Source organism: Equus caballus, chromosome 28 (genome assembly GCF_041296265.1).
Source record: "Equus caballus isolate H_3958 breed thoroughbred chromosome 28, TB-T2T, whole genome shotgun sequence".
Lineage (NCBI taxonomy): Eukaryota > Metazoa > Chordata > Mammalia > Perissodactyla > Equidae > Equus > Equus caballus.
This window is the reverse complement of record NC_091711.1, coordinates 15,686,257-15,830,435: the sequence shown is the minus strand read 5'-3', so window position 1 is coordinate 15,830,435 and position 144,179 is coordinate 15,686,257. Positions and strand designations below refer to the sequence as shown.

Sequence of the window (144,179 nt, the reverse complement as noted above, 5' to 3'; positions counted from 1 at the left end):
AGCCCAGCCCCTTGGCCAAGTGATTAAAGTCCTGCATGCTCTGATTTGGCGGCCCGGAGTTCACAGGTTTGGATCTGGGATGCAGACCTACTCCACTTATCAGCCATGCTGTGGAGGCATTCCATGTACAAATTAGGGGAAGATTGGTACAGATGTCAGCTCAGGGCTAATCCTCCTCAAGCAAAAACAAAAAGAGAATTGGCAACGGAAGTTAGCTTAGGGTAAATCTTCCTCACACACAAAAGAAAAACCCACTGAAACTTAGGAGAGTATTCTGGAATTGGATTGTTCACTTGTTTGAAAACAATTGCTTGTGATAAGGAGGCTGTACCAGGAGCTCCATATGTACTGCTGCCTTAACTCATAGAGCACCTACCTCCACTTGATTCTGTTCAATCCAACTTTCTCAGGTAGTGTTGAGGCTTTCCAATCTCAACAAAACATGCTGTGTCCATTGAGCTTACTTTGTTGAGATCATTGGATAAGATGTGGTCCAGAAATAATATGTCAATCAGGAATGGAAGATAATGACTAGGCAGACACTGCATAGCCATTGGTGGTTGTTAGTCTTCACTCGTTGACAGCTCAGTGCTGAAACAGCATCCACTATCTCTCTGGTCCCAGAAATAAAAGATCCATCTTTCAACTTCCCATTTAATTGACTTCTATTGGGGGACTGCTTCTGGCCATGTCTCTTCCATCATGAGTACCTCTTTTTCTCTTTGCTGAGAATAAGAGTATAAGTATACTCTTTATTATGAGTATACATTTACCCGACACCCCTTTCCTATCCATGAGACAAATAAAATGGCATATGAACTTGTTTGCTAAGACATGACCTGTAATGAATATTGAAATTAAAGTTGCTTTTATGGCCATTCATCACTGAACCTTAGCATCTGAATTGACACAGATGCTATATATAAGGGAATTATTGTAAGTTCATTCCTTAAAAGGTAGTCCAATCCATAAACTTCTAAAATCAGTCTATAAGTCCCTTCATTAGGGTCAAGAATTCTAATTTACAAGTAGAGAACTGAGTCTCAATCTCAGACTGATCATAATTAGCAACTAATGGAAGCCACTTCGCAGCCTTATCTCGATGGAGAGCAACTTCTCTGCTTTCTTGAGATTGCCATCTATAACAATAGCAAGTTAGTAAGGGCCAGGGAAGCTAACACCAGAGGATTCAAAAGATAATTTTCCAGTACTTTAAATGCCTGTCAGCATCTTCTTCCATTTATTCCCAAGATTCAAAAAGATCTGCAGGCTTTGAATGCACTATCTTCTTTCTTCGATGCAACTGGGCCTTCTTTTCACAATTGTGAGGTAAGTCATCAAATCACTTTGAGTTCAAAGTGATAGTCCTCAAAGCTCCCTTAGTAGCCACTAACCCTCAAAATGTTGGTAATTTCTGCAATTAGTAGATCAAGTCCAATCAGTGATGATGCGTATTTTTCAAAGTTGGTGCTAAACAAATGCATAGATACTATCAACCCTGTATTTCATAGAAGTGTGGAATAAACACCTTGAACCTGTACACCATGAGGAAGCTAGTACTTGTAACAGCTTTGCTCTGCTGTTTTTAGTATACTATTGAAAACATCATGTTATTTAAATAAAATAATACTTCAAGGAAATTCATATCTCCAAATTAAAATTAATAAAATTAATATGAATAAATCATATGAGGCAGTTTTGTTGGTAATGGTGATAGGAGTTGTTGTTTGCTTGTTTGTTTCTCCTCACTAGCCATTGGGTATCTGCTAAAAATCACTTACATCCAGCATTAGCCACTGGTTCCCAAGTTAAGAGTCCAAGGCATCTTGAATACAGAATGTGAGATATATATATATGCTATAGGATATAGAGATTCTACTGCTACATTGCAAATTTTCAACATGCTTCTTCAACTTCTTGATTGCAGACAATGCAACATCCCTAAAGTTCTCCCAAAATTTCCTAAGTTCTTTCAATTCTATCTTTATTTCCCCCATGGAAAGAGAAGCCATTTATTCTGGTTTGGAATTTCTCCCATGGACTTTCTTTCCACTCTGTACATATTGAAGAGGCTCTCAAATAAGTTTTTAGGGTTTGATATAGGAAATACTCTAGGTGTCACCCATGATGAGAAAGAAACAGGAAGTAATGACAAGCCTGTTTGCCTATTTTGTATTAGTACACAGAACGTGAAAAGAAAGGACATCCAGAGTCTTTCTAGCCTGAACATGTAAGTGTAGCAGTATCTACTACTGACACTGCTATTATCTGCTAAGGAAATTCCAATTAAATGGTACGATTACCTAGACATCGATAGGCTCCAGAACCTTAGAGGAAAGAAAGAGAGAGAGGGAGAAGAGAGGCAAAGAGAAGAAAAGAGAAAATAAAACAAAATAAAGCCAAAGTCTAAACCTGGAGATATCGCCCATGTGTTTGAAGAACTAATACTGCTATTGGAGACCACAGTTTCCTCCCTGTCACCATCTTGCTTCACTGCCTGGATCCATGATAACCAATCAAGGTGGTCTATCTCAAGTATTTGCTCTGGGCTATCTGAAGGCCTGTAACATTACTAATGCAAGTTATATCTGTTTTGATATATTCTCATTGGCACTAGTAGATTTGGACCTTGGCCAGTGTCATTGCCCATGTTCCCTTCTTGGGAATATTTTTTTACCCTTTCTCAGCTTCTGCTTCCTCTCCTTCCTTGATCAGCTTTAATAACTAAGAGAAGTTGTGGGGAAGAGGGAGAGCAATCATACTATAATTACACTTAGACACAGAAATTTACTTGGAAAAGCTTGAGCCTGAAACTGATCCAAAAATTATTTGAACTTGTTTCCAGATTCCATAAATTTTCAGGCTGTAAAGATATTTTTCCCCTAGCATTCTGGGAAGTGATTAAGAAATTAGCTAGAACTGCCCTCCAGCTCTCTACTCACCCAAATGCCCACTTGAAAGCATTTATACATTCTCCCACGGTCACCAACTTGTTTTGATTTGGCCTGGAGTGCTCAAGCACAGTTTTCTGACTCTCATACTTCTTTATCTAGCAGCAATTCAGTAAGACATCTGGGTCACAGTTCAAAAGGTCCCTGACCTGATGCTGAGGTAGGATTCCCTGAAAACAACCCAAACTTTTAATTATGATTTCTTCCAGTAAAAGAGGAAATAAGAATCCCGATGCTGAGATGCACTCATCAGGCTGACAGGATTTTCCAACTCCTTCACGTTATCTGCCATCAGGCTCTCTCTTTAAATGATGCATCAGGAAGCAAAACTGATCACTTTTATTGGACTCCAGACTAGTTCCCAACAAACTCTCTGTCAATAGGCTAACACACAAAATGGATAACTAATTACATAGAAGCCAGTCACTTTGGTGCAGCCTTCCTAAGTACCCATGTCTAATATGATTTTAATGAAGTTTTTCACTTTCCACAGATTGTATTCACAGCTGGTCATCATTCCTACACCAAAAATATGAGTCTGAAGTTGATATTTACTCCTATTCATTATTCCTCTACCAACCTGGTGCTAAGAAGCAGGAGAGAGAGATTTAATTCTAGCTTAGAGGTACCATTATGTCTGTGAAGTATTTCAGGTTTCACTCAGGATTTACTACATCGAAAGATGGTTAAATCACCTACAAAGACGATGAAAAAAGAGACAGGGTTAACTACTTTTATCTGACTCATGGCAAGATTCTATCTGCGTGTCATGGAAGGCCCCTAAAACTAATGAGAGTGCTGACCCAGCTCAGAGATTTCTCAGCTGACTCTATAGTTAAGCATAGGCTTTCTGTTCACGCCACCATGTAGACACAAATTGGCCAAGTCCTCACACTCTATTCGGATGACTTGTGGTGCCTAGACCTTCAGGCAATGGGATGTCCAAAGGTCATCATGACCTACTCTTGCCTTGCACACGCACTTCAAAGACAGAGGTTCCTCTAGTTCTTTTTCTCCTATATAAGTGGCACCTCCAACTTAAGACTCATAGACAAACTTTCACCTGAGTCTCTCTGGCATTTCTTTCATTTCTTTCTGATTCTTAGTTTCTGCTTCTGAATAGTGACTCATAGCTGCAGCTCTAGGCTGAGGGATGAGAGAGAAAAAAGGTCTTTAGGGGGGCCACTGAAACAATAGAGAGGGAGATCTAAGTTCACACAGATATAACTTGTTACGTGTTTTTTCATCTCTGCAGGTTGATTTAATTTCTCCACACCGTTTCTGAATAGTACATAAGGCAAAGTTTAGCAGCAAATCATCATTCCCCTGGGACAGTGGGATAGCACAAGCTCTGAGAGCCGTGCAGAATCTGCCCATATTGACTACCCTCTCCTCTACCACCCACACTGTGGTGCTCCATTCTGATGATAGGGTTCTCAAGTCATCCTTCCCCAGTTGTCTTACAAGAATTTCTCATAACACACTGGTTATCAGTTCTCATTCTCACAACCCACTAACTGAGGCTGACTTGCTTTATCAGACGCCTACTCTTCTATCAGCAAGTCTGCCTCTGAACCCTGGGGCCCAGGGCAGTAACAATGTCACCTGGGAAAAACCTTCTCAGAAGATCACTATTAGTCTACCTGGATTACAGGTACCAGGTAGGTGTGATGTACAGTGTATCATGGATAATTTTTTGCATCAAATTGGTTGGACTAAGGGATGCCCAGAGAGCCAGTAAAAACAATACTTCTGAGTGTGTCTGTGAGGGTGTTTCCAGAAGACATTAGTATTAGAATTGGTCAACTGAGTAAAGAAGATCGCCCTCACCAATTGGGGTGGGTATCATCCTATCCATGGAAGGCCTGAGTAAAACAAAAAGATGAAAGAAGGGCAAATTTGCTTTCTTCTTGAGCTGGGATATCTATCTTCTCCAGCCCCCAGGCATTGGCACTCCTGGTTTTCAGGCCTTTGAGTTTGGACTACAATTATACCACCGGCTTTCCCGCCTCAAGCTTGCAGAGAACAGGTCATGGGACTTCTCATAATTGCATAAGCCAATTCTTCACAATAAATCTCATATAAACAAGATTATATATGATTATATATATTATTATATATATCATATTGGTTCTGTTTCTCTGGAGAACTCTGACTAATACAGCAAGTAAACGTTTAACAATCAGCTCTCTTGGGGAGGAGGCGCAAGAAAAGGAGAACATGATGATTTGTAGTATATATCAATTTCTGCAAATATTCCTACAATGACCAGTTATCACCACCAATGCGTCATCACTGAATGCAGAGTTGGGAAAGACATATGCTGTTGGCTTGCAATGAGAGGGTAGAAACAGCTCCAGCACATCTATCAAGATTACCCATGATTTTTGTCTTCCTACTTCATTTCTTTATCTTGGAATCTCTCTGCCAATGATTTTACCTATAAATACTATAGGTAACTATAGAACTATACTTCTATATATGTAGTTCTGTACTATAGAAGTATAAATGTGGATGCCCTGTAGATTGTGGAATCCACCCCACCCACCCCCAGAAGAATGTCTGTGTGTGTAAATAAACTTCTCTGTTCAAGCAAACCACTCACATTGCCACACCTATTCTCACTATATGCTCAACCCAAGCTCCAAAACTACAGGTTTAGTGTCAGACCTTGATCCTGGCTATCCCACCAATATATCACCAAAGAATCCTGAAAAATAACAGGACAAAATCAAGAATGCTAGAATATATTCAGTCTTTTAGTATTTTAGGCCAATTAATTTCAAATTAAGTTGATTATTCACTACCACTTAACTGTGTCATTCTAATAGAGTAAAAACAAATGACTTCATATTATTAAGCTATCAGAAATACTCAGATGAAAGAGGTTACAAGGTTTCAAGTTTTTTGGCTACCATTTGTCATTAAATAATCTAGCAGGTGGTCATACTTCTGAGCTTTGCAGTGAGCCGCCTAATTGAGGTCTCAGCTAGTCTTGTGTAATTTGTCATTGACCCTCTCCAAGTATACTAAGTTTCTTTTCTCTGATATTACCTAAGAAGTCACTTTTTAAATCTCTCTCTCACCTCTGTGTACCTTCATTATTCTATCTTTCATCTCCATGTAAATGACACTCCACAATCTCTAATTTTACACACCCCATGTTCAAGAAAGTAACATCTCCCAATCACAATTCCAAACTCAAGGGGATAGAATCTACTGGACCCATCTTAGGCCAAGTGTTCACGATTGGTCTGCTTTAGGCCAGAGCAATGAGATCACAAAACACTAACACTGTCGCTCACTCCTATGTGTGAGTGAAGATGGGCGATTCTCAAAGACGAGAGAAGAAGTTTGGGTTAAACAGACTTCTCAAAATGGATCAAGTACACTACCTCATGAATTATCATAAAAATTAAATGCTCATAAAATCTTTAGCATAGTTACATTACTTGTCATTCTTATGATTATTATTAGACATTGTATTAGTTTTCTGTTGCCATAACAAATTATCACAAATTTAGCAATTTACATATCATCCTTTTATTATTTGACAGTTTCCATGGGTTAGAAGTCTGGGCACAATGTGGCTCAGCTGGTTCCTCTGATCCAGGTCTCACAAGAACCAAATCAAGATGTTGGCAGGGCTGTGTCCCTTTCTAGAGGCAGATTTTTGGAGGCACATCAAATATTTAGTTTGTTGGCAGAATTCAGTTCCTTGCACTGCAGGAAAAAGGTTTCTGCTTCCTTGCTGACTGCCAGCTAGGGTTTGTCTTTATCTCCTAGAGGCCTCTCTCTGGTCCCTGCCATTGGCCCACTTATATCTCAGAACCAGCAATGGTGCATTGAATCCTTCTCACTCGGAATCTCTCTAACTTCTCTTCTGCAGCAGTTTTCGTGCCTTCTCTTCCACTGTATCTCTCTGAGTCAAGCCAGAGAAAACTCTGCTTTTAAGGCTTTTGTGATTAAGTTGGACCCACCCAGACAATGCAGAATAATCTCCCTCTTTTAAAATCCATAGCCTTAATTACATTTGCAAATCCCTTCTAACATGAACTATAACATTCATAGGTTCCAGTGATTAGGGAGTGGACAATATCAGAGGGGCTAGTCTGCTTTCCACAGACAGACATCAAATACTACCACTCCAAGCTTCTCTAATTTAGAAATTATCACAAACATATATGACCTAACTACCATTTACTTTTGAACAGTTCTGAAGAAGTTTTGAAGCAAGCCATGGTATAAACATGATTGTAATAATTTTTTTATATTATGTAAGCATACAATTTGTGCTGGCCTTTACATATAAATTACTTTCTTATATATTTTAAAATTTATAATTATGCTCTTTGTTAATATATACCCTCTCTGATTTATTTATTCATTTCACAAATATGTATTTTATGTGTTCACGATTTCAGGTGCTGGAGATACAGTCCTAAACGGCACAGTTCAGAGTCCTGCACCATGAAGGAGCCTACGTACAAGTACTGGGAGATGAGCAACAAGCAAGCTAACACATGAAAAATCCAGGTAATTTCAGATGGTGATAAAACAAAGTCATATGATGGAGAGACCCCAGATGGCTGGGTAAGTAGAAGGTAGCTCTATTTTAGATTGCCTCCCTCAGGTCAAGTCTCTCTAAGGAATTAGGATTTGAGCTCTCCAGGTAGAAGGTACAGTAGAAATGTATCCATGGGGATGGGAATTAGTTTAGAATGTTGTGGCAACCAGCTTGAGAAAAAGCAGCCAATTGGGAGAAAGGTACTAGGCAAGTTCAGAGAGGGGGGCAGAGGCGAGATCATTGGCTAACACTTTTAAAGTCTAATTGTCAATATAGGTACTTAAAAATTGCAATCTTATTTTAAAACAAACAAATGATAAGTTCAAACTGAACTTTACCAAATGGGTCTGTTTGGGTACAGTATTTTTCATCAAATATAAAATTGTAGTTAAAGAAAAGAGAAACTTACAAGAATAATTTCACCCAGATGTTCCCACATCCACCTAGTCCTATAATATCATTCTTCCCCTTCAAGTGTAAATAGAACACATATTCTTTCATTAAAAGATGCCCATGTCCCATCCATAATAGGAGAGCCAAGAATCTTTCCTTTTCCTCATGCCATTTCCTGAGAATCATTAGAGTTTATGTTTCTTCAAGTCAGTTTTCCCTAATTCACTGCTTCTGCTAAATTTTAACATTACTTATATTTGGCTTCTGATTTTTTTTCCTCCTCAACGAAAAAAAGAGCCCATTTCCTTCATTTTCTTCAAATGCACTCCTAACATTCTCCTCCTGCCCCCAACAGTTTTATGTAATTGTAAAGACTGGTTATTCACAGTGAAGAAACAGGAGTTATATTGCAGCTACTTCAAACTCAAGGATGGTCATCCCTGTTCCAAATGACATTGGCCATTCCCACCCAGGTGTTAGGGGTGTTCATACTATCCTCTTAGCCTTCAACAACATTGCACTCTCTCTGACTCCTTTATTCTCTCTACCATCTTAGCCCCTCTCTCTTAGGATTGTCACTAGAAATTCCAAGTCATCTATTCCCATAACTGCCATGTCACAAGAGTACCTCAAGGTTTTCCCTTAATGATATTTCTGTCCTCAACAGGAATTCAACTGTTGGATTAATTTTTGTTTTCTCCTTGCTTTATTAGCTATGAAGACTTTTTTGAAAGACGTAGCTAATTTATTTTTCCTTTAGGCACTAACTGTCTACAAAGTGCTATGCATGTCACACACACACATACACAGACTTTCAGAGAAAATGTGCTCTATAAATGCAAAATCACAATGATAATTATTATTCATGGTTTCTTGTGATGTACTAGAATTCGTCTATGAAATGGTCTGTTGCTGAGAAATAGACAGAATGAGAATACTTAAAATCTTAGAAAAAAGATATAGTTGAAATCCGTAAAAGTCTTATTTTATTCAGCACCCCAACATACAAAGAGCCTTGTTAAAAAGGCTCTATTCAAATTTTTAGTGAAGAGTTCTAAATTTAATTAATCTGTTGACTTGAAAACTTGTGAACTTTTTTTTATCATTCTAACAGAGTTCTAAAATATGGTCTATAAGCAGCCCTGGACTTTTTTGTATGCTGGAATCATCTGTCTCTTGTTCAGATGCCTACTTCTTAACATTATATCATCTAATGCCTTAATACCTTGGAAAAAACCCCCAGAATTCTGACTCTTATAAGTCAGATGATAAACATCCCAAGTTGTTAAATGATGATTCTGTCTACTAATCTACTTCTGAATATAAGTACTGTGATCATTTTTCAGAGAAATGCATGTGTATTTAAATAATTTATGGAATTTTGGCATTGTTTTGACAAGAGACAGTATAAGTTAAGGCCCAATTCTGGCTGGGTGTTAATTCCAGCTCTGTAATTTATTAGCAAGTTACTTCACTTTTCTGTGCTTCAGTCTCCTTGTCTGTAACATGAGCAATAACTCATACAGTTGTGTCAGAATTAAATGAATGAATACAGGTAAGGTTCTTAGATCAATGCCTGGCATGAAATGAATATTTATAAAGGACCAGCTATTAAGATATAAAACTATCTTATTAAAATCTAAAATTATTAATTTGAGCTTCACAGAAATAGGGAAATGAAAGTACTGCTAACTATTAAGAAAACATTAAAATCAGTGGTAATCCAAAACTTTGCCGTCAATCAAGTGCCAGTTGGTCTAATCTTCTCAACCGAACAATCAATTGTGAAGGAAAAAAAGTACAAAATACTAGGAAAAGTCGATTGTGTCTAAATTATTTTATAACACTGTTAACTCTCAAGAGACAAATCAAACCACCACTCATATCATAAAAATCTCTTAATATTAAATAAAAATATTTGCAAGTTACTTGCTTTCTTCTTAGTTTTTTTATTTCATCATATGTTCTCGAAAGTAAAGAATTTTTTCATTCTCAAATCAAAATGCATTTTCAAAATATTCATATAGTTGACAATTTTGAGACCATGATCCCAAGTGTCAGTGATCTCTTTTTCTTCAGGTATAAAATAAATTTCATTATCTTTACTTATAAGTGATTTTGCTGGTCTTTCACAAGTTATAAACTATAATGCAACCCTGTGCTAAAAGTGTGTTACAATTTAAGAAATTCTGATGGTTGATTTCCTTGAGACATTATTTTAGTTTTTAAATGCACACTGGCTGTTTTCTCAGATTGTGCATGATTATCAGTGAAGATTTAAAGATATCAAAATTTTAAAAGGATGAAAGCCATCAAATGAGATAAAGGGTTGTGTCACTAGAGCTACAACATTAAGGGTAATGGGACATGCATGAATCGTATGTTCTCATCCCCACTGTCCACCTTGCAGCAAACTGTGAGACAGGAGTGAACATCAGGGAACATTAGAACAGAGAGAGGACGTGGATGACCTCCGGTACCTTTTTGAACAGGTGAGGGTTCCCTGCTCAAAGATAAAATGTGACTAGTTCAAGTATCTAAGTGATCCTCAGACTTTTTACATCTGGAGATCAATTTCCACAAGAAATCCTTTGCTATTCTTTCTTGCCACCGTGAAAGAGAAAATCACAAGTGAGCTGCACCTGGGAAAAGAGGCATTGCTGCAGTCATATTTTTGTTTACTTCTTTCTTCCTTCCTTCTTTCGTCTCTTTTGTTCACATACATCTTACATATATATAACTCATATATATATATAAACACATGCCATTAGAAGCCACAGTACTTTGAATGCCATGTTACCTTCCTCCCCTTTTTGTTTGGCATTTGTTTTATAACCATCTGAAATTACCTTGATCTTTTATATGTTAAGATGTTCATATTTTCTTCTCTCCCTCTTGTCGCATAATCCCTCTTCCAAAAGTTTACCAGTATGAATCATTCTATATTATTCTCTTGTTGGAATAACCATACACAACGTGTACACAAAAAATAAACATATGTGTGTGCACATATGAAGTTCTCTGTCTTTTAAAGTTAGGTAAAACTCAGCAGTAAACCTACCTAGTTATTTTGTTGATGGTTGATGGTAAATCACTTTTTCATTATCTTCCAGGCTAATTTAGGAAGTGTTCTATATCTTCTTGGTCAATTTTGGCCTTTTGTACTTTGCTGGGCAATCATCCATTTCTTCTAGGTTAAAGAATAGATTTGCCTGTAGTAGCCTCTTCTAATTCTTTTTATCTTTTCTGTGTTTGGTAGTTACACTTTCTTTCTCATTCCTAAGGTTTCTCATTTCTTTTATGTTTGATTAATCAAACAAACAATTAGTTGGTTTTAGCTATGGGTCTTTTAAATGAACCAGGTTTTGAATCATTTAATATCTGTACTATTATTTGTAGGATTTTTTAAATTCATTTTCACTTCTAAGTTACTTAAAAATAATCACTGTTTTAGAAATATATAATTTATTTTATCAAGGTAGTCACCTGGCAATTCATTAAGTCAGCATGAGCAGGATATCTAATGCATGATTGCATTTCACCAAAATATATATATATATTTGTGCAAATTATTAAGCAATGAATCTCTAAGAATAAACATGTGTCTTTTACAATTATTTTTGTTATTATAAAATTATACTTTAATGTCAATCATTTAGATCTAAAGAAACATGAACTTAAAACTGTTAAATCCACATATTTTTAGAAGCTTTTTATATCCAAAATAAAGGATAGTACCATGTTCAAGATTCTTGACTTTTTCAAGATCAGCCATGCTTGGAATGATTTTTAATTATAGATTTTGAATTATAAACAACAAGGAGTCATTTTCTGTCTTTTTTACATAACAATATAGCATAAAATGGCATATTTAAAAGTCATCAGTTTCCTTTAAAATAAAATTGTGGTATCTATTTGTTGTAATTAATGTTAGGTTTTACATATATCTGTTTTATAAATAAAATCTATTATCATTTAATATTTATCATAATCCTAAAGGCCACATAAATGACAAGACCATTCCATATTTTTGTCATATAACAGGTTACATTCATTAGAGGATAAATAAATAAATTCAAGGAATAACAATGAACCATTAAGATAGTATAACAAATAAAAAAAGATTAAAAATTCAATAGGAAGGAAAGGAATTAACATATTTAAGATTTACCACTTACATACAAACTCTGAGAATAGAAGAACATAACCACTAACTCTTAAAATAAGTTGAACATGCACAATTTTCCAAAAAATACAACCTAGATTTTCTAAAACAACTAACATTACAAACCTTTATGGTGTAAACCTAAAATATTGTTATTCTTAATCATATTTGGATTTATCTTTACAATTAAATTACTTCATGAACAGCTCTTAGTTTTTGAACCATAGGCCTTTCACAAAGAGGATAAGATGCTCCATCTAGAACTTTGCATCTTGGTCAATGCAAGACCAAAGATATCATCTCTTGTGAAATGTCTCCTGTGTCAGCAACTTATGAGAGTGCTTGCAGAAGAGATGTATTTAAGAAATACCAGGAGTCAAATAGATTAGTTTATGTTTTAGAGAAAAAACACTAATTCACAACCTTTTTTTAACAAGAACTAAACATCCGCCAATTCTGATGTGTGCCTTAATACTTAGTTTCTTTTTAAAAAAAATCTAATCTGCCTTTATTATCAATATGTAATCAGAAACATTGAACAGAGTGACATCAGCATCACGGCAAAGTGAGTTGCGCCTTTTGTCTCTCCCCTCTAAGTTACAACCAGTGTGATATCCATAGACCAACAAAGGATTCTCTGCACAGCACATCAGAACACCTGAGAGATCTATACATCTATATATCTGAACGTGGGTAGACTGGACCTCATGGAAGCCATGCACCCAGGGGAGCAGCGGCAGCATCTCCTGAGACTGGAGGCTCCAGCAACTATAGCTGCTGCCTGCAATAAGAGGTTCCAGGAACTGTGATAATGCCTGTGAGCTGAGGCCCTGGGTGCTGAGGCAGCCCAAACTCCTAGAGGCTCCAGGACCTGCTGCTGAACCTGTGACTGGAGACTCCAGGAACCACAGCAGTACCTGTGATCCAGCCCTCCCTCTCCCCTAGCAGTGGTGCCTTCATCTGAGGCCCTCCGAGCAGTGAAAGCTGTACCCATGACTCTAGTACCCCTGACAGCAGCAGCAGTGCTCATGAACAGAGGCTTCTGGAACCATAGCAGTGCCCACAACCCAGCCCCATCCCCCTCCCCCAGTGGCAGTGCCTATGATATAGGCCCACACAGTAGTGGGGGCTGCACATAAGACCCTACTTCCCCCAAGAGTGGCAACAGTGCCTGCAACCTGAAGTTCTAGAAATTGTGCTGGCACCTAAGACCAGAGGTTCCAGGAACCATAGAGTGCCTGCAACCCAGGTGTTCCTCCCCTCATGGCAGTGTTGATGGGGGCCATGACCCTGGCCCACTCAGCAGTGGCAGTGACACCTGAAAATCAAGCACCTCCAGCAGCAGCAATGCCATCACCCCCAGAAAATCCAGGAACAGCAGCACAGGTGGTGCACAAGTCAGCAGTGCCTAAGGCTGCAGAAAGCCTGGTAACAGCAACAGCAGAGCCCACAGCACTGGTTCCCCCCAGCTTCAGTGGCACCACAACTCCAGCCCCCCGATCCATGGCAGTGGTGCATGCAGACTCAACAATGCTAAATATGGTAGAGGTGCTCATGGCCTGAGTTCCTGACACACCCCCTACCTACTGCTGCCACAGTGGGGTAACTTGTGACCCAGGCAACCCCAGAAGCAGCCGAGGTGCTTGCCAGGCTGGTGACCCTGGTAGAGATGCCCATGACTGCAGTGACACCATAAGGAGCAAAGCACCAGCTACCTCAGAGGCATAAACAGTGGAACAAGGGCACTGATGACACCTCAGGCAAAGGCAGTGGAGGATGGAAAGCACAGGCTCTCAAATACAATCAGAAGTAGCTCAAAATCAAAGTAAACAAAGCCTTACCCAAATAAGAAGGGTATTTTACTATCACAAAATGCATTAGCAGAGGAACAACTCATCAAGCACCATGAAAAACTCGAGTAACACGGTGTCACAAAAAGAAAGTGACAGTTCTCCAGAAACCAAACTTGAAATCACAGATTACAATCTAACTGACAGAATTCAAAATTGCTGTTATGAAGAAATTCAATTAGCTAAAAGAAAAGTCAGAGAGACAGTTCAATGAGCTCAGGAATAAAATTAATGAACAGAAGGAGTACTTCACCAAAGAGACTTAAACTCTTAAAAACAACCAAACAGAGGGGCTGGCCCCGTGGCTGAGTGGTTAAGTTCATGCGCTCTGCTGCAGGCGGCCCAGTGTTTCGTTGGTTCGAATCCTGGGCGCGGACATGGCACTGCTCATCAAACCACGCTGAGGCAGCGTCCCACATGCCACAACTAGAAGGTCCCACAACGAAGAATATACAACTATGTAATGGCGGGGGGCTTTGGGGAGAAAAAGGAAAAAAAATAAAATCTTTAAAAAAAAAAAAAACAACCAAACAGAAATTCTGAAGCTGAAAAACTCAATAAATGAGATGACTAATAAAGTAGAAAGTAACAGAAATAGACTAGAACATATGGAAGGTAGAATTAATGAGTTCAAAGATAGAAATCCAGAAATGATTCAGGTGAAAGAAGAAAAAGAAATAAGATTTTTACAAAATGAAGAAATTCTTCAAGAGATATCTGACTCAATTATGAAAAGCAACATAAGGATAACAGATATCCCAAAAGAAGAAAGGATAAAGGAGCAGAAAGCTTATTTAATAAATAATAGCTGAGAACTTCCTAAACCTGAGAAAGGAACCAGATATAAAAGCACATGAAACTAAGAGAACATCTAATTATCTCGATGCAAAAGACCTTCTCCAAGGCACATTATATTAAAACTGTCAAAAGTCAAGGAAAAAGAAAGAATATTAAGGGCAGCCCGAGAGGAAAGAAACAATAATGTACCAAAAACAAATAGACTTTGAGAAAATTACTCAGTAGAAACTCTACAGGCCAGGAGAGAGTAAAATGGTATATTCAAAATATTGAAAGACAAAAACTTTCAGCCAAGAATACTCTATCCAGTAAAGTTGTCTTTGAAATATGAAGGCGTAATAAAGGTTTTCCCAGACTAAAGAAAGCTGAGGAAGTTCATCGCCACAAGACCTGCTTTACAAGAAATCTTGAAAAAAGTGTCCTACTTAAAATAAAAGGAAAAGGTAAACAAAGCTTTAAATAAGATGATAAACAGACAGATAGAACCAGGAAATTGCAGCTCACCAACAGACTAGGTTAGTAAACCTTTAACATAAAGGTAAAAGAAAGCATTAAAAAAAACTGTAAGTACTTCAATTTGGTAACAAATTCACAATACAAAAAGGGATAATTTGTGACAATAAGCACATAGAAGAGAAAGAGGAAAAAGACAGAACCTGCATAGATAAATGAAGATAAGAAGCTATGAACAGAAAAAGAAATGTCATCTATGAAATCTTTTATACAAACCTCAGGGTGACCATGAAACAAAAATTCAGAGCAGAGTTATGAAATATAAAATGAAAGGAAACTGAGAAACATCACAGAAAACCAAACTGAAATTGCAGACAGAAACATAAGAAAAAATAATGGAAATATAGAGCAACAAGAAAACAAAAAATAAAATGGAAGTATTAAGCCCTTATAAATCAATAATCACCCTAAATGGAAATGGATTGAATTCATCAATAAATAGGCACAGAGAGGTTGGATAGGTTAAAAAAAAAAAAAAAAAAAAGACCCAACAATATGCTGCCTCCAGAAAACACATCTCAGCTCTAAAGACAAACATAGGCTCAGAGTGAAGGGATGGAAGACAATACTCCAAGCAAATGGCAATCAAAAGAAAGTGAGTGTAGCTGGATGTATATCAGACAAAAGAGACTTCAAGACAAAAAATATAATAAGAGATAAAGATGGACATTGCATAATGACAAAGGAGACAATTCATCAAGAAGATATAACATTTATTATATACATGCACATAACATAGAAGCACCAAAGTATATAAAGCAAATATTAACAGACCTAAAAGGAGAAATTAACAGCAACATAATGATAGTAGGTCACTTTTGTACCTCACTTAAATCAATGGATAAATTATCCAGACAGAGTGTCAAAAAGAAAATATTGGCTTTAAATGAAACACTGGACCAGATGGACTTAATAGATATATACATATTGAACATTCCATTCAAAAGCAACAGGATATACATTCTTCTCAAGTGCACAGGGAACATTCTCAAAGATAGACCATATGTTGGGAAAGAAAATAAGCCTCAATAAATTTAAGAAGATTGAAATCATATCAAGAATCTTTTCCAACCACAATGGTATGAAACTTGAAATCAGCTACAAGAAAAAAGCTGGGAAAGTGACAAATATGTTGCAACTAAACAACATGCTACTGAACAACTATTTGATCAATGGAGAAATTTAAAAATACCTGGATAAAAATGAAAACACAGCATACCAAAGTCTATGGGATGCAGCAAAAGCTGCACTAAGATGGAAGTATACAGTAACACAAGCCTCCCTCAAGAAACAAGAAAAATCTCAAATAATCTAACATTCTGCCTAAAAGAACTACAAAAAAAATGAACAAAGCCCAAAGTCAGTAGAAGGAAGGAAATAATAAAAATTAGACCAGAAATAAATAAGATTGAGACTATAAAAACAATACAAAAAAAACAATGGCTGGTTCTTTGAAAAGATATACAAAATTGGCAAATCCTTTTCTAGACTCAGTAGGAAAAAAAGAGAGAAGACTCAAGTAAATAAAATCAGAAATTAAAAAGGAGCAATTACAATGGATACCACAGAAATACAAGGTATTATAAGAGAATACTATGAAGCTACAGGCCAACAAATTGGATAACCTAGAACAAATGGATTAATTCTTAGAATCATGCAACCTCCTAAAAATGAATTAAGAAGAAATAGAGAATCCAAATAAACCAATCACTAGTAAAGTGATCAAAACAGCAATCAAAAACCTTGCAAAAAAAACAAAAGTCCAAAACCAGACAGCTTCCCTGGAGAATTCTGCAAAACATTCAAGGAAGATTCAATACCTATCCTTCTCAAACTCTTCCAAAAATTGAAGATGACAGGATGCTTCCTAACTTATTTCACAAAGGCAACATTACCTTGATAACAAAACCAGATGAGGACGACACAAAAACGGAATTTTGCAGGCAAATAGCATTGACAAACATAAATGCAAAAATCCTCAAATATTAGCAAATTGAATACAACAATACATTAAAAGGATCATACACCACCATTGAGTGAGAATTATTCCAGGGATGTAAGCATGGTTCAACATCTACAAATCAATCAACGTGATACACCACAGTAACAAATGAAATATAAAAATCACATGATCATCTCAATAGATGCAGGGAAATCATTTGACAAGATTCAGAATCCATTTATCATAAAAACTCTCAATAAAATGTGTATGGAAGGTAAGCACCTCAACATAATAAAGACCATATGTGACAAACCTACAACTAACATCATACTCAATGGTGGAAAACTGAAAGTTATCCCTCTAAGTATAGAAACAAGACAAGGATGCCCACTCTCGACATTCATGTTTAACATAGTATTGGAAGTACTAGCCAGAGCAATTAGGCAAAAAAGAAATAAAAGCGATCCAAAATGGAAAGTAAGAATTAAAACTGTCACTATCTGTGGATGACATAATTTTAAATACAGAAAACATAAAAGAATCCACCAAAAACTGTTAGAAATAATTAACAAATACAATAAAGCTGGAGAGTACAAAATCAACATACAAAAATCAGTTGCATTATGTACATTAACAATGAACTATCTGAAAGAGAAATCAAGAATACAATGTCAATGACAATCACAACAAAAAGAGTAAAATACTTAGGAATAAATTTAACCAAGGAGGTGGAAGACCTGTATATGAAAACTGTAAGACATTATTGAAAGACATCGAAGAAGACACCAAGAAATGGAAAGATATTTCATGTTCATTGATTGGAAGAATTAATATAGCTAAAATGTATGTATTACCTAAAGCAATCTACAGATTCAATGCAATTCCTATCAGAATCCCAGCAACATTTTTTAACAAAATAGAACAAAGAATCATAAAACTTATATGGAACAACAAAAGACCCTGGATAGCCAAAGGGATTCTGAGAAAAAAAGAACAAAGCTGGAGGTGTCATACTTCCTGATTTTAAAATATACTACAAAGGTATAGAATCAAAATAGTATGGTACTGGCAGAAAAACAGATACAGAGAGCTCAGAAATAAACAGATCAGTGAAACAGAACTGAGAGCCCAGAAGTAAATCCACACATTATAAACAGCTAATTTTCAACAAAGAAGCCAAGAACATACAATGGAGAAAGGAAAGTCCCTTCAATAAATCGTGTTCGAAAAACCGGACAGCCACATGCAAAAGAAAGAAAGTATACCATTATCTTATACCATACACAAAAATTAACTCAAAATAGATTGAAGACTTGAATGTAAGATTTAAAACCATAAAACTAGAAGAAAACATATGCAGTGCACTCCTTGATATTGGTCTTAGCAGTATGGTTTTGAATTATGTCTCTTCAGACAAGAGAAACAAAAGCAAAAATAAACAAAGGCGACTACATCAAACTAAAAAGCTTCCACACAGCAAAGGAAACCACCAACAAAACAAAAATACAACCTATCAATCATAAGAAGATATTTGCAAATCATATATCCAATAAGGGGTTAACATTCAAAATATGTGAAGAACTCATACAACTCAACAAGAACAAAAACCAAACAATCCAATTAAAACAACAGGCAGAGGATCTGAACCTTTTTCCAAAAAAGATACACAGATGGCCAACAGGCACAAGAAAAGATGTTCAACATCACTAATTATTAGAGAAATGGACATCAAAACCACAATGAGATATCACCTCACACCCCTCAGAATGGCTATTACTAAAAAGACAAGAAACAACAAGTGTTGGAGAGGTTGTAGAGAAAAAGGAACCCTCATACACTGCTGGTAGAAATGTAAAGTGGTATAGCCACTACAGAAAACAATATGAAGACTCCTCAGAAAGTTAGGAATAGAACTACTATATGATCCAGCTATTCCACTTCTGGGTATTTATCCAAAGAACACAAAAACACTAATTCAAAAAGATATACCCACTCCCATGTTCATCCCAATATTATTCACAATAACCAAGACTTATAAACAAACCAAGTGCCCATGATCAGACGAAAGGATAAAAAAACATTTGGTACATGTATGTGATGGAATAATATTCAGCCATTAAAAAAATGAAATCTTGCCGTTTGCAACAACATGGATGGACCTTGAGGGCATTATGCTAAGTGAAATAAGTCAGACAGAGAAAGACAAATACCACATAATTTCACTCATGTGGAAGATAAACACATTGCTACAGAGAATAGATTGGTGGTTACCAGAGGGATGGGGGATGGGAAGAGGGCAAAATGCTAAAGGGGCACATGTGTACAGTGACAGATGACAACTAGACTTTTGGTGGTGTATACAATGTAGTCTCTATAGAAGTTGAAATGTAATGATGTACATCTGAAATTTATATAATATAAACCAATGTTACCCCAAAAAAATAGATAAATAAGAAACACTGAAGTATCTCCTTATAAGCTAGTTCTGATGTCAGCTATGGGATCTGTTCTCCGTTTAAAACAAAAAGGAAGAAAGGAAAGAAGGGAGAAGAATGAAGCAGGGAGAAAGAGAAAGAGGAAGGGAGAGAGGAAGAGAATAAAAATGCCACAAGTTACTTTGAACCTTGAATTGTGCTGTAATCATCTGCAGCAAATACCAAGTGATCAGGATGTTAACATAACCCTCCTCAGAAGCAGGATTAAAGTTTCAGAAATCGGCATGGTGTGAGGAATAGAATTCTCCTTAAAAAAGAAGAATTATAAGGAATTTATAGCATCTTTAATCTCAAAAGAGTAAACACGAAAAGACCAAAGTGTAATTTACACCTAAAGCATTCGAAACCTTAGTTTTGGTAAATCTTTGGAGGACAAACTTTACAAGAAATCTGAAGCAGCTCTTTTAATCTTACTATGGCCCCTATTGAAACAATAGAACTTCTCATCAGAATCATTTCTTCTCAGAACCTAAGTCCTTATTTTTTAAATATACAATAATTTTTTAAATGAAGAAAAATAGTTATTTCAAATATTAGCTGTGAGAACATTGTCTGGGATGCTAATTCCTCATTAACATTCTTGAGACTACTATGAGAAAAAAATTCCAAAATCAAAAATGTTTTAAGGCCACATGTGCTATGTGCTAGGCAATTCAGTTTTTCAAAAGAATTCCCCTTAGATTCCCCTTACTTTACAGACTTGAAAGCTCTTAATTTAACAGCTGATGTTTCACAAATGGCTGATTCTGCAACACAAATCACATTGTCTCTCCAATTAAAACAGAGTAGAATCTGTATAATCCATTGCTGTTCTGATATTTTATGATTTATTGTATTACAATTTATTGTCTTGTCCAAATGCATTCAGTATTTTGTCCGTGTTTTGCAACTTTACAAGTTATGCATAATGCTTGGTTTTGTTTGGAATTATTTTACAAATCTTCTTACTAACATTTTTAAGATCCCAATATCAAATTCTGCAAGTCTCCATGATGCTGTTCTCATATTCCAAATGAAAAACAACATATGACAAATCTGAGAGCTGGCACTTTGGTTAAATGTTTCATTGCCAATTATGAAGTTCTAACTAAACAACTTTTCTTTTCTTAAGCCAAGACTTCATCATAATTAAAGATGTTATAGAAATCTGAATCAGCGAGCCTAGAAGTAATTAGGAAAGCAAAATAAAAAAACCATAAAAGAGGAATTTGCATGTTTTTCTCCTCTATTTCATTGCCATGGCGGTGGGAAAATAGAAAGTTTATGGTTTATGGTGGTCTCATCATTTCTAGTAAATCAACTGACTGACCAAAGTCGCCAGAAAGTTTCATGGTTCATGAAGTTTTAAATTACAAATTACAAATTCTCACATCATCCATCTTCCAATTTATAGAAGCTGGAGCAAAAATCTAGTTCTAAACAATTAGCTCAGAAAGTGCTGGCCCTTTTGGTTTGATCCCATCAGTATCATTCTTGAATATGAATCCTCAGTCTAGAAGTCAATTCGTTGGTCACTTCTCAAAAGGGTTCCAAATATTTGCTGTCTTATACTCTTTCTTCAATGATAGATATTTTGATAGCATTAGTTTACATTGATCACAAATGTGTCATTGTTTTTATATTTTGTTTCTTTATTCATTTTTAGAGAGCAAACATTACAGTGTATTACAGGAAAAAGAAATGAAATATATATCAGATAATAACCAACTAGCTATTAAATAAATTGAAGCATGTGAACTCAAGGCTATGACCTAATCTACCACCTGTTGGTTTGTAATTTATGGCATGAAATGCTCAATATAAGATAGTTGCTGCTTAGGTATCAAGAATTTACCGCGATTATTGTATTCTTAGCTTATGTGATGTCTCAAAACCGTTTGACCCTAATGACCAATACCTAAGATACTCTTTTCTGTGATACGTATTCTCACTTGCGGGGTGAGGGGGCAGTTCTCCTCTACTAGTTATTCCTTCTCTACCATCTCCCATTGCTGAGTTTCTCTGGGTTGGGTATTGTGCCCTCTACCTGGATGTTGTACTTATTCCCGTAGTCTTAAATATCTCTATGCTGACGACCCCAAAGTTGTACTTCCTACTCAGACTTCTCCTTGGATTCCAGGCACTCATATCCAATTTCCTATGTAGTATATTTAACTGAATGTTTCACATGCTTCTCAAATTAAGTAAACCAAACCCTTCTCTCCTGGCCTTCTGTAGATTGTTCTATCCTGGTCTTTCCTAAGATATAAGGTACCATAATATACTCAAATTGCTGAAAGTGAAACCATATAGGTGATAATACTAAAAAATTGGAAGCAGTCCTAAATTCCTTCCTCTTCCTTGCCACCCACATTCAACCTGCCAGTATATCCCATGATTTCTGCCTCAAAAATATATCTTGAATATGTCTAATTTTGTTCATCTCATCTCCCAATCACCTTTGTCAAAACCCTTTCCAGGGTTCTTCGCCTTCTCACTGTTGTCTCTGCTTTTCATGTGGTCTTCCTCCATTTTACTGTTACATAGCAGCCAGTGAAACAGGAACCAGATCAAGTCAGGCTTCTTTGTAAAATCCTCTAACATTTCCCCATTGCACTTCAAATCCAATCACCCAGTGTTGGCCTACAAGTCCTTGCAAAGTATGACTCTTTGCTATGTCTCCAATCTTATATATCCTCTTAGTTACTATTAGCACCATTTCATCTCCTATAATATGCCAATTTTCCTCCAAACTTAGGGACATAAGACATGTTTTTTATGCTACCTGAAATGACGCTGTTATCCAGGTTCTGAACATGGTTGGTGCTGTCACATCCTTCAAGTCTCAATTTAAATGTCACCTCATCAACGACACTTTCCCTAACCACTTTGTCTATGCCATTATTCTCTACCAATGTTCTCAGGTCATATAAGCTTAAGCATTAAGAGTACAGGCTTTACCAGAACACACATCCCTCCTTTCCCTCTTCCTACCACAGATCACTGGACGACTCACTTAACCTTTTTGTACCTGTTTCCTCATTTTTAAAGCACAAATAACAAATATGAGTTAGTACCTAACTCATAGATTATTGAGAAGATTAAATTAATTAATGAGTAAACACTCACCTGGTTCTGGCACTGTAATGTCAATGCTCAATAAATGTTAATAACTTTCTTCACAGTGCTTCACAATTTACAATTACTCATTTATTACTTTGCTTGATTTTTTTTTTGTTTATAGTCAGTGTCCCCCAGAGGACTGAGAATTCTATTAATCAGGGTATATTTATGTGTGGGTTTTTTTTTTTAATATCATTGTAAACTCAGTGACAGATACAATGTCTGGCATGCAGTAGAGGGGCAATAATTAATTGTTGAATCAAGAAATTATTTTTGAATGGACTTAAAACCCCCGCTTAAAGATACAAATGGTGGTTGTTTTTCCTTTAATTATAGGAAAAAATGTGAATTATTGCTTTAACTATATAATTTAATCATTCATTGATACTTAATATAGATGTACATGTAAAGAATAATTTACCTGTTATATAACTATGCTCTTATTTTTAATCCTAAATTCACTCTTACTAAACATAAAACGTTTTAGCTATGAGCTGCCAGATATGTTTACACATCACTTTTCTTTTATTCTTTACTTTCGTCTTCAAGAAAGAAGCCATTTTAATTAGGGGCTTCTGGGTTTTTTTGCAGCATCACGGGTTCAGACCACATCTGATCTTTCAGAGACATCAATGTTGTAGTTTAAAGGCCTGCAAAACTTATTGGGGCAAAAGTTCTCTGTTACTGTTGTTGTTACTGTTGAAATTGCAATGCTTTCTCTTGACCTCTGCATACTTGAGCTTTCCAAACAATGTGGTAGGCTTTAGATCACAGGGTATTTTTACTCTTTGTTTTCCTCTATGTTTACTTTGAAGTTTGCCTTTGACCATCTCCTATCCTGAGAGAGGTCTCAGAGTTCCCGGTCTTCAAAAGGACTGAACGCTTAGCTTCATGTCCATTGCGTGACCTGTCTTCCTCTAGGCTGTCTGAAAACATTGGCTACACTCACCCCTTGCCATGCCCTGAAAAACTTACATCAAGCCTCTGAGTGACTTATCAGGTATGCTCAGACCATAAGACTATATCACTCTATTCTAATATTTAGTTTTCCTTATTTAATAAAGTAATATATTAGTAGGAGCTAGATGTCATGTTAAAAAAAAATAAGTGCCCCTGGAAATAACTTCCTTCCTTCTCTCTAGTCCCTCGTTGCCTCCTCTTGTTACTAAGCCATAAATCTCACTCTTGCATGGGTAAAGTTATCTTTGAGTTTAATAAAATTGAGAAATATTTAAGCTTATTCTTAGCACTTCTGTACTGTTACTTCCTTTCGTACAATTGGAAAACCATATATGAAGGGAGGTCACAGTACAAGAAACACACATGATAAATATAAATAGGGAAAAAAAACCCATGCACACCTATCATTGTTACATGTCATCAAATTCGTTCCAACTCCTGGCGATGTTATGAATGAATGATGTCCACAATGTTCTGTCCTCAACAACCCTACTCAGCTCCTTAGACTCATGCTTGTGGCTTCCTTTATGGAGTCAATTCATCTCATATTTGCTCTTCCTCTTTTCCTGCTGTCTTCTACTTTTCCCAGCATTATTGTCTTTTTCCAAAGAATCCTGCCTTTTCATGACGTACCCAAAGTAGGACAGCCTCAGTTTTATCATTTTTGCCTCCGGTAATTCCTCAGGCTTAATTTGCTCTAGGACCCACCCGTTTGCCTTTCTGGCAGCCTAGGGTATCTGTAGAGCTCTCTTTCAATGCCATATTTCAAATGAACCCATTTTTTTCCCTGTCCGCCTTCTTCACTCTCCAGCTTTCACACTTGTACATAGTATTTGGGAATACGAGGGTTTGGGTAATCTTGGCCTGAGTCTCTAATGACATTTCCTTACACTTGATGATATTCCCCAATTCTTTCATTGCTGCCCTTCCAAGTCTCAGTCTTCTCTTGATTTCTTGGCTGCAGTCTCCATTTGAATTGATGACTGAACCAAGGTAAACCAAATCTTTAACAATTTCAGTGTCTTCATTGTCTATGTTAAATTTGTGTAGTTCTTCTGTAGTCATGATTTTTGTCTTCTTGATGTTCAAACACAGTCCTGCTTTGGCACTTTCTTCTTTCACTTTCATCAGAAGTCATTTCCAGTCATTGCTGCTTTCTGCCAGCAAAATGGTGTCATCTGCATATCTTAGATTGTTGCTATATTTTTCACCAATTTTCACTCCTCTTTCATCTGAGCATAGCCCAGTTTTTCATATAATATGTTCTGTATTCAGATTAAACAGATAGGGAGATAAAATGTACCCTTGTCTGACATCATTGCCTGTAGAAAACCATTCTGTCTCTTCCTATTCTGTGCTGACAGTGGCTTCTCTTCCACAATACAGGTTATGCACCAGGACACTCAAGTACTGAAGCATACCCATTCCTTTGAGAGCAGCCCATGGCTTTTCATGATCTACACACTCAAAGGTTTTACTGTTGTCTATAAAACACAGACTAACCTTCTTCTAAAATTCTAGGGAGCACTCCATTAGTCCATGGATAATCGCAATTAGATCTTGTGTATGTCTCCTTTTTCAAAATCCAGCTTGCAGGGCTACAGACATTATTTAAAAATGCCCATTGGAACAACAATGGGATTCCATTTTTCACATATTTGAAAAAGATTGTTTGATGAAGCCTAGAATGGACATCAGTGTGCACTATTATCTGAAGTATAAATTGAAATATTCATTGTGGAGGAAAATTTGGAAATATCCAGGAAAAGTTGAAATGATATATACTTTGACTCAGCATTTGTACTTCTAAAAATTTACCTAGCAAATAAAGTACACAAGTTCATGATGATATCCACAAAGAAACAGTATACATTTTTTTTTCCTTTTACATCTACTCGTCTCCCACTCTTAGTCTGTGTTCTTTCAGTAGGACTGATACCCCATGCTTCAAGAGTAACACGTGACCCAAACTTCAACAATCAGAATGTCGCCTCCAATGATGCCAACAATTGGTTAAAAGAAAGGCTTATGAACCAATGAGACCCAAAGAGAGTTATTCCTATCACTCTTACTTTAGGGAAACAGAAGAGAGTGTCTCTCTTTTCTGCTGGTTTCCTGGGAAAAGGCTATAAGTCTGAAGCTGCTGGCAGCCATTCCGCCATCATAAAAGGAGAACCAGCCTAACGAGAAAATCAGCCCAGAGGGAAGCCAAGCCAAAAAATGGAGAAAAATCAGTTACAAATTACATTAATTGAGATTATGGAGCCAATCACACTCAAAGTTGGTTGTACTCCTCATATTTTTGAGCTATGATAGCAAATAAATTTCCTTTTCTGTTTAAGTTGATGTTAATTGGGTTTTATTACATTTTAAAACCAAAAGAAGCCAAACTAAATAGATGGTATTTTAGCACACAAATAGAAAAAGTCATCTCTGTGGAGAATTTTAATTATGACAACTAGAACACATACTTAAAAGGAATACTAAACAGCTATTAAAGAAAATAAGAATCAGCTATAGATATTTTTATAGACAGACATTCGGCATAAAATAAAGTTCTAGAAATAAAAGTATACCATAGCGCCATTTTAAAAAATTTTAAAAATCTATGTATATGTACATTTACACAGACTTGCTTATATATAGAAAATTGCTTCAATAGTGATGAATAGTGATCCCTTTCATGATTTTTCACTTAATGGCATCCTTTTTATTTTATACTTGTCTCTAATGTCTCAATATTTTACCATGAACATCTACTTAAATTTATAATAAAGGTCTATGTAAAAATATAAAGACATCGAGGGAACAAAATATGGAAGTACTACTTTTTCTTTGTAGCATCATTGAAGGTGAAATCAATCTTCTATAGAAGAGGCAGTAAAATCTAATATCATTTACTATTTCTTCCTTAGTTTATAAATTTAGGGTGTATGTATCATACAATTGTGACTATGATGCAAAACTGAAATGGAAAGTAAAGATAGATATCTCAATGCATAAAGCCAAGCTATTATTTTTCTTTTGCTGAAGAAGGTTGGTCCTGAGCTAATATCTGTTGCCAATCTTTCTCTTTTTTTTCCTCTCCCCAAAGCCCCAGTACATAGTTGTATATCCTAGTTGCAAGTCATTCTAGTTATTCTATGTGGCATGCCACCACAGCATGGCCTGATGAGTGGCGTGCAGGTCCGTGCCCAGGATCCAAACTGATGAACCCCAGACTGCTGAAGCAGAGCACACAAACTCAACCACTTAGCCATGGGGCTGGCCCCTATTTGTTTTTCCTTAATGTAGTCAATATAATTGATGTGGTGTGGTAGATAAACTTCAAGGTGGTCCCCCTGATTTCATCGCTGGTATTTATTCCCTTGAATATGACTTCCTTCTAACCAAAGATATATGACGAATGTGTGGCATGTCATTCCCATGATTACGTTAAATTATATAGAAAGGTGATGGAGTGTCACTTCTCTGATTACATCATAAGCAAGATCAGTCTTGCTAGCCAATTTGCTCTAGAATCACAGGCACTCCCTTTCTGTCTTTCTCTCTGTCATTGGTTTTAAACCACACAAGCTAACATGAATACTATAGTCACAAGGAAATAAATTTTGCCAACAACTTGAGGGAGTTTGGAAGCAGATCCTTTCTTAGTAGGGCCTCCAGATGAAAACTCACTAAACCATGCCCGGGCTTCTAACCCACTGAAACTGTGACACAATAAATGTGTGATGTTTTAAGTCATCACGTTCATGGTAATTTGTTACACAGCATAGAAAGAAATGGACTTGGATTTTAAATTCCATGCAAAATTTTATGACTTTCTGTATTTTAAGGTAAAAATAATATTCATTACATGTATATTTAAAAACATATCAATATAAGAAAGCAAAATATTTTGAAATTATAGTGTTGTAACTAAAAAGGAACACAAATAGAGAAAAGAGAAGACACCAAGGACAAATTATGTTTTCCTTTCAGAATTATAAACCTCAACCTTCCTATGCTAGTTCCTGGCATAAAATGAAATCCAACACTATTTTTCAGTATTTAAAGCCTAGAACAGCCTTGGTAGTTTCTACCCAAAAAGTTACTTACTGTATGTTAAAAAAAAAGTAAACAAATGTGTATCACACCAAAAGGAGATGTAAGAATAGTCTGGTTTACATAAAAATCATTGAATATAAGTTCAATCCTTGGCTTTTAAGTAATGCAAATTTAATGAGATATTCTAGCCTTTGGTGCATAAGTGGAGTTCTTAGTAACTTAAAAAGGAATTGTGCTTGCATAGCTAAAGTCTAAATTTTCTCTACAAAATGCAACAACAAAAACAGACATATTTACAGATATATTTACAACGTGTTCTGACTAATACTTACTCAACTATATGAATACCTAAATGCTGATTTTTAAATGTAAAATGAGATCCTTTCCAATTTTAAATGGATTTTAATCGTCAACCCACACACAAAGTCCTGCATATAGTCATATTTTTAGTGAAATATTTCTCTTCAGTAAAGTTCATATAAATATAGCCTCTAAGACTTTTTAGTAACTGTGGCAAAAAACATTGATTGGGAATTTGTTTTTCTTACAGCTTGTATATATTTTCTTTTTCTTGGATCATCTACCCTGCTAGTAGAGGGATTTGAACAATTTTTTCCACAATGGTAACAGAGTCAGGGGTCAAAATTTTCCGAGCATGGACTAAAGCTAAACAGCAAGAAAAATATCAAAATGTATGCAAAAATATACAGAAAGGTTATTGGTCTCCTAACAGCAAAACACACCAGAAAATTGCCTTGAGAAAAGAAAGCTTGTGTTTGTCTAACAAAACCTATCATCAAGAATATAATCATCCCATAAGCTGCCTTGAAAAATCTTAAAACAAAAGCCATATCTAAGAATGAATAATATCAAGCCAATAAATGTTAAGGCCTTGCTCTGAATGATAATAATGGTGGATCAGATGGTGGTCAGTCTAGTTTAGGGAACAGAAACCAATCACATGGAAAAATTCAAACCTAAAATTTTATAACAAATCAAACCAATACTGTGTATAAAAGTTTCCCGAATCAAATGGAGAATTGAAGTAATTATCTGGATAATTAAAACTTAAAAATGTAAATCTTCCTGCTTCATTATTTAGGTATTTCAGGGAAAATTTTATTTGGAATTTTGCTTTATGCAACTGCATAGCTGTATTTTATGTATTAGCATTTCTCCACACAAAGGTTGAGTAAAGACTTTACTCAAGGGTTGAGAGTAACTAGAGAGAACTACAACCTAGATACAGAAATATCTTCAACTGTAGACTTCACAGGGCTGTGGAAGTGTTAACAAGGAATTGGGGCTTTATCCTAAGGGTAACAGAAGCCATTCATATAATCAGATTTGCAATTAGAAAAATTTGCTCTGGCTGTAGTATGGAAAATTTGTTGTCAGAACAAAGGTAGAAGGGCAATAATATAGATGTCAAAGTAAGAGAATATGAATGTGCTACCTTTTGTATTTCACCAACCTATTTTCTTTGCTTTCTTTTCTCTGTTCGTATTTTCAAGTCAAGTGTCACGCCTTCTATGAAACACTTCAGGAAATTCCAGCCCATTCTGTAAAGTTCCATTCCTGCTTTTGTGCCCTATTAAACCCAGTATGTTTCTATCATGGTACACAAACCATTGAAATGCATTTAGCTGTGTACCTATAATTATCCTTCTACTAGTCAATAAATTCTTAATTAAATTTGTTTTCTGTCTCCAGGATCTAACACAATGTTTGGACTTGTGCCAATCAAGAAATTTCTGATAGACATATAAAACATTTTTCTTCATTCTCCCTAAAGACTACTCTTAAAAAGACATTTTGAAATCATCCATTTTGGCAAATTTTAATGAGCTATTTTAATGGCACTATAAGTTGCTAAAGGAAATTATCTTGTCTGTGTTGTTGCCACTGTATCTTCGGGGCCAAGAACAATGTCTGGCATATAGTAGACACTCAATAAATATTTTAATAAATAAAAGGATGAGTCATTTTTAATTCATATATCAGCTTTCCCCTTCTAAAGTGTCATCCACCACTAGTATATGTGGACAACATAATTCGCATCTACTCTTAAGGTCTGCATTTCTTTACTGGCTAAATATGGAAGCGTAGACTAAGATATCCATCAGTAATGGTGAAAATGCTTCTGAGGGTTAGTGTAGAACAGGACAGATTTTCCTCTACTGCCACAAAACCACCACATAGTTATGAAAATGAAAAAAATGGTAGACTGGATTCTGTAGTTGCCTTAGTCCAAAGGAAAGGCATTCAAAAATATTAAATCCTTCAAAGAGGAATCATATTGTAAACATATTCCATTTTCTTGACCTTGTGCGTCTCTCATCTGTTCTTGTTATATCTTCCAATATGCCTAGTGCAAATATCTACTGCCTTTTAAGTAAACTACATCCTTTACACTGTTCAATTTGGTGTTTATCCTCCTATCTCAACAGGCTATATGTGGGTCATAGTAAGTAGTACATATCCAAAAGTACATTGTTTGGTCTAGAGCAACAAAAAAGGGATAGAGAAAGATGGACTTTGGCAATCAAACTAGTCTCCTTCCAGAAACTGTCTCCCTCTCCCTCCTGCCTTGTCTCCCTCTCTCTCCCTCTGTCTCTCACACACCATATATTTCTCAAAGAAAAGCATTTATTTTCAGTTTTCAGAGTCTTTAATAGTCAAGGTCTACAGTAAAGAGGAAAACACACCTGAACACCCCAGGTAACAATGGAAACATCACTACAGTACTCCACAGAGGGCAGTTAGACTCCACCACTAGCCACCTGTATTTGTTACAGCAGCCCCAGGAAATTAAGTCCAAAAACTGGGTGGCTTAAAACAACAGGATTTCTCCTCTCAAAGTTCTGGAGGCCGAAAGTCTGAAATCAAGGTGCCAGCAAGGCCATACTCTCTCTGAAGGTTCTAGGGAAAGATTCTTCCTTGCCCCTTTCTAGATTCTGGTGGTTGTTGGCAATCCTTGGGGTTCTTTGGTTTGCAGATTCATCACTTCCATCTCTGCCTCTGTTGTTACATGGTGTTCTTCCCTCTGTGTGCATTTCTTTGTGTCTCTTCCCCTCTTTTCATAAGGACGCAGTCATATTGGATAAAGGGTCCATCTGACTCCACTGTGGCCTCATCTTAACTAATTACGTCTATAACAACTCTATTTTCAAATATGATCACATTTTGAAATTCTGAAAAAATATGAATGGGGGGCCACTAGCCAACCCAGTACACTACTTTGGATAAACCTTCTAAGCTATGCTATGGCACCTATATGTAATAGCAAATGGAATCATTGCTAGAATTTTCTGTAACAACAATCAGTAGAAGCTTTAAAATCATAGCATTGATTTTTCCAAATTCAAAATGAGTCTAGTATATCCTTACCCTGAAAGTATAATATTATATGCAGGTCATAACACATATGGAAATTACATAATTTTTTCACATGGAGGCTACTGCAAAACTCCCTGTTTTAATACACAGCCTTTCTATCCTTCTCTCTTAGCAGCTTCTATGTAATTTTTTAAAATAGTTGTCCCTATGTGTCTAACCTACACTCAAGGAAATTTAGTAAAAGGCATAGTTTTCCTTTGTAACATCAATCAAAGCTTGAATGATCAAATCTACAACATCCCTAGCTCCCTGCCCTACCGTCTGGATAAAACAGTTTCTCAACTCACTATTTTTACCTGTGCTAATTACAATATTGAGCTATATAAATTTACTTGTCCATTTCCTAAACAATTTTTTTCAAGCTTCAAGAAGAGTTCAGGGGCCCAGAATATCAGTTTGCATTTTATACATAATGTTTATGGCTGCCTTTGATTCCTATCAGTTTATCCTCATATATCTCCCCTCATCTTTTTCCATGATCACATAAATTATTAGTCTTAAGCTCTGTGACTGTGTCATTAAGGTAGTGAAAATGAAAACTCCTATAACATTTTAGGGGGAAATAGGGTTTATGAGAGACATATGTAAACACCTCTTCAGAAAGAGTAATGGAAATAAAACAGAAAATGCCCACAGTCATGACCACATTGACTACAGAACAATACCATTGTTTCTCCATGGAGGAATTCAAATTCCATTCCTAAATCATAAAACTAGTTTGTGGCCTGCTCTCTTGTAAACACATGCAGAGTTTATTTTTCTTTAACCTTGCTCATATGTAAAGCCATATGCAACTTCTCTATACACTCCTTGCCTCAGGAGCTCTTTCTGCAGCTGTACACCCATTAAACTGGCATTTTGCTATGCAGAGGACCTCCAGAACATATGGAGTTTGGGAGTTTTTGTGGTATTGCACATTTCCCAGATTTGGTTAAATAAATCTGGACCCAGCAGCATCTGATGAGAACTCTACTGTTTATTTTTATCCTTTTAGGAAAGTGCCTGTTCATCTTTGTTTTCTGTCACTAAGCTAATTTGTTATCCATGACTAAACAACTCCTCCCTGGCCCCACCTCAATTTTACAGTAATTCACAAACTTAGAAAATAGCCTTTGATGAGGAACTCTGCCAAAATCTAAATGAAGTCTAAATAACGCATATTCCCTAGCCCTCACTAATCCATTATTTTAGTTACTCACTCAAAGATCTGCAAGAGTCAAGCATGATTTCCGTTTACGAAAACCAGGTTCACTTCCCACCAGAAGTCATATTTCTGCTCTCAGCATTCTTATCCTTTATCATAGATTTTACCGGCTTATTGTTTCCATTTCTTTACACTAGATAAAACATATCTAATTCTAGAGAATTATTTACATTTAATATGTCAATAGGGACTTAAAATTATTTTTACATATCCTTACTTAACGTTATTCATACAAAACTTATAAAAGGATATTTCAAGAAAGAAAAGGAAAAGCACTCCACAGTTTCCTCAGTAAAAACCAAGGCATGGGGAAACTAAATAAATGAATTGTTTTTGACAACAGAGATTATTCAAAGACAGAACTATCACTACCGAGAGCAAGTTCCCCAAGACCAGAGCTATTCAAGCATACAGTGAGATTAACTCAGTGTCCAAGAAGATGGACGGATGCAAAGGAGAGGGAGAGCAAAGGAGGCGCAATGTATGTTAGATCATCATTAGGATTCTGAGATTTTGTGATTCTATTAAATTATCCCCTATCATCTCTACATTCTCCTGCCTATTTCATGAGTATAACACTCTCCATAAAAACAAAAAGAAGGAGAAATTATGATACTCTATTTTGTATCTCATGTAATAAATGTTCAACTCCTTTCTAGGAAGCTAGATTCTACTGCATGTGTTTTGATTTTAATATATATAGTACCTTTGAACATATTATTACTGCCCTAGGTTATGTTTAAGAATAATGCTCTATATATTTAAAACATTGTATTTAACATGTTTCCAAGAAAGGGTTGAAATTGTTTCATGAATCCTAGCAGTTCTTTCTAGGTCAAAACCTGGCAGACAATGGAACAAATGTTTGTTTTTCCTCTCATAATTAAATCTTTTTTGTGTGATTTTTCAATTACATGTGCCAAAAAAGGGCATCTGTAGTTCTTTGACTTAGCCTGAATACTCTAAATTATTATTCCTCCTTCCAAACCACCATAACAACTAATTGAACTAGTCAATTACTCTGCCTAATTAGAATCCAGAAATTTACATTCCATGTGCCAATAATTTACCATATCTTTCTTTCCACTCTTTCCACTATTTGAAATTTGCTTTTATTTAATTTTGATTCAGTGATCGTCCATTTGCATGGCTTTTTTTTTTTTTTTTTTTGAGGAAGATTAGCCCTGAGCTAACATCTGCTGCCAATCTTCCTTTTTTTCTTTTGCTGGGGAAGACTGTCACTGAGCTAACATCTGTGCCCATCTTGCTCTACTTTATATGTGGGACGCCTGCCACAGCTTGGCTTGCCAAGCAGTGCCATGTCCGCACCCGGTACCCAAACCGGGGAATCCAGGCCGCCAAAGCTGAACGTGCCAACTTAACTGCTGCGCCACCTGGCCAGCCCCTCGCATGCCATTTTTTAACAACACTCACTACAAAGTGACATTAGAGACTGTCTCTAATAACAGCCTGAGAGCTTTAAATTTATAGGTTCTTTTTCTCTTTTACAAGGCCCATACTGGATTAACATTATTTTTCTTACTATTCCAGTTACCAGTTTTCCTTGGGCACGCTCTTTTAAATATATACTATACGAGTATAATTTTCTTATAAAAAATTGAAGTGTCACAGAAAAAGCTGAAGTCCCCTTCACAAAATTGTCAATTCCACCCCTCACATGCAACCATTATTTTTATGTAGATCCTCTATTGTATGTATTTCTGTGTGTTTACATCCACACATGCACCCATAGAAAATACACAATGTTGTTATGTAGGGTTTTTTTTAACTTACAAACAATGTCTTAAAGATCTATCATACTACTTCTTTCTTCTCAGTTCTTACATCGGAATCCCCAGATGGATATATCATAGTTTATTCATCTTCTTATTGGTGGATGTTTAGTCATTTCAAAATGTTTACCCATAATGCTATAGTGAATATCCTTACAACTACTTTCTTAAGCACGTAGTACTTAATAGTCCCTCAATTTTCTTCTTTATCTAATTCAACTTCTATCTAAATGTCTTTCAGAGTATCTCAAATATTACTGATCTCTGAAATTCTAATTATATACTCTTTCTTTTTTTACTTTCTTTAGAATATGGTTGACTTTTTATTTTGACAATTAATATAGTCCAGTTTCTTTTACAGCTACTTGTATGCTCCTTGAGATATTCCAGCTAGTTTTCTTGATTTTTTTTCCATTAACCAAATGTTTATGAGCATGTTCCATGTCACTAAGAACTGTTCTAGGTACTAGGAATGCAGCAGGAATAAAATACTAGAGACTCTGTCCATATGAAACAGAAAGGACGATGTCATTATCTTGAGTCTCTTCCGGTGCTGAGCATAATGTCATAACTGATGTAAATTCCCCATAAATCTTTTGGGAAGGCTGACTTCTGCTCATGATATAATATAGAAAAATAAATGACGTAGGATAACTACATACATAGTGTGATAGCTGATCTTGTGTGTCAATTTGTTTGGGTCTCAGTGCCCAGATATGCGGTCAAACATTATTCTCAATGTTTCTGTAAGGGTGTCTTTAGATGATATTAATATATAAATTGGTGAACTTTGAATAAAACAGATTGCCCTCCATACTGTGTGGGGCCTCAGCCAATGAGTTGAAGACTTGAGTAGAATAAAAAGACTGACTTCTTCCAAGCAAGAGGAGATTCTGCTAGCAGATAGCCTTTGCACTTGAACTGCAATAGGGGCTCTTTCCTAAGTCTTCAGCCTGATGACATTTGGACTTGAATAGCAGATTTTGGACATGCCAGCCTCCATAATCACATGAACCAATTCCTTAAAAAATACACAAACACGTACACCCTATTAGTTCTGTTTCTCTGGAGAACCTTGACTAATACGCACAGGGGAAATAGTAAAATAGTTTAGTTCTTACTCTAGGACCATGGATAGACTTTGTAGTAACCTCTATTATTGCTGCCCCTCCCTTCGGGAGGACTGCCAAAATCAGGCATAGCTGTATACCCAGTGGTATCCCTTCCCATGGGAGAATTGTACTTCCCTGCTCCATAACAACATAAGGTTTGCCCATGTGACTTGTTCTAGCCAATGATGAGTGACTGGATATGAACTATGCCATTTGCAGACATATCCTATTTTGCATCTGCCACATGAACAGTGCGTTCTAGAAAGAGACAGCTCCTTCCACTGAATCCTGGAGTGAAAAGGCACAGAAACTAGAGCTGTGACTTATTTATAAGCACTGAACACAGTATGAATAAAAGATAAGCCTTGCTTGTTTTAATGGGTTCAAAACTTCCATTACTATAGCAAAACTAGCCTTAATAGACAGATACTGTCTTAATGGGTTATTGAACTAATGCCCTCTCCTTTCAGCAAAAAACTATAGGAGAGAGAAAGGGATATAGATGTATTCCTCCTCTCCCATCCTGGGGAAAGGGTCCACTTATATCTCATTCAATTCTTGAAGTGGCCTATACACACAAAAGAATTAATGACCACTGAAAAATATGGGATGGAAAAGAAAGAAGATGTGCACACTAAGTTGTGGCAAATATTCTAAGAAAGAAGCCTTCAGTAGTCTTCTACATTATGCTGATTTACTCTGTTTTACAAGCTTTCATATGAGAAAAAAAATTACTGTAGCTGCTTAAAACAGACAGCTCTAAGACAGAATTCATCTACTGAATAAGATATACACCAAGCACAAACTCTGCTTGAGCATATGAGAGGCACTGATGACAATGGCAGACATGGTCTCTGAACTCCTGGAGCTTATATTCTAGAGAAAGACTACAGAAATCTAGAGAGTTTTTTTTTTTTTTAAGAACAGTGAATAACATAATTATTGCATCTGAATTTCAGCTTTACTAAGAGTAATAAATGTAAGTTAAAACCCTGACATTTCTGGCCAACTCTGTTCATTCCCCTGACTATCCCTTCCTGTTTATTAGATTGTGAGCTAGATGAAGACTAATTTGGAACAGTTTAATATTTAAAAAGTAAGTAATGTAAATTTTCAATAAAAAACACAAAATTTATATATATGTACTTTCTGTATCCTTGGGCAAGTACTGTGTTGAACATATGATACATAATTAACATTCTTGAATAAATGTTATCTCTACTCAGGTATCAGGTCCCTAGAACAGCACCTGGAAAGCTATGTGTCCAGTTGCTTCAATAACATAATTAGAATCTCATGAACTTAATGCATGTGAAAGGAACATGTGAACCATTAATTACCAATCCTCAATCTAAAGAGATAATGGAGATTCCATTCATTCTTCCATTCATTTATTGGGGGAGGAGGTAATGCAACCCCACTCCTCCCAGGGCATTACCCAAACAATATCAAACTGCTGGCAAATTCTGAGGCTGTGATCTTACTTGGGGAAAACAGGAGCCTGGCTAGGAATTTAAAAAGAAATCCTGGAGGACTACATAACTAGGGAACTTTGAAAATCTCCAGCAGGACATATTCTGGAGTTTCTATAAGAATGTCCACATCCTCAAGAAAGACCCGGGATGGGAGAAGGCACTGGCTATTCACCTATGGTTCATGTTGAGGCCTGCACAATCATAAAGTGCAAGCTCAGACTGCCTCATAAAATGTGTGAAATTTGAGATGAACCTTCTCACACAAATCCCCTTGGCAAAGGGTAGGAAACATTTAAGCAATGCATTTAAGAAAATCTTCCCAATCATTGACAGACCACTAAATTTTACTGACACAAGTGTGACCTTTAGAAGGTAGGCTTAAAAATAAAAAGAACTTAAAAAGCTGGTGGAAAACTCAGTGTCTACACACCATAGGGACTAATTCAGTAGCTTTTGTATTTCAGCAAGGTGGCTAACCAATAAGGAGCAAGACCAAAGAAAAATAGCAAGAACGAAAAATGCTAGAGAGTGTAGACATCTCATACCAGAGTTGTGACTTTTTAAAATGTCCAGTTTTCAACAAAAAATTATAAGACATGCAAACAAACAGTAAAGTTTGCCACATGAACTGGGGGAACAAGTAGATGACAAAAAATGTCCCACAGAGGAGCCCAGATACTGGAATTAGTAGACAAAGTCTATTCTCAGCTATTATATCTGTTTAAAAAATAAAGCAAACCATGCCTAAATAATTAAAGAAATGTATGTGACTATGATAGCTCATCATAATAGAGAATATCAATATCAATAAATAGTGATGTAAGTTATAAAATATAGAAATTCTGTAGTTGAAATTACAATAACTGAAATGAAAAGTTCACTGGTGGGGCTCAACAAAAGATTTGAGCTAGCAGAAAAAGACTCTCTGAACCTGGAGAGTGATTAATATAGATTTTTCAGTCTGAGGAGCAGAATCAAAGAAAAATGAACAATGTACAAAGCCTCTGAGAACTGTGGGACACCATCAAGTGTTCCAACATACACCTAATGAGAGTCTCAGAAGGAGAAGTCATAAGGGTAGAAAACATATTTGAACTAATAATGGCCAAAGACTTCACAAATTGGATGAGAAATATTAGTTTATTGATTCAAGAAATGCAATAGAATAAACTGAATGAGATCCACACCTAGATACATCTTAGGCAAACTGCAGAAATTCAAAGACAAAGGGAAAACTCTTGAAAGCAGCAAAAGGATAATAATTTATCACATACAAGGGATCATCATTAAGATTAACAGCTGACTTCTCACCAGAAACTATTGAAATGAGAGGATAGTAGGATGACATGTTCTCATTTTTGAAAGAAAGACTATCAACCAAGAATTCTATATCCAGCTATACTCTCCTTCAAAAATGAAGCAGATATTAAGAAATTTCCAGAAAAACAAAAATATAAAACTTTTTGCTAATAAATGAGCTTGATAAGAAATACTAAAGGGAGACCTTCAAGCTGAAACAGAAGGGCATTTGGTGGTAATTCAAATTCATACAAAGAAATAAACAATAGCAGTAAAACTACAAAGTTTCTATGAAAGTCAATATAAACCTGTTTTATGATTGTGTCTCTTTCTATTTTAAAGGATAACTGCATAAGTCAATAATTTTAAAACTGTATTGATGGATTTATAACTTGTAATGATGAAATGCATATGAAAATAGCACAAAGAGGGAGAGGGAAATTAGAGCAAAGTTTTTCTATATTATTGAAAATAAATTACTATTAATCCAAACTAGGTTGTTTTAAGATGCTACTTATGTAACCCAAGACAATCAGGAATAAGAAATCATAAAAGAAATACCAAATAAATTTAAAAGATACACTAGAAAATATCTATTTAACATAAAAAAAGCAGGAATTGAGAAACAGAGAAGGGAAAAGACAGAAAACAAATGGCAAATGGCAGTGACTGTACTACTTTTGGGCAAAATAACCATTAAAACAAAAATTGTTATTAAACGCAAAGAAGAACATTTCATAATGATCATAGGTTCAATCTATCAGGAAGCTATATTGTTAAAAATATATGCACCAAACAGAGTCCCAAAATATATGAAACAAAACCAAAATAATTAATGACAGAAATTGCCAATTTGACAGTCAAAGATTTCAAAGCCTCACTTTTTATGTTATAAAGAACTAGAAAGACAATCGAGAAATAAATAGAAACCTTGAACAACAGCTATAAATCAACTAGCCCAAACAGACATGTATAGACTGCTCCGTCCAACATCAGAGTACACATTCTTCTCAAGAACACATGAGACATCCTCCAAGATAGATCACATGCAAGGATATAAAACAAGCCTCAATAAATTTAAGAGGACAGAAATGATACAAATTATTTTCTCCAACAACAATGCAATTAAGTTACAAACTCAACAACAGAAGAAAATCTGGCAACACATTTCTAAATTATCAATGCATCGAGGGAAAAAATACAAGTGAAATTAGAATATTCTTTCAGATGAATAAAAATGAAAATACAACATATCAAACTTTATGGGTGGCTAAAGCAGTTCTCAGAGGGAAATATATAGCTATAAATGCATATATTTTTTTAAATGAATAAACTAATCTTCCATTTTAAGAAAATAGAAAAAGAAGAACAAAATAAGCCCAAATCAAGCAGAAAGAAGGGAATAATAAAGGTCAGAACAGAAATAAATGATATAGAGAAAATAAAAACAATAGAGAATAAATAAATAAAAATTTGGTTCGTTGAAAAGATAAAAAAAATAGCAAAAATAACCAAGAAAAAAACAAAGAGTTCAAAGTATTGAATCAAGAATGAAAGTAAGGACATCTCATAAAAATAAGGTAACTTAGATGAAATGGATACATTTCAAAACTGACTCCAAAACGGACTCCAAAAGAAATAGTCAGTCTAAATAGACCTATAACAAGCAAAGAGATTGAATGAGTAATTTTAAAACATCCAACAAATAAAGTACAGGTCCAGATGACCACATTGGTGAATTATATCAAACATTTAAGAATTATTACCAATCCTTCACAGACTCTTCCTCAAAAATGAAAGGGGAGGGAACACATCTAACTTCATATTATGAGACCTGTATTACCCTGATAGTAACAGTAAACAAATGCATTACAAGGAAAGGACTCTATAGATCAATCTTCCTTAAGTATATAAATTCAAAAACCCACAAAAAAGGTACTAGCAAACTGATTCCAGCAATATCTACAAAGGATTATTCACCAGGACTAACTGGGATTGATGGCAGGAATGCAAGATTGTTTTAACATCCTAAAAATCAGTGTAATACAAAATGTTAATAAAAAACAAAAATCACATGCTCATCTCAATAAAAAAGCCTTTGACAAAACCCAGTATCCTTTTATAATTTAAAAACACAAAACTAACCCTTAGCAAACTAAGAATAGGAAAAACTTCCTCAATGTAATAAAGAGCTTCTACAAAAAAAAAAAAAAACCCACAGCAAAACCATACATAACTAAAAAGGACTGAATGCTTTGTGCCTAAGATCAAGACACAAAGACACAAAGATCTACTCTCACGACTTCCATTAAACATTATCCTTGAGATGTAGCCAAGACTATTAGGCAAGAAAAAGAAATAAAAGGCATTCAGATTGGAAAAGAAGTCAAACTATCTCTATTTGCAGATGACATGATCTTAAATATAGAAAATCCTAAGGAATACACTAAAAAAAACTATTAGAAATAATATATGAGTTCAGTAATAGGGCAAGGTAAAAGATCAATATACAAAAATCAGTTGAATTTCTATATACAACTGTAATGAATAATCCAATGGGGTTTATTTTTAAACCCCATTTATAAAAGCAGCAGGAAGAATAAAATATCTAGGAACAAATTTAAAAGAACTGTAAGACTTTCCTACTGAAAACTATAAAATATTGTTGAAAAAAATTAAAGAAGGTCTAAATAAATGGAAAGACATCCAATAACTTTATGCTGTCAAGATGGCAATACTATCCAAATTGACCTACAGATTAAAAGCAGTTCTCCCATTTGGCTTTTTTTCAGAATGACAGGCTAATTCTAAAATTCAAATGGAAATGCAAGGAAAGGTAAATAGCCAAAATAGTCTTCAAAAGAACAAATTTGGAGGGCTCACTCTTCCTTATTTCAAAACATACCATAAATCTACGATAATCAAGACAGGGTGGCTCTGGCATAAAGATAGTTACAGAGATCAATGCAAAAGATTTGAAAGTCTAGAAATAAACCCTCAATTTATAATAAATTGATATTTGACAAGGGTTCCAAGACAATTAATTCAATGAGAAAGGATTAGTCTTGTCCATAAATGATGCTGGGACAAATGAATGTTCACATGCAACAGAATGAATTTGGAAACCTACCTTACACCATACATAAATATTAATTCAAAATAACTAACAGATGTAACAGCTAAAATTATAAAACTCTTAAAAGAAAACAGGAGTATATTTGTGACCTTGGATTAGGCAATGGCTTCTTAGATATGATACCATGAAAGCATAAGCAGTGAAAGAAAATAGACAAATTGGGCATGATTAAAATAAAAACTTTTGTGCAAAGGGTACCATCAAGAATATGAAAAGACAACTCATAGAATGGAAAAAATATTCACAAGTCATATATGTGACAAAGGACATTAATCCAGAATATATTTTTTAAATCACTTATAATTCAACACTAAAAAGACAAGTAACCCAATTTTAAAAAGGGCAAAGTATTTGAATAGATATTTGTCCAAAGAAGATCGACGCAAGGCCAATAATTACACAAAAACATGCTCAACATCATTAGTCACTAGGGAAATGCAAATTAAAATCACAACAAGATACCACCTCATACCCACTAGGATGGCTGAAATGAAAAAGACGGACAATAACAAATGTTGGTGAGGATGTAGAGAAATTGAAACCTGCATATAGTGCTGGTGGAAATGTAAAATAGTGCAGCCATTTTGGCAGGTCCTCAAAAAATTAGACATAGAGTTATGATATGACCCAGAAATTTCACTCCTAGATACATACTAAAGAGAAATGCAAAGCTATTTCCACCAAAACTTATACACAAGTGTTCATAGGAGTATTATTCATAATAGTCAAAAATGAAAATAAGCTCCATGTCCATTGACTACTGAAAGGATAAACAAAATGTGGTATACGAAATATTATTTCATGCAATGAAATATTCAGCAATAAAAAGAATGAAGTAGTGATACATACTACAACGTGGATGAACCTTGGAAATATTACACTAAGTGAAAGAAGCCATTCACAAAAGACGAGATATTATATGATTCTATTCACACAAAATATGTAGAACAGGCAAAATTCACGCAGACAGAAAGTAGATGAGTGGCTGCCAGAGAGTGGGAGAGGATGAGATTGGGAGTCACTAATGTGTAGAGGGTTTCTATTTGGCTAAAATGGTGATGGCTGCAAACTCTGTGAACACAATAAAAACCACCTAACTGTATAATTTAATGGGTGAATTTTATAGCATATGAAATACATCTCAATAAAGTTGTAAAAAATGGAAATTATTGGTACTATAATGTAATCTATATTGCTAGGCAATTCAAATAAAGGTTAATAGCTGTATTTACTAGATAAACTGGCTCAATATATGGACAGACATTTTAATAACAACATTTAATAGTTAAATAGATGCCTGAGTAGAAAGTTAAATGTTAAAAACACAGGAAGTAAAAATGCAAAGTAATATTCTCATTAAATGTATTTGAAGTATAATCAAGTCTTATATATTCACACTTTAAAGACCAAGAACACTTTGCTATAAACAGGACAACTGGAGTAAATGTTCTTAGTAAATATTTACATAAGAAAAAAATGTATTTTTGATAGTAATTTCCATATATTTTTCATTATCAAAATACTTATTATCAATTACCAAATACAATAGTCGCAGAAAGCAGAAAGGAAAACTGAACATGTAGATACCAGTCCACCACTTGCTTCAGTGCCATATTTGAGGGCTTGGTAGGTACTGGGCATTCTCACATTTGTAATACACTTCCTTCATATCATATCAAATATATTCGAAACTTAGAACTTGCCATATTAAATATATTGTCTGTAAAATTTTGAAGTTTTAAAATAAGTTTTTGATCCCTTTGACTATGAATAATTCATTTACAATTGGTTATAATTTCTCAGTAATTATTGTGTGAAGTGAGAAATCTAACCATAAATTCTTTTTAAATGAAATTTTATGAATACTAATATAACACTTAATGAGGCTGTTAAATTTAGTTATTTAAACATTCATTTTAATTTTGAAGTGTTTTATATTTTTGACATTTTTTCACATTTCATACACTTTGATAATCTTCGGGCTTTAGATACAGCATTTATAGTGTTTATTGGATATACCTGCTTAGTTACATATGTGACCTTGTGGAAATCAATTAAATTTTCTGGTTTCTATTTTCTTATCTCTAAAATAGATTGAGCAGCATTTATATATGGTTGTTTTGAGGAATACAGGCTACAGCGCATTAAATACTTATTGAAATGTCTGACACATAGAAGATACTTATTAAAGTTAATAAGTATTAATAGTTTCAGTGTGCCAGACATTGTGCTATGCACTAGAGATAAAGAAATAAGACCTGGTTCCTTCCCTGAAGGAGACCATCCAGCAATAAATGAATGATTTAACTAGAATTTGGCAGATATATCAACAGAAACCATATGCAGAATTCAAAGTTCTCACAGAATGAGTGACTAACTTTACTAAGAAACAAAGCTAGATAGAAAAAGTTATAGTATAGCTGCCTTTTGAAACAGCAGTTGATCTGAGAGGTCCACCATGAGTAGACCCTGTGAGTGAATCCTCTCTCTGTCCCACTAGTGCTCTTGCTGTTTACACTAGTGACAAAGTATTGTAGCAGCATGAACACAGGTGTAGGGGTTCAATGAAACTGATTCAAAACCCAGCTGTGCCATAGATTCTCAGGTGGTTAAAAGCGATTCAGGGTGTCACTGCGGTGTGGCATGTTCATAGAGGGAGAGGTTACGTGTGTGTGAGGACAGAGGATATATAGGAACTCTCTGTATTTTCCATTCAATTTTGCTATGAACCTAAAACTGCTCTAAAAAAGTAAAGTTTATTAATTTCAAAAGAAAATTGATTCAGGCCATAGATCCCTACACAGCAAAGTGACATAAAAAGAATCCAACATGAGGAGCTTTTTGTCCTAATTTGACCTCTAATTAGAAAGAAAACATTCTCCCACTCTGCAATATTCAAGTATCCAAATTTCTAACATTAAACATTTATTAAATACTTAATAAGTACTGCATAACACACTAAGCAATGAGTATAGTAACATGACAAATGCAACTTACCTGTGATAAGTTTACAATTGAGGGAGGAAACAGGCATTGTGAGTGACCTCTTATTTTTAATATAATTTAAATACATTTTAACCAAAACCTTGCCTCTTTAGATTTAGTTCATTTTTAATAAATATTTACCATATAAGCTAGTTGGAAAAACCAGTCCACATTGTCAAATCAGTCAGTCAAATCTTATTTTACAACAGAAAAAAATATTCGAACTTCACTTTTCAACTCTAATTTAATGAATTTTACAAAATACACCAAGATAACAAGAAACAGCTAGATAAGACATATTACTAAAAGGCATCATGTCAAAAGTGTTATATATCTAATGCAGTTAGTTTATTTTTATAATTCATAAAAATACATCAATATGCTGTTTCTTAGTATTTTATAGTAAGTCAATACAATGAGGAGCTAATATTAAATGTTATCTACGAGATGAGGAATTTCTTTGGGGTATATATTTGTTTGCACATGCATATATTCCCCCAAACTCTGGAGTTCAGCTTTTATGAGTGATTAAATAAGAAACAGGAACAAAAATTAACTATTAATTTTATTCTACGTCATAGCTGTACTCTTCTATTTTTTATTTTATTTTATTGTAGCAAGAATGTTTAACATGAGATCTACTCTCTTAAAATTTAAGTGTACAATACATTGTTGTTGGCTATAAATGCAATGTTGTACACAGATCTCTAGTGTTAATTCATCTTGCTTAACTAAAACTTTATGCACCTTGATTAGTAACTTTCCAATTACCCCTCCACCCAGGCCCTGGCAACCACCATTTCACTCTTTGATTCCATGAATTTGACCATTTTATATATTTCATAAAAATTGAAATCTGCAGTATTTGTCTTTCTGTGACCTGTTTATCTTAGCATAATGTCCTTGTAGCATGTGTCAGAATTCCTTTCTTTTTAAGGCTAAATGATCCATTACATGTATAGACCACATTTGCTTCATCTGTTAATCTGTCCATGAACATTTAACTTGTTTCCAGCTCTTGGCTATTGTGAATAGTGCTGTAATGAACATGGGAGTACTAATACCTTTGGGGATTCCGAATTTAATTCCTTTGAATAAATAGAGATGGGAGAGCTGGATCATGTGGTAGTTTCTATTTTTAATTTTTTGAGGAAACTTCAATACTGTTTTCTATAGAAGCTGTACCATCAGTGATTTTAAATTACCACCAACAGTGTACATGGGTTCCAATTTCTCCATAGCCTCACCAAGAACTTTTTTGTTTTTATAATAGACATCCTGAGAGGCATGAGATTATATCCCATTGTGTTTTTCATTTGCATTTCCCAGATGATTAGTGACACTGAGCATTTTGGCCATTTGTATGTCTTCTTTGGAGAAATTTTCAGATCCATGGCCATGTTTAAATCTGGTTATTAAAGTTTTTGCTATAGAGTTGTCAGATTTCTTTGTAAATTTGGGGTATTAACTCCTTATATATGGTTTGCAACTATTTTCTCCCATTTCTCACTTTTCACTCCATTGTTTCCATTGCTGTGGAGAAGCTTTTTAGTTTGACATGGTCCCACTTTGCTTTTGTTGCCTGTGCTTTTGGAGTCATAATCATGAAATCATTACCAAGACCAAAGTCTAGAAGCTTTTCCCCACATTTTCTTCTAGGAGTTCTACATTTTCAGTTCTTCCCTTTAAGTCTTTAATCCATTTTGAGTGGATTTGTTTATGGCATAAGAGTCCAATTTCATTCTGCTGCATGTGATTTTCCAGTTTTCTCAATATAATTATTGAAGAGACAATCCTTTCTACATTGTGTATTCTTGGTACCCTTATTGAAGATCAATTGGCCTTACATACTTGGGTTTATTTCCGCGCACTCTATTCTGTTACATTGGTCTATATGGCTGTCTTTATGCCAGTACCATACTGTTTTGATTACTATAGCTTTGTAACATAGTTTGAAATCACAAATTGTGATGCCTTCAGTCTTTTGGTTTTTTGTTGTTTTTGTTTTAGTGAGGATGATTCGCCCTGAGCTAACATCTGTTGCCAGTCTTCCTCTTTTTATTTTTTGCTTGAGGAAGATTCACCCTGAGCTAACATATGTGCCAATCTTCCTCTATTTTTTGTATGTAGGACGTCTCCACAGCATGGCTGGTGAGTGGAGTACGTCCATACCTGGGATCTAAACCAGCAAACTTAAGCCACCCAAGTGGAGCATGCGGAACTTTAACCACTCTGCCATGGGCTGGCCCCAAGAGATGCCTTCAGTTTTATTCTTCTTTCTTAAGATTGATTTGGCTATTCATGATCTTCTGTGGTTCTACAAAGAGTTATGGAATTGTTTTTCTGTAAAAATAATCCACTGAGATTTTGAGAGGGATTTCACTGAATCCATAGATCTCCTTGGGTGGTATACCTTTATAACGATATTATTAAGTCTTCCAAACCATGGGCAAAAGGATGCCTTTCCAGTTGTTTGTGTCTTCTTTAATTTCTTTCATCAATGTTTTGTGGTTTTTAGTATATATATTTTCACCTCCTTGGCTAAGTTTGTTCCTAAGTATTTTAGTCTTTTTCATGATTTTATAAATGGAGTTGTTTCCTAATTTCCTTTTCAGATAGTTTGTTGTTAGTGTATAGAAATGCAATGATTTTTGTATGTTGATTTTGTATCCTGAAACTTTACTCAATTTATTACTTCTAACAATTTTTCCATAGAGTCTTTAGGGTTTTCTATATAAGATGACATCATTTGGAAACAGGGACAATTTTACTTCTTCCTTTCTAATTTAGCTGCTTTTTATTTCTTCTCCTTGTTTAATTGCTCTGATTAGGAGTTCTAGTCCTATGTTGAATAGAAGTGGTAAGAGTGGGCATCCTTGTCTTGTTCCTGATCTTAGAGGAAAAGCTTTCAGCTTTTCAGCATTGAGTATGATGTTAGTGGTTTGATTTTTCAGGTGTGGCCTTTATTATGGTGAGGTAATTTCCTTCCATTCCTAGCTTGACAGTTTTTATCATGAAAAGGTGTTGAATTTTTTCAAATGCTTTTCTGGCATCCACTGAAATGATGTGATGTTACCCCATATTCTGTTAAAGTGGTATATCACATTAATTGATTTTCATATGTTGAACCAACTTTGCATCCCAGGGATAAATCTCTCTTGGTCATGGTATGTGATCAATTTTTGTGTCTATTTTCCTCGGGGATATTGGCCTGAAGTTTTCTTTTCTTGTGGTGTCTTTTTCTGGCATTGGTATTAGGGTAATACTGACCTCATAAAATAAGTTGAAATGGTTCCTTCTTCTTCCATTTTTTGGGAAGAGTTTGAGAAGGATTGGCATCAATTCTTCTTTAAATGTTTGCTAGAATTCACCAGTGAAGTCATCCAGGCTTTTCTTTGTTGGGAGGCTTTTGATAACTGATTCAATTTCTAAATCACTTTTACGTCTGTCCATACTTTCTATTTATTCGTGACTCTTGGTAGTTTGTATATTTCTAGATACTTATCCATTTCTTCTAGGATATCTAAGTTGTTGGTATATAATTGTTCACAGTAGTCATTTTTATTTCTGTAGTATTAGCTGTAATGTTTCCTCTTTCATTTCTGATTTTAAGTGTTTTTTCTTTAACTAATGGTTTGACAATTTCATTTATCTTTTCAAAAGAGTAGCTCTTAGTTTCATTGATTTTTTTTCTGTTATTTTTCTACTTTTATTTTGTTTATTTCTCCTCTAATCTTTATTGTTTCCTTCCTTCTCATATGATAACTTTGGGCTTCGTTGCTCTTTTTCAGTTTCCTTGGGGTGTAAAGTTATGTGGTTTGAGGTCTTTCCTTTTTTTTTTTTCTTTGTAGGCATTTATCACAAACTTTCCTCTTAGTACTACTTTTGCTGTATCCTATATGTTTTTTTATATTGTGTTTTCATTTTTGTTTGCCTCAAGGTATTTTCCAATTTCCTTGATATTTTCTTTGACCCAATGGGGGAGTTCAAGAGTGAGTTATTTAGTTTCCACAAATTTGTGAATTTTCCAGTTTCCTTTTGCTATTGATTTCTAGTTTCAATCCACTGTGTTCAAAAAGGCTACTTGGTATGATTTCAATCTTCTTAAATTCTTAACTTCGTTAAGATTCACTGTGTCCTAACACATGATCTATCCTGAAGAAAGATCCACATGTGTTTGAGAAGAATGTTGTTCTGCTGCTGTTGAGTGAAATGTTCTATATATGTGAATTAGGTCCAATTTGTCTACATTATTGTTCAAGTCTGCTGTTTCCCTATTGATTAGTCTGGATGTTGGTTTTTTGTTTGGTTTGGTTTGGTTAAAAACATACAAAAGTATACTGTGCTGAAAATATTGAGTCCAGTAGCTAAATTCGTTAAAAGGAGGCATAAAATATTAAACATCGTGTAGAAGGAAAGAAGATGAAGTTTGACTGTAATTGAATGTATTCTATGGTATGATTTGATAAAATCAGTTTGTGCTACATTTTTTTAAATAATACACATTGTCTTGAAGAAAAAACATTCAAGTTTTATCTTTGTCATTTATCCAACATATCTGAATCATTTTTGTAGCCCCAGAAAACACTTTTATTTTAAAAAATTAGCATCACTAATCTATTCTGCTTCTGCTTTTTGTGGCCGTTTTTATTTCCAGCTAATTATACATCCGAGAGATGAGAAGAATACTAAAAGAATACTACAATAGCTGAGAAGAATGCCACTCGAAAATGCCACTTTTAGCAGTTAGTAATTTTTGTTCTCAAGGACTCTTCCATCTAGGAAAAAAATGTGTTTTTTTGGAAAATGGTGGAGATGGGGATCAAGGTGAAAATATGGAGACAAATTATTGAAAAAAAAAGTTGTCATTATATCAAAGACGATATACTACCATATATCTGAATTCAGAATACCTCCAAAGACCAAAATATCCAATTTGCAAAAATCATGCTTCACCTTTGAAAAAGAAATATACACAAAGAAGAGAAAAATAAGGAAACACTTAGGCTTTAGGATACCTTGATTAACCCTTAAAGGATACCAGCCCCTTGCTTGTGTCCCAGAGGTTTTTATGCACAGGAGCAATGCTCCATAGCAAGAATAGGGGTCTACAAAAGAGACAGGATTGGGATGGCCATTCTTTTGTAAGGGAAATGTGCTATTGTGGGAATATCTCAGGCAGAGTAATTCTAGGAAAGAGAACATAAGGAAGTTGAAGATCTAGAAATTGCCTGTGTACCTCTTTGGAATTCTCAGTTTAATGACCATCAATTTAAACCATGAATTTTGGGAATGGGTGAAAGCTGGACAAAAGAGGGCCAAGAAGAGAAGCAGGGAGAAAAGAGGCAATAGCTTAACTTGGTAATAGACTAGAACCTAGTAGAAAGCTGCACAGGAAGAAATTCATTATACGGGGTGACCAGGGAACTTTTACCGTCATTGTAGTAGGCTTCTGAGATGGCTCCCAGTGACTCTCACCTCCTGGTATTCATGTCCTTGTACAATGTCATTCCTTTGAGTGTGCACTGGTCCTAGAGAATTGCTTCTAACAAATACTACAAAAATGATTAGATGTCACTTAGAAGATTAGATTATGAAGACTTGGACTTCAGTCTCTCTGTCCCTGTCACACACACACACACACACATATACACAAAGACCTGACTCTGGGGAAAACATCCTGCAATGTTGTGAGTATCCCTGTGCAGAGGCCTTCATGGCAAACAACTGAGGTCTCCTCCCAACAAATAGACAGAAGTGAGACCTGCCAACAGCCATGTGAGTGAGTTTGGAGCTTCCCCTACTGGGATGTCTGCAGCCCCAGCCCATCCCCTGATTGCAGCAGTGTGAAAGATTCTAAGTCAGAGGCACATAGCTAAGCTGTGCATAGCTTCCTGACCTCAGAAACTGAAATAATAAATGTTTGTTGTTTTAAGCTTCTAGCTTTTGGGATAATTTGGTATCCAACAATGGATAACTAATACAGACATGATTATCTAATATTCTATTTTTAAGTTATTTAAGTGCTTCCTAAGTAACTATTATCGAGTAAGATACAAAAGACTAGTGTATAGTCCTTACCTTAAGTATCAATATAAGAAATCTTATAAGACGTATATAAGCCTACATATATATATATATATATATATGCAAAATAAAATGAATTAAAAGAGCTGAACTTTCTGATAAGGTTTTCCAATTCCCAATTAAAATCACTTTTCCTCATCTTCAGTTCATTCCCATCTTGTCTACATGTCCACGTTTCTTCCCTGGTTGAAGACACAAGTGTGTACATGGGCACACAAACTGGAGCAATGTGTTATATCACTAGCCAGACTTACTATTGCTGTTGGATATAGGTTAAGTGCTTTATGAAGCACCTGAGATGATTCATGTTATAATTCAAATTTAGAAAAAAATTACGATTTTTTGTTGTTTTCTATAACTAGCCTGACTCATGGAAATTCATCTAAATAATTAATTCCTATCATAATTCCACATATTTTTTAACCTACAAAATAAAATTACATATCTATATTCTTAAGAACATAGAGTTAAAATTACTACAGGTTAATAAAACTGATAAGAACTTCCTTTACAGCATATTTGAATTCTGATTTCTCATTTTCAGTGAAACAGCATTTCCTATACACAGCAGGATTTCTCTTCTTATAAGGTTTCAGCAAAATGTCAGCACCTCCCATGGAGACAGATGTCAGCATTATATTCTCAGCAGAGATACTGAAGACAATTGGGTTATTTACTTTAAGGTTTGAAAATATTGTGACCACACATATAGTTCACTTAAAATGGTTTTATTTATACATATATTTGAACTTCTTTACAACACTGTCCCCAGATTCCTTGCTTTAAAACTCATTGCTTTTCAGTCCCCTGCTCTGCCACAATCAGCAGGCAGCCCCAGCCAACACCAGATCCCCTCCAAAGTGACCCCCACCCTACCTCACCCAGTGGGTGACCTTGGCCAGGACCAGTATTCCCCCAAAGCAGCTCCCACCCTGGGAGGGCAGCCCTGCTCACCAGAGTGCTCAAAGCTCTTGCAACTGGGCCTTGCGGACAATTGCACCAGAGGCCTGCCCCAGCCACCAGCCACCCACAACTGTTGTGGCCAGACTTTGAGGTAGCCACAACATGAGCCAGCCCCACACACCAGTATTCCTGCAGCAATCGTGGCCCAGCCACAATAGGAGGGAACACACAGCCCATGTGGGAGATATCCCTGAAGATCTTGGCTCTGGCAACCAAGGAGGATCATGCCACTGGACCCCACAGGACACCTTTTACATAAGCCCACTCTTTCAAGACTAGGAGATGTAGCTGACCTACATAATACATAGAAACATACCCAGAGAGTTAGGCAAAATGAAGAGATAAAGGAATATGTTCCAAATGAAATAACAAGAGAAAACTTCAGATAAAGAACTAAAAAAAAATTGAGATAAGCAACCTGCCAGATGAAGAGGTCAAAGAAATGGTCATAAGGGCATTCACCAAACTCAGGAGAAGAATGAAAAAGCACAGTGAGAACTCCAACAAAGAGATAGAAAATATAAAAATGACCCAGTCAGAGCTGAAGAATACAATAACAAATGAAAAATACACTAGAGATAACCCTAGAGGGGACCAACAAGCAGATTAGATGATCCAAAAAAAGCATCAGCAATCTGGAAGACAAGGTACCAGAAATCACCCAATACGAACAATAAAAAGAAAAAGATAATGGGAGTTTAAGGGACCTCTGGGACAACATCAAGCATACTAACATTTGCATTAGAGGGACCCCAGAAGCAGAAGAGAGAGAATGGTACAGAAAACCTATTTAAAAAGATAATTGCTGAAAACATCTCCAACCTCTCAAAGGAAACAGACATCCAAGCTCAGGAAATACAGAGTCCCAAACAAGACAAACTCAAGGAGACCCACACCAAGACACATTATAATTATCAAAATTTAAAGATAAAGAGAGAATCTTAAAAGCAACAAAGAAAAACAACTAATTGCACACAAAGGAGCCCCCATAAGACTATCAGCTGACTTTTCAAGAGAAATTTTACAGACCAGAAGGGAACAGCACAACATATTTAAAGTGCTAAGAGGAAAAAAATGTAGAAACAAGAATAGTCTATCCAGCAAGGTTATTGCTCAGAATTGAAGGAGCAATAGAGTTTTCCAGGCAAGCAAAATATAAAGGAGTTCATCACCACTAAACTGACCTCACAAGGAATGTTAAAGGGACTTCTTTGACTGGAAAAGACTAGAACCAGAAATACAAAAAATTATGAAAGAAAAACTCTCACTGGTAAAGGCAAACATAGTAAAGGTAGTTGATCAAGCACATATATAGCTAGTACGAAGGTTAAAAGACAAAATTAGTAAAATCAGCTATATCTATAACAAGTAGTCGAGGGACACACAAAATAAAAATATGTAAAATAAGACATCAAAAACGTAAAACATGAGAGGGGAGTAAAAATGTATGTTTTTAGAATATGCTCAAACTTAAGCCAGCATCAACTTAAAATAGACAGCTATACACATAGGGTGTTATAAGAACCTCATGGTAACCAAAAACCACAAACCTATAATAGATACACAGAAGAATACAAAGATATCACTTAAGAAAGTCATCAAATCACAAGGAAAGAAAGCAAGAGAAGAAATAAACATAACTACAATAACAACCAGAAAACAATTAACAAAATGGTAATAAGGACATAATTATCAACAACTACTTTAAATGCAAATGGACTAAATGTTCCACTCAAAAGACAGAGTGGTTGAAGGGATAAAAAAAACAAGACCCACATATATGCTGCCTACAAAGACTCACTTCAGATCTAAAGACACACACAGACTGAAAGTGAGGGGATGGAGACAGATATTCCATGCATGTGCAATGAAAATAAAGCTGGGGAGCAATGCTTTTATCAAACAAATATATTTTAAAACATAGACTGTAACAAGAGACAAAGAAGGGCATTACATAATGATAAAGGGATCAATCCAACAAGAGGATATAACCCTTGTCAATATCTATGTATCCAGCATAGGAGCAGCTAAGTATATCAAGAAAATATTAACAGACATAAAAGGAGAAATTGATGATAACACAATAATAGTGGGGGATTTTAACACCCCACTTACTTCAACCGATTGACCATCCAGATAGAAAATCAATAAGGAAACATTGGATTTAAATGACACATTAGACCAGATAGACTTAATAGATATATACAGAACATTACATCCAAAAACAACAGAAAACACACTCTTTTCAGGTGCACATGGAACATTATCCAAGATCGATACTATGTCAAGCCACAAAACAAATGTCAATAAATTTAAGAAGACGAAATTTTATCATGCATTTTTCTCACCACAACAGTATGATACTAGGAATCAATTACAAGAAGAAAACTGGAGAAAACACAAACATGGAATCTAAACAACATGCTACTAAACAACGAATGGGTCACTGAAGAAACCAAAACATACCTTAAGACAAATGAAAAAGGAAACACATTGTTCAAAAATCTATGGGCTGTGGTAAAAGCAGTTCTAAGAGGGAAGCTTATAGTGATACAGGCCCACCTCAGGAAACAAGAAGAATCTCAAACAAACAATTTAACCTTATGTCTAAAGAAACTAGAAAAAGAAGAACAAACAAAACCCAAAGTTAATATAAGGAAGGAAATAATAAAGATCAAAGAAAAAAATAAAAGAAATAGAGAATAAAAAAATACAAAAGATCAAGGAAACTAAGAGCTGGTTCCTTGAAAAAATAAACAAAATTTACAAACTTTTAGCCAGACTCATCAAGAAAAAAAAAGAGAGGGCCTAAATAAAATCAGAAATGAAAGAATTTACAACACCACAGAAATACAAAGGATCATAAAAGATTACTGTGAACAATTATATGCCAACAAATTGGACAAGTTAGAAGAAATGGATGAATTCCTAGAAACATACAATCTTCCAAGACTAAAGCAAAAACAAATAGAAAATCTGAACAGACTGACTACTAGTAATGAAAGTGACTCAGTAATCAAAAATCTCCCAACAAACAAGTCAAGAACCAGACAGCCTAACTGGTGAATTCTGCCAAAGATTTAAAGAGTTAACATATATCCTTCTCAATCTATTCCAAAAAATTGAAGAGGAAGGAGTGCCTCCAAACTCCTTCTACAAGGCTAGGATAGCCTTGTACAAAAACCAAAGACACTACAACAAAAAATACAATTACAGGCTGATATCTCTGACAAACATGGATGCAAAAATCCTCAACAAAATATTAGCAAACCAAATTCAACAATACATTAAAGGATCATACACCATGACCAAGTGGGATTTATCCCAGGGATGCAAGGATGATTCACTATCCGCAAATCAACATGATATACCACATTAAAATGAACAAAAATCATATGATCATCTCAGTAGATGCAGAAAAAGCTTTTGACAAAATTCAACATCCATTTATGATAAATACTCTCAACAAAGTGGGTACAGAGGGAGCATACCTCAACACAACAAAGGCCGTATATGACAAACCCACAGCTAACATCATACATAACAGTGAAAAGCTGAAAGCATTTCCTCTATAATTGGGAACAAGACAAGAATGCCACTCTTGCCACTCTTATTCAGCATAGTATTGAAATCCTAGCCACAGCAATCAGACAAGAAATAGAAAAGTCATCCAAATCAGGAAGGAAGAAGTAAAACTATCAATGTCTGCAGATGACATGATACTATATATAGATAATCCTGAAGACTCTACCAAAAAACTATTAGAAATAATCAATGAATTCAGTAAAGTTGCAGGATACAAAATATACAAAAATTTGTTGTGTTTCTATACACTAATAATGATCAGAAAAAGAAATTAAGAAAACAATCTCATTTACAGTTGCACCAAAAAAGAATAAAAATACCTAGGAATAAATTTAACCAGTTGGGGAAAGACCTGTGCTCTGAAACTATAATACATTGATGAAGAAATTGAAGATGACACAAATAAATGTAAAGACATACCGTGCTCATGCATTGTAAGAATTAGTATTGTTAAAATGTCCATGCCACCCAAAGCAATCTACAGACTCAGTGCAATACCTGTCAAAATACCAAGGACATTTTCCACAGAACTAGAACAAATAATCCTAAACTTTGTACAGAACCATAAAAGACCTGAAACAACCAAAACAATCTTGAGATAGAAGAGCAAAGCTGGAGGTATTATGCTTCCTGATTTCAAACTATACCACAAAGCTACTGTAGTCAAACTAGTATGTTATTGGCACAAAAACAGACACACAGATCAATGGATAAGAATCGAGATCCCAGAAAGAACCTACACTTATATTATCAATTAATCTAAGACAAAAGAGGCAAGAATACACAGTGGAGAAAAGACAGTCTCTCCAATAAATGGAGCTGGGAAAACTAACCAATTAAATGCAAAAGAATGAAACTGGATCACTTTTTTACACTATACACAAAAATAAATTTAAAATGAACTAAAGACTTAAATCTAAGACCTAAAACCATAAGAATCCTAGAAGAAAATATAGGCAGTAAACACTTTGACACCAATCTTAGCAATATGTTTTTGGATCTGTCTTCTCAGGCAAGGCAAACAAAAGCAAAAATAAACAAATGGGACCACATCAACCTAAAAAGCTTTTACACAGCAAAGGAAATCATCAACAAAATGAAAAGGCAATCTACTGAATGGGAGAACATATTTGCAAACGATGTATCTGATAAGGGGTTAGTAACTAAAATATATAAAGAACACGTACAACTCAATAGTAAAAAAAAAAAATTCAATTAAAAAATGGTCAGATGGCTTCAATAGACTTTTTCCAAAGACATACAAATGGCTAACAGGCATAAGAAAAGATGCTTAACATCACTAATCATTAGGGAAATGCAAATCAAAACCACAATGAGATATCACCACACACCTGTCAGAATGGCTTTCATCAAAAAGACAGCAAATAAGTGTTGGCAAGGATGTGGAGAAAGGGAATCTGTGTGCCCTATTGGTGGGAATGTAAATTGATGCAGCCACTATGGAAAACAGTATGGAGGTTCCTCAAAAAATTAAAAACAGAACTACTATATGATCCAGCAATTCCACTTTTGGGTATTTATCCAAGGAAAACAAAAAGACTAATTTGAAAAGATACATGCACCCCTATGTTCATTACAGCATTATTTACAGTAGCTAAGATATGGAAGCAATCTAAGTGCCCATTGATAGATGAATGGATAAAGAAGATGTGGTATATATCTACAATGGAGTACTACTCAGCCATAAAAAGATAAAATCTTGCCATCTGTGACAACACAAATGGCCCTAGAGGATATTATGCCAAGTAAAATAAGTCAGAGAAAAAAATTACTATATGATTTCACTTCTATGTGGAATCTAAAATACAAAACAGAAACACACTCATAGATACAGAGAACAAACTGGCGGTTGCCAGAGAAGAGGTGGGGGAGGTGGTGGGTAAGTGAAATAGGCAAAGGGGATTAAGAGGTACAAACTTCCAGTTATAAAATAAATGAGGCATGGGGATATAATATACAGCATAGGGAAGATAGTCAATAATGTTGTAATAACTTTGTGTGGTAACAGATGGTTACTAAACTTGGTATGGTGATCATTTTGTAATGTATAGAAATGTTGAATCACTGTTGTACACCTGAAACTAATATAGTGTCGGCTATATTTCAATTTAAAAAGTAAATGGGGGGCTGGCCTGGTGGCTCAGTGGTTAAGTTCGCATGCTCCGCTTCGGTGGCCTAGGGTTCACCAGTTCGGATCCCGGGTGTGGATATGGCACCACTCGGCAAGCCATGCTGCGTTAGGTGACCCACATATAAAGTAGGGGAAGATGGGCACAGATGTTAGCTCAGGGCCAGTCTTACTCCGCAAAAAGAGGAGGATTGGCAGCAGATGTTAGCTCAGGTTTAATCTTCCTCAAAATAAATAAATAAATGAAATAAATGAACACAAGTTACTTTAAAAGATAAATAAAACCCATTGGACCATACCTTTTTCTTTTTGACATTGAGCAGTTCATATGGAGTGCACCCCACACTCATCCTGTACTACATTTGATACAATAAATAAGATGGTTTTAATCCTAAAATACACTTTATTTCCAGGGCCACCTGGTGGCATAGTGGTTAAGTTCTCACACACCGCTTTGGCATCCCAGGGTTCACAGGTTTGGATCCTAGGTGTGGACCTAGCACCAGTTGTCAAGCCATGCTGTGGCAGCATGCCACATAAAATAGAAGAGGATTGCTGCAGATGTTAGCTCAGCGACCACCTTCCTCAAGCCAAAAGAAGAGGATTGGCAACAGATGTTAGCTCAGGGCCGATCTTCCTCACAAATATATATATATTTTTTCACAAATATATATATATATATACACACACACACATACTTTATTTCCATTTAAATGATATACTTTTATTATGGAAGAATTTCTTCTCTTGTGAAAGTGTTTAATAAGCACAAAATAAACCGCATTACTCACACTTAGTCTATTTATCCATTTGGAATATGCTTATGTAGAAGAAGAATGTTTCCATCAAATAAAGAAGAGCCACAGATTTTGTTCTGAACTAAAGAATCCATTATACATTTGAGTAAATCTGACTCTGTTTAAATAGTCTCAATGCTTTGTAAAATTAAGCTTGGCTGATCTTTTGTTTTTCAGGGTGGTCATTAAAAGACAAAGTAGAATGTTAGAGCTACGGCGTTATTGGCAAGCTTCACTTGTTTGCTTCTCTCTGTAAATGAGCAGCCAGCGGAACTTCTGTGCTTATGACAATGTTCCAAGCAAACCATCTCTCTCACTCTAACGTCCATTTGGCCACTAGACTCTTACTTATCATCAGTTCACTCTCTTCTCTTCATGTCCTTGCAGCTGCCTTACTTCAGACCCCATCATTTTTTCCCTTTATTTTAAATTTAAATACTTTATATTTTGAAATAATTTCAAACATATATAAAAGCAGCCAGAACTCCCATATCCCCTTCAACAGGAATACCCAATTGTTAACATTTTACCACATTTGCCCCATTGAGCCCCCTCTCTCCATATATATACACACATATATGTATGTACACATACACAATATGTATATATGCATGCGTATTTATATGCACACACATATTTCTTCGTTCTTTTCAGAACCTTTTGAGAGCAAGCTTCAGACATGATGCCTCATTATCCCTAAATATTTCAAACATTCCAGTGTTTTTCTCTAAAACTAGAACCTATGTCTACATAACTAGCCTATAACCCTCACAATCAGGTATTCACCACTGATATAACATCACCAGCTGCTCAGATCCCATTCCAAATTTCCTTACTGTCTCACTGCAGTAGATCAAATATGGCTGTGATAACCTTACTATTTCTCCCATCAAGATGCGGTGTCTAATTCCTCTCCCCTTGAATCCTTGCTGACATTAATCGTTGCTTACCAATATAATGCATGGAGCCCTGAGCTGCCATATGTCTGATTCCTTGAGACCATTATGCTGGAGTAGCGACAGGTAAGCACTCCTTTTTACAGTCTTAGCTGAGCCCAGCCTTCCAACTATCCTTGCCAGGTCTCTAGAAATGTAATTGCCCACCTACCAATGTTCAATACCATATTTAATAGAAGAATTGTTAAGGTAAAACTGGCCCAAATTCCTGACCTAAAAAAATCATGAGATATAATACAATAGTTATTGCCTTCTATCACTAAGTTATGGGGTACCATTTGGCCCAGAAATAGAAAATCAAAACACCTCAAAAGCTCTCAATTTTCCTTCTAGTCTAATATCCTAGAAATCTGGTTACATTTCATTTTCATGTATTACAGACTACTCCAATCCGAAACAATTCTCTAGTCTTCTTTGTTCCTGCAGCTTTGGAGAGAACAGGTCTTATAGTCTGTAGGATAGTTTTTAGCCTGCGCCCATCCAAAGGGTCCTCATGACCAGACTCACACCACGCATTCTTCACAGGAAAACCACAGAAATAGTGCTTTGCCCTTTGTGGTGCAGCACATCGGGGGCACTGTATGTCCACCTGTCCCAACACTAGTGATGTCAATTTTGATGACCTGGTCTTGGTGGTGTCTAACAGCTTTCTCCACCTTAAATTAACAATTTTTCTGTTGATAATTGATTAGTATTTGGTGAAGAGGTATTCCAAGATTATAGTAATTATCCTATTCCTTAAACTCTACCTACCAGCTTTCGCATCCATGGACAATTTCCAACTGAATCAAACTCATCTGATGGCTGTCAAATGGTGATTTTCTATTTCCAACATTTATTAGAACTCGGTGATGAATACCTTACCATTTCTCTGCCATTTACTTACTTACTGGTTTACTCATTAATGTATGCTAGTATAAAATTGACAGATTCAGGCCGGCCCGGTGGCACAGTGGTTAAGTTTGCATGTTCTGCTTCTCAGCAGCGCAGGTTCGCCAGTTTGGATCCCAAGTGCGGACATGGCACCGCTTGGCATGCCATGCTGTGGTAGGCATCCCATGTATAAAGTAGAGGAAGATGAGCACGATGTTAGCTCAGGGCCAGGCTTTCTCAGCAAAAAAGAGGAGGACTGGCAGTAGTTAGCTCAGGGCTAATCTTCCTCAAAAAAAAAAAAAAAATTTAATAGATTTTTGTTGTTGTTGTTAAGTGGGTGGTAACCCATTACTATTATTTTTTATACTCAAGTCATTCTCTATTTGTCCATTGGGAGTCCTTTCAAGCTGGTTATTTTGTCCTTTTGGGACATCTTCCTTATTTTTGAGGACTTACTTTTCTGAACAAGATGTTTAAAGTGCATCTTTGACCTTCCCTGCCCCCATCCCAGAATCAGCCATTTCTCCTTTAATGGAGGATAATATTTATAAAGTAAATCCTGGGCACTGGAGACACTCATTGCCCCTGAGGCATTATTGTTTCTAGGCCCTTTAAGAATTAGGAAACATAGGGGAGCGGGATCCAAGATGGCGCCGTGAGTAGTCCTCTTTGTCTCTCGCCCTTCGAGTCTACAATTATTTGGACACTTATCGCTTGACAAAGGATATCCAGACAGCATCTCAGGACGTCTGAGACACCCACGCGACTATACATCGGAAGGCGGACGGACTTTCCTCCGGGAGGATGTGGAAATAGGTGAAAACTCTCCGACCCCGACGGGCAGCCTAGTACCCGCAAGCGGCTTTCTTCCAACGGACGCCCCCAGAGGATCCACACACATCTAGGGCAGGAGCGAGAACACAACAGAGGAGCGACGGTGGAAACAGGTGACCTGAACCCTACCTAAACCCCCCGCAATTACTCCTAAACGCAGAGGGAAACTTTGGAGTTGCACACCTGAGCCCGCGGGGAGAGTCTCTCCCCGCCATTGGCGGGGAGACCCAGCCTGGTGCTCGGGGCGCCCGGAGGGTCCCAGAGAGAGACACGGAGGGCACGGAGGTCTCCCAGCTGCCGTTGCCTGCCCCGTGGGACTAGGGATTGCCGGACATCTCGGAGAGGACCGGGGCGGGAGAACTTTCAAAGGCCGGTTCGGCGACCCGGAGGGGAAGCGCCGGAGCTCCGCCAGGCAGCAGACAAAACTCTCTGTCTGCCGGTAGCAGAGGGGCCACGCTGAGCATTCAGGGCTCCCGGCAGAGGCCCGGAGAGAAGCCCAGAGGGCGGGGCGACCCCCAGCTGCCGTTGCCCGCCCCGTGGGGCTAGGGATTGCCAGAGATCTCGGAGAGGACCGGGGCGGGGGAACTTTCAAAGGCCGGTTCGGCGACCCGGAGGGGAAGCGCCGGAGCTCCGCCAGGCAGCAGACAAAACTCTCTGTCTGCCATTAGCAGAGGGGCCACGCCCAGCCTTCAGGGCTCCCGGCAGAGGCCCGAAGCCCAGAGGGCGGGGCGACCCCCAGCTGCCGTTGCCCGCCCCGTGAGGCTAGGGATTGCCAGAGATCTCGAAGAGGACCGGGGCGGGGAAACTTTCAAAGGCCGGTTCGGCGACCCGGAGGGGAAGCGCCGCAGCTCCCCCAGGCAGCAGACAAAACCCTCTGTCTGCCATTAGCAGAGGGGCCACGCCCAGCATTCAGGGCTCCCAGCAGAGGCCCAGACAGAAGCCCAGAGGGCGGGGCAACCCCAGCTGCCGTTGCCCGCCCCGTGGGGCTAGGGATTGCCGGAGATCTCGGAGAGGACCGGGGCGGGGGAACTTTCAAAGGCCGGTTCGGCAACCCGGAGGGGAAGCGCTGGAGCTCCGCCCGGGCAGCAGACAAAACTCTCTGTGTGCCGTTAGCAGAGGGGCCACGCTGAGCATTCACGGCTCCGGGAGAGGCCCGGAGAGAATCCCAGAGGGCGGGGCGACCCCCAGCTGCCGTTGCCCACCCGGTGAGGCTAGGGATTGCCGGAGATCTCGGAGAGGACTGGGGCTGGAGAGAGTTCCAGAGACCCAGCTTAGTAGCCTAGGGGGAAACCCTACAGGCTCACAGAAGCCTTAGGGAAAGCCTCTGCACAGCACCAGTAGAAGGCACCCAGCCGCCAGCCACAAGGCTGGAAGACCCCAGGGCAAAAGCAGCATAGCTAGGTGTACTAACCACAGATTGTAGAAGATGCCAATAGCTCTCCTGCGACCCATAGAGGACAAGTGAGATTTGGTGGGTGCCGACAGCAACAGAGCGACAAATATAAGTGATCCCACCCCTGGCCGCTGGAAAAGCCCATAACACCGTTGCAGACCCCAAGGAGAGAGCGCATCTAGGTGGGCAACAACAGTAGGCACCTGCAGCCTGAAGCCCCCCTGTGACGGCCCCCACGGCAGAGGAGGGAATCCAAAGGGCCACTGTGGCTACGAAGAGGGGCCCAGGCCCAGTTAGCAACTACGGACAGGGTTCCTGGTTGGTGAAGTATAAACAGCTGCTCCCCCCACCGCAGCAGCTGAAACAAGTGAAAGGAGCAACTAAACTCTATCTCCATGCGGAGGCACAAATCAACATCATCAAGCAATATGAAAAAATACATTAAATCTCCAGAACAGAAAGAAAGTAACAAATACACAGAAAACAATCCCAAAGAAAATGAGATATATAACCTAAATGATGATGACTTCAAAACAGCCATCATTAAAATACTCACTGAGTTAAGAGAGAATTCTGACCGACAACTCAACGAGTTCAGGAGCTATGTCACAAAAGAGTTTGATACGATAAAGAAGAACCAAACAGAAATATTGGAAATGAAGAACACAATAGAGGAGATTAAGAAAAATCTAGATGCTCTGAACAGTAGGGCCGATAATATGGAGGAAAGAATTAGCAATTTGGAAGATGGCAATATAGAATTGTTGCAGGCAGAGGAGGAGAGAGAAGCAAGACTTAAAAGAAATGAAGAAACTCTCCGAGAATTATCAGACACAATTAGGAGATGCAACATAAGGATTATAGGTATACCAGAGGGAGAAGAGAAGGAGAAAGGGGCAGAAAACCTATTCAAAGAAATAATGGCTGAGAACTTCCCAAATCTGGTGAGGGAGATGGATCTTCAGGTGACAGAAGCCAATAGATCTCCAAACTTTATCAATGCAAGAAGACCAACTCCACGGCATATAGTAGTGAAGCTAGCAAAAGTCAACAACAAGGAGAAAATATTAAGGACAGCCAGGCAAAAGAAACTAACCTACAAAGGAACCCCCATCAGGCTATCAGCAGATTTCTCAGCAGAAACTTTACAGGCTAGAAGAGAGTGGAATGATATATTCAAAAATCTGAAGGACAAAAACCTACAGCCGAGAATTCTCTACCCAGCGAAAATATCCTTCAAATACGATGGAGAAATAAAAACTTTCCCAGATAAACAAAAATTAAGGGAGTTCATTGCCACAAAACCTCCTCTTCAGGAAATCCTCAGGAAAACCCTCACTCCTGAAAAATCCAAAAAAGGAAAGGGGCTACAAAACCAAGAGCAGAGGAGATAAGTAGAAGGACAACAACAGAGAGTAGCAGCTCTACATCAGAACAGATTAAACCATGGGACGAGAAACAAAGGAAACTGAAGAAAACCGGAAAACAAGACACAAAATGGTAGTGGTAGGCCCCCACGTCTCAATAATCACTCTAAATGTAAATGGATTGAACTCCCCAATCAAAAGACACAGAGTGGCAGGATGGATCAAAGAACAAGATCCAACAATATGCTGCCTCCAGGAAACACACCTCAGCCCCAAAGACAAACACAGACTCAGAGTGAAGGGATGGAGAACAATACTCCAAGCTAATAATGAACAAAAGAAAGCAGGTGTCGCTATACTAATATCAGACAAGGTAGATTTCAAAGCAAAACAGATAAAGAAAGACAAAGAGGGTCAGTATATAATGATAAAAGGGACTCTCCACCAAGAAGACATAACACTTATAAATATATACGCACCCAACACAGGAGCACCAAAATTTGTAAAGCAACTCTTAATAGAACTAAAAGAAGACATCAACAACAATACAATAATAGTAGGGGACCTCAACACACCATTAACACCAATGGACAGAACATCCAGACAGAAAATCAACAAGGAAATAATAGAATTAAATGAAAAATTAGACCAGATGGACTTAATAGATATATATAGAACACTTCATCCAAAAACAGCAGGTTACACATTCTTCTCAAGTGCACATGGAACATTCTCAAGGATTGACCATATTTTGGGAACCAAAGCAAACATCAATAAATACAAGAGAGTTGAAATAATATCAAGCATCTTTTCTGATCATAATGCTATTAAATTAGAAATCAACTACAAGAAAAAAGCAGAGAAAGGTGCAAAAATGTGGAGACTAAACAACACGCTTCTCAACAAACAATGGATCATTGAAGAAATTAAAGAAGAAATCAAATATTATCTGGAGACAAATGAAAATGAGAACACGACATACCAAATCATTTGGGATGCAGCAAAAGCAGTCCTAAGAGGGAAATTCATTGCAATACAGGCTCACCTCACTAAACAAGAAAAAGCTCACGTAAGCAACCTCAAACGACACCTAACAGAACTAGAAAAAGAAGAACAAACAAGGCCCAGAGTCAGTAGAAGGAGGGAAATAATAAAAATAAGAGCAGAAATAAACGATATTGAAACAAAAAAGACAATAGAAAGGATCAATGAAACAAAGAGTTGGTTCTTCGAAAGAATTAACAAAATTGACAAACCCCTAGCCAGACTCACCAAGAAAAGAAGAGAGAAATCGCAAATTAATAAAATCAGGAATGACAGAGGAGAAATCACAACAGATACCAATGAAATACAAGAGATCATAAGAGAATACTATGAAAAACTATATGCCAACAAATTGAACAACCTGGAAGAAATGGACAAATTCCTAGACTCCTACAATCTCCCCAAACTGAATCAGGAAGAAATGGAGAATCTGAATAGACCAATCACAAGTAAGGAAATAGAAACGGTAATCAAAAACCTCCCCAAAAACAAGAGTCCAGGACCAGACGGCTTCTCTGGAGAATTCTACCAAACATTCAAAGAAGACTTAATACCTATTCTCCTCAAACTGTTCCAGAAAATTGAGAAAGATGGAGAACTCCCTAACACATTCTATGAAGCCAACATCACTCTGATCCCCAAACCTGACAAGGACAACACAAAGAAGGAGAACTACAGGCCGATATCACTGATGAACATAGATGCAAAAATCCTCAACAAAATTTTGGCAAACCGATTACAGCAATACATCAAAAAGATTATACACCATGATCAAGTGGGATTTATACCAGGGACACAGGGATGGTTCAACATCCGCAAGTCAATCAACGTGATACACTACATCAACAAAATGAAAAACAAAAACCACATGATCATCTCAATAGATGCAGAGAAAGCATTCGACAAGATCCAACACCCATTTATGATAAAAACCCTCAGGAAAATGGGTATAGAAGGAAAGTACCTCAACATAATAAAGGCCATATATGATAGACCCACAGCCAACATCATACTCAATGGACAAAAGCTGAAAGCCATCCCTCTGAGGACAGGAACAAGACAAGGGTGCCCACTTTCACCACTCCTATTCAACATAGTTCTGGAGGTGCTGGCCAGAGCAATTCGGCAGGAAAAAGAAATAAAAGGAATCCAAATAGGTAACGAAGAAGTAAAACTCTCGTTGTTTGCAGACAACATGATCTTATACATAGAAAACCCCAAAGAATCCACAGAAAAACTATTAGAAATAATCAACAACTACAGCAAAGTAGCAGGGTATAAAATTAACGTGCATAAATCAGTAGCATTTCTATACACTAACAATAAACTAACAGAAAAAGAACTCAAGAACTCTATCCCATTCACAATCGCAACGAAAAGAATAAAATACCTTGGGATAAACTTAACCAAGGAAGTGAAGGATCTATACAATGAAAACTACAAGACTTTCTTGAAAGAAATAGGCGATGACATAAAGAGATGGAAAAACATTCCTTGCACATTGATTGGAAGAATAAACATAGTTAAAATGTCCATAATACCTAAAGCAATATACAGATTCAATGCTATCCCAATCAGAATCCCAAGAACTTTCTTCACAGAAATTGAACAAACAATCCTAAAATTCATATGGGGCAACAAAAGACCGCGAATTGCTAAAGCAATCCTGAGCAAGAAAAACAAAGCCGGCGGAATCACAATCCCCGATTTCAAAACATACTACAAAGCTACAGTGATCAAAACAGCATGGTACTGGTACAAAAACAGGTCCACAGATCAATGGAACAGAATTGAAAGCCCAGAGATAAAACCACACATCTATGGACAGCTAATCTTCGACAAAGGAGCAGAGGGCCTACAATGGAGAAAAGAAAGTCTCTTCAACAAATGGTGCTGGGAAAACTGGACAGCCACATGCAAAAGATTGAAAATTGACCATTCTTTTTCACCACACACCAAAATAAACTCAAAATGGATCAAAGACCTAAAGATTAGGCCTGAGACAATAAGTCTTTTGGAAGAGAATATAGGCAGTACACTCTTTGACATCAGTTTCAAAAGAATCTTTTCGGACACTGTAACTCCTCAGTTGAGGGAAACAATAGAAAGAATAAACAAATGGGACTTCATCAGACTAAAGAGCTTCTTCAAGGCAAGGGAAAACAGGATTGAAACAAAAAAACAGCTCACTAATTGGGAAAAAATATTTACAAGCCACTTATCCGACAAAGGGTTAATCTCCATAATATACAAAGAACTCACACTGCTTAACAACAAAAAAACAAACAACCCGATCAAAAAATGGGCAGAGGACATGAACAGACATTTCTCAAAAGAAGATATGAATATGGCCAACAGACACATGAAAAGATGTTCATCATCGCTAATCATCAGGGAAATGCAAATCAAAACTACACTAAGATATCACCTTACCCCCGTTAGATTGGCAAAAACATCCAAAACCAAGAGCGACAAATGTTGGAGAGGTTGTGGAGAAAGAGGAACCCTCATACACTGTTGGTGGGAATGCAAACTGGTACAGCCACTATGGAAAACAGTATGGAGATTTCTCAAAAAGTTAAAAATAGAAATACCCTATGACCCAGCCATCCCATTACTGGGTATCTATCCTAAGAACCTGATATCAGATATCTCAAGAGTCCGTTGCACCCCTATGTTCATCGCAGCATTATTTACAATAGCCAAGACGTGGAACCAGCCTACATGCCCAGAAACTAATGATTGGATAAAGAAGATGTGGTATATATACACAATGGAATACTACTCAGCCATAAAAAAAGACGAAATTGCCCCATTCACAACAATGTGGATGGACCTCGAGGGCATTATGTTAAGCGAAATAAGTCAGTCAGAGAAAGACGAACCCTATATGACTCCACTCATAGGTGGAAATTAGTATATTGAGAAGGAGATCTGATCGGTGGTTACCAGGGAAAAGGGGGGGTGGGGGGAGGGTACGGAGGGGGAAGTGGTGTACCCACAACATGACTAACAAAAATGTACAACTGAAATCTCACAAGGTTGTAATCTATCATAACATTAATAAAAAAAAAAAAAAAGAATTAGGAAACATAGGTATTACATCTATATAATTACACATACATATGTAACGCGTCTACGTACTATGAGTTCACACTGATGCCTCATATTGTTATCTAAGAGTTCTTTCAAGTCTTCTTCACATCCATGATTATGTCTCATCCAGCTCTGAAAAACTTAAGTCAATCTATTTATTCATTTGTTCAATTTATTTGTCTGATGTAACCCGTCTCTTAACGCACAAACCCTCTTCTCCTGTTGCCACCTCTGCAGCAGCCCCAGCTGGCCCCATGTCCTCCTCTTCCAGGCCTGCTGTCTCATGGTCCCAGGGGGCTCCTCAACTCTAAACTGATTCTTCATGTGGCTCCACAACCCTCTCTCCTTCCCCATGTCTTTGGCTGCTGCACTGACTGCGAAGGAAGGAAGAAGACACAGAAGGGGAGATGGGAAAGGAGGAGAAAGCCTCATTCTTTCTTACGACATTATCATATCAACAGTTCTCTCTGTCCGGATTCTTCCCCCTTCTCATCTCTTTTCTGTCCTACAAACTTCAGACAGACTATTCTTAGAAAAAGTACCACCTGTGGTGACAAAAATAGGTAATTGAAAATAAATCATCTGAGTATGTATCCTTACTCCTTCACTTAATTATGTCTTTGACTTATCTGAGCCCTCAAAGAGGGAAATAATGCTTATTTAGAAGGTTTGTTGTAAATTTCAGGTTGAACATGTAGAATGCCAAAAACGTAATTGCAGCTCTTGTGGCAGCAGTACCGTCATGAGAAATTCTAACACGACTCTGAAACTCCTTTTAAAAACACCTCATTGTAAAATTCGACAAAGGAAATTTTAAATACCTTTCAATGTACCTCAGCTACAGGATAAAAATCTAAATTCTTGTGTATCTGAAGAGATTTTCCATGAGCTGGCCTCAGTTCTTATCTCCAGCCTCACTCCCCAGGTGTCACTTACACTACAACCAACTGAAAGGCCTTGCATTTCCTTAACTTTAGTATGTTGCTCTTTGCTTTGCAGACACTAGAGCCCCAACTTAAATCATTCTTTTCCTAAATATTCAATTAGCATAAAACTTTACTTACACTTGAAGATTCAAAGTAAGTTCATCTCCTCTGGAACCCTCTCTTGACCATCTCCAAAACAAGCAGAATTAACTCTTCCATGCACTGGGCCTCGACTCGGCCTCAACTGTGACTCTCAGGTGCCTTTACTATGTCTAGAACTTATCATAACACGTGGTAACTCTTTATACACACACACACGCACACACACCCCTTACTAGATTGTGAGCTCATTGAGGAGAAAGGATACATCTTGTTCATTTTGATATTGCAAGGATGTACAGTTTCTAGTCAATAGTTCATTCTTACCAATAATAAACCTTCAATAAATATTTGGTTAATAAAAAAATCCTTGTAATAGTTATAATGACCAAAAATTATTGATCACTTATAACCACTAATTATTTAGTATTGTGCTAAGCACTATCCATTCTTTATATAAAATAAACAGCATAAAACCCTATTATGCTCATTCAAAATGATCTCTATCATAAATTAGGAAAATAAGGCTCAGAGGAGTAGCTAATTTGCCTAAGTTCACAGTATCTTGTAGGACTGACATCAAAGCCTAAGTTATTACTATATCTGTAATAGAGAAAATATATAGCAGAAAATACATAGCACATACATGAATACTAAGGTAAATAGAAAGAAAATTATCATTTTAAAGTAGGCTTGACACATTTATTATGCACTTTCACTTTAACACATAAGTCATTAAAAATAACGAAAGTAAATGTTGCGGGTTTAGCTAAACTACTGTCTAATATTGCTGCCTAAGCTCCACTTTGTGTGGCCAAGTGGCCTGCAGGGCCTTGAACTGAGACTTGCCCCTCCCTGGAGCACATGCCCTAGATAACAGCCTGCAGAGCCACAAATAAATTTGATTTCCTGATATGACATCCCCAACGGTCCTTGTGATAAACAGTTTCCCCCACCTCCCAGGGCCTTCCCTTTGTGGCCTTCTTTAGATAAGATCCCCCAGAAGCTTATCAAAACTCCACTCTTTTTGAGTAGCCCAATCCATCCTTAGCCCAGGAACCCCAAAGCACTCTACCCACAGACCCTAATAAAGGCATGTGCCCTAGGTCCTGCTGCACTTTCTGTCTGCATCCTGCCTGGACCTCCCTACCTGGCACCTTGAGGTGTTCCATGTACCTCCCCTAGGACCTGTGAGTAACAAACTTCTCTATTTCAGCTCTCTTGTGATCTTTTGTTAAACTGAGGCTCAGTTTCCAACACCCCAGGACTCCATTTAACAAAGGATAATTTAACAAAGGTAATTCACAAAGGTAAACCACGTTCAAAGGGAATGTGCTAAAGAGTTCATATGCATTAACTCATTTAGCGAGTGCTCACACGAGAGAACTGATGCTCAGAGGATTTGAACAGCCAGTAAATGGCAGAATTTCACACAGCCGATAAATGACAGAGCTAAAAATTCTCTGTGCTAGCTGAATCAAAGTTTATTTTGCTGAACCACCTTGCAATCCTAGAATTTTCAAAATATAAAATATAGCCATCTTGTTGTCCAAGAATACAAAATATATCACAGATTTGGGTGCAAAAAAAAATAGGCAAGAAATAAATTTTAGGAAGAGGAATTGATATTGCGCTAAGGCAGGGTTTGGACACTTTTTCTGTAAAGGGCCAGATAATAAATATTTTAGGCCGCGTGAGCCATAAAGTCCCCGTCACAATGACTCGATTCTGTGGTTATGTCAATAAAGCAGCCAAAGGCAATGCATAAACGAATGAGTGTGGCTGTGTTTCAATAAAAGTTTACTTACAAAAACAGGCAGTGGGCCAGAGTTTGTGGTCCCCTGGACTAAGGAACTGGATATTCTTAACCATAAAAAAGGTTGAAAAAAAAAAAAGAACTGAGACTCACATTATGCTTCAAGGCCTATACTCCAAAGGAGAAAGGAAGAAGTATAGGAATGACATGATAGAATATAAGGCAACAATGAAAGTACAAGGGAAGCTCAAGGTAAATGTGAAAATTGTTGGCTTTCCTGAAAATGCCAGAAAGGGAAACTGCCCTTAGGCAGGTAATGTGTAAGATATTGTGTAATGCTGTAAGCTTGATGGAAAAAGTTTCTCAGAAACATGTGGTCACTAGTTTACAATCATTTGGACGTTAGAACTAAATACTTTTTTCTAGGTATATATTCATGTAGAATTATTTTATTGTTAAACATAATATTTTAGCGTCTAAGAAATCTGTGAAAACTATTCTTATCCACATTGTGATAAATTAGAGCAATTTATCCCAAAAGCTAGTGTATATTAAAATCACTTGAAATGCTCATTAAATATGTTGACTCCAGAGCTCAAACTCCAGAGATACCGATTCATTAAGTCTTAGGTGGAGCACCCAAGTTATTTTCATGAGGATGGTCCCAGAACCACACAAGAATTCTCACCTAAAGCAATAATTACATGTATGTCATGTTGTTATACCAAAGAGCAGGGAGCTTCTGGGAAGGAGAAAGGGGATTCTCTTGACCACCAGGGATAGTCAACAACCAGGTATGAGACTTAAAAAGAAGACTGGTTGCCTTCTAGGATGGGATATGGCTCTTACGAGAGACATTTCTGGGAAATTCTGTGTTTAGGAATTAGAGATTAAGAAACTGCTCCCATCCAGAATCACAGTAATCAGGGACTTGATCATTTAGCAACTATATCTACTGGCCTGCTGAGTTTCCCACTGTGCTCATTTCCTATTGTTTTTGTAAATAGTGTTACCAAACAAGATTCTTTTTTGCCTGTCACCCAGAAAACCAGACATCAAGATGATGAGATTGCAGCAGAGAGAGAGTTTAATCACAAGGCAGACAAGAGAGGAAAGGGGAGAATGAGTCTCAAATCCAACTCCCTGAAAATGAGGACTCAGGGATATTTATAGGGTAGGGGAGCAAAGTGGTCTGAAATGTGGAGTTAGATGATTGGAGGTAAGGAGAGGTGGGGTAATTAATGGTCTGCACAAGTGTAGTCAGAATTCATGTCTCTTCATAGGACGTATGTTCACAAAATGGTGGTGGTAGCATGATCTGAGGGTGGAGCTTTTAGCCTCATGACATCAAAAGGTCACTTATGGGACATCTGCATGGGCCCAGTTGATGAGCTTGTGGTCTCAACCGGTCAGAAGTGGACAATGTGTTCTAATTCCTGGAAAACAGGTCAAACATGCATTACCATGGTAACCCACATGCCAGGGAGATGTTATCTATAAGAACCTAGTGGAAGTCAGATAGCATATTACCTAAACAGCACAGTTAACAATGGGCAAGTGAACAACTAAAAGCTATAATCAGTAACTGGAAAAAGGAAAAAAAACTTAAGTTACTAGCTACTTAATCGTCAATGGCTGTTTGCTGGTTTCAATATTACCACAGCTTGTTGGCTTATACAAAAGAATTTATTATCTTACAGATGTAGAGGTCTGAAGTTTGATATGGATATCACCGGGCTAAAACCAAGGTCTCGACAAGGCTATATTCCTTCTGGCGTCTTTAAATGATAATAGATTTCCTGGCCTTTTCCAGCTTCTAGAGGTCACCTGAACTTCTGTGGTTCTTTCCTCCATTTCCAAAGCCAGCAGCAGAGCATCTTCACATCTCTGACTCTGACCTTCTCTTCTGCTTCCCTCTTCTGCTTTAAAGGCATCTTCTGATTACATGGGCCCTAGCCAGATAACTCAGGATAATCTAATTTAAAAATCAGCTGATGAACAACCTTAATTTCATCTGCAATTTAGTTCCCTATTGTCGTGTAACATATTCACAGATTCTTGAGATTAAGACCTGGACACCTTCAGGGAGGAAGTGTCCATCATTCTTCTTACTAAATGCATAGAGGAGCTCTCTCTCCAACCATAGGAAAATGGGGAATAGGAAAAATAAGGAGATTCTATAAGAAAGTGAAACTATGCTCCTAAGAATGTCAAGGGCATTGAAGGTGCCATCTAAAGCAGCACTATACATTTGGAGTGTGAGTTGCAGCCCACTGCAATTCCACAGTGGGAAAACCAGGAAGGAAGAAATATATGACCTATACCTGCAAAGGGAAATTAGGTGGTCACAGAGCATGAGAGGAAGACCTATTATATGAGAAAAGGGAAATAACAGGGTGTTATAGATTGAAGATTTGTGTCCTCCCAAAATTCTATTGTTGAAGCCTGAACAGTCCGTGTGGCTGTATTTAGAGACGGTGTCATAAGGAACTAATTAAAGTTAAACGAGGTCATAAGGGTGGGGCCCTGATCCAATAGGATTAGTGTTCTTATAAGAAGGGACACTAGAGATCTCTTTCTCTCTCTCTGCCCCCATTCCCACACACTTAGAAGGACCATATGAGGACACAGAGAGAAGTTGGCCCTCAACAATCCTGGACCAGAGCCTCCACCAGAAACCAAATGAGCCAGAACCTTAGTCCTGGACTTTTAGCCTCAAAAACTGAGAAAATAAGTATTTGTTGTTTAAGCCATCCAGTCTATGGTATTTTGTTAGGACAGACAACCTGACTAATACAGAGGAAGAAGGGACAAAGGTAGGAGGTAAGGAATTATGACTCCAAGCAAGAAATCAGATTCACATGGGTACCTTGTAGATCTGAAAGTTTAAAAAATGCATTCTTTATGCCAGGTCAATGAGTCAATTTTTTTTTAATATAAACTTTTAGAGATATCCCTTGGGAAATATTTTCTGTATTAATATTCTTTTCCATCTTTTGTAATGAAACTCATTTGGAAAGATAAACAAGTGTTTTGTAAATATTTATTATGTGTTTATCCTTACAGATTACTAATGCATCCATTATATATGAGAATAAATCAATATTTAGATGTGTTCACTTTACAGTCAATTGGAATACATTTATTCAACAAGACCAAAAGTGACTTGAATTTTCAAACTAAGAATTTAAGCCTTCTTGAAAAATAAAATTCCATTTGTGTTCGCAGGTCATTCTTTTTATATTCATGAGTCAGTCCTTCTCTTTGCTTGAATAAATTTGTTCACAAAACTAAGTTTTTAATATTCAGAACACTTTTCACAATATATGAGGTCATAGAATCATAGAACTTTAGAATCTGAAAATAACAAAATATTCTATGTTCCAAATCCTTCTATTTATTGCTAAATAAATAAGCATTCACCAAAAGGACAAAAAATCCTATAGCCCTATAACCCTGTTTTTCTCCTTCCCTATACTTTTCCAGAGTTTCCTCCAGTTTCCCCTTGCCTATACTTTTGTTTCATGTTAATAAATATGGCAGCCACATAGAAAACACCAGGACAGCTTGGGTAGGGAGTAGGGAATTACTTAGAAAGGGTTTATGGGAAATGGGCCAACTGGAACCTTGTTTGAACTTGAACCAATGCCACCTTGCGTGTGTCAGTGAATCTAGTAAGCTGAGTTTAGCATGCCAGAACCACATAAAAGATGCTGCATAAAAGTTAAGTCCATGAACATTGGCCATGTGTTGGACATTCCTTTTATACAGTGCCTAGCAACTTTTGCCGAAAAGGTGCAGTCGTGGTGAATGGGATAGGCAGAGCTCAAGGGACACAACAGGTTAAAGTAGTAACATTGACGTATAATAGTCTACTTAGACAATCAAACACATGTGACAATGAAATCATAAAGGCTTTAAGGATTTCTGTTTATATCTAAGGAAATGCAATATTGTGAAAGATACTACTGGTGAAATATTCTCTGCTTATGGCTGACTTTATGAGAAGAGGAGGTTCTAAAATGCCGGATTGTGAGCTATATTTGGCCGTGCTATCTTTGTCATTTTCTTAGTCCCCTTATGGGACTAAGAGCTCTGATTATGAGTGACACATACTCCTTCAGAATGTTCAAGATTCTGAAAGAACGAAAATCAGGCCAGTAATTTAGACTGATCATGCTGGTTTGTACCAAAGTTGCAGCCTTTTTACAAACAATGCTGAACATTTTTGAGAGGAGCGAGGGGAGAGAGGGAAAGAGAGAGAACACCAGAGAGTGCTAACTATTGATCTTCTTACTTCCCTTGACATACAAATGAAATTCCTAAATGCAATCTTGCTGCCACAGAGTTCACATATTCCTGAAGGTGCTACATTAGTAGAGATTTGTGCTTCACAGCTTTGCAGATGGGTTTAACTACCAAGAAAAACTACTCAAACCAGCCCTTTCTGAAATTTGCTCCTTTCTTTGACCAACTGATCTGACTGGTCAAGTCAGTCAAACTAGTTACACCGTTTGCCAATATGGATGCCTCCAAAGATACACTCTATTAGAGCGTTGCCCAATTTTTCTCTCATTTATTTCTCAATTCTCATTACAGTTTAATGAGGTAAAGATAGTAAAATAATCATCCACATTTATGCAACCACCTCATTCTTACCCTCAGCAAAATCAATAAATTGTATAGTGAAAAGACTAATAAAAAATAGAAGTGGTCAACCATAAATTGAAAAAAAAAATGCAAACTTGAGAAGGAAAAGTAGAATTCATTAAGATCTTAAAATTTACTCATGAGTTTAAATTAAATTGACTAAATATGTATTAGCTTGCTTGTGTTCTGATGATATATAAATACTTAAGAATACAAACACTAAAAATAATCATTTAAAATAACATAATTAGCAGTTTACCAATCAGAAGTGAGATAAAATGAGAAACCATAGGCATACCTCAAGTAAAACTCTTCATTGTATTACAAGAAATTCAAAAAATATATTCCTAAATTGTAAGTTCTGCAATATAAGCCTGAAAAGGTCATGAGGAAGGTTGTAGTAAGACACCAAGCCCGTGTCATACAGCACCAGTTTGATATGTGGATGGTCAAACCACATTAATACTCACCCATTCTCCTGAGACAATAAAACAATACTGGCACAGGCTATTCTCTTAGCCTTCTTCTATTTCAAAATTACTACAGTACCAAGGGAGAACCAACTTTAAATTCAAAAGCCTAAAATTTTAGTTCTAATTCTGTATTTCAAGACGATGCTGAGTCATCACTGCTTCATTTTCTTAGAATATTTTTTTAAAGTCATTACCAAACATTATTTGTAAAGACCCATCAACTACAATAGCTGTCATAGAAGCTCTAACGTGTATGGGGTGCAAAGTTTCACTTTACTGCGTTCAAAGAATAAAGAGGAACATTTAAGGTGCTAAGTCCCGAAGGAAGGCGTGAGAGGACCGCAGGGGTGCTGCGGAGGGAGACATCTTAAAAATTTGGAGAGGCTCAGAAAAAACTCCACAGCGTCCACAGGGTACAGGACTATGCAGCAGTTTCAAGGAAGGGTGGAACTAAGGAATGAAACTTGAGTGAACTTCATGCAGCCGAAAGGTGGTGTACAGTGATTTAGACGTATGTCTAGTGGAGAACACAAACCCCGCCTCTCCAGAGAGGAGAATTCACAGAAGAAGAGAATTTGCAAGGTAAAAGGCAAAGTAGAGAGAGACTTAAATTTCACTTCCAGGATTTGGATGTGTGTTTTGGAGAAGGACATGTGTGTTTTTCACCCACATTTCCATAACCTATTTCCACTGTCAATAAGTAAATAATCTAAATTCCTTGATGTGGAATGTGGGGGTTTGGGAGAGAAACTGAGCAAAAACTACAAGACATATGAGATATATGGCAAAGGAGCGAACACACTGGAAAAAAATATTACCTTCCTAGCTTATCCATCAACAGGTGGGAAATATTTCTAGGCACTGGGAGCAATTGAAGGACTTTAAGCACAATAATAACAACTTAAATGATATATTAACATTTTAAAAACATATATGTTATTTCACTTAATCATTCAGGAAGGAGTAGTATAGGCAAAGCAAGTTTTGGAAAATTCATCTGGGTAAAACTCATAAAATCTATTAGAAGAGAATGGAAGCAGGAGATGTATTAGGAGACTGTTCCTTGGAACAAAGAGACACTAAGAAGATTGTAAAGGAAGAAGGCTGGTACACTTGAAAGGATTAAGAATTTTAAAGTTACCTTCAGAACTGGAGCACAAGTTCAGCAAAGTTTAGAAGTGTGGTGAACTTGGTGTTGACTTCCTGAGCACTGGGTTAGTATACATCCTGTTTAGATTTCCACTGGTCTTGAAAATGAAAATATGAAGAAATTCCAAACCATTAGTTTCAGAGGAAGATACCTTCAGGTTTGAAGAGAGGAGAAAGCAGATACTAGAAGCCAAGCAAGGTAAAGAAACCAATGGTCCTCAGAGCGACTCTTGTCAGCATCACCTTGGGAACCGTTGGTTACTCAAATTACTGGGCTCTACCCCTCATCTACTAAATCACTCAGGGGTAGGGCCTGCCTTTTGTGTTTTAACAAGCTCTCCAGGTGATTCTGATGCATGCTCAAATTTGAGAGTCTTTAACAGACATAAAAGTAACTGATTTCAGCTGTAGACCTGAGAGAGCGGCTTCACGAAGGAGGCCGCCTAGTCAAGAATTTTAATTTGATCACTGTGAGTAATTAAGTATTTTGGTTTGACCATGTCCAAACAATGCAATCTCATCAGAAATGACCTCAGGGTGCAGGGGTTAAGTTCTCCGGTTCCCATATGTTGGCCCCTGGTTCAGATCCCAGGGCAGACCTACGCACCTCTTGGCAAGCCATGCTGTGGCAGGCGTCCCACATATGAAGTGGAGGAAGATGGGCACAGATGTTAGCTCAGGGCCGGTCTTCCTCAGTAAAAAGAGGAGGATTGGTGGCAGATACTAGCTCAGGGCTAATCTTCCTCAAAATAAATAAATAAATAAATAAATGACCTCCCTGAAAAGACATATAGGAAGATAAACTTATTACAAAAATCAAAATTACGAATATTTTACAAAGCCAAATCAATTTGAATTTTTATTTTGCTTTCTTTGGGATGACCCATTTCCATCTCCTCCTCCTCCTAAACACACTATCTGCTTGGTTAAAATGAAGGAAATTTTATACCCACGGGAAGAAAGGTATTTGATAAGGTTTTGCTCTATTGTAACATGTAGCAATACTTTCTTGCAGATTCAGTATATTCAGCTGGAGAATATCCTTTCATACTATGTCGTTTAATAATATGGTTCATTGTTATTGTATTCAGAATTGCTCCACTGCTGCTTTTTTTCAGCACAGGCCTAGCCAACTGCTTCCGAACTACTTTGCAAATGCAATAAAAATAAAAATGAAAAGAAATTAAATTCTATTTCACAGCACCTATGAATCTTCACTGTAAGATGACCGATATTATATACATGACTAAATACATGATTTCGTTTTGAAGTGTAGCTTGTTCTAGTTTCCCCATTGAACACCATCCTTTCCAAAGGAAAAAAGAGAAATGAGAGAGAAAAACAGCAGTCATTAAAGCTTTGATCTCTTACTCATTTCACTCAGTTTCAAAGGCAGGCTAGTTATAAAAGTTCTCGACATGCCACACTGTGTTTCATTTCTGCATTATTACTTTACTTTTATATAGAATTTGGGAATCATATCAAAGGAAATATTTTAAATCATTCCAGATTCTAAGTTAGTATGATGCAGCTTTTATGTATTTTTGAAATTTCCCATCCTGTAACTATCTTAAAGCGTTGATCTGACAAAGAAGGGCCAGTTAACAAATACACCGAAACTGTGAAGGTATTTATGAAAAGATTTATCCTACTGCTCTGATCTAATTGTTTGGTTTATGAGGATCCCAATAAAATTGGTCTGGGAAGACTTGTGTCCCCAAATACTATATTTGTAAGGTCTTTTGAAGGAAATTCTTCCAGTTGTCAATTCAAAATCGTTTATGCCATATCCTGTGATTAGATTTTTCACCTTCCACAAAAAATATGGGAAGCAGTTAACTATCGTTATAAATGTTTCCCTAGTAGTTATCAAAACTCAAGGAGAGGAGACTTTCAAAATGTACAGATGTCACTAAAATGATATTCATGTTTTCCTAATGGGACAGGGTTAGATGAAATAATTTTTATATGCAGAGTTTTATCACATTTATTCAATTTAGTCTTAAGTTTGTTACACACATATATAACAGAAAGGAGAAATCAGAACATTACATTTCTGTAGTACACAGCCAGATTGAGTCACTGGGTCTTGTTATTATACAAATGATGTATTGTGCAAATGATTTAGAAGCAGCAGCCGTATTTCAATTTCAATCATGCCAAAGTTAAAATTGTTACACTAATAAAGTTTTCTCATACTCATACTTACCAAATTTATATTTTCCCCTATTCTTTTTTGGAGGAAAATGTATAAGCCCTAAAAAAGAATTAATTTCAACATTTAAAATTTACTATCTTCTCATTCTCCTGCCTTTTCAAGAAAAGAAAAAAGCATTCAAATAACTGATTTTTCCAAATTAGAAATAAACCTACATACACATGCAGGAGCCAGGACATATATTACTCCATTCAACTCAAGTAAACAAGAATGCCAGAGAATATTCCTGGCACTGTGTTAATTGTTGAAATAAAAACATAAGTGAGTAGTAGAGAATCTCTGAATCACAGATAGCAAAACTCAATATTATTAAAAAGTTAATTCTCCTCATTATATTCTATAAAGGCACCTAATTATAATCAAAATCCCAAGGAGATTTTTTTTATGAAACTTAACAAGATGGTGCTAATCCATATCTGTACTAGATAATGTGGGAGAATACTTCAGATATAATAAGACAGCAACCCTATCTATAAAATTGGTAAAATTAAACAGAGAGGCAATTAACAGAAAAATAAATATATAGAAAACAAATAATATTTAAAGATACTCAGACTTGTCAGTGATCAGAGAATTGTAAATTGAAACACTAATGGGATATCCTTTTTCCCTACAATGGTCAAAAAAGAAGGACAATCCAATGCTGGTGGAGGTGTGATGAAATAGGTTTCAATAGGGGAGTGTTTCACAGTACTATCAAAATTTAAAGTATTTACAACTTTCAACATGGCAATTTCAAAACAAAAAACCTAGCCTTTAGAAATATTTAAACACAAAGAAAAATACAAAAGTAAATTTAATCCAAGATTTTTTACAGCAAAGAATCACAACTGTAAACCTCCAAGTTTGGCATGGGAATTTATCCAGGAGTATGTCAGCTGTGTGTATTTTTATATTTTTGAAAAGAATATTATGTGCATATACATAAAAATGTGCCTGAGATATAAAGATTTATAAATGCATAGAGAACAATCTGAAAAGATGTTAACAATAATGTAAGCATACTAATAAAAATAACTAATATTGAGTAACCACTGTGTGCCAGGTACTGTGTTACATGTTTTCATAAACTATCTTAATTAATCCTCATAGCAACCTTGTGACTATGAGACACTATTTAACAAACATGGAAACTGAGGATAAATGTTAAATTTTGAACACTATTGCCTTGTGGAGTGGAAATGGCAATAAGGGTCAATGCCTAAGCTAAGGAAGATTTACAGTTTTTACTATTATTGGAATTTTTAATTTCTAATAAAAACAGTTTTTCAGGGATGAAAAAGCATGCATATATGTATTAGTTTACTAATCAAAAATAAAGAACTAAAGCACTAGTAAAATAGTTACAGTACAACACAGAGCATGTTAATTAAAATGTAACAAATAATATTTTTCATAACACATTAAATAATATAAACCATAATTTGATAAGGTTTCAAAGAAGGGAGAAATAAATTCTGACTGAATAAGGAAATGATTATAAAGGAGGTAGCGTTTGAGATAGGACTTGAAAGATGGGTGGGGTTTCAAAGGGTAGAGATGGGAGGAAAGCGCTTCAACAGAGCCCCGACAGTAACGACAAAAGGGCAAAAACGTGAGTACAAGATGAGTCCAGGGAACAGCAAAGAACTGTTTAACAGGATCTAAAGACGGATTTAACAGAACAGCAAGAGAGATAAGAGTAGAGCTGTAGGAGGCTTGAATGATTCTGATACATCCAAGAAATGACAAGGCATCGTAGGAAATAAGGCTGGAGAGGCAAGAGAGCTCAAAGCATTCTGATTTATTTTAAAAATGACTGGAAAGGCAGTGCTTTGGATTCAACTAAAATACAGATTCTCCAAAAAGGTGATTCCCCACCTATAGGCCATAGTTACTTGGAAGTGGGCAAAGCTTTTGCAGGAGGTTCACAAATCCATGTATGCAATTTAAAAAATTGTCTCTATTCTAAATGTCTTGCGTTTTCTAATTGGGCCTACTTTCAGGCTGGATGACCCAGTAGAAAAAGCGATGCGGTCAGTTTCTTCTTTCTCCCATCGGAGGCTTCCAGTTCTACTTCCCCACTCCATGGGCCATGTCTCAGTCTTTCAGGATTGAAGCGGGGCAAGAAGATGTGAAGGACAGGAAAGTCTCCTTTGACTGCCCAGATGTAATGTGGTATTGGTTTCCTCTAAGCTTGTTAATGAAAAAAACTCCTCTTTTTCACTCAAGCTTATTTACAGGGTCTGGAGAGCCCTTCCATTGCTGGAGACTCTCACCAGCAGTTGCCTTGGCCCAGGCTCTGCTTCCTGTGGGTGAATACAGGGTGGTTAAGCAACTTTATAAAGACATTCTATTTTGGGATCGCCTCATTCCTCTTGAACAAAAGCTCACCTTTTTTTCCTGGAAAACACAAGATTATCCTTGGCCTGAAATAACTCTGCTCATACAACATATTCCCAAAGCTACTGTATCTCATTTCTCCACCATCAGAGCCACTGCTCAGCCACAGTCTCTTGCCTCTGGGTTTTCTCAGGTGTGGGTAGGAAACTGTCTTCTTTGCAGCTCACAAATTACTGGAGACACAGGTGAGGTTCTTCAGCTTGTCTGTTTCCTTGATGTCCCTCTAGGCTTAGGTGAGGAGGAAACATCCTCTTCAGGTGGAGGTAGGGGTCAACGGCATTCTAGGAACTCTTTCCACAGAAATTTCCCCCCCAAGTTTGGTCACTTCTATGCCAACTTTATAATATACTGGATGCTGGTGAAGGGCTGAGAATTACAAAACATATTTTGGATCACCCCTCCTTTTCAAGCCCTGTTGAGTATTCTATCCTTGCTTGGGAAAGCGGAGATATTTGGCAAAAGTTGCCTTATGTCTTCTAGAAACTAACATTGAATCCTAATTTAATATCCAGTTACAGACCTAACTAAAGCAGAAGTCTGAAATTAAACCTGAAAAATTAAAGTGAGGGGCCGGCCTGGTGGCATGCCAATTAAGTTTGCGTGTTCCATTCCAGTGGCCTGGGGTTTGTGGTTCAGATCCTGGGCGCAGACCTATGCACTGCTTATCAAGCCATGCTGTGGCAGGTGCCCCGCATATTAAATAGAGGAAGATGGGTGCAGATGTTAGCACAGGGCCACTCTTCCTCAAAAAGAAAAAAAAGAAAAAAATTAAAATGGTTACTAATATGATATATAATATGGTGCATATATACACTAATATAGTATATAATTTATACTATTCACTACTTCAAAGTCTCCAGGTCACATGAGCAGTTCCCTAATCTTACCTAATATTCCTAAATTTAGACCCTTACTTTCTATGTCTTCTACTTAGTGCTCCAGTGATGCTAATTTTTGGGGGATTGTCTTCACTCTCCGTGTTATTTCTTGTCTCCACACCTCTGCGCATGCTCTCCTTTCTACATAAGTTAATGAACTTTGACAAATGTATACTGTGTGTAACCATCACTCCAATCGAGATACGGACATTTACTTTACACCATACAAGTCTCTCCTGCCCCTTAGCAATCAATTTACCACCCTACCCCCACCTTAGGGTGCTGCTATTTTGAATTCTATGATTATGGATTAGTTTTGCCCATTCTAGAGCTTCATATAAATAATATCATACAGCAGAGGTTGGCCAACTACAGCTCATGAGCCAAATCCAGTTTGACACCTATTTTTGAAAATGAAGTTTCATTAGAATGCAGTCACACTCATTCATTTGCATCTTGCCTATCATTGATTTCATGCTACAATAGCAAAGCTGAGTAGTTGTGACAGAGACCATATGGCTCAGAAAACATAAAATATTTACAATCTTTACAGGAAAATATTGGCAACCCTCATCATAGTATACATTCTTTGTGTCTGGTTTCTGTCCCTACACGTGTTTTAGAGATTCATCCACATTCTGACATACCTCTGTATTGTACCAGCTGTTCACCCCTTATATTGCTGAGTAGTATTCCACTATATAACACAATTTGTTTACCAACTCCTTTGTTGATTAAAATTTGGGTTGTTTTAAGTTTGGGCTATTAAAAATAATATATAAATATAATACATATATTATAAACAATATAAATAGAATGCTATAATGTAAATAGAAGGATGTTTTTTGAAGAATAGATGTTTAATTTTGAGGAAGCCCAATTTATCATTTTTTTAAATGTTTAGTGTTTTATGTGACCTAAGAAATCTAACTGCTCCAAGGCCATAAAGAATCCCTACTATGGTTTTTTGTAGAAATATTATATATTTTGCTTTTACGTTTCTGTCTATAACCAATAGCAAACGTGTTCTGTGTAAAGCATTAGGTCAAGTTTTTTTTTTTTTCCCCGCAGATATCCAGTTGTCTCAGCACAACATGATAAAAATTATCATTTCTCCTAAAGAATTACCTTGGTAACTTTGTTGAAAATTAACTAATAATGTATGTATGGGTCTATTTCTGGAATCACTCTCCTATTTCATCAATTTATACGTTTTTCCATAGAGCAATTCTGGTAGTCAGGCAGGAAGAGTACTCCAACTTTTCTTTTCTTTCTAAAAATTGTTTTAGCTATTCTAGGTTTTCGGTATTTTCAAGTAAATTTAAAATTATCATTTAAATTTGTACCAGAAGGACAACAAGATTTTTCTGGAATTTTGATTGTTATTGCCTTGAATCTTCAGCTGAATTTAGAGGGAGTGGACATCTTGATAATGTTGAGTTTTCTAATCCACGAATTTGGTACATTTTTTCCTTTATTTACATTTTCTTTCATTTCTGTCAGCAACGCTTAGTAGGTATTAGTTTACAAGTCTTGCTTCTCTTTTGTTTAACCTAATCTGACATATTTTATGTCTTTTTATTGTACTGGAAATGCTTCTATATTTTTATTTGATTTTCCCTTTCTTAGTTGCGGTACGTAAGAAGACAATTTTCTGTTATATTTCTTTAGCAATCAGTTTTAGTGAGTTGTGTTCTTCAAAGAATGTGTCCATTTCATCTAACATATGAAATTGATTGACATAGAGTTGTTCATTATATTCTCCTATTATCTTTTAATTGTCTGTAGAAGCTATAGTGATGTTCCTTTCTTCTTCCCTGATATTATTTGTGTTATCTCTCATTTTTCTTGATTTGTTTTGTTACAGTTTTATCAATTTTGTTTATTTTCCCACAATCAAGTTTTTACTTTATAAATGTTCTCTATGATTTATATGATTTCTATCATATTGACTACTACTCTTATTGTTATTTATTCATTTCCTTTACACTGAATTTAATTTACTTTTTTTCTTGCCCCCAAAGTGAATACATAGATCCTTCATTTTAAATTCTTTTATTTTTCCAATAAAGACATTAAAAGTTACAAATTTTCCTATAAATATTGAATTAGTGCATCCCACAAATTTTGATTTTCTTTACTATTTAACTTTGAAATTTTGTATAGTAATGCTCCTGATGATTTCTGCTTTGACACATGGATTACTCAGAAGTGTACTTTATTTTCAAATAGTTGGATATTTTTAATAAATTTAAATTTTTAATCTCTGATTTGATTCTCTTGTGGTGAAAAGATATATTCTGTAAGATTTCAATGCTCTGAAATTTATTCAGAGTGATTTTATTGTCTGGCATATGTTTTATCTTGGTGAATGTTCCCCATATACTAACAAAGAATGCATATTATGCTATTGTTGAAAGTGTTTGTTAAATGTCAATTGGGTCAAGTTGTTTGATAGTATCATTCAGATCTTCTATACTAATACTAATTTTGTGTTTACTGTTCAATCAGTTACTGAATGAGGGTTAAAATTAATTCTTCAACTATGTTGAATTAATTCTTCAACTATAATGTTTCAACTATGAAAAAATTTGTAAATTTTCTCTATCTCCTCTTGGTTCTTTCTGGTTTTGCTTCATGTATTTTGTAGCTCTGTTGTTAGGGTCATAAACATTTAGAATTGTTTTGCCTTTCTGATGACTTCTCACTTTTATCCTGAACTTTAAATGTTGTTTAACACCTCAATCACAGGTCTCAATCCAGGCTGATACTGCTTTTGGCCATACAGCTCTCTCAAAAACTTCATTGGCTCACTGTCTATCCGATTCTGTTAAGATCCCTATACCAATAGAATTTTTATACTTACACTTACAATTCTTTTTGAAATACCCCTCTTCCTCTCTCTCTCAGCTTAATTACAGTTACTTTATTTACTTTCATGAGACAATTCTTATTCTCTTTTACTGAGTCGTTTGTCTAACTCAGAGAATGTTTCTAGGGACCATACCTATTCTTTCAAAAGATTTAATAAAAGGTAGGATGGCCTCTCCATGATTTTTATTTTTTTTTGCTCTGAGGCTGTCTTAATCTCAATATTAATCATATTTTGTGGTTTACATAAATTATTTATGTCCTATTTCAAATATTATAAAAAATAGTTCTATTTCCCAATCTGCAAGCCTTGAAAGTTCAATCATCTTATGAGCTCATGTCTTTCTCAAAGAACCTTATTAAATGCAGCTGATAGGTAAGAACCAGGTCTCACTAGGGACATTCTTTTTCAAAATATGTTCACTCAAAGCCTCAATTTTATTATGTCATTATTTGTCTTCCAAGTTATCCATTGTGCATTTTATGAAATATCATTGAAAACATGGGTCACTCTTTCCCCAGATTCCGGTTTCCTCCTTAGCCAATAACAAAAGAATTGATACATACTTTTGGCTTTTGGTTTAGGCAGCTCCTCATTTCCAACATCAATTTCACTATTCATCAAGTGTGCTGTAATAACAAACAACCACAACATCTCAGAGACTTATTGCACCAAGTGTTTATTTCTTGTTCATGTTTATAAGGGCTGTTGATTGACTGAAGCTCTGTCCCAGCTGTAGATCAATTCCATGTATTCTTCATTCTTATCCAGGTTGAAGGAGGAGTCCCAATATGGCACATACTCATTGTGGTATCTCCTACTATCTGTCTTTGTTAAGTGGAGAATTGTTTTCCAGAATCTCCTTCACTCTGTAGCTCCATAGGAGGGTTGGCCAGAAGAGGATTTTGCTTGATATCTGCAAGGCAGAGGTGAAACAGTGGCCATTACTCTCTGAAGAATGTCAAAGTAAGATGCCATGATGAATACACAGGGAAGTGCTGGCTGTACTCTAATTTATTCTTGCTGCAGTCCAGGAACCCTTTTGGAGAACACTGTCTTAATCAATCCTCCATGAATGAAAGATTCTTTGTGGAAGTACAGCTTTCCAGCAGAAAAGTTCTAGAACACCATTGAAGAAAAACAAATACAAGTTTGGATGCATTGAAGAGGGTAAGAGGAACAGTTTGACTCTGCTTGCATCACCCCTCCCCCAAGGTGGCACAGCTCAATGACAAGAGAGACCTTCTCAGATTAAGATTTCTCCTGTAGGGGAAAACATAAGTGTGTGAGTTAGCACCTGGATTCCCCAGTTGTATGAGTCACTGCCATTTCTCTCTGGCATGATCCAGGGTAGTAAGTCATGAGCTGAGTGACTGGGGGCAGGAAGAGGCTTGGAGAGCAGCAACAGATGGAACTCTCAGAAGACATTAAAGGAACATCGATTCTACTAACCCATATCAAGGTCTCCATTCAGAAGTCCACCCACAAACTGCTTGGGATGCCTCACCCACAGGTCCCCTCACCTAGCCAATGGGGACCCCTAGTGCTTCATGTATCTCACCCACACACCCCACCCTGTGACCAGCTCCCTACGTGAGCTGCAGCAGTGGTAAAAGTAAGTTTTGATAGACAGCTAATGGGCACATGCAGAAAGCCACCCAGAATCTGTGGGCTATGGAGAGATGACAAATTTGAGCTTTATGTTTGCCCTTAGGAAGGCAAAAAAGGCTGTCAGTACACAACTTTGTGCACTGCAGGATTGAGAAGGTATATAAGCTTAAGAATTTTGCCACAAGAGGGAAAGAGAAGCATAGAGCAGGCATATGTATAGGAGGTCTGAGGAAGCCACAGCAGCCCTAGCAGGGCTGATGGAATGTATTTTGCTTCCAGAGTCAGGTAGTAAAGACTGTAAGGGATGACTGCAACTTCAAACGTGAAGACAGCAATGCAAGATTTCAAGGAACATGAAAACTCAAAGAAACATGACACCACCAAAAGTTCACAATAGTCCACCAGTAACTGACTGCAAAAACACAGAGATTTGAAGTTTACCTAAAAAACAATTCTGCTTGTTTTGATCATCCTGGCAGCATGCGACACTCCCTTTGTTACTCTATTTGATCTACAATGAGCAAAATATGCATAGCTCAACAAAGGCTACACTGCCCAACACGCAAGGATGCTGGAGAGATCCACATATCAGTACATAGAAAGGTGGTTGGATTGGAGAACATAGAGGAGGTGAACTGGGGGAACAGTGGAGGCAGGGCCTATGATCCATAAGCCAGCCACCTTCAGCCCCAGAGAACCTGGCAGCAGCAATAGAGGTGTGCACATGACTCTGGCTTCACAGCCACAGCAGTGACTGTCACTACAGGGAGTGGAACAACAGCAGAGATGGAGCCATATGATCCTGAAGCCCCACCATGGCTCAGAGCCTGGTAGAAGCAACAAAGGCAAGCACATAACTCAGGCCTCCTGACCACAGCAGTGTCATTAGCCACAAGGAACCAGGCAACATCTGAGGTGGTGGCTTGTGAATGTGGCTCCCTCCTCACACTCTCTACCTGCCACCACCCAGGTGATCCCTAACACGGAAACTTAACCCCCCAACTCTGTGCTCCTGGTGAAGAAGCTAGTGACCAGTGACACCAGTAAAACATCAGTTACTAAAGTTACTATCAGTTACTAAAGGTAGTAGGGGGTGGAAAGTGCTGATCCTCCAGTATAGCCAGAGGCAGCTCAGGAAAGAGAAACCAAAAACTGGTGCTGTAGCACCACCTACTGAAAAACAAAAGAAAAGCTTCTAATCACCAACTAGTTGAATAGTTAGGATTAAAGCAAGCAAAGCTGTACCTAAATTAGAAAAGTGTTTGTTACAACAAATGTACCAGCAGAGGAATAGTTCATCAAGCACCACAAATAGACACAGTAACACAGTATCACAAAAAGAAAGTATCAATTGTCCAGAAACCAAACATCAAGTCATGGAAGATTGTGATCTAACTGCCAAAGAATTCAAAATAGCTGTCATCAATAAACTCAATGAGTTAAAAGAAAATTCAGAAAAGCAGTTCAACAAGTTTAGGAATAAAATTAATGAACAGAAAGAGTACTGTACCAAAGAGTATGAAACTCTAAAAAAGAACCAAACAGAAATTCTGGACCTGAAGAACTCAAAAATTCAGATGAAGGATAAAGTAGAAAGCATTGGAAATAGAGTAGACCATATGGAAGAGAGAATTAGTTCAATGATAGAAATCTAGAAATTATGCATGTAGAAGAGGAGATAGAACTAAGATATTTTTTAAAGGTAGAAATTCCATGAGAACTATCTTATTCCATTAAAAAGGGCAACATAAGTATAATGGGTATCCCAGAGAGAGAAGAGAAAAACAAGGGAACAGAGAGCTTATTTAAAGAAATAACAGGGGCGAACTTTGAAAAAAATGGGTAAGAAACTGGATATACAAATCCATGAAAAGAATAGGACACCAAAGTATTTCAATGCAAAAATACCTTCTCCAAAACATATGGCAATAAGACTGTCAAAAGTCAATGAGGAAAAGAGAATATTAAAGTCATCCAGGAGGAAAAAATCCTGCAAGGGAACCCCAACTAGGTTATCAGACTTCTCAGCAGAAAAGCTACAAGCCAGGAAAGAGTGGAATTATATACTCAAAATATTGAAAGACAAAAACTGCCAGGCAAAAATACTCTATCCAGAAAATTATTCTTCAGATATGAAGGAGAAGCAAAGGCTTTCCAAGACAAACAATTGCTGAGGGAGTTTATTGCCACTAGACCTGCCCTATAAGAAATGTTGAAAAGAGTTCTCCTACCAGAAACAAAAAGGCAAAGGTATATAAAACTTTGAGAAAGGTGATGAATAGACAGACTAAATCAGAAAACTGCAACTCTACATCAGAATAGGCTGGTAAACACTTAATTATAACATAAAAGTTAAAGAAAAAGGAAGCATTAAAAACTAATGATAGCCACTTCAATTTGGTAACAAACTCACGACACAAAAAGAAATAATTTGCAACAACAAAAACATAGAAGGGGAAGAAGAAAAGGATGAAATATATCTGGCAAATGAAGATAAGATGCTATCAGCAGAAAAAACTATCTTATCTATGAGTAATTTTATATAAACCACAAAATCAAAATTCAAAGCAGAGACATGAAACATGAAAAAAAGAGAAAACTGGAATGTAGGAGTGACGTCAGCAACGTGGCAGAGTGAGCTTTTCCCTTTGTCTCTTCCCCTTTGAACTACAACTAAATGCACAATCATTGATCAGCAGAGGATACCCACACAGCACATCAGAAGGCGTGAGAGACCTGTGCAACTATACATCTGAAAGGCAGATGGACTACCCCAGGGAGGTGGTGGAGATAGGTCAGCAGTCTTCAGCCCCCAGGCAGCCCTGTACACACGTGTGACTGCTTTCTCAGCTGGAGAACCCATAGCACCTCTGCAGCCACAAGGGTGGGAACAGGTGATGGCAGCCCTGACCCCCCATGTAATTGCTTTCTCATCTGGTGGGAGAGCCCACAATGCCACCATGGTCTCAAGGAGTTGCTTAGGCTGGGACCCAGTGGGGAGACACTGCCCAGCAGGCACAATGGATGGTGCAACCTAGGAGAAAGCAGAAGCAGATCTGAGAACCTAGGTGAAGAAGTTCCTGGCTGCTGTGAACCCCCAAGTACCACTGTGGCCCTGAAGTGTGGAGCACATCTCAGCAGGACTATGGGAGCAAACAGCAGAAACTCTGAGCCCCTGCCTGATCATTTTATTGTCCAGCAGAGAGCCCATAGGGCAACTGCAGTCCCAAGGAGTGGCTCAAGCTCGGACAGGCACAGCTAGTGGGGATCACAGCAGGCTCAGAATATACAGCTCCTGCAGCCCCCCAGAGGCAGAAGATAGAATCTGCAACCAGATACTATCACTATGCAAAGGCACAAATACACCCCATTAAATAGTTTATGAAGAAGTATATTAATACCCCAGAAGGAAAAAGACAAACACCCCAGAAATCAATCCTGAAGGCACAGAAATCTACAATCAAATGACAGAGAATTCAAAATAGCTATCATAACAAAAATCTCAATGAGTTACAAGAGAACTCAGAAAGACAGTTCAATGAAATCAGGAATAAAATTAATGAACAGAGGGAATTCTTCACAAAAAAAGATTTAAACTATAAAGAAACATCAATCAGAAATTTTGGAGATGAAAAACACTGTGATTGAGATTTTTTAAAAATCTAGAGTCCTTAAATAACTGAACTGATATTATGGAGGATAGAATTAGCAATTCAGAGGATAGGGATATAGAAATGCTTCAGATGGAGGAGAGAGAGAACTGAGACTAAAAAGAAATGAAGGAACTCTCCAAGAAATATCTGACTCAATTAAGAAATGCAACATAAGGATTATAGGTGTTCCAGAGAGAGAAGAGAGGGAAAAAGGAACACATGGCTGTTCAAAGAAATAATAGCCAAAAAATTCCCAAGCCTGGAGAAGAGGCAGGAATTACAAGTAAAAGAAGCTAATAGAACTTGTAATTACATCAATGTAAGAAGACCTTCTCCAAAGTATAGTAGTCAAACAAATGGCAAAAATCAATGACAAGGAAAAAATATTACAGGCAGAAGGGCAGAAGAAAATAACCTAAAAAGGAATCCCTATCAGGCTTTCAGTGAATTTCTCAGCAGAAAGCTTACAGGCTAGAAGAGAGAGGAATTATATATTCAAAATTCTGAAAGACATAAGTTTTCACAGCCAAGAATACTCTATCCAGTGAAAATATCCTTCAGATATGATAGAGAAGCAAAAAGTTTCCCAGATAAACAAAAGCTGAGGGAGTTCATCACCACAAGCCCTTCCTTACAAGATGTAATCAAGAATGCCCTTATACCTGAATAAAAGAAAGAAAGGATTTACAAAGCCTCCAGCAAGGAGATAAATAGGCAGACAAAATCATAAAATTGCAGCTCTCTATCAGGGAAGATTAGCAAACACTTAATTATAACCTTAAAGATAAAGGAAAGGAAAACATCAAGAATAAATATAATCACTTCATTTTAACCACAAACCCACAGCACAAAGTGGAATAAGTTGTGACACCAATAACTTAGAAGGGGAAGAAGAAAGGGATGGAACCTGCTGAGACTAAGGGAATACGAGGCTATCAGAAAATGGACTATCTCATCTATGAGATCTTTAATACAAACCTCACAGTAACCACTAAAGAAAACATCAGAAAAGAGACAAAATGATAAATAAAGAGAAAAGTAATAAAACTATTATAGAGAGCCACTAAACAGAATTGGCAGTCCAAAATACACAGGGTGAGAAAAAAGGGAAATACAGAACAACCAGAAAACAAGTGATAAAATGGCAGCATTAAGCCCTCATATATAAATAATCACTCTAAATGTAAATGGATTGAATTCCTCAATCAAAAGACACAGAGTGGCAGTATGGATTAAAAAACAAGAACCAACAATACACTGCCTCAAGGAAACATCTAGCTCTAAAAACAAACACAGGCTCAGAGTGGAGGGATTGAAGACAGTACTCCAAGCTAATGGCAAACACAAGAAAGGAGGTGTTGCCATACTTATATCAGACAAAGTAGACTTCAAAATGAAAAGGACAATGAGAGATAAAGGGGGCAGTATGTAATAATAAAAGGGACACTCCACAAACAGAATATAACATAAATATAAATGCATCTAACACAGGAGCACCAAAGTACATAAAGTAACTCTTAATTGGCCTAAAAAGAAGTATTAACTGCAACATAATAATAGTAGGGGACCTTAACACCCCACTTTCATCAAAGGATAAATCATCCAGACAGAAATTCAACAAGCAAATAGTGGAACTAACTGAAAAACAAGACCACATGGACTTAATAGATATCTAAAGAACAATCCATCCAAAATTAGCAGAATACACATTCTTCTCAAGTGCACACGGAGTATTCTCAAAGATAGACCATATGTTGGGAAACAAGGCAAGCCTCAATAAATTTAAGAAGATTAAAATCATATAAAGCATCTTTTCTGACCATAATGCTATGAAACACAGAAATCGACTCCAAGAAAAAAGCTGGGAAAGTGACAGATATGTGGAGACTAAACAACAGGCTACTGAACAACCAATGGATCATTGAAGAAATTAAAGGAGAAATCAAAACATATCTGGAGACAAATGAAAATGAAAATACACCATACCTACTCATATGGGATGCAGCAAAAGTGGTCCTATAAGGGAAATCTATAGCAATACAGTCCCACCTTAACAAACAAGAAAAATCTCAAACAAGCAATCTTAGATTGCACCTAACAGAACTAGAAAAAGAACAAAAAAAGCCCAAAGTCAGCAGAAGGAGGGAAGTAATGAAAATTAGAGCAGAAATAAATGAAATTGAAACAAAAACAAAATAGTAGAAAGGATCAATGAAACTAAGAGCTGGTTCTTTGAGAAGATAAAATTGACAAACCCTTAGCCATACTCACCAAGGGAAAAAGAGAGAAGGCGCAAATAAACACAATTAGAAATGAAAGGGAGAAATTACAATGAATACCACAGAAATACAAAAGATTATAAGAGAATAGTATGAGAAACTATGTCCCAAGAATTTGAACAATCTGGAAGAAATGGATAAATTCTGAGACTCATACAACCTCCCAAAACTGAACAGAGAAGGAGCAGAGAATCTGAATAGACCAATCACAAGTAAAGAGATTGAAACAATAATCTAAAACCTCCCCAAAACTAAAAGTCCAGGACAAGGTGGCTCCTCTGAAGAATTCTAGCAAACATTCAAAAAAGATTCAATACATATCCTAATCAAGGTATTCCAAAAAATTGAGGAAGACAGAACACTTCCTAACACATTTTGTGAGGCCAACATCACCCTGATCTCAAAGCCAAACAAGGACAACACAAAGAAGGAAAATTACATGCCAACTTCACTGATGAACATGGATCGCAAAACCCCCAACAAAATATTGGCAAGCCAAATACAGCAATATATCAAAATGATCATACACTATGATCAATTGGTATTTATATCAGGGACCCAGGGATGGTTCAACATCCACAAATCAATCAATGTGATATACCACACTAACAAAATGGGGAATAAAAATCACACGATCATCTCAATAGAGGAAGAGAAAGCATTGGACAAGATCCAGCATCTATTTATGATAAAAACTCTCAATAAAATAGGTATAGAAGGAAGGTACCTCAACATAATAAAGGCCATATATGACAAAACCACAGCCAACATCATACTCAACAGGGAAAAACTGAAAGCCATCCCTCTGAGAACAGGAACAAGACAAACGTTCCCACTCTTGCCACTCTTATTCAACATAGTACCGGAGGTTTTGGCCAGAGAAATTAGGCAAAAAAAAAGAAATAAAGGGTATCCAAATTGGCAACGAAGAATTGAAACTCTCACTGTTTGCAGGTGACATGACTTTATATATAGAAAACCCTAAAGAATCCATTGGAAAACTATTAGAAATAATCAAAATGATCAACAGCTACAGCAAAGTTGCAGGGTACAAAGTCAACTTGAAAAAATCAGTTGCGTTTCTATACATTAACAACAGACTAGCAGAAAGAGAAATTAAGAAAACAAGCTACTTTACAGTTGCAACAAAAAGAATAAATTAACTAGGAATAAATTTAACCAATGAGGTCAAAGACCTGTATGCTAAAATCTACAACACATTGAAAGAAATCAAAGAAGATACAAAGTAATGGAAAGATATTCTGTTCTCATGGATTGGAAGAATTAACATAGTTAAAATGTCCATACTTTCTAAAGCAATCTACAGATTCAGTGCAATCCCTTTCAAAGTCACACTGACATTTTGCACAGAAATAGAGCAAGTAATCCTAAAGTTTATATAGTATAACAAAAGACTCTGAATAGCCAAAGCAATCCTGAGGAAAAAACAAAACGTAGCTGGAGGTATCACACTCTGAGATTTCAAAACATGCTACAAAGCTATAGTAATCAAAACACCATAGTGCTAGCACAAAAACAGACACACAGATCAATGGAACAGAACTGAGAGCCCAGAAATAAATCCACACATCTGTGGACAGCTAATTTCAACAAAGGAGGCAAGAACATACAATGGAGAAAGAAATGTCTCTGCAATAAGTGGTGTTTGAAAAACTGGACAGCCACACGCAAAAGAATGAAAATAAACAACCATCTTTCACCATACATAAAAATTAACTCAAAATGGATTAAAAACTTGAATGTAAGACCTGAAACTATAAGACTCCTAGAAGAAAACGTGGGTTCTATACACTTTGACATCAGTCTTAGAAGGATCTTTTTGAATACCATGTCTCCTCAGGCAAGGAAAGCAAAAGCAAAAATTAACAAATGGAACTACATTAGACTAAAAAGCTTCTGAACAGCAAGGGAAATCATGAAAAAAATGAAAAGACAACCTAACAATTGGGAGGAAATATTTGCAAATCATACACTTCATAAGGGGTTAATATTCAAAATACATGAATAGTTCAACCAACTCAACAACAACCTGATTAAAAAATGGGCAGAGGATCTGAACAGACATTTTTTCAAAGAAGATATACAAATGGTCAACAGGCACATGAAAAGATCTTCAACACCACTAATTAGGGAAATACAAATAAAAACTACAATGAGATATCACCTCACAACTGTCTGAATGGCTATAATTAAAAAGACAAGCAATAACAAGTGTTGAAGAGGATTGGAGTAGAAGGAACTCTTGTACACTGCTGGTGAGAATATAAATTGGTGCAGCCATTATGGAAACAGTATGGAGATTCCTCAGGAAATTAAGAATAGAATTCCCATATGCTCCAGCTATGTGATTTCTGGGTAATTATCCAAAGAATACAAACACACTAATTCAAAAAGATATATGCACCACTATGTTCATTGCAGCATTATTTACAATAGCCAATTCATGGAAACAACTTAAGTACCCATTGACAAAGGAATGGATAAAGAAGATATGATGTATATATATACAGTGGTATATTACTCAGCCACTTAAAAAAAGATAAAATATTGCCATTTGTGACAACATGGATGGACTTTGAGGGCATTATGCTAAGTGAAATAAGTCAGGTAGAGAAAGACAGATACTGTATAATGTGACTCATATGTGGAAGATAAAAAATAGAAAAACAACAAATAAGCAAAGAAACAAAGTCATATATACAGAGAACAGATTGGTGATTACCAGAGGGAAAGGAGGTGTGAAAAAGGTAAAGGAGGTCAAATGTATAGTGATGGATGGACAGTAAAGTTTTGGTGGAGAACATAATGTAGTGTATACAGAAGTCGAATTATAATGATGTACATCTGAAATCTATATATTGTAAAGCACTGTTATCTCAATAAATAAATAAAGTACAGTAATAAAAAAACCCAAAATACCTATTTTAAGGAAGCTCAATGAGCTATAAGAAAACACGGAAAGATAATTCAATGAAATCTGGAAAATAAGACATGAAAAAAATGAGAAATTTAACAAAAAGATGGAAATCATAAAACAGAACCAAACAGAAATTCTGGAGCTGAATAATACAATAAATGAAATTTAAAATGCACTAGAGAACATCAACAAGACATAGATGCAATAGATCAAGTGCAATAAATAATCTATGAGTTAGAGGACAGGACATTTGAAGTTAAGTTCAGAGGAGAACAAAGAAAAAAGAATGAAAAAGAGTGATGAAAGACTATGGGATCTCATCAAAAGACATGATTTTCTAATTATTGCAGCCCAAGAAGGAGAAGAGAGGGAGAAGGGGTCAGAGAACTTATTTTAAAAAATAATGGCTGAGAACTCCCAAAATTGAGGAGACATTTGGATATCTACATTCATTAAGCTCATATGTCACCAAACAAACTCAACTTAAAAGGTCTTTTCCAAGACACATTATAATAAAACTGTCAAAAATCAAGGAAAAAGAGAGTATCTTAAAAGCAATGAGAGAATAGAAGCTTGTAACTAACAAGAGAACCCCCTGAAAACCATCAGCAGATTTCCCAGCAGAAACTTTACAAGCCAGGAAAGAGTGTGATGATATATTCAAAGTGCTGAAAGAAAAAAACTACCAACCAAGAATACTGTATTTAGCAAAGTTGTCCTTCAGAAGTGATGGAGAGAAAAAGACTTCTAGACAAACAAAAATTGATGGAGTTCATCATCATTAGACTTTTGTTATAAGAAACCTTAAAAGGAGTTATTCCAGGTGAAATTAAAGGATGTTAATTAATAACATGAAAATATATAACAAACTTGTAAAGGTAAGGTTATAGTCAAATTCAGAGAGCTCTAATACTGTAATATGGTGGTGTATTAAATACATAACTCTAGTATAAATACTAAAGGACCAAAAATCTTTGATAAGGACAAAAGCCCTTTACTAAAAGTAACTATAGCTACAATAACTTGTTAATGATTACACAATATAAAAAGAAGTAAATTGTGACATCAAAAACATAAAGGTGGGAGGAGTAAAAGTGTTAACATTTTGTGTTTGATCAAAGTTGTCAGTTGTTAATAGACTATTATAGTGATATAATATTTTATGTAAGCCTCATGGTAACCACAAAGCAAAAACCCACAGTAGGTATACAAAAGATAAAGAGAAGAAAATCAAAGCATACAAGAATGGAAAGTTATCAATTCACAAAGGAAAGCAGCAAGAGAGGAAGACAGGAACAAAGGAACTAGAAAACAACTAATGAGATGACATTAGTAAGTCCTTACCTCTCAAAAATTACTTGAAATGCAAATGATTTAAATTATCCAATCAAAAAGCATACAGTGGCTAGATGGATAAAAAGAAACAAGACCCAACTACATGCTGCCTACAAGGGACTAACTTCAGCTTTAAATGTACACAGGCTCAAAGTGAAGGGATGGAAAAAGATATTCCATGCAAGTGGAAACAAAAGAAACCTGGAGTAGCTATACTTATATCAGACAAAATAGAGGTTAAGCCAAAAACTGTTACAAGAGACAAAGAAGGTCATTATATAATGATAAAGGGGTCATTCACCAAGAGGATATATAACATTTATAAATATATATGGACCAAACATCAGAGCACCTAAAATATTAAATACATACTTACAAATCTGTAGGGAGAAGTAAACAACAATACAGTGATAGTAGGGAACTCAAATACCCTACTTTCAACAATGGATAGATCATCAAGACAGAAAATCAATAAGAAAACATTGGACTTGAAATATACAAAATGAACCTAACAGACATATACAGAACATTCTATCCAAAGACAACAGAATACACATTCTTCTAAGTGCACATTCTCCAGAGTATATCATATCATAGGGTATATGTATATCACATCCAGGGTATATGTATATCATAGGTCACAAAACAAGTCTTAGCAAATTTAAGAAGATTGAAATCATACCAAGTATCTTTTCTGACCCAAGTAGTATGAAACCAGAAATCAGTAACAGAAAGAAAACTGGAAAATTCACACACATGTGGAAATTAAACAGAACATTCCTGAACAACAAATGCGTCAAAGAAGAAATCAAAAGGGAAATCAAAAATATCTTGAAACAAATGCAAATGGAAGCACAAAATACCAAAACATATGGGATGCAGCAATAGCAGTTCAAAGAGGAAAGTTTACAGTGAGACATGCCTATGTTAAGAAACAAAGAAAGATTTCAATAAGCAACCTAATTTCACTTAAAGGAACTAGAAAATGAAGAACAAACTAAGCCCAAGGTTAGTGGAAGGAAGGAAATTACAAACATCATCGCTGAATAAATGAAATAGAGACCAGAAAAACAATAGAGAAGATCAATGAAACTAAGAGCTGGTTTTTTGAAAAGATAAACAAATAGACAAACCTTTAGCTAGACTTACCAAAAAAAGAGAGAGAGAGAGAGAAAGAGAAGACTCAAATAAATAAAATCATAAATTGAAAAAGGGGGTATTAAGACATACCAGAGAAACACAAAAGATCTTAAAAGTCTACTGTGAACAATTGTGGTCTAACAAATTGGATAACCTAGAAAAAAATAGATAAATTCCTAGAAACATACAACATATCAATATTGAAGCATGAAGAAATAGAAAATCTGAATAGACCAATTATAGTATAAACCTCGACAGTTGGTTTTTTCTTTTTGCAATGCAAGTCTCTGACTTCAGCTTTGATTTCTGAGGCATCCAGTTCAAAGAGGCAGCTCCTTCAAAAATGACCATCTCAAATAAACACATTGCCAGCCTCATGACTAGATAAAGAGCCAGGCCACCTGCCCAAGCTGAGGCTCCTTTGTCTTAGAGATCTTGGTTGATTTTGATAACTGACGATTTGGGCCACTTATGTTTTTTCTTTTCATGCTTTAAATTCTCACTTTTATGTTTTAAATTCATCAATAAAGGGTGAGCTCATGAAACCCTAGACCCCCACCCTCATCCCCAATAAAAGCAGAACCCCAGGCTGGTGTGCTTTTCCTCTTTCTCTACCCATGACCTCGCTGTATGCCCCCAAGTATGCTATGTAATTTCAAGTTCCTCTAAGAAATAAACTTTTTTTCAAAGTTTCCTGATGGTTATTGTTAAAGAGCATCTTCCAATCATAATAAGAACCACAAGGGCTGGTCCCGCCACAACATTGGTTATTGATAGGGTGAGATCAGCACAAAACACCAGTAACAAGTAAGGCAATTTAGTCTGTCATCAAAAACCTCCCAACAAAGATAAGTCTAGGACAAGATGGTTTCCCTGGTGAATTCTACCAAACATTGAAAGAAAAATTAATGCCAATCCTTCTCAAATATTCCAAAAAATTTAGGAGGAGGGACTGCTTCCAAACTCATTTTACAAAGCCAGCATTATCCTGATACCAAACCCCAATAAGGATACTACAAGAAAAGAAAACTACAAACCAAAATCCCTGATGAATATAGATGCCAAAACTTTCAACAAAAAATTAACAATCTGGATTCAACAGCACATTAAAAGGGTTATACACCATGATCAAGCATTATTTGTCACTGGGTTGCAAGGATGGTTCAACATACATAAATCAATAAATGCGATACACCAAATTAACAAAATGAAAGATGAAAATCATATAATCATCTCAATAGAAGCAGAAAAATCATTTGAAAAATACACATCCTTTCATAGTAAAAACTCTCAACAAATTGGATATAGAGGGAATATATCTCAACATAATAAAGGTCATATATGACCAGCCCACAGCTCAGATCATAGTCAATGGTGAAATGTTGAAAGCTTTTCCTCTAAAATCAGGAATAAAATGTGAGTACCTATTCTCACCACTACTATTCAACATAGGATTGGAAGTCCTAGCCAGAGTAATTAGGCAAGAAAAGAAATAAAAGGCATCCAAATTGGAAAGAAATAAAATTGTCTGTTTGCAGATGATATGATCTTATATATAGAAAATCCTAAAGACTCCATCAAAAAACTGTTAAAAATAATCAACAAATTCAGTAAAGTTGGAGCATATAAAATCCACATACTGAAATTCGTTGTGTTTCTATAGACTAGCAATGAAATATTTGAAAAAGAAATAAAGAAATCCATTTATGATAGCATCAAAAACAAATAGGAATAAATTTAACCAAGGAGGTAAAAGATCCGTACACTGAAAACTATAAGACTTTGATGAAAGAGATTGAAGAAGACACAAATAAATGGAAAGATATCTTAAGTTCATGGATGAGAAAAATTAATGTTGCTAAAATGTCCATACCACCAAGAGCCATATACAGATTCAAGGCAATCCCTATCAAAATTCCAAGGTCATTTTTCACAGAAATAGAAAAAACAATCCTAAAATTTGTGTGAAACCGCAAAAGACCCCAAACAACTAAAGAAATCTTGAGAAAGAAGAACAAAGCTGGAGGCATCACACTTCCTGATTTCAAACTATATTACAAAGCAAGAGAAATCAAAACAGTATGGTATAGTCATAAGAATAGATACATAGACCAAAGAAACAGAATTGACAGCCTAGAAATAAATCCTCCCACTACAACTCATGAGTCAACACATATTTGACAAGAGTGCCAAGAATACTCACTGGGAAAAGGATAATCTCTTCAATAAACGGTGTTGGAAAAACTTAATAATCACATGCAGAAGAATGAAATTGGACCCCTACACTACACTATACACAAAATTACACTATACACAAAAATTAACTCGAAATGGATTAAAGACTTAAACATAAAACCTGAAACTATAAAATTCCTAGAGGAAAACACAGGGAAAAACTTGACATTGATGTTGGCAATAATTTTTTAGATATGATACCAAAAGCACAAGCAACAAAGCAAAAAGAAATAAGTGGGACTACATCAAACTAAAAAGCTTCTACACAGCAAGAGAAACAATCAACAAAATGAAAACACAGCCTACAAAATGGGAGAAAATATTTTCAAACTATATATCTCATAAGGGGCTAATATACAAAATATATGAAGAACTCATAGAGCTCAACAGCAAAAAACAAACAATCCAATTAAAAAATGAGCAGAGAAACATTTTCCCAAAGAAGACATACAAATAGCCAACAGGTACATGGAAAGATGTACAACATCACTAATCATAAGGAAAATGCAAATCAAAACCACAATGAAATATCAGCTCACATCTGTTAAAATGGCTATCATCAAAAAGACAAGAGAGGGGCCAGCCCCGTAGCTGAGTGGTTAAGTTCGAGCGCTCCACTTTGGTGGCCCAGAGTTTTGCCACTTTGGAACCGGGTGCAGACCTAACACCTCTCATCAAGCCATGCTGAGGTGGCATCCCACATAGCACAAACAGAAGGACCTACAACTAGAATATACAACTATGTACTGGGGGCCTTTGGGAAGAAAAAAGAAGAAGACTGGCAAGAGATGTTAGCTCAGGTGCCAATATTTTAAAAAAAAAAAAAAACAAGAGATAACAAGTGTTGACAAGGATATGGAGAAGGGAACTCTTGTATGCTGTCAGTAGGAATGTAAACTGGTGCAGCCACTATGGAAAACAGTATGGAGGTTCCTCAAAAAATGAGAACTAAAACTACCCAAGACCCAGCAATCCCACTTCTGGGTATTTATCCAAAAAGAATTGAAATCAAGATCTTGAAGAGACTTCTGTACTTTCATGTTCAGTGAAGCATTATTCACAATAGTCAAGACATGGAAACTACCTAAGTGTCCCTCTACAGATGAATAGATAAAGAAGATGTGATATATGTATATATATATACACACACACACATACACAATGGAATATTATTTAGCCATGAGAAAGAAGAAAATACTGCCATTTGTGAAAATATGGATGGATCTTGACAGCATTATGCTAAGTGAAATACATAACAGAAAGACACATACTGTGTGATATCACTTATGTGAAATCTAAAAAAGCCAAACTCATCAAAACAGAGAGTAGAATGGTGGTTTCCAGGGGCTAAGGAGTGGGGGAAATGATGAGATTTTGGTCAAAGATTACAAACTTCCAGTTGCAAGATGAATATGTTCTGGGGATCTAATGTACAGAATGGTGACTATAGTTAACAATATTGTATTATATACTTGAAAGTTGCTAATAGAGTAGATCTTTAATGTTCTTACTGGAAAAAAGAAATAGTAATTATGTAAGGTGATAGAGACGTTAACTAAGCCTAGTGTGATAATCATTTCTCAGTATTTCTAAGTATACTCAGTATTTCTAAGTATATTAAATTATCACATTGTACTTCTTAAACTTCACAATATGTCAGTTATATCTCAATAAAGCTGGGAAAAAATAAAAATGAAAAAAATTCTCAAAGATATTCTGAAGGATAATTACTGGAACTACATATACAAAGTATTTAAATCCTATTCTGGTCCAAAATTTGGTATATCATGTAAATGTCTCACAGCACGAAAAAAATTCATTTTTAGAGGGACTAGTTTGGCCCCCAAACGAATACTGTTCATGATAGAGAATGTTATTCTCAGTCTACAGGGCATCCCTATGTCTCTGTAACATTTACATGTGCTTAAGAATTTGAAGGCAATAGTTTTTTAACAGAAGGAAAACGCTACATCTTCTCCATGCTGGTATTCCTCACTTCTTTTTCTACTGCAATTCAAATCACATTTCTGTAACAGGAATCCTGAAGAATCTTCTCACTTACCTATAGTTAGTAACACACAAACTCTCCTAAGTATCCTTAGGAACAAATTTAACCACCTAGTTCAGGTGGCAGAGAAGTCACATCTGCAGAGTTGTCCCCTTCTGTGCCATATTAATTGCTTTCTAACTTTCACAGAAAGCTGACATTTTCAATTACGACCACAACACAGAGGCAGAGCCAACATCCATGGCCTTATACAGCCTCACATTTCAGGCTGTTACAAATATTTTTAGCTGGATCAAGTCCATATGCTAAATACGCTCCATTACATACATTCCCATGGAAACAGACACGATGTCACAAACACAAGATTATAAATTTACTGCCTGATGGGAAAAAGAAAAAAGAAACAGAAAAGAAAATCTTCTTTGGCTGAAAGAACAAGAGCTCTTACTTGAACAAAAAAAATCCTGTGGCAGGAGAAAGGAAGACATAAGAAACAACCAAAAAAATTATATTGTTTCCCAAAGAATTGAGTTTTCCTAAAAGGAAAAAATGTAGTTTGAAAGCTGGAGTTTATCTATTAGACATAAATTTAATGAGGAAATAATTTCAAGTGATGTCAGCTGCTTAAGTCTGAAAGTTGCTTTTGAGATAGTCATTCCATTTTTTTCTACTGAGCAACTGCTTGTAAAGAAAACCATATTTATTGTAGTAGCCCACTTCTAGACTATTACACCAACCTCCTAACTCTGCCTCTCCCCTTTCAACAGCATCACCCAGAACCCCTAACAACTCCCTCATCTAACAAAATAACATGAAAACTCCTTCATCTGGCTTTCAAAGATTTCCAGAGTCTGACTCCAAGCCCACTTAGTAACTTCAACCATTCACACTTCACTGCATACATCTCTTGTGCAAGTCGAGTCAAATGGAGCTGTTTGGTTGTTCATACTGATTGTGCATTTCTGCCATCCATATTTCGCTCCTGTTTTTCCCTCTGAAGTAAAATTTCTGACCCACTATCTCCACAATATAAACTCCGAGCTATCCTTTAGGTCACACAACAAATGTGGCTTCCATTTGGAAGCCTTCCTTCATTGCCCTAGTTATGAAAAATTTTCCTCTTGTGGTTCCTTATTTACAACCATCTCATAAGTCTAAGAATCACTGCTTTGAATTGCCTTTCTTTCTTAGACACTTTTTTTCTTCATCACTAGAATGTAAGCCAATATAAAGAATTTGAAAAACCCTTACACGTAATTAATGTTTAGCAAATATTACTGAAAGTAACCAGCAAATGAGAGGTTGAAAATTTTCATTTATATAAAAATTTAATCTAAATTTATTAATTCCAGATAGAACATAAACTGGAAAAAAACACAGGTACTTGTAAATCTCAGTGCTGCCTTGAAGGCAATGGGATAACTCATTTGGAACACTCATATTTATTCAGAAGGGTTGCATAAGCCATGGCAGGAAGAGCTGATGCTTTAGCATCTTCCTTTTATAAATGACAAAATGTATTTGCAGAGAGTGTATAGTTTGCCCAAGTCACAGTAGAAATCAGAGCTAAAGCTAGAATTAGAACTGACAACTTTCAGGTCAACGACTTCATCCTCTCAGCCGTATCTCTAAGAAGGCGTGCCTAAGCTTCCAACAGAGTGGTTCTGAGCTCTCCCATGATACTGAGTTTGTTTTGTTCTTTTTAATTTGAGTAGTTCACATACCTCGATGTCCCCAGTGAAAATCAGCCCCAGGAAAAGTCAGAGAACACAGGAAGTAGGAAACTGGTATTGCCGCATGGTTTTATTTATTTATGAAATCATTACAGTATTTCCTTTGATATGGCTTGGGAGGTTTATAGGACTCAAATATTCTACCTCACTTCTCTAATGGAGATGCAGACTTTAAACTTCAACTACTGGTAAATAAGTAAGTGCTAAAGAAGAAATATTTTCTTATCTATATTGCCAGAATTGACTCCAGCTCAGAGATGACTGATAGATGTCAAGGTTACTTTCCTTCGGAGATCAATCATTTATTTTGCTATAACAAATGTCCTAAATTGATTAAAAGAACATGTCCAATTTTTAGGATATATACCTGGGATCTAAAATGCCTTTAGGTACCTACAGCTAGGAATTTAAAATTTATACACTACCAAATTAAGTAAAATCCATTTTCCAGGACTACTGCTTTCAGTAATTTTTTACCTTTCATCTTGTTGCACTTGATTGTTTATCTTATGCAATGCCTGATAAAAAGGAGAGAAATATTTTACCTAAAAGGGCATCTCATAGCCAAGATTTTAACGCAAGTAAGCATAAACTGAGTATATGAGTGTACATAACTTCAAAATTATTCATCAGTCATAAGTAAAAGAAAGATCTAGGCAGCCAAAATGAACTTAGAGAGTATGGTAGGCAGCTTCTGAACCGGTTCCCGATGGTAGCTGCCTCTTGGTATCCATGCCTTTGGATAATACCCTCCCCTCACATGTGTGCTGGACCTTGAAACCTGCTTCTAATAAATAGAATGCCACAAGTGATGGAATGACACTTGTGTGATTAGGTTATAAAAATACTATGGCATCTGTCTTCCTGGCATTCTTTCTCTATGCTTTGATGAAGTAAGCTGCCATGTTGCAGAGGCCTATGTGGTGAGGAACCGAGAGATGCCTTCAATCCAATAATGCATGAGGAACTGACTTCTGCCAACAACCACAAGCAAGTGTGGAAGCAGATGTTTTCCCAGTTGAGTTTTGAGAAGACTATAGTCCCAAATGACACCTTGATTGCAGCTTGTGAGAAGCCATGCAACAGAGGATCTGCCTAAAACATGCCCATATTCTTGACCCATGGAAACAGTGAAATTGTAAATGTGGTTGTTTCAAGCCACTAAGTTTTGAAGGTTTGGGGAGGGGGGAGTTGTTTTTTAAATACAGCGATAGATCACAAATACAGGGTACAATAAGGTTCCAAGAAAGTCGATTCTATCACTGGAACCAGGGATATAGCTCATGACCTAGGGAAAACTAATCAGTATGTTTCATATCTAGGTGCATGGTGAGTGGCTTAGATTAGTCATGTGACCTAAACTGAACATTCATAGTGAATCTTAAAGCCACTGTACAGAATGCTCATGGACATGCTTAAGGAAATATGTGGCCCCAGGAGTAGCTGATAACTGTCTTGGAGCCACAAAGGAACACGACCTTACAATGAATTCGAATCCAAGAAAAACAGAGTGACAGAAAGAAATCTGGCTCTTGGTGACATTACTAGACACTAGATCAAGCCTTGCTTGAAGTGAGCATAGCTCTGGGTTTTTCAGTTAAATGAAATATTATTATTAAATCTAGGATGAAATGAGATGTCTGATAATTTGCAGCATTAACTTCTACATTCCTCATATATTTGAATAATTCAAATTAAGAATTTAAAAAAACATTAAAAAGCACCCTGAACCTTTTCCAATTAAGTGATAAAATATATCTCTCAAAACAGCGACAGTCATAAAAAGCACATATTATAACTAAATATTGAAATATGATAATTGAACTAAAATGAACTGCAATGAAAGTAACAGATAAACAATTCAAGAAAACATCAACATAATTTGTTTGTATTATGATTGCTTTGTAATAATTAAACATCAAAGTCGACACATATGAAAGGATATTTCCGAAGCAGCAGCATAAAGTGCCTCAAAGCCAATTTTGTTTGAAGATAAGCTATAAAGTCTATTAAATATAAAAATTAAAATGCCCCCTGCATAGAAAGGTTTGGAAACTGAATAGAAGTTTAGACAGCTTTTGAACTGTATAAACTGTGGGGGGGATTTTCCATAAACTTCAGAGAATTTTCAAACAATTCATTATTATACCCTTTTCCATCTAGTTTCTGAATTTATTAATAAAAATTTCTATTAGGCTACATTATCTCAAAAATCAAAAGAAAATTAAATCCTGAAAGTTCTAAGAACAAAGAAAGGATATGCAGGCCCTCATTAGTGGGAAAATGGATCACAGTTTCTCTTCCGTGATGGGAAATAATGTCTGCAGAGCCACTCACCCGAGTGGCAGAGATGTGTCCACAGGTCTATGTCTTTTAGGATGACCAGGTAAAAAAGATCACAGGTAATCTAACTGAGATCTTCCCTCTTGTTTGCACAAACCAGCCAATTTTTGAAAGTTCTAGAAAACCCTAATATTTCCCTGTGAAATTGCAAATGTCAAGTATTTTTATAGCAAAATGAAGAGCTCTATTGAGACAAATACCAGGCAAATTTCTTTCTTGCTAAAATTTATTCAACCAATTCTATTGCTGGGAGGTAAAGGAATTAAAATTTAATGAGAGCCTAGTATGTTTTAGGTACTATTTTAATATTAGTTATTTGAAAATAATGCCTGTGTGTTGTACTTTTATTATTATCATGTTTCTATATTTTTCTACAACTGGTGACATGCACCCTCCCTCCCCACTCAACAACTATCCCCAAAGAAAATAAGGTTTTCTTCTTAGGATCAGAATGTAGGATAGACCTACAAATCAACTCTACTTAAATCAATACAGAGATATATACAGTCTCCTTAAGAATTCTGAATGACTGTCAAATGAGGAACTCTTATTAACATATTTAAACATAGTCTGCCTGAATCAGAAGCAGGGTTGGTCGGCTATGGAATTATAGATAATCCAAGAAGCAAAGTGGTACCTGCTCAGACCATCATATTTCCATAGCTGTGTGGGTCTCTACCTTGCTGCACTTTGGAATTACCAGGGAGTTTTTAAACTGTTGATGTTTACGTCCTGCCTCCAGAGACTCTGATTCTAATTGATCTAGGTTGTGCCCAGGACATTGTATTTTTTCGTAAAGTTCCCAGAACCACTACTTTATCTCCAAGCTAAGACCTGACTTGACTGCATAGTGTAGAGATAAGCCCATAAGGTTACTGGAAGAGGTGAAGAATGCTTTTCCCTATGTGTTTCATATTATAGAGGTATGGCATAGGATACCAACTCTTGTCATGTTTCAAAAATGAAAAAAATGGACAAGGCCATTGGAAAAGAAAGAATCTGAAACCTATTTAGATACTAGGTGAAGTTTGAAACAGCATATTCCTAAGATATTTCCTTCTACTCAACCCTCATCCTTTTTTGTGAATCTGGTAGTTACTATGGAAGGAGGAAGAATTGAGAAGAGATTGAAAAAATCATGGTAATTCATTATTTGGAACTTTGCTTAATTTCTGTAGGGTGGTCAAATATCATCATCATCATCATCATCATCATCATCAAAGTTCTCTCCACCCAACTGTTCTCTGCTTTAATTTACATTAACTTAAAATCCTAGGAGTCTACATATCTTAACTGATTAAGGGAAATAAGGAGAGTGAATCTTGGAGTGTACCAGAAATAATGGTACTCATCAAATATTGTCTTTGTTTTTCTGTACCACAAAGGATCTAGCTCAATATGTGCAAAACAGAATTGCGATCAGAATTCGTATAATATAAAAGCTTATATTTAGTTTGTCTTTTTTTACCAGCTATTTAGATATTTAATAAATGTTAGATATGTGAATTAAGTTTTTTACTCTATGTGTGTTATAAACAAACAATATTAATAGGAAGCTTTAAAAAGTTGATTATATGATTTTTAAATCTATCCAATACTAAGGAAAGAAAAATCAGACAGGGGCATATAATATAGAGAAAAACAAATAGTTCCCTTACATATTCCCCAGCCTCAGAATTTATTTCACTGTTCATGCCTTAAGCTTATAATCTCTCCCTTTTGTAAACTATGCACTTTTCAGTGTGGTCAAGAAATATCCTAGTTGAAACCAATATGTAACTAATATTTTCTCAAGTTCAACCATCCTTTGGATTCAAAATAAGTCACATGAACAATAATAACTCACATTTCAATTGTACATTGCTACTACCGGTCCAGTGCTATATCTCCAGTCTCATCCCTACCTTACCATGCCCCTCATCCTTAGGGGTGTCTCAAATGTGTTTATTGACACTCTATTTTGCCTCAGTATGTTATTCCTTCCAGACACATGTTTGATGACCTTGCATGTACTAGATAAATCCCCTCATTAATGTCTACCCCTTGAAGATGATGACTCCCAGGAGCTCCTTCCACTGGTCTATTCTGGAACAACTCTGATTATCATTTCAGGTCTCCCATTTCTCCCCAGAGGTTCCAAAGAAAGAGATGACAAAAATGGAACTGAATGCACTTTCATCCTTACTGGGTCAAGTCTATTCCGTCCCCTACGATCTGGGGAGAATGCCCTGTTTTTTAAAGCTCTGTGTCATCTTTCATCACCTGTCCACTAAGGCCATACAGTTTGTGTCCCTGCCTCAGAGAATCTCTTAGAAAAATTAGAATCTTCGGCTTCTGGCTTCAATCTCTGTTTTAATAAGGCGCATATCCAGGCCTCAGAGTTGTGATAGAAAATAATCACCCCCTCAGTCTCTATCATCAGGAGCTTACCTTTTCCAGTTTCCTTTCTCCAATTCAAACCAACGCATCCAAATAAAAGCCTGGGCACCATTTGCCCTACCATTTGATCACCCACTCCCAACTCCGGATGACAGTTTTGACTCAGAGAGGACTCTGCTCTATTTGCAAATGTATACATTACTTTAAGGAACAAAACCAATGCATATAAGTGGTAAATACTATTTGACAGTATAAAAAGTTACTTTCTACACATCCTAAGTTAATATAAATAATAAATTTATTCAACTAAAAATGCCAAGAATCTAATTTAAAATAATATCAGGCTTGCTTTTTTGCAAATAGGCCAGAGCAATCTGTGAAAATGAGGAAATTACGTGTTGAGGCGGATTAGACTTTTACTGCTGAGCATATTTTGGCCAGATCTCAAGCAAGCTACACAATTAGATAAACTGATGAATTAAGCATATTTACAATGAAAGGAGTGTAAGTTTGGCACAGTTAAAAATGTAGCACACAATACGCCTTCTTATTCAAGAAGAGCAGAAGAATATATTATGCATTTGTTCCTGTTTTAAGAAAAGCTATTTGATGACTCCCTTTCTTGCCACAGATTATTGGCCCAGGGTTGGGCACCAGACTCAAAAGCTAGCAAGCTTGTATAGATTGATATTGACCAGTAGAATCAATGGGATTCTCTTTGTCAGGGAATTTGAATGTAAGACTTAGAGAGAGAGCCAGTAGGTTTTAGAAAAGAAAAAAAGAAAAACAAAAATCACATAAAGAAAAAAGAAATGGACAAGGTTGTTGATAACAGCCAGAGAGTAATTAAGTCACCATTATGATGGGGGATTAGAAGAAGGGTGGAAGAGCGGAAGTGCTGGGGGAGGAATGCTGACACTTGCTACTTACTAAGTGCCAGGCACTGCTTTAAGTACTTAACATGTAGTAATTCATTCTTCTCCAAAAAAAAATATGAGAAAGATACCATTTTTATCTGCATTTTAGAAAAATTGTGGATCTTTCCCAATATCTGTAAGCTGAAAATGGGTTGAGGACATGGGCTCTGAGATAGACTGCCTATGTCTGAATACTGACTCTGTTGTTATGAGGACCAAATGAGTTGACATTTGTAAATGTGGTTAAGATATTGTCTGGCATAGTAATCACTATATAAACATGCAGTAATTACAAAAATATAAATAAACACGTAAAAATGTGAAGCCAGGCAGTCTAAGTCTGTATTAGTCTGGGTTCTCCAGAGAAGCAGAACCAATAGGATAGATAGAGATATATATAACGGAGCTTCATTATAGGAATTGGCTCATGTGGTTATGGAGGCCAAGAAGTTCCACAGTCTGCCATCTGCAAGCTGGAAAACCAGGAAAGTTGGTGATATAATTCAGTCTGAGTCCAAAGGCCTGAGAACCAGGAGTTCCAATGTCCACTGGCAGGAAAAGATGGACATTCCAGCTCAAGAAGAGAGAGAAGTCATCCTCTCTCTACCTATCTGTTCTATTCAGGCCCTCAACAAATTGGATGATGCCACCCACATTGGTGAAAGTGGATCTTCTTTGTTTAGTCTACTGATTCAAATGCTAATATCTTCTGGAAACACTCTCACAGACACATCCAGAAATGATGTTTTACCAGCTATCTGAACGTCCCTTAGCCCAGTCAAGCTGGCATATAAAATTAATCATCACATACACTCCATATGTATGCTCTTAATCACCATGGATGGGTTGTAGTATAAGAGGAGAAAGTGACAGCTGCTATTCTGAGGAGACAAAATAATTGTGTATTAGACTTACGGGTAATGTACAGGGCGATGCTTTGCACAACTCCAGTTATTGGGAGAGGTGTTCGCATGGGCTACTATATAAATGGTGAGCTCTCTAAAGGGCACAACGGGGGCCAGCCCAGTGGCACAGCGATTAAGTTCACACGGTCCACTTTGGCTGTCCGGGGTTTGCCGGTTAGGATCCTGGATGCAGACCCACACACCACTTGTCAAGCCATGCTGTGACAGGCGTCCCATAGAAGAAGATGGGCATGATGTTAGCTCAGGGCCAGTCTTCCTCCAAAATATAAATAAATAAAGGGCACAACAGCATAAATAGTGGCCCCTGCATTTATTCAATTTTCCAGTCCAGATTCTGAATGAAGTCCCATTCTATGTCCCAAACAAGTATGGTATGTAATTGTATTCCAACAATGTTGGTTTAGCGTGAAGATTCCAATCCTTCTTGCTTGCTGATGGATCCTTACTATATATGGCTGTTACTTTGGGACTTAAAAAATGTTTAGGTAAACTAAGAATGAGCCTCTTCCTTGGAACCCCAGAGTTGTATCAAGACAAGCACACTGAAATGAAAGTCAAGATCATTTTAAAGGAAAGGTATCTTCATCTCTTGAGCTTGGATGTCTTCACATCTCTTTTAATTTTGTGTAAAGTTAATATGACTTTTGTATATAGTTGAATAGACAGATATGCTCTAGAAATCCGATGCTCACTTGAGTAGATTTAATTAATATCTGTTAACCAAGAAGTTAAATAAAATCTGACCATGTTATAGTCTTCTGTCTTTTTAATGAGAGGAAAAGGAGAAAGGCAGCTTCTTTAACTGAATATCTTGGATTGTTTGCCTAGCCATCAAGTCTGCTTTTGGTCTATTTCGCATCAACCTATCAGTAAGAAAAGAAAATTTTCCAGAACTTATTTCTAAAAGTGTCTTCCTCCTTTATGCTGGATGTGTAGGTGATCCTCCAGTGTATCAGATTCCACCATTTCATTATGTGGCAAATAGTCTGTATTGGTAAATAAAATTTTCCTTTTAAATGCCTGGAAATTATAAAAAATTTCATGAACATCATTTATCATAGGCTTGACAAGTGAAAATATGTCCAGGATGTATATTCTTTTGATCAGGACATATTCTAGAGAAATTATTTTGGAGGAAAAAAAGGCTTTAAAATTATTAAATTTTTTTTTAAAAAATCAGCATTTTCATTATGCATTGCCCTTCTATCTTATAATTAATAATGAGTAGAAGTACTTGCAAATGAAACTTTTGAATCTTAGAGTTTATATTTAAAGGTTTCTCAGATTGACATATTAATAAACTATTACTGAGGAAATATACCCATTTTATAATGATTTTACTACAGAATACTAGAAGCAGAAACATTCTTCGGAAAAAAGACCTATTTTATATATTTATAAAGATAATAAGTAGAGAAAACATGTATCAAATTAGTTTTAAAAATAATTTCTCAAGTTAAGTCTTTGCAAATATCAAAAAAGTGAAAGGTCAGCTTTAAATATAGAGGTCAGCGTAATAGCCCCATTTTTCTCAATTATGTGAATAATTAGGTAATGGAAAAGATTGTTTTTGAATTGCCCAGACACTTGTGTCAAATTGCCCAAGATTATATCCACAGCAATTGCGATAAATTTGTGACAGTACAGCCAAACTATTTTTTTCTCCTATTTAATAATCCATATAAGTATTTGCTCATGCATTTGGCCATAATGTGTCTGTAAACACAGTCAGTGAGCTAGAGTGGGCAAAATTGAGCTAGATCCCAGTCTGGAGCAAAGGAAATAAGAACTATTTCTCTGCTTCCCGACCCTACTGAGACAAGAGAGGGCTCAATTTCAATGATACTCTATTTAATTTATATGTACTTCTCAAGAGCTTGGAGCAGAATTAGACATTGCTTTATCTAATTCCAAATTTATGTTTCTGGTTTTTTTATACTAGCTGGTCTCTCAGGTTCAAAAATAAATCATCTTTTATTTAATACAAAATTTAAAGAAGGAAAGATTATCTCTATAGTTCTTTTCTTTCCATTGATTTATAATAAAACAACCAAAGAAATGGTGCATGCAATCAAGACTTTGAGAAAATATCCCCCAAAAGGAATGCTTTATAAATATCAGGAATTCCCTACAGGAATACAAACAGATGAGAATGAAAACAAGCTGTTTTCTCTGAACATAAATTGGAAGAAGACAAATTATAAGACTATTGTAAAACTGTTGATAACACTTTCCAACCTCTTAATTTTGTTCCCTGATTTAAGTAAATCTGAAAAGTCATGGCTGTATTAATCGAGTCATTAAATTTATCATAACTGAATAGAAAGAAAATTACTCTCACATCAGATTTCACAAATTACTTTCATCAGATTTAACAAAAAGGCTGAATTGGTCTGTAAACAAAAATTGTAAAATTATTTGAAGTTTCAGGCTTACCACAACATAATTTAGGTAAGACATGTTTATTCCAACATCGTGCAAAAATAATTTGCCAAATTTTAACCCTCAAAATAATAAACAAAATAAAATAATAAGTAAATGCCCAAATAATAAATGCTCTATTCCCACATTTTGATTGACCATATATTCTTTGAAGGGGAGTTCAATTGTTACTTATAATAGAAGTCAATCTAATAGGTAAATTTGGGGATATGGCACTCATAATTATATTTTGGTTCTCAAGTACTATATCCGGTCTATACTGGAATTAACTCTTGAGAGGAAAAAATAAAAACAATCTGCCAGTATAATTGTTTGCCTCAAAACAAGTACATCTGATTGAAACAGGAGGTTCTAAATAATTTGTTACTCAAATCTAGCTAAACTTACCAGGAAATCGAATCACTTATGTCTGTGATGAACCATATGGTGCAGCAGCATGCTGGAGTTGGCCCATACCAGCTCACGAGAACCGATTATTTAATTTTCAGGAATTTTGCAAGCTGCTTGTTAAAAACAGCCATTATTAAAAATTAAATTATATAAATTTACAATTCAGTAAATTTTGTATGCATTAAATACTCAAACCTCATCAATTCCTAATTATTTTAGCGTATCTTACAAATAATTTTCTTTTGAAATTATCTACCTCTCTTGGCTCTATATAGGGGAAATATTATATTCTAGTGTGCCATTGTACACCTCTTCCCAATTTCTTGTTCTTTGACATCAGGTCAGTAGCTTAAAGTCAGCCATAGGAACAATATTTACACCACAGTAATTAACAAATCAAGGCTTGATTGATTGTTTTATTTATTGTCTAAACTTGAGTGATGGAGAAAATGTTAATAGAGCAGAGTAAACTTAAAATATATCGTGGCTATATCTGTTACATCGTGAATAGCACAAAATATTGAGGAAATATTCTTCCAGTATTTGAAAACTTTTATCTGATTCAGCAAAGACGTTGGTCACGTCACTGACAATAGAATGAAGTTCCAACATATGTCTTTGTAGTTTCATTTCATCTTATTCTTGATGCAAATGAAAATATCAACCAATAGTCATGTTGGAAATACATTCATCACTTGCAACTAGAGCTTGACTATGGATATACAAATTTGGCAAAAACGGAACAAAGCATTATGTGAGAATCAATTGGCTGTATGGAACTTACAATAAAGAATATTGTATATTTTATTATTATTTGTAAGTTGTGTGCTACACATCCTTTATATGTGTAACATTTATAACAAATTTATGTATATATATTTATAATGACATGCTTTTTTGTTTTAGGGAAACCATTTGTTAAATTTTTACCAGCAAACCAGAGATTTTGTGTCACCATCTTGACCTAACACAGGTGGATGAGTAGTTTTTCAAAGTGCGTCCTGGACTTGTAACAAGCAGCTTAAGCTGCTTGAAGTGAGTGACGTCTGGCTCCTCCCCGTCTGCCGTAGAAATCCCTGGCAAATGGCCAGGTAGGAGGAGGAAGCTTCTCCGTCACAGCTGTACCCATATTTGGTTGTACAGGAAAATTCATAATAAACTGAAGTGAGCAAATGGCAGATAAGGTCATTGTTCAGATTAAGTCATCTCCCACAATATAAGGAATAGGGAAATTTCAAAGGCTATTAGAAAACGGCAAAGTCATCAAGTTCTTCCATCTTCTGCTCTGCCATTCTCATGATGTTGAAACAGCTCCGACTATCAGATCCTCCCGCTGAAACGGGCAGCAGCAGAAAAACACAAATCCCATCCTTGCTTTGCTTTTCAAAGGCAAGAAAAACACTTCCAGTAAACTCCCGACAGCATTCTCTCATTTTGCATGATATCACACGCACACTCCTAACGCAACCACTGACAAGGGGGTTGAATTACCGTGACCGGTTCCCTCTCCGTCTCACACTCCCCTGAAACACAAAGCATCCTGACACCTGGACAAAACTGAAGTTCAAAGAAGAAAGAGAGGTTTGTAACCAACACTATCTGCTGCAAGAATATTCTCACTTGAAGAAAACTATTTCTGAGTCATTGCGTAGAACGGAGGGTTAGGGGAAAAACAAGTGTGAAGCTTGGTAAGGGAACCCTTATTTATTCAATTATTTAACATATTTACTGCATATTTCCTACTTATACTCTTTACCAGATGCTGGAATAATAATAATAGTAATATAATAATATGTATAATAAAATATAATAATGCTAAAATGATATCTTGTGGGGTCACAGTGAACAATAGCTATTTTTATGATAAGGGAAGTTTTATTTGTTTCCCCACCAAGAGAAAATTTACGTAAATTTTAGATCAGAGGAACATGGAAAGCGCAGGAGTCTTTTCAGCTAAATTGGAATACTTTCTTTAACTTGAAATTAGGGCTTTCAGCGAAAGAAAAGTATATATGGAAACTAAAAAAAGCAGGAATGTGAGAGAAAATTTGTCAGAGAATGCTCCATTTTAGCATCAATACACTTTCACCTTGCTAAGATTGCAGTTGCTCAATCAACAAACACGTATTGTATGAGATGATTTTCTGATTATTCACTGCTTTCTCTAGTCAGCAAGACTCCAGAAAGGTCATGGCCCTGGAGGAAAAGAAAAGAAAGTCTCCTGATAGTGTATAAGATGATCAGTTGAATGAATAGAAGAATGAATGAATGAATTTTCTGATACTGGCACACTTCTGCCACCTTACGGCTACAGGCCAAAATTACAGGATCAGCTTTTTAATACACGGGCTGGAAAGTGAATTTCTTCTTTCTGATCTGCTTTCTTCCTTTCTCAGTTCCTCTAACACATCTTAATTTCAAGCAGCATGTGCAGCATTGTGCTAAGTTCTGGGAATGTGAATAATTTTCACCATGATCTTAGCTGTCAAAAAATTACTATCTAACGAAAGAAATATATAGCCCAATGCAACATATTAAGTACTTCAATAGATGCATGGACAACGTGACATAGGAGCCCACTGGAGGCAAATAGAGATTTTTAAAAGGATATTAGATGACAGTTTGTAATAAACTAAACTTTTAGAAGCTTTTTATCTGTCTCTATGCTTAATTTAGGGAGAAGAAACTATACCTCTTTGAATATGTTATGTCTGCTTCAATAAAATCATTAAACCATACATTAGAAAAACACTACAACTTTCATCTCTTCTCGAGATTCAGTACCAAGCACCACTGTCTAAGTTATTCAAATCACAGAGTTGTCTATCAAAATTTAGTGACTCTCTAGGGATTAAGAATTCACAACAACCTAGAAACCCTTGGTAACCTATGTCAATATTTGCTCTGTCTTACTGGGAAAGACATTTTCTCTGTGCATTCGTCCTTCCTTAACAACAAATATGGTCAGTTTCTTCCTTCAGTCCATACCTGGGAAGATGAAGAACTGATGAGCAAGAGATGTCACCTTACAAATAGCGTTTTTGTATTCAAAGAGAGTTCTTAATTTATCCCTTTTGATTTACCTCTCCAGAATAAGTAACAGCAATTCCTTTAGATTATTAGCCTAAAAATAATTTTCTCACCCTCCAATCATGTTAAATCTCTCTACACTTTTTTCTTATTTCCTGAAATGTATGATTTAAACTGCACACAATGTTCAAATAAAGCCCTCATTGAAAGATCTTGTAAAAAATGGTGTTTTACAAGGGAAAGCAGAATTACTATTTTGGGGGGAAATTATTAAAATATATACAAGTTTTGGATGTTAAAATTATATTGATTATTTTAAAATCCAACATGGAAAGACATTTATAATGGCATTCCTTTATTGTAAAAAATGCAAAGGATATAAGAGTGGTTATTGTGCATTTCCAAGTGTCAGCCTATGGGAAGTCATTATTCTGTGCCTTATCATACACTAATTTACTAGAAAATATAATTCTAAAAGAAACTTTTGAAATGGTTGGTAATATCAAGTTGTAGCTTCTTTCAGAGCTGATTTGAAGTGTTGAGATGCTTCAGTTTTAACTTGGCATAGTCCCCTGACTTAATTTTTTGTTCTGAATTCTGACTGATTATTTGTCTGTCTCCAGTGAGTTTAATTTCTGTGACGGACTTATTGACTAAGAACAGCAAACTTTTGAAAAGTTTCTAAAGAAGTTAGAAAGCTTTGATAGGCAACATTTATTCATCCATTTATACACAACCTTTACTCACAAACACAAATGTGGGACAGTTAACACAAGAAAATAGAAATCAACTTAAAGAATTAAAACCGAAAACTACTAGAAGAGAAAGTCAAGACTTGAAAAGAATTCTAATATATAAGCAATAACAGGGTATATAAAACTGGGCTTCGTTTTTGTGTTTAAGCTCCTTGATACTCGAAGTGAAAGGAGAAAAATATGATGGGTTATATAACTGTATATCTCAGAAAGTCTTTTTTGTTGATAGGACTTTTGTAAATTGTACAAAAATTGTAAAGAAAATGTCTTATATGGTACTCTAAAGTCCACAACCTTAAGTGGACGTGTGGAAAATAACCTCAAACTATTCAGAAAGCAAATAGAGCAACAGAATTTCACAAGATGTCAACTTTTGTTAAACATTAAAGCACAGCTCAGTGAACGTCTTCTAGGGGTACAAGAACTAGGCTTTATAGACAGGGCTGGTCACCTTGAATTAACAAGAACAAACACAAATAATATCTGAAATGTTTGAATCTATTAATAAACGTAATTTTGCTGAATGTTCTCCTGTTTCTGATAATCTCGTTTGTTTTCGTTTTAGTATTTTTGCAACTGGAAAAATACGATTATTTCTTTATCCTTTTAGGCTCATAGTAAGAGAACGTTGTTTATCTCAGATCTCTTTCTCTGCAAGAAACTGCTGGACACCTGCATAACTAAAGACATTTCTTATCTGGTGTGAGATAAGAGACCAAGAGATAAAGCCCTCTTGTCACTTTCAGCTTAAACTAGCTTTCAGCAAAAGCCCTTCCACATTAGAGTGAGATAATGTGGTAGCCCTTATCGTATTTTACGTCACATAAAAACTAATAAAAACAGACTTCTCTCACTTCATTTGTTTCTAGAAAGTAAGTGACTCAATTAGAATGACTGAATGGTAAAACACTTAAAATAAAATCCAGTTCAAGGGCAGAACTTCAGAAAGTGAGCAGTCACCTTTACAAACCACTGATCCAGTTCAACCTGGGTACCACTAGCTAGAATGCTGTGGTACCCAAGAAAACTACTAACGTGATATTCTAGAAGTCAGTTTACTGATTTTCATTTATTCCAACTAGTCCTGAAACGTTTCTTTGTGAAGTTGGTTGCAATGTAGCCCAGGCATTTTGTGGGCATCCAATGAATGCAGACATTGTTTTTGCCCAAGTGACTTTACACATTGACACACACACACCTACTATCACTGTTATCATTCCTCTCTTACCATCTCCAAGAGACACAGAGAATTTAGCATAATTACATGCATTCAAAATAGAAAATCTTGTTATATTCTCTCTCTTGGATTCATATATTACAATGTAAGGGCAGATTTCAAAAACAGGAGTAGTATAGTCCTGATTTATCACACACAATTTTTAGTGTTAAATACTAGATCCCTGCCTACATTTTAATGTTTAACAGTACCTAGGATTACCCAGAATAGCCAACACAATATTGAAGGAGAAGAACAAAGTTGGAGTTCTGGCACTATCTGACTTCAAGAGCTGCAGTAACCAAGACAGAGTGGTATTGGCAAAAGAATAGACAAATGGATCAATAGAACATAACAGAGAGCCCAGAAATAGACCGCCATAAATATGGTCAACTGATCTTAGACAAAGGAGTGAAGGCAATACAGTGAAGAAAAAATAGTCCTTTCAACAAATGGAGCAGGACAACGGGACATCCACATCCAAGCAAAAAAAAAAATGAATGAATGAATGTAGACACAGACCTTACACTCTTCCCAAAAATTAACTCAAAACGGATCATAGACCTAAATGTAAAATGCAAAACTATAAAACTCCAAGAAGATAATAAAGAAGAAAACCTAGATGACCTTAGGTTTGGCAATGATTTTTTAGATACCGCATCAATCTATGAAAGAAAGAATTAATAAGCTGGACTTTATTAAAATTAAAAATTTCTGCTTTGCAAAAAATACTGTTGAGGGAATGAAAAGGCAAGCCACAGATTTGGAGAAAATATTTCTGAAAGATGCAGCTAATAAAGGATAGTTATCCAAAATATAAAAAGAACTCTTGAAACTCAACAATAAGAAAAACAAGCCAGTTGAAAAGTGGGTCAAATATTACAGATATTTCACAAAAACAGACAATCAGATGGTAAATAAGCATACAAAAAGATGTTCCACATCATATGTTGTCAGGGAAATACAAATTAAAATATAATGAGATATCACTACACATCTATTAGAATAACCAAAATCCAAAACACTGACAACACCAAATGCTTGAGAGGATGTAGAGCCACAGAACCTGTCATTTACTGCTGCTGGGATTGCAAAATGGTACAGACACTTTGGAAGACAGTTTGATGGTTTCTTGCAAAACTAACCACACTCTTACCATGCAGTCCAGCAATAGCACTTCTAGGTATTTAGCCAAAGGTGGTGAACTCTTATGTCTACACAAAAACCTGCACACAGATGTTTATACCAGCTTATTCATAATTGCCAAAACTTGGAAGTAACCAAGGTGCCCTTCAACAGGTGAATGGAATGGCTAAATAAACTGTGGTACATCCGGACAATTAAATATTATTCAGTGCTTAAAAGAAATGAGCTATTAACCATGAGAAGACGTGGAGGAACTTTAAATGGATATTACTAAGCAAAAGAAACCAATCTGAAAAGTCTACATACTGAATGATTTCAACTATGTGACGTTCTGGAAAAGGAAAACTGTGGAGACAGTAAAAAAGATCAGTGATTGACAGGAGTTAGGAGGAAAGGAGGGATGAATCGGTGGGCACAGAAGATTTTGAAGGCAGTGAAACTATGCTGTATGATACCATAATGATGGATATGTCATTATACTTTTGTCTAAACCCATAAAATGTACAACACCAAGAGTGAATCCTAATGTAAACTATGGGCTTTGAGAGAGAATGATGTGTCAATGTCGGTTCAACAATTGTAACAAATACGCCATTCTGGTGGGGGATGCTGATAATGAGGAAGACTATGCATGTGTAGGGGCAGGTGGTATAGAAGAAATCTCTGTACTTTCTGCTCAGTTTTACTGTGAATCTAAAATTGCTCCAAGAAATAAAGTCTATTAAAAAACAGAAAGTACCTAGAATTTACCCCCAAGCAGAGCCAGGTTTGCTGTGAGGCTAAAATAACCATTGAGAAAATATCCTAAAATTAAATGACTGAAAATTTAAAGAGGTATAACACGATTAATAAAGTTTAATTCCATTTTAAAAGTCAAACTTACATTTCTTACAAATATTATCTATACTCTTATGGTAATGCTCTTGCTATATAATAACATATTCAAATAACTTTAATAAGAATCGTTATATTTTACATGTCATTTTTTAAAAATCTCATAATAATCCTTAAGGCAAACGTACGGTTTTCCCCAAAGTGTGATGCCCTTTCTTGTGGTGAAAGTTCTTTCATGTGTAATAACCCACTTAAAGTTCACTTCCATTTTTGTTTTTACTTTTCCTTTGCAGATACAGAAAATGCTTGAGCCTTTTGTGCAAATTCCCTTAATAAAATCTTTCATGTTAAAGAAGATTCAATATCTCTTTCTAATTTAAAAAAAAAAATCTCTCAATTAAGGTTCTTTCAAGAACACTTTCTTAGTAACTTCCCACCTCACTCAGAATAAAAACCAAAGTGCTTGTTATGACCTCTAAGCCTACATGGCCTCTTGCCTCATTAGCTTCAGATCTTGGAAGATCATATTAGTCTTCAAACATGCCAGACAATCTCCTACCTCTGGGCCTTTACATTTACTGTGTCCTCTGCCAGGAATAATCTTTACCCAGATATCAACATGACTTGCTCCTTGACATTGTTCAGGTCTTTACTCAAAAGTTGTATTCTCAGTGAGTTCTTCCCTGGCCATCCTATGTAAAATCAAACCACCCAAATGCCTAACTCTATTGCCTAGGTAACTTTTCATCCTTAGCATTTATCATTGACTAACAATAAATCTACTTATTTATCTTATTTATTCTCTGCCTATTTCTCTAGACTCTCCAAGAGTATCTGGCCCATATTAGGTGCCTAATAAATATTTCTGAGTACATCATCTCAATGGCAGCCAATATTCTACTTTAAAAGTGAACAGTTAAAATGTGAAATAAGAAAATGATATCTATTTTATTACTATTTAATATTGTTCCAGAAGTTCTATGTATGCTATTAAACAAAACAATGACATGTAACGTTTAGAAAGGAAGAAGATAAAATCAGTTTTTCAGATGGTTATGACCATGCTTTTGTATAACCTATAGCTTTGGTATAACACGCAACAGTAGAATGAAAAACTATTAAAATTGGTTAGATATTTCAATAAGCTAACCAATTACATATATATGTGTCTATATATGATATATATGCAATATGTAACATACATGTATATGTACAGAATTCATATCTTACTTATATTCTAGAATTTAAAAAGTTGGAAAATCAATAGATTTCATTCAAAACAGCATCCAAGACACATAATATTTTAAGACAAAATTGAAATGAAATTGTAGACTTCATATTAAGAAAACTATTAAAACATTAAGAAACAAAAGAAAGCACTGATAAACCAATTAGAAATTTTGATAGTATTAGGATGTCATTATATGCAAATTAGTTCAGTATTAATTTTTGCCAAAATAAGTTCCAGATCGGTTACACCATGAAAAAATTAAAAGATTAAAACAAAAACAACCAGAGAAGACAGTAAGTTGATTATTTCTCCAGCATTAAAACGAGAGTAGCTATTCTCAACACAAAAATAAAGGAAGCAACTACAAAGGCAAATTTCAATGTATTTAAACTATATTTTTAAACTTCTATTTAAAAATCATGTTAAGCAAAATAAAGACAAACAACAAACTAGGAAAAAATATTCATAACATATGGGAAAATCAAAGGTTGCTTATTCTTACCGTGGAAATCATACTTGGAAAACAACAAGAAAAATATGTTTACCTCCTATGCCAAGGAAAATAGAGGTTCACAGAAGAAATTAAAACAACTCTGTAACATATAATAAATTTTTTTCCCTCACTAGGAACAAAGAAATGCGAAGGCAATATCCAGTGCTGTTGAGCTTACGGTGCAGGACACCAGTGCACTATTTGTGGGAATAGAGCTCACCAGGTTGCCGAGACAATCTGGCAAAGTGTTGCAAGACCTTTTATATGTTTATAGGATTTATCCCATAGATTCCCTTTGGACAGTGTGTTTTAAGGAAATGAGCATAAGAATGTTTTCACCATCTTTAGAATTTTGAAAATATGGGAACAATCTAAAACTTCATGTAAATATATTTTATAGCATAAGCTTATACTTTAAGGACTTCTCAAGTCCTTAATACAACATATTGAGCTCTCATGATAAAAAGTTAAATGAAAAATGGACCTCAACATTGTACTTACTTATGAGTTTAATTTTACACAACACAACTAGATGCTAAATATTAAATATATATATTATATATAAGCACCAAGTGGAAATTATTATTTTATATACTTTTACATACTATTTTCTTTGATAAGCATAAACTTACTAATTTATTGTTTTTAAAGCAGAAATTTATATTTTATATGAGTTGGGCTGGGGAAAGGTGGAAACGAAGGTGATGGTGTCCTCCTTCCATCCTATGAAATATGGTGTTAAGTGCAGTGGTTAAGAGGAGTCAATCTTTGGGGCTCAAATCCCAATCAGCTTCCGATCAGCAATATGAACTTGGACAAACACTGAGAGTCTCTGCCTCAGTTCTCTTACCTGTCAAGTGGGGATAATAATAACAGAAGCAGCCTCACTGAGTTGTAGGAGGACTGAAATAGTTAACACTTACAAAGTCGTTAAAACCATCCTGAGACCTAGCAAGCACCACATACATGTTAGCTATTAGCATCACTGCTACCACACCTCTGCTGAACTGACAACACCCTCAGGCAGTCATTTATTCCAACCCCCTTTGTGCAGTCTCAATCTGGTGCTTTGAATATTTTTATTTTAAGGAGTGAAAATGTGGCCACATTAGGGAACGGCAGTATAAGTGAAGTCAGATCAAACTGGCAACTAAGTTTTACATACTCTGTGAAACCAAATTTGTCTCAAAGGAAGAATTTTTTAACAGATGTCTGAATACAATGGAAGTTGGATGGTGGACTATTTACCAGATTTCATAATACGTGCTTCAGTAGCCACGAACTCACTGATAAATTTAGGATTTTGAAAGGTACAGTTTTTCTGGAAATACTCACGTATGTACTAGAAACAGCACAACTACACCTCCTGTGTGGATCACATGCCTGCTGAGGTTTCTCTATGAATCAGACACAAAATCTCTGGATTGGAAATGATTGAACCAACACACATTTTCCCCTTTGTATGTATTGCACTTCTTCTTTTGAATGTATAATTCCAAAATGAACTATGAGTACTGATACATTAACTATTCCAGGTGGAATTTTCAAGCAAAGAATCAAGGTAATTTATTGAGCTATTAATTCATGTTCTATTCTCACTGTATTTTTCCATCCTCACATTCCCAGAAGACATCCAGGTCTTTTTGCCTCTTTATCTCAGAAGAGGCTTTGGTTGCAGAACTCAAAGCATTAATTGATTGCAGATTCCCTTCTCGGCTTTTGTGTTTTGAAAACCAGATTTCAAGGATGAGAAGATAATGAGAGAGTAAAGAGGAAGAAGAATACTTTTGACAGGGGCAGGGACAAGCAAAATAAGAGGGCAAATGCTGAGAGTCCTCAGCACTAAGGGTGTTGAAAATCTCTGGATCCTGAGAATAGTGGGAACACATTTACAGTCCCCAGCAGCACCCCATTATGTGGCAGGATTTCAGCTGTGGGCTGCATTCGGAGAGGTTGGACCCATCACACGGAATTATGGACTTCGAAAAGATGCCCATGCCCATATTTGGGATAAAAGCAACAGAAATAATTAACCTCCAAGCTTTAACAAAGAGTATATCAGCAGCTACACTGATAGATGGAAGGTTAGAAGGCTATCTTCGTTTCGCCAGGTTTTTGTACAACACCAAGAAGGCGGGTGCCCCCAGTAATCAAATGACTGGAATTTTATTTCCTATAAGTTCCAGGTCTGATATAATCATGTGTGGGTGAGTATATGTGTGTGGGGATAGGTGTATGACATTTCTTGCCTGTCTGAATTTATAGACGATGACTCATAACTGATAAAAATATAATATAAATATCAATATGGTTGCATATGAGCAGAAGTAAATATATTAGTAACATAGGCAAAAAGTTCCAAACTTTTATCTCCACGATTCCCAAGTTGTTGCAAGACTGAATGAGAGCTTATGTTGTGTCTTCAGATCAAATGTAGCACGAGTAACAATAAAAATATGATTGCATTCTACTTTCCGCTTTAAAGAAAATAATAGGTTTCTTTTCAAAGTCACAAGTTAAATTCCTACACTGTGACTTTTTTTCAAGGAGCGGAGTTGAAGCTAAGTCGTTCGCTGCTTGCTTATTTTATGAACTATCTAGTGAAAGGAGTCATAATACTGGAATTTAACATCCTTTTATTATCTATTGAGCAAGTTAAGCCCATTCTTTACAAAACACTGTGTGATAGCATTGTATAATAAGTAACAAATCATTATGATTTCCTTTGCTATTCATTGAAGGAATGCTAATTGTAATTAATGTGCATGCAATGTGCAATTTCATAGGAGTGAGGCCATACATTAGCATTAATTATAAGACTTCCAATTCCTTCCTCTATTAAAATGCTTAGCAATCTCTCGTAAGCCTCAGCTTTCAAAGAACAACTTGGCCATTCTCATGCTTTCAAGGTGAATCTGGGATATGCTGGATTTTTCAATCACTAAGAGATAAAAGAAATGCAAATTATTTTTCCTAATCTCTGTGTGATCCCTGCATCTTTTAGAGAAATGTTGCATAGCTTTCCTACTCTGGTACAAGGCTATAACTCTGGCAGAGGAAGAGAAAATTTTAACACTGAAAATAACTAATTAATGACTGGAAAGGAACAAGGAAAAGATACTTGGTTTTCATGAAGAGACTTCTCAAAACATCTTTCCAGAAGAATATGTCATTTGAAATTCTGATTTTAGAGTTATTTTCCAGAGTTGCCTATTTTGGTGCCTAAAATGTACTACTCTAGTTTAGATTGACAACTATAAGTATTATTGAAAATTATGAAGTTTCCTTAGTGAGAGATTTAAGACCAAGTTCAAATGTATAAGTTAGCTTTACCTAAAGCGGCCCTATTACCTTTTGTTTTTGGAACAAGCCATATCACAGTTTGTAGTGATTCAGATGCTTAAGTCAGATTATTTTCTCGGGTTGACAGTGCAAGAGCTATGCTTCCAATGGCTTCCTGTGTCCAAAGGCATGATGTGCTGTGTCAGTAAAGCAGGAGCCCTGTCATAGCACATTACGATATCTGTGATATGTCTTACTGACAACATCATGGTCTTTTGATTTACATGGACTGGACTTAAAATAAATGAGTGGAATATTCCCCAAGGCATATAATCAATTGCATCTGTTGCAATCCTGGTATTTCCTTCTCCCTGTTTATACCGTTACTGCCTCTACTGAAGCAATATTATCGTTAAGTGTTTCCATGAATATATCCTGGCCCTGGCTCAGAGCACCACTGCTAAACTGCAAACACGTCCAGCCTCAAAGGACCACAGTTGTATTAGCATTGCTCCAATACGATATTGATTGTGATAAATGTTACAAGAGAAAAAAAGTATACGTTTCTTACTACATTTCTTTGCATCTTTGTGTCTGATGACATACAGCAAACTGTTGGGAAGATGAGAACATCTGTTAACGATGGTGAGGTAATCTTGCTGTACTGCAAAATAACGTAAAAATAGATTACTGGGTGTTTCTGAACAAGATTCTCTGAAGTCTATAAAAATTGGAAGCATTTGACTTTGTTGTAGAAAGATTAGGAAATATCAGACAGGAAAATGTGCTTTGCGTTTAAAACAACATATGGTGGGATCAGACAATATTTGTGGAACAAGATGCATTCCTAGAAAATGACTGTGTCTATGTATACACAGTTTACTCAGTTTACCTTACTGATGAGCTCTGCTAATTGATATGCCCTATATCTAGTTTTGGTATCCAAATGGATGAAAACATTTAAGCTGAAAACAAGAGGGGTTAATGTCAATAGGAAAAAAAAGATGAAAGAAAAGCTATTTTTCTGTAAAGCCAAACAATGGAAATGAAGCCTAGAAACTTTCTAAGTTTCTCTGGATGTTTGCTTTAATTTAAAAATAGCATCATATACCTTATTATATGTTTTAGTGCAGAGAATGGTTCATAAATAAAGACATGGTTTCACAAAGAATATTTTTTTTCCTAATTAAATGTCATTATTCAAACCTATATAAGATTTTCCTAGTAAAAATGAAAGAAATGGGGTAATGAAATTATTTCATTCTGTACAATCTAAGACTCCTTTTTATTAAACTTTGTGTAGAAATAAGATTTTGCTTTTCATGTTGGAAAATATATTAAAGTTTTATTACTCTACAGATTTTTAAATAGATCCAGTAGCTTATGTTAAATTTAATATGCTTTGGCAAATGCTTACTAAGGAGTTAAGTTGTAGTTACAATATTTTTAAAAATAACAGAAAAACTTCAATTCCAATTGAATGTTTTTATCCTTAGCTTGAATATCATAGATGCAATAAAATATCTTCTTAAATTTCTGCTAGTATTTAAGATTAAAAATTCTCTGAATCAGTCTGATTGAATTATCTATCATTATTAACATCACATAGTAAAAACATTCAAAACTCAATCCAGTAGTCACTAAAATGTTCAAATATTTATTTAAAATATACAATGCAAGTGAATGTTTTTATTTAATTAAACTGTAGGTTTAGCTTAAACTTTCATTTCTTTTTTTATCTTCTCATTTCCTAATCAAAAATACAACCAAATACAAGCAAAACATAAGTACAAAAATATGCATCTTTATTTGTGGCAACCTAATAGAGCCATCAAAATAAAAATAAATTCAAAGATATATAAAGACAGATCTTCCTCCATTTATACTGGGGTTACGTCCCCATAAACTCACCTCAAATTGAAAATGTGGTAAGTCGAAAATGCATTTAGTTACACTTAACCTACTAAACACCATAGCTCAGCCTCGCCTACTTTAAACGTGCTCAGAGTGCCTACTTTAGCCTACAGTTGGGCAAAAGCATCTAACACAAAGCGTATTTATAACAGAGTGTTGAAAACCTCATGGAAGTTATGGAATACTGTACTGAAATTGAGAAACAGCACGGTTGTATAGGTGCGGAATGGTTGTAGTGTATGTTTTTCACCGGCTTGATCACATGGCTGACTGGGAGCCACTGGGGCCCAGCATCACAAGAAAGTATCTCGCGCCTGTCCCCTCCCTGGGAAAGGATCAAAATTCAAAATTCGAAGTACGGTTTCCACTGAATGCATATCGCTTTAGCACCATCGTAAAGTCAAAAAATCATAAGTCAAACCACTGTTAAGTCAGGAACCATCTACATACATATATGTGTATAAGGCCTTATCGGTTATTTATGCTAAGGGAAAATCTCTGATTTAGTAACGTCACAACTTTTACCACTGTCACTTCACTTCATCATCATGACATGGCTGAAACCATCCTGTAAAGTTTTGTCATTAGCCAGCATCACATTTTACCCAAAGGCACAACAGGGTCATGCAGGGCAGAGGCTGGGGCAAAGAAACCCTGGAGGACCAGGTAATAGGATAGCCTCAGCGACCTTATTAACGGACTAGCAAGCTTTAGTGGGAGCTGCACTAAACCCTCCAGCGGGTTTCCATGTCCCTCAGCATAAATGCTGGAATCCTTACAGTGGCCTACAATATCCTACATGATCTGACCCATTAGTTCTCTGACCTCAAACCCTGTACATGCCCACAGACAGCGCTTGTAGCTCAAACCCTCACCTCCTTCAGTCTTTACTGAAGAGATTTTCTCAGTGAGACCATCCACTGCCACTAGCACCTCACCTAACTACCTCCAAGCACTCCCCACCCACCTCTTCTGCTCACTTCTGTCTAACACACTATATCATTTCTAACACACTGCATAGTTTCCTTCATTTTTGTTTCATTGCCTGACTTCCCCAGCAGAGTGCAAGCCCTGTAAGAATGGGGTTTGAGGGGGTTATCTGTGCTTTGCTCTCTTGCATCCCAATACCTTTGGCACAGAGAAGACTCTCAAAAAACATCCTGTAAAACGTTGAATTGGGAAGATTGTGAAATAAAAAAATCAAATTTGGTGATCAAAAAGCATTTATTTTCTTGCTCATAAACACATCAGAAGATTGCTTCTTATAAAGAAAACTTCTGAAGATGCAGTCTATTGATTATTTCTTTATTGTCACTTCCAACATGGCCAAATCTTGAGACTAAGTTGCTTTTATTTTAAATAATAAAATTACTGCACAACAAAGGTGGGGCTGTGAAATTCTGTGAATCCAGGTTCTACCCTTTATTTTGTCACTGACAGAAACTGGATCATACCGAAGGATCCTTCCAGCTGCTAAAGAACATTTTACCAAAATATTGATATCTTAAAACTAGTGTATCCAGCCAGGGATTATGTGATATACAAAGCATTTGCAGTCCAAAAGATAACCTATGTATAGGAGTAATTCCACTCAAGGTTACTGGACTATTTAGACGTAAGAATAATTGAAATAAATTGCAGGTCAAAAGCCAAGAGTGTGTTATGGCACATCCTGCCAATATAAAAGAAACGCTGAAGTCCATAATATCTTAAGAACTGACTCTAAGGATAAAAAAAAGTAAGTTTTATAAATATAATCTTTGAGCTGAAAAGAATCTGAGATCATCTGCCCTGGTTCCTTCCTTTGATAAATGTCCAGCATATAAGAGACAATAAAGAAATGTTTGAGGAATAAGACGAAGGAAATCAAAGCCAATTATATGATTTGCCTTTCTCTGTGTTAAGTGGCAGAAACGGGAATAGAACCAGACCTCCTGATTTACATTCACAGCAAACTAGCTCAATAAATTGAAGAAGGAGAAAGCTGAAATGAGAATTATAAGAATTAGGCAATTTCGAAGTGTAATCCTACATTTTTTTTAAAAAAAGGACAATTTCGACAAGGAAGAAAGTAGAATAGAGCAATGTTTCCAAAGTTACCTGATCGTAAGAATGACTTAACTAAGAGAAAAATCCAGATTCCCTGAAGTCCCATCATGGGCCAATCAGAACCTGAAGGGGAGCAAACTAGAAATCTATTTTTAACATGTACCCCAGCTGATTGAAGGTACGCGAGTTTGGGAAACAATGGACAATGGCCAGGTACTTCCATTTCTTTTGGCCCCAGAACTAATCAATGATGATAATTAAAAGAATTTTTTGCTATCAGATCTGTTATGAAGAGTGGAGAAACAAAACTTGCAAGATTTACTTCAAGATGAATTGTCACCTACCAATACTGAGATAAATGCCTTCTCATTAACGCTTCAATATTTTATACTCAAGCCACAAAGGATATGACTGTTTCTCCCCCTCACTTTCTCTTCCTTTATCCATGTTTCTTGGTTCAAAGAAAGTCCTCAGAACCTATAGATAGAAGTAATCTCAAAAGAATCTAAGCTATCTGTAGTTAAGCTTGACAGTATTGGGAATTCACATTAGTTTGTCCAAATTCAAATATAATGTTTACTTTCTCAAAGGTAGCTGACTTCTCCTCAACAGATGTTCATTCACAGAGCTATGCTAACTTTGGATTCAAGTTCTAAGTTTGTGGAGTTTAGCTACCTTATTTAAAAGAGAAAAGATGAAGATCTATTAAAAAATGAACTGGTTCTTAACGTAGTGACAAAAATAGTGCTGTCCTATAAACAATTTCTCCTAATGATTATTTCAATATGTTTATTTTTATTAGCAACAATATTTTCAATTTCTCGTTTGTCAAGTTGTCATACTTGATCTTTAACTTCATCTCCAGCTCCTTATAGAAAAAAGCTCCAGGAAAAAAGAAAAAAGAAAAAGCTTTCGTATAAAATTTTACATAGAGTATTCATAATCATTATCAACAGCATTATCACTACTCAACACATCAGGTGGGAAGTCAGCATCAGTCTACATTGATTTCAAGATGATCACAATATAGAAGGAGAACATAACACCTTCATAAAAATTGGGAACTAAGGAAAGTAATAATTTCTTAAAGAAAGGAGGGGGACGTTCGAAAAACTCTTCTTAAAAGCATGCCAGAACAAACATTTAGGCAGGTGTTCACAAACTTTAGGAAGTACGGCAAAACCAGCAATCCTTTTTAAATATGCAGATTCTTGGGTCTTAACGCCATTGATTCTGGTTAAACAGATCTGTCATGTAGCTTAGGAAGATGCATTCTAACAAACACCTTAGGAAGTGTTTGCACTGCACTTTTGAAATTGTAATTGAGGTCCTTTCACTCAGTCTCACTTGAAAATTACACAGTGGACTTAAGAAAGCAGTGGTATATTTAGATGGGTGGGTATTCCCAACTAGGTGCTTCAGTGTCACAAACACTCTTTTCTGCCCAGATTCAGTCCCAAAGATAAATGGAAACTATGACTACCCCTGCTCTGATTTTGATCCTAATACTAACAAAATAACATTTGGCCTGGGCTGACACCTCCTTTCACTAGATCAGAAAAGATAAGTTCAAAGAAAGATATCCAGAGTAATGTTTTCTCTGAATCATCCAATCTGACTCCCAATGAAATCAGAAATCTTGTCTCTTAAAATGTCTGGTCCAGTGGAGTAGTGGTTAAGTTCGCGTGCTCCACTTTGGCTGCCCAGGGTTTGCAGGTTCAGATCCTAGGCAAGGACCTACACACCACTCTTCAAGCCAAGCTATGGTGACGCCTCACATACAAAATAGAGGGAGATTGGCACAGATGTTAGCTCAGCAACAATCTTCCTCAAGCAAAAAGAGAAAGATTGGCAATGGATGTGAGCTCAGGGCCAATCTTCCTCCCAAAAAAAAAGTTCATTTCCATATCAGATGACTTGTTTGTTGAAAAAAAAAAAAAAATGGACCAAGGGAAAACCATTGCGTGCCTCCTGGGTCCAATTTGCTTATTTACCAACACACTACAAGGAAGAAAGCATTAGGGGTAGTAACCAAATTTGGAGTTACTAAGAGAAAATTTCACAAGAATAGTCCCTCCAACCTGCTCCCTTAGAGGTTAAGTGCATTTCTTCAGTCTACTCTTTTGTCTGTACTTATGAAACCAGTTAGAGCCATTTCCTTTCCTGAATAAATTCCAGCTCTTAAGATAGATGTTTTACAAACATCAAGGGAGTTGGAAACAAACACTCCCTCTTAGCACGCCTTTCCTGTTCACACTTGTGCTTTCAGAAGGCAGCAAGCTTTGCCAAAACTCAGGAGGCGCATAATGATTTTTCTTTTCCCTCAGATCACAGTAGATATAAACCAAAGCTGGTAGTAAGAATCAAGGATTTCATAGTAATAAAATAAATATATCTATATATCTATAGTAAATATATAGTATTTATACATATAGTGTGTCTGTGTAAATATACATATGTATATGCATAGTAACCATATCTCTACAATTCCTGTGATAATGCAGACGATGCAAAGTTTAAGTGATGGGAAGGAGGGCACTATAGAAACTGTATTTGTTCTTTAAAATTTGTGAATACATAATATAATGTAAAAAATATAAAAGCAACTGTTAAACATTAATGTGGCACTTATTTCAAAGCACTCACAAATAAACTTAGGAATAAGAAAGCTTCTGTGTTGAAATCTCTAGTTTTCAATTAAACCCAAAAAGGAAGTTATAGGGAGAAACAGGATATTTTAATAGCAGAGGGATTATTTTTCTGTAATAGGCAGTATTTACAAAACCATGGCAAAGACACTTCGATTCTAGTTCTTACTTTTCCGCTAACGAGCTGAGTGACCTGGAATCTCATTTACTTTCTTTAGACCTTACATTCCTTATCTTTAGCGGGAGTCCATTATCCTCACCAGTCTCTAAGTTCCTTAATAAGTTGAAGACTCTCTCATTCTAGATTAATCAGAGGACTTTTTCCCACTAGTTTTATTGAGTGGTTTGTAAAAAGAAATGCCTATTCTGATAAGCAAGCAAGGAAAATAAAGGAATTTATAAGAGTCTACTCAGAATCACTTAAGGGTCTTATTTCCTAAGCCAAGTAACTGGAAATATGTTATGTTGATTTAATTTTGACAAAAATATACTCTTCAGTATCTAAGGGGAAGAAAATTTTAGCTGATAAAAAAGAATTCAAAGAGCTTTAAGGCTTCAACCAATTCTTACCAATCATTTTACTGATTTTAAGTATTTGATTCTAGCATATGGATTAAATTGTATGAGAGTATAAACAGGTCAAATATTAAGCCAGTAAAGCCTTGAGAAAAAATAACTTAGGTTTTTACTTGCCCTCAGTTGCATATAATTGAATTATCCCCAAATGTGGAAAGATTTTCCTGACCCTTACATATATTAAAAAACATATCAAAGTATCAGGTCTTTTTGTCCTTCTTCATTGCTATTATTAAAATATTTAATTGGAAAAAGACTTCCTATAGATGAAAATCAAGACGTGTGATGAATAATTTCATTACTGCTTAAGAAACATTCTAGTTATGTAATTTTAAGTGGGTGTGCACTTCAGAATCTATGTATCCAAACTCTTCAATTTATAGATTGAATAAAAGAAGCATATTGAAGTAGAGTGACTTATCCAAAATCAAACAGATATTTAGTGACTAGGCGAGGTTAAAATATGGGTCTACTTACACATAGAGCTCTGCTGTTGTCACTACTTTGTTGTTCCCAAGGTTTTACAAATTGGTCAGGGAAAAGCAGTTTCCATGGTCCGATACATATGGAAAACACTGAATTCCTAATCTTCTTCTCAGATATTAACTAGGCACTTTAGCAAAAAAATGTTTCATGTACTTGGTGTTGTCCAATTCAATGTCCCCACTCTTCCTCTGTTATACATTGTCACTGTATTGTCTGTATATATTTAATACATTACTACAATTGCTATGACATCCTTAGAATATTTGCCTCAATCTAGAGTCGAATTTTGTCCTAAAACATATAAACTAAAAGAGCTACATTATTTTACTAATATTCATCAATAGATGCTTGGATAAAATATGTGGAAATGGATTCAAAGGATGCTAGTCCAGGAAAGGAAGAACATAAATTTAGATCAGGCCAAAGATATATATACTGTTAGACACTTATCAGGAATTCTGGGTTGAATATATTAGAGGAATTGAGCATACTTCTAACATTTGTTCAAATGGCTGCATCAAACTTGAATTCATCCATGGCCTTGGATTAATAATTGAGGTTCTAGAACTTCTTTGGTAAAACAGAGGAAAGAATTCAAAAACTTAGAAAGATAAGATTGGTGATATGGATTTACTGTATAAGACCTAGTCATTCGTCCTCTAGATGGCTCAGAACACTTCCTTTATCAAAGCATCAAGACATACATAGGGGAGGGAAGCATCAACTTGCTTGGAAACTGCAGAGTTGGCTGTCCTCTGTAGAACGGACCTTCATGAGGTGAGATGCTGCCATTGAAATGGGCTCCCTGATTCTGATGGGTGTGATGGAATCCCAGAATGACAACAGCAGTGCTTAACCCTCAGAGACAAGGCAAGTGTGGTTACTGTAAAAAGGAATCTATTACAGAGACAAGGAAAGGCAGTTACTGTTACATGGTACTATGATAAAGAGTATGACTGCACTTTTTGATGTTTGACTGCCAACAGCTTTTAAGCCCTCCCTTTCTGTCTCCTTTCTGCCCTACATCTAGGCATGCGACAAGAAAGCCTGGTGCTGCCTCCTTTGGTGCCAGAGGAAGTTCAAGCCACACAAACACTGACCAAACTGGACCTGCTTGTACCTGCTCTGCTCTCACCAGGAGTCCCTTGTGTGAATAATAAAATTTCTCTCAAATTCTCTTGGGGTGTGGAACCTTATCAGACTCAACATCTTACCTATTAATTGGGAAGATGTCCATCCCATCTTTATGGAGTGATCACAAAATAAATACGATCTGCCCTGATCTTTGGTGATGGCTAATTCAAGTTGGGGTCTGTGTCAGACAGACCCTGAGGTGACCCAAATAATTCTCACTTCCTGGTGTTCAGGGCTTTGTGTAGTCCCTTCCCCTTGAGTGTGGGTGGGGCCTGTGACTTGCTTCCAACCAATAGAATATGGCAAAGGTAATGGATGTCTCTTTGATGATTACACATTACATAGCTAAGGTTATGTGATGTCATTCCCATTACAAAAATATATGTATACACTCTGACTTATACTACAGTATAGGTATGGTACAGCATCCTCACCTAAACTGTGCCCAGACTCCTAACCCATGAAACTGTAAAATAATTGATGTGTGTTGTTTCAAATGGCTAAGTTTGTGGCAATCTGTTGTGCGATAATAGAAAACTAGAACAGAATTTCTAAGACCAAAACAGATGGGTAGCATTTAAAAAAGGGGAGGAGGGTTGTATGATCTGAACAAACAAACAGACAAAAAGTCTAGGTTTAGGAAGGTGAGGCCTCATTAGATTTCACCTTTGAACAATCTTAGCCCTTTGTCCAAATCGTGTTTCTCTGCCATTGCATATCACCCTTGAATAAAAGTGATTCTGGCTACACCAGAGGAAGAATTCAGTAACTCCACCACAAATAATGTGGCATCACTGGTCAGTCTAGCAAACTACATGGGTCAGGTGATTAAAGCAGTTTTGAAACTCATTTCTCTTCATAACAGGTTATGTGACTTTGAAAACCACCCCATAATTTTTCCCCAATACCCGAGTGCTTGGTTGGAGTAGACCAGCTCAGCAATTGGAAGGTTTACCGTCTTGACTCTCTGATCCATTGAGTGTGAGCCATTGCAATTAGAAGAGCCAGATATAAGTCCATGGAAGTGCCACTTTCTACCAAAATACATATTTTTTTAAAAGTATAGAATCCACAATGAAATCAAATATAGTGTCCCTATGAATGACAGCATCTTAGAAGATGCAGATGATTTCTAGCATATCTATATTTAACTCACTTGTCTGGCCTGTCAGAGGATGGATGGATCTTTGAGAGTTCCAATCAATTTTCATAAACAGAATTACAATCCATTTTCACAAACTTAACCATTTCGTGACTCCAATTTCAGCAGCTCCTATTTCAGGTTTAGTCTCTTTACTCAAAACAGCCCTGGGAGCCTGGCAGGCAGCTACATATCAGAAAAAATGTTTTCTTCCCTATCTCAATAAACATAGAATATCAGAATCAGTTTACTTTCACCTGGCCGAGACCGCGGGTCACTTCCACTGTCTTATCTCAGAACTATGTCCACTCTCTTGAGCTTTGTCATAATTTAGTCCTCGGGGACTACTATCACCTTACTGATTAGCTACATTGATTATGTCTTGCTTATTGGATCTAATGATCAAGAAGTACCCTAAATATCATGACAAAGACGACATATTGCAGGCTTGGGAAAAAGAGAAAAAAATCTCACAGAGGATGTAACAATTTGTCCTCATCGAAATAAAAATATTCTAGGTGTGGATTTGCCTCGCCAGCCTGCCAGACTCTTGCCACTATCAACAACCAAGGATTTAATGAATGCCTTATTCATCTTCATGGTTTCCTACAAAAGATTGCATCTGACCCTGGGACTATGTCATACTTATGGCAAGTATGCCAATAGGCTGATGCCCTAAAGATTCATGGTGGTAACATACACCTCAACACCCCAGAGCAGTTGGGGTTCAAGATCTTACTGATTAATCAGTTACAGCAACTGGGAGATAACCCCTTGTGCGGTTGGGTGCTTTCCTATATGCTGCAATTTGCTCTGAAGTAGTTATCAATTTATGATAGAGTTATTGACTCAGCAAGAATACTTGGAACTTAAAATTAAGAGGTAGAAATAAGAGTACTACTTCTCACTATTGCACCCAATAAGGCCAGCAAGCAATTCTGTTTCCTGTCTACAGGACTCCGGGCAGGTTAAGCTTGAGGTTTCAGAAATCTGACTATCTCCTGGGGACTTAGCAATTATTCCACTGAACTAGAATTTGAGACCCCTGCCTTGTCATTTTGAGATCCATGTGCCAACAAATCAATGACCAAGAAAAGGAGATGACTGTAGTGCCTGGTGGGTTCAATTCTGAATATCATAAAGAAAAAACATTACTGTCACAAAATGGGGAGTCATGGGACAGTTTATATTTGACACTTCCTAAATTTGCCATGACCAGTATTAAAAGCTAACAAGAGACTACAGCAATCCAATGTAGATCAGAAAGAGCTCAGATACAAGAGGAATTCAGAGAAGTGTCCCCACACCAGGGAAAATAACCAAAACTATCTAAGGTATTAGCTAATAATAAATGGTTCATAGAATGAGTCATGGAAAAGGAACCCAATTACAGCCTCATGACCAGTTATAAAAATGAGGATGGAAATAACTACCTACAGTTTCATTCACACAAAAACGTTCTTCTATATACATATACATTGTATTAGATATGGTAATGATAGGTAACTTTATAATTTTCTCCTTTTGTTAAAGATACCAAGGTAAGACAGTAAATAAACTGCAGAGGTAATGAACATTACCCACTCCGATACAATGGTAGAGAGATACAATGACTGATGTGCTCTGTGTAGGAAAGGGTAAATGCATCGTCCTTTGTACAAGGGAAAGCTTCATTGTGTTAATCAAGAGCACTTGATTATTGATTTTGCTGTTCTGAAGATTTAGAGTAGATAAAGGAGCGTATGTGGATGAATGCTGAAAAGTCAAAGAAATAGACCATGCTGGATACTATCCATTGGTCAATGGTGTTTACCTGCACATTTTCTACCTCCCTCTGCATGTCTTCTATACTGCAGAATTGGGCATTTTCACCTCTACTTACAGCCCTAGAATCTAGATGTAAATTTGCTTCTGCCGACTAGAAGTACTCAGGACTCATTTAGAAGGCAGAAATAAGGCAGAAACCATCATTCTGCTGCAGGTTCTCCTAGGAAGTAAGGTAGTAGAGACATGAGGATTAAGGGGGGGTTATGACGGTGCAGCACCAGCCTCCTGATCCCCGTGTTAGACACATTGCAATGTGGTCTTGAAATCAATAGCTCCCACTGGATCCAGCTCCTCTCGTGCATGCAACAATTTTTTAAACAGTATTACTTAAGCACAGTATTTTCTAAGTAGATTATTACAATCCTTTCTGCTTAATATGTCTAGACTGTTCCAAGTTTAAGAAGACTATAAATTGTTCTTAATCTGATAAATAATGCATTCAAAAAGGAAAAAAATAACTACAAGAAACCTATGCTCAATGGTGAAATATTGCAAACTTTCCCTTGAGATCGGGAACTAATAAAGATACCAACCACTATCAACTCTATTTGATATTATACTAAAATTCCTAACTAGTGCAATAAGATAATAGAAAGAAATAAAAGGCATAGGATCAGAAAGGAAGAAATAAAATGTCATTATTCACAGATAACGTGATTTAAAAGAATCTACAGAAATTTTATTTCGAAAGAGTCTACAGAATAAACAGGTGAATTTAACAAAGTCTTTGTGTACAAGGTCAATATAAAATAATCAATTGTATTTCTATATACCAACAATAAATAGAAAATAGAATTTTAAATATCTTTTTATCATAGCATCAAAAGACATCAAATACCTTAGAATGTCTAATGATATATGTGCAAAACATTTTTTGAAAGTTAAATATAAAAATAGAACCACTGCTGTTTTTTCTCTCCCATACACCTGTAAGTTCCTGTTTTTTCTCTTCTGTACATCGATAAGCTCCTGGGAATAGCAGCTAGGGCATTCATACTTGTATTCCCTCAGGATCTGGCACAGTGCGTGGCATACATTAGGTATTCAAACAGATGAAACACATTTAAACATACAGAATTTTATATTATTTTAACCCTTATTTTCAATCCCTATAGGATATGATACTTATATTGAAATCTGACATCTCATATCCCTTCATCATTTTCCATTCTAAAGAGTGACATCACAGGGAAAGACATGGATCTAGTCAAGGAGAAAATAAAAGTGTTTTAAGAGAAAGGCAGTCCACAGCACCTGGTAAAGTGAGCTTGAAGTAGGAGTAAGAAGGAGGATAATTCTCCAAATTTTAAATTTAAATTTCTCATTGCTCCATAGGAAATAAATTGCACATTAAAAAACATCTGCTTTAGCAGCTTTTATGTAAATTACATATCTGTTTCCTAATTATTTTAGACTGCTACCTTTGATTAAATACAGTAGGTTCAGGAAATAATATAACTCCTGAGATTGCTTTTCATCTTAAATCCACTGTCAAAAAGATAGTGAGCCGAATTGACTGACAACTTAAATGCTGAGCTATTCTAGTAAGATATTTGTAACCAAAAATTTCAGATATCCTGTTGCATACAACCCACTGAGACGATTTCATGAGAAAAGTGTTAGTTTTCTAAAAGCATTAAATATTGGAAATGCCTAGAAATTTAAGAGCAGAGCTGTGGTTGTCCCCTTGGACAGAGGGAACCCTCCATCTCTTCTAATAGCTATGAGGTCTGGAGTAACCAACCTCTGACATAAATAATACTATTAGCACATATCATTGTGCTCACTCCTCTGTCATAAATGCATAGTGACCCCACTAGGCAATGTCCCCACTAGAGACACTAGTCCACCTGGTATCTGTTTTATTCATTTTTTTATCTATGGTATCCAGGAGATGGTAAAATCTCAAAAAATTTTTGATGAATGAAAGAATGAATGCCATATCTTTATTGTTTAGCACAAGTTATGCAAGGCAGTAAAATCCAATAATAATATTTTCTCCAGAAAATTATTGTGTGGGGCCATACAGTTTATATCGTTGAAAATTCCCAAAGAAATAGCAAATATAAAATCTATTTCTTTCGTATCTAAACTTATCTTAGCTCATAATCTCCCATTTCTGCCTGATTTTAGAAAATTTAATCTTACAAATGAAAAAATCCTCAGTCTCATTTGGTTTAAAACTATGTTTTTATGGCTTTTTAGTCACTTTAGGGTTCTCCCAGCACTCCTTCATCTTGCCTTTTCCCCAGATGGCATCTAGATTTGGAATAAGCCTATATCAATTTCTTGCATCAGAAGAGGAACATACATTGTGGAAATCAATGACGACTACCCAAGTAAGAACTAGCAAAGACTATTTATTCCGAATTTGCTCTAGCAAAGGAGTCAGCTATCATCATGCACATTTGGCAGACTCAAAGACAGACCTGATTGGAAAGCTTTATAGTTGAAAAAAGGGAGGGTTCAGGTTTGCTGTGATTGGACGTTGTTGGCATGGGGAAGCTGGAGGTGGGCTAACTAGAAGCGAGTGTCCTGTGTGCTTTGTTAGGGGAGCATTATTTGGCTTCTTCCTAGGTTGGAAGTGGGGGGCAGGGTGTGAAAATTAGGGAAGCTGGTCATTATTGACCCAAGTCTTAAACTTTTTGGAGCTGATTGCTACTGAGGTTGTGGTTTGGCTTCCTGGATTGCTGGCTGCAGAGGTTGTGGATCAGAGATCTATTTTTATACACTGTCTGGTCATTGTCCATTTGTATGTGCTATATTCTACATTTAACCCAGGATGGTATTCTGCCATTTCTGGCCTCTGCTGAGTTGCTTTCTGTTATCCTGTGTGTTGGGTTAAGGCATCTGCCGCGGCTGAAAATATGTATGTTTGCTGTAGCCACATAAGCTCCAGTTCTCAGAAACAAGGGTATTGTGAGGTTTCTTCCAGGCATCCAGCCCTCCTAGCCATTCCTGGACCCCTCTGAAGGGTAGCAATGGGATGTGGAGTAGGATTCTATAATGGTGCTCTCAGACACGCTAGATTCTGGCCTTCTCAACAAGGCTTCCTCATGTCCAGGTCACACCAAGATTAGCCAGACAATAGTTCTGTGTGCTAAAGAAGTTGGCTCCCCCGTTACACTTTCTGTCATCCTACTTCTTTCCAGAATTTAACATAGAAAATGGGACGCCCCATCTTTTCTTAGAACCCGTTGCCAATAAACTCCAGTTACTTTTCCTCTGATTATCACTCTTTAATGGAAAAGGGGGTCTTTTATATCCTTGAAATGTTTCCCATTCTAAGGTTTATGGAGTATATTCTAAGCTCTGGGTTCTCTAGGATTTGGTGCTAGAAGTTTAAAGCAAACGTTTTGGAACTAAAACTGGGCCAACAAACATATCTTCTCCCAGCAGATAGTGGCATCTCCATACAATTGAACACCAGGACTCTGTAAAAGGCCTTTTCTAGAGCTTTCCAACAATCTTCTTAAGAGCTGAAAAGCCAAGAGCTTTTTTGTTGGCTCTTTAGTGTTCCTATATGAAGATAGTGAAGAGAAAGCCATCGTTCCCTCATTACTGCTTGAATGGCACTGAGGGAAGGATGGCAGGCTGGAGAGGCTATTGCATGGGAAAAGGAGAAGAGGTTAGAAAAAAGAATTGAGAAAAGTAGTACATTAAAATTTTTCTCATCTCTTTAAAGCGCTATTTTTGTATATGCTTTCATATACATTGACTAATGTGATTCTCAAATAGTCCCACATAGAAATATGGCAACCATTTGTACCAATAAAGAGAAAGGTCCAATGACTTAACCAAAGGTCCCACCACTTAAAATTAGCAAAGGAAAGATTAAAATTCCAGGGAAAGCTTTTCCCCTCTAACAAACTCAGGATATATAATAGGAGTACACAGTCATAAAAGAGGCTTGTGTTACAGCCATTTCTTAATAATGTGTTTACAAAGCTTTTCTTTCATTAAATATCCAATATTCTTTGCCTACTTCTGCAATGAGCACCCTTTCCAGAATAAAGTAGAATCTGAAAGGGAAATGGATTCTCATTATCAAGAGAGAATCCTGAGGGTAATCAAATTGGCATTGTACGGTTTTTTAAAACTCCAGGTGCAAATGGATGTTTGATATTTATAATATTTAATTTTATCTTTAAAAATTTCTCAGCCACTTGCCTTTGAACAGATTTAGTACTGTTCAAAGTAATTCTTTTCTAAATTTATGTCTCTTGTTATCTTTCTTTTAGAAAGTGAGATGAAGAACTATGCAACAACAGTTTCAGAATTTAATTTGTATTTTAAGGTTCTTTTCTATGAAAATCTTTAACCACTCTTATAGAAGCCATTAAAAATAAATGCAAACTAAGTTGATAATTATATAACATCTTTTCTTCTGTTAAGTTAGCAGATTTTTTAAATGATAATATTTAATGTTGGGAGAGGAAGGTGAGTCAGGATCTAATGTAAACTGTGATTGGAAGTGTAAATTGGTATAACCTGTAGAAAACATTTTCTGTTTCAGTGGAAAACTGTATCCTCTGTAGAACATTCCTCTAGATTATCATATGCTAACCCTGTCATTGTCTTGAAGTTATTTTGCAGCTCTTTGTAAGCTGTAGGTAGCCAGTATAGATATATATGTAAATACCATCCTCTCTGCTAGTAATTGTGATTGGCTTACCTCCTCCATGAAAAACCAATATTGTCTCCATTTTCCATTCATCTAGACATTCCTTTACTCCACATAAATTTGTGCTATTTTGACTTTTCCTTTGAAATGGTAATAACATTTGCCTAATCCCTCATTTCTTATAAATAAAATAAATTATTTAACACATATTCATTTTACATCTGTGTGAAAGTCATGATTTTATCTTTTTCAGAAAATTATCTTGTTTGTTTCCTGAGGAAGATTCACCCTGAGCTAACATCTCTGCCAATCTTCCCCTATTTTTTAGTATGTGGGCCTCCAGCACAGCATGGCTGCTAACAGAACAGTGTAGGTCTGCACTCGGGAACCAAACCTGGGTCATCAAAGTAGAGTGCACTAGGCCACCCTGAAAATTATCTGTTAACAAACGTTTCTGAAAAATTATTTGGGAAGCCAGTCCCATGGCCAAGTGGTTAAAGTTCCACATGTTCTGCTTTGGCGGCCCAGGTTCATGGATTCAGATCCCCAGTGCAGACCTGCTCCACTTGTCAGCCATGCTGTGGAGACATCCCACATACAAAGTGGAGGAAGATTGGCCCAGATGTTAGCTGACGACTAATCTTCCTCAAGCAACAAAAAGAGGAGGATTGGCAATGGATGTTAGCTCTAGGCAAATCTTCCTCACAGACACACACAAAAAATTGTGAGTAGTAAACAAGTCATAAACATCTTCAGATTACATGCTTAAATAATTTCACATCTAGGAATTTGTCCTAAAGATGAAGTGAGAGATATACTTGCAATGATATTGATTTCAACATTATTTATAACAAAAATTTTATTTTAGGAATATTTATTTAAAAATCAGAAAAATTATTAAATAAATTTTTGTTGTGCATAAAAATAATAAAATTTGTGAACTATTAATAAATAAATCCAGCAAAGTTAAAGGATATAAAGTCAACATACAAGAATTAATCACATTTCTTTACACTGACAAGGAACCATCCAAAACAAAAATTAAGAAGATGCATTTACAATAGCATCAAAAAAATAAAATAAGAATAAAATTAAACAAGGCGATAAAAGACTTGTACACTGAAAACCATAAAATGTTGCTGCAAGAATTTAAAGAAGATGGAATAAATGGAAAGACATTCACGTGCATGAATTGGCAGACTTAATACCCTAGATGTCAATACCACCCAAAGCAACCTACAGATTTAACATAATTCCTATCAAAATCCCAGCGGCATGTTTAGCAGAAATAGAAAACTCTATCCTAAAATTTATATGGATTCTAAAGAGACCCTGAATAGCCAAAACAATCTTGAAAAAAATGAAAAAGTTGAAGGTCTCACATTTCCTGATTTCAAAACTTATTACAAAGCTATTGTCATCAGAGAAGTGTTAATACTGGCATAAAGACAGATATGTAAACTAATGGCACAGAACAAGAGCCCAGAAATAAACTCCCACATAGTCAAATGATTTTCAGCGAGGGTGCCAAGACTATTCAATAAGGAAAGGAGAGTCTTTCTGAAAAGACCGAACAGAAAATATTTTTCCTGAAAAGAAAATATTTTCAAGTCACATATATGAAAGAGTTAATGTCCAGAATATATAAAGAATTCCCACAACTCAATAATAGAGAAAGCAAATAACTTAATTAAAAAATAGGGAGAGGACTTGAATAGCCACTTCTCTAAAGAAGATATACAAATGGCCAATAAACACAAGAATGGATGCTCAACATCACTAATCATTAGGGAAATGCAAATCAAAACCACAATGAGATACCACCTCATAGTCATTTGGATGCCTACTATTAAAAAAAAACAACCAGAAAATTGGTGAGGATATGGAGGAATTGGAACACTTGCACATTGTTGGTAGGAATGTAAAATGGTACAACCATTATAGAAAACAGTATGACAGTTCCTCAAGAAATTAAAAATAAAATTACCATGTGAGCCAGAAATTCTAGGGTCTTGAGGAAATATTTGTACATCCATATGCATAACAGCACTATTCACATCATCCAAAAGGAGGAAACAACCCAAGTGTCTATCAGCAGATGAATGGGTTAAAAAAATGTAGTGTATATATGAAATAGAATATCATTCAGCCTTAAAAAGGAAGGAATTCTAACACACACTACAGTGTGGATGAACCTTGAGGACATTATGCAAAGTACAATAAGCCAGTCATGAAAAGACTTATATAAGATACCTAGAGCAGTTAAATTCATGGAGATGGAAAGTATAATAGTGGTTGCCAGGGGCTGGGGGCACAGAGCAAAACAGGGAGTTACTGTTAAATAGGTACAGAGTTTAGGTTTTGCAAGATGAAAAGAGTCCTGGAAATGGATGGCGGTGATGTTTGCAAAACAACGTAAATATACTAAGTACCACTAAGCTGTGCACTTAAAAATGATTAAGATGGTGAATTTTATGTTATGTGTATTTTACCACAATTAAATTCTTTTTAAAAAAGCAAACTATTGATTAAGTATTATCTAATCTCATTTCATCCTTATACTCCCTCTGAGAGGTAAGCTATTTTAGTACTGTGAGGCAGTGTAACGCAGTTGTTAAGAGCACAGGCTATGGAGGCCAACTGCCTGAAATATGATCCTGGTATCACCGTTTTCTAACTCTAGATATTCAAGCAATTAGTAATTTATCTATGCCTCAGATTCTTTCATTGT

The 144,179-nt window shown here is 36.2% G+C and overlaps 1 long non-coding RNA gene across 1 annotated transcript; it reads right to left on the bottom strand.

Annotated features, from left to right (window-relative positions):
* Window positions 1-85,388: 85,388 nt before the first annotated feature.
* On the bottom strand, window positions 85,389-102,236 carry LOC111771117 (uncharacterized). Its single transcript, XR_011433693.1, has 2 exons — window positions 101,987-102,236; window positions 85,389-85,649 (listed from the first exon to the last, which is right to left on the bottom strand). It is a non-coding gene; the product is annotated as an uncharacterized lncRNA (long non-coding RNA).
* Window positions 102,237-144,179: the final 41,943 nt, after the last annotated feature.